At 35.2% G+C, this 144179-nt stretch overlaps 15 protein-coding genes and 1 long non-coding RNA gene across 19 annotated transcripts; 11 read left to right on the top strand and 5 right to left on the bottom strand.

Moving 5' to 3' along the window:
- The first annotated feature begins 4465 nt into the window (after window positions 1–4465).
- LOC141712344 (uncharacterized) lies at window positions 4466–6016 on the top strand. Its single transcript, XM_074515252.1, has 3 exons — window positions 4466–4695; window positions 4805–4868; window positions 5654–6016. Exons 1-3 carry the CDS (start codon window positions 4466–4468, stop codon window positions 6014–6016), a joined length of 657 nt encoding a protein of 218 aa, XP_074371353.1.
- A 1438-nt stretch (window positions 6017–7454) lies between these two features.
- On the top strand, window positions 7455–8117 carry LOC141712335 (uncharacterized). Its single transcript, XM_074515241.1, has one exon. It carries the CDS (start codon window positions 7455–7457, stop codon window positions 8115–8117), a length of 663 nt encoding a protein of 220 aa, XP_074371342.1.
- A 15543-nt stretch (window positions 8118–23660) lies between these two features.
- On the top strand, window positions 23661–25987 carry LOC141672282 (putative nucleoredoxin 1). The gene is made up of 3 exons (XM_074478854.1): window positions 23661–24160; window positions 24268–24747; window positions 25041–25987. The coding sequence occupies exons 1-3, from the start codon at window positions 23870–23872 to the stop codon at window positions 25728–25730; spliced, it is 1461 nt and encodes a 486-aa protein (XP_074334955.1). The 5' UTR covers window positions 23661–23869; the 3' UTR covers window positions 25731–25987.
- A 4194-nt stretch (window positions 25988–30181) lies between these two features.
- Window positions 30182–34676, top strand: LOC141672268 (uncharacterized). Its single transcript, XM_074478832.1, has 7 exons — window positions 30182–30331; window positions 30924–31129; window positions 31208–31366; window positions 31557–31679; window positions 31821–31964; window positions 32915–33372; window positions 34075–34676. Exons 2-7 carry the CDS (start codon window positions 30983–30985, stop codon window positions 34136–34138), a joined length of 1095 nt encoding a protein of 364 aa, XP_074334933.1. The 5' UTR covers window positions 30182–30331; window positions 30924–30982; the 3' UTR covers window positions 34139–34676.
- A 190-nt stretch (window positions 34677–34866) lies between these two features.
- On the bottom strand, window positions 34867–36561 carry LOC141672277 (galactinol synthase 1-like). Its single transcript, XM_074478844.1, has 4 exons — window positions 36106–36561; window positions 35687–36004; window positions 35387–35521; window positions 34867–35287 (listed from the first exon to the last, which is right to left on the bottom strand). The coding sequence occupies exons 1-4, from the start codon at window positions 36439–36441 to the stop codon at window positions 35069–35071; spliced, it is 1008 nt and encodes a 335-aa protein (XP_074334945.1). The 5' UTR covers window positions 36442–36561; the 3' UTR covers window positions 34867–35068.
- A 2002-nt stretch (window positions 36562–38563) lies between these two features.
- On the bottom strand, window positions 38564–41615 carry LOC141672259 (polygalacturonase At1g48100-like). Its single transcript, XM_074478820.1, has 7 exons — window positions 41304–41615; window positions 40726–40857; window positions 40194–40418; window positions 40057–40101; window positions 39762–39969; window positions 39188–39378; window positions 38564–39022 (listed from the first exon to the last, which is right to left on the bottom strand). The coding sequence occupies exons 1-7, from the start codon at window positions 41613–41615 to the stop codon at window positions 38630–38632; spliced, it is 1506 nt and encodes a 501-aa protein (XP_074334921.1). The 3' UTR covers window positions 38564–38629.
- A 13853-nt stretch (window positions 41616–55468) lies between these two features.
- Window positions 55469–62828, top strand: LOC141712329 (uncharacterized). Its single transcript, XM_074515228.1, has 5 exons — window positions 55469–55867; window positions 55970–56137; window positions 56726–56831; window positions 56943–57038; window positions 62785–62828. The coding sequence occupies exons 1-5, from the start codon at window positions 55469–55471 to the stop codon at window positions 62826–62828; spliced, it is 813 nt and encodes a 270-aa protein (XP_074371329.1).
- Window positions 62829–64608: 1780 nt separating this feature from the next.
- Window positions 64609–65337, top strand: LOC141712322 (uncharacterized). Its single transcript, XM_074515214.1, has one exon. The coding sequence runs from the start codon at window positions 64609–64611 to the stop codon at window positions 65335–65337; it is 729 nt and encodes a 242-aa protein (XP_074371315.1).
- A 51-nt stretch (window positions 65338–65388) lies between these two features.
- Window positions 65389–66543, top strand: LOC141712314 (uncharacterized). Its single transcript, XM_074515201.1, has 3 exons — window positions 65389–65533; window positions 65730–65848; window positions 65986–66543. Exons 1-3 carry the CDS (start codon window positions 65389–65391, stop codon window positions 66541–66543), a joined length of 822 nt encoding a protein of 273 aa, XP_074371302.1.
- A 13437-nt stretch (window positions 66544–79980) lies between these two features.
- LOC141712305 (uncharacterized) lies at window positions 79981–80418 on the top strand. The gene has a single exon (XM_074515190.1). It carries the CDS (start codon window positions 79981–79983, stop codon window positions 80416–80418), a length of 438 nt encoding a protein of 145 aa, XP_074371291.1.
- A 329-nt stretch (window positions 80419–80747) lies between these two features.
- On the top strand, window positions 80748–81857 carry LOC141712296 (putative F-box protein At3g20705). The gene has a single exon (XM_074515178.1). The coding sequence runs from the start codon at window positions 80748–80750 to the stop codon at window positions 81855–81857; it is 1110 nt and encodes a 369-aa protein (XP_074371279.1).
- Window positions 81858–82154: 297 nt separating this feature from the next.
- On the bottom strand, window positions 82155–86969 carry LOC141672244 (pentatricopeptide repeat-containing protein At3g13880). Of its 2 annotated transcripts, XM_074478802.1 has the most exons (4): window positions 84728–86969; window positions 83989–84240; window positions 83290–83401; window positions 82155–82693 (listed from the first exon to the last, which is right to left on the bottom strand). In XM_074478802.1, exon 1 carries the CDS (start codon window positions 86930–86932, stop codon window positions 84920–84922), a length of 2013 nt encoding a protein of 670 aa, XP_074334903.1. In that variant the 5' UTR covers window positions 86933–86969; the 3' UTR covers window positions 82155–82693; window positions 83290–83401; window positions 83989–84240; window positions 84728–84919. The 2 variants fall into 2 exon arrangements, with proteins under 2 accessions (XP_074334903.1, XP_074334911.1); XM_074478810.1 differs by lacking the exon at window positions 83290–83401.
- Window positions 86970–92472: 5503 nt separating this feature from the next.
- Window positions 92473–95868, bottom strand: LOC141672232 (uncharacterized). 2 transcript variants are annotated; one of them, XM_074478793.1, is made up of 5 exons: window positions 95690–95868; window positions 94653–94923; window positions 94215–94319; window positions 94088–94135; window positions 92473–92830 (listed from the first exon to the last, which is right to left on the bottom strand). In XM_074478793.1, the coding sequence occupies exons 2-5, from the start codon at window positions 94911–94913 to the stop codon at window positions 92591–92593; spliced, it is 654 nt and encodes a 217-aa protein (XP_074334894.1). In that variant the 5' UTR covers window positions 94914–94923; window positions 95690–95868; the 3' UTR covers window positions 92473–92590. The 2 variants fall into 2 exon arrangements, with proteins under 2 accessions (XP_074334894.1, XP_074334887.1); XM_074478786.1 differs by having other exon boundaries at window positions 94653–94942; window positions 95690–95867.
- Window positions 95869–97946: 2078 nt separating this feature from the next.
- On the bottom strand, window positions 97947–106016 carry LOC141672219 (RNA polymerase II C-terminal domain phosphatase-like 4). 2 transcript variants are annotated; one of them, XM_074478767.1, is made up of 9 exons: window positions 105910–106016; window positions 105540–105697; window positions 104465–104547; window positions 102616–102734; window positions 101402–101582; window positions 99830–100119; window positions 98842–99030; window positions 98721–98759; window positions 97947–98486 (listed from the first exon to the last, which is right to left on the bottom strand). In XM_074478767.1, exons 2-9 carry the CDS (start codon window positions 105695–105697, stop codon window positions 98172–98174), a joined length of 1374 nt encoding a protein of 457 aa, XP_074334868.1. In that variant the 5' UTR covers window positions 105910–106016; the 3' UTR covers window positions 97947–98171. The 2 variants fall into 2 exon arrangements, with proteins under 2 accessions (XP_074334868.1, XP_074334876.1); XM_074478775.1 differs by having other exon boundaries at window positions 102616–102731.
- A 2629-nt stretch (window positions 106017–108645) lies between these two features.
- On the top strand, window positions 108646–109130 carry LOC141722476 (uncharacterized). The gene is made up of 2 exons (XR_012575500.1): window positions 108646–108840; window positions 108960–109130. It is a non-coding gene; the product is annotated as an uncharacterized LOC141722476 (long non-coding RNA).
- Window positions 109131–116624: 7494 nt separating this feature from the next.
- LOC141712276 (secreted RxLR effector protein 161-like) lies at window positions 116625–117269 on the top strand. The gene has a single exon (XM_074515148.1). The coding sequence runs from the start codon at window positions 116625–116627 to the stop codon at window positions 117267–117269; it is 645 nt and encodes a 214-aa protein (XP_074371249.1).
- Window positions 117270–144179: the final 26910 nt, after the last annotated feature.

The raw sequence follows: 144179 nt of genomic DNA, 5'->3' as shown, positions 1-144179 counted from the left end.
CTTTTACATGTCCCGTGTGCTTAAGGACACAGGAACAAGGTACCCAAACACCAAAAAGTTTGCATATGGGTTGTTCATGGCCTCCTAAAAATTGCGATATTATTTCCAAGGTCGAACAGTTCAGATCGTCACTAATTAGCCATTGCAGAACATTCTAACATGACCAGAAGCTTTTGGAAGGGTTATAGCTTGGTCCATCGAGCTGGGAGAATTTGACCTCCATTTCATCCCCCGAACGGCGATCAAAGCTTAAGCTCAGGCAGATTTTATTGTCGAATGCACATTCTCGGGACCGAAGGACCTCACACCCGAGGAACGGCTAATTCGGACGCCGGGAAAGTGGAAGCTTTTTGTTGATAGTTCGGTCACCGAAAAAAGTGTGGGGCTGGCTTAATCCTCTCTACTCCTGACGGGTTTAAAATATGCCAAGCCATTCAGTTCAACTTCCCCCCACTAACAATGAAGCAGAATATGAAGCTTTTTTAGCTGGAATGGAGCTATCCCGAAGCCTTGAGCGCGAAGCTCTTGAGGGCATTTAGTGACTCCATACTGGTAGTCAAGCACTACTCAGGGGAATACGAACAAAGGGACCCCCTACGAAGCCTATGCTATAAAGGTAAAAGATTTTTCTCTGTCGTTTGAAACTTTTGAACTGAATCAGATAAACAGGGAGAATAATAGTCGGGCGGACGCCCTATCCAGGCTAGCTTCGGCTTAGACACAGAGCCTAACTGGTTTTATCTACCTCACCGAAGCCAAGACGCCTTCGATCGAAAGGAAAGACTGCCTTAAAATACACCAAGACGTCGATTAGATGACCGTAATTCGAAATTTCCTAGAAAAAAAAATCATCCCCCTAGACCGAAGGGAAGCCCAAAATGTAAAGTATCGGCATCAAGCTACACTATTGTCAGTGGAAAGATGTATCGTCGCTCAGCCAGTCACCCCCTCTTAAGGTGCTTAAATCTTGAAGAACAACAATAGGCCTTGGAGGCGCTGCATGAAGGGATTTGTAGAGAACATCTGGCTAGTCAGTCACTTGACTTTAAGAATTTTTGGCAAGGGTTCTTTTAGCCAACTTTGCGAGCCGATGCGGGCGAATATACAAAGAAGTGCAAACAGTGTCAATTATTCGCCATAGTGTCGAAGCAACCTCTAGAGGAAATGGCCTCGATTATGAGTCCTATACCATTCTCTATGTGGGCCATAAATATCGTCGACATTCTCCCCACCAGCACAAGACATGCAAAATACTGCATCATCGCCATCGACTACATGACCAAGTGGGTCGAAGCCAAGCCACTATCAGCCATAACTGAAGAAGCGGCCAAGTAGTTATTTCTTGAGCAAATCATCCTAAGGTTCGGAATCCTGAAGGTATGTATCTCGGACAATGAAACTCAATTCATTGGGAATAAATTCCGAAAATTCCTACATCACTTTGGAGTTCAACAGAAGTTCAGTTCAGTTGCACATCCAGAAGGAAACGGGGTGATAGAAGCGGCCAACAAAATAATCTTTCAAGGGATTAAGAAGAGATTGGGAGAAGCCAAAGGAAGATGGGCCGATGAGCTACTCTGGGTTTTTATGGGCTTACCGAACAACTCCCACATCAACCATCGGGGAAACTCCTTTTAGGCTAGCATATGGAACAAATACTCTAGTTCCAGTCGAAGTAGGCTTAAAGTCTTATCGAATAGAAGTCTACAACATGGAAGTCAATTGCTTCAGACTAAGGGAGAACGTAGACTTGCTAGAAGAAGAAAGGGAACTTGCTCACCAAAGAAACATAAAGTACCTGCTGAAGGTCTCCCAACACTACGATTCGGGAATTAAGAAAAGGTCATTCGGTGTTGGTGACTTAGTCCTACGAGAATTAGCTGCATCCATGCAAATAAGACAAGGGAAGCTTCGGCCAAACTGGGAAGGACCTTACAAGGTGGTTCAGGTCGTTCGTCCCAAAACTTACAAGTTGGAAACACTGGACGGAGAAATTATCAAGAACACTTGGCATGCTAGTCGCCTTCAAAAATTTTATCAGTAAAAAAAATTTATTTTGTTTCTCATTTGTACTTTATTCTGAACTCTATGTGAAAAGTGTAATGACCTAATGATCAATGAAAATGCACTTCCTTCGCACAACTGTATTGCTTGAAATTATGACAAATCGAGCGGGCGAATGAGTATTATCTAGGAGAGAATGAATATTATCTAGGGGCAATCCTATAAAGAATAATATCCTTCGCCCTATGATTGCTATAATAATATAACTTGAATTAATACAGCAAGGACGAACGAAGAATATCTAAGGGCAATCCTAGAAAAAGACATTCCCTTTCGTCCTTCCCCCTATAATTTTTTTCCATTATAGAAGCACATTATTATTGAAGGAATGAAGAAGGTCTTGTCTAGGGAAGATCCCAAAGAAGACAAGCCCTTCGACCTCGACCTAAAGTTTTATATAAATTTTTACAATTAAACTTTAAGAACGAAGAAGGTCTCGTATAGGGGCGATCCCAAAGAAAATGAGCCCTTCCAGGTTAAATCTAACAATTAAAGTTTTACCTAAATTTTTCTAAATACAATTTTCGACCGAAGGAACGAAGGAGGACTCGCCTAGGGGAAACCCAAAGAAGGCCATCCCCTTGTTCCTTCGCTCAAAATGACGGAATCTCTTTAGTGTAAACGGCCCAAGGTTTCCCTTCGAACTAACAATTTTTCCCTTAACACTCGGGACCGAAGATAAATATTGCATAAAAGTATAATGGAGATAAAAACAATTATACAACAAGATATAAATAAAAGAGACGAAGGAAAAATGTTGTTACCTCCACCCCACAAACTGAGTATCCAATCTCAATCCCGGAACACCTCTAGACCCAGCTTGTCTACCTTCGCGTCCACTAAGGCCGCATACAATTCCTTCTCTTCATCACTGAGATTTGGCATCAAAAGAGCAGAAGGATTGACCTCAAGCTACACTGAAATTTTGGCTAACTTCAGCCCATTGATAAACACTGGTGGGTGTGGGTTGTCTTGTTACTGGAATTTGTAGTCGTCCAGTTCACTCGGCCGGCTCTGCGAGCGATTTTGTAAAAACCCGGGCTCTTCAGGTTCCTCCGAAAATCGTAGTGGAACCAGAAGAGCCGGGTGAGCGGCTGGATACCGTCCTGGAAGCATCGATTGTGGAAGCAGTTGATATAGATGAACCCGTTCGGGTCCATCTGCCCAAAGGTCATACCCATCTAGCTGAAGAGCCGTCTGAGAATTTTCAGCAATGGAACCCTGAAACCACACTTGAATGCCGCTTCAGAAATACCCACATCACAATCATTGTAGCCCTTCGGACACTTAGAGTATCGTAGATCCGATCGTCCCCTTTGGCAGCATACAACCAGAAGTAGCCTCGTGGGACAGAATAATCAAAATACATTTGTCCTCCTTCGAAAGCTTCAAACGGTTGTTAGGCGCAGGGTACGTCGCTAATGAGCCGAAGAGATCCCTCCCGATTTGTTCGGGATGAGAGGTAGAAGTACTTGCAAGAGTATTTGCTCGGTCCATGTCTCTGTATTCGGAAATAAAGAAATGAATTAGTCTATGTACTCGGATAAACAACAAAGAAAAATTTAAAAAAGATAAAGGGACCGAGTACATGTCCTAAGACCGAACGAACGACTCTTAAAGACAAGCGCCTAGAGTTGGCTCCCTAAGGACATTCTACAGATGAGGTTTCGCGAAGGAAGTTCTTTCCCGCATAACCCTTCACATGCCATCTTTAAACTCAACAGGCGAAGAAGAAAAAAAATGGGACATCCAAGGTCGTCTCCCGAAGGATGTTCTATAGCAAAAATTCCCCGAAGGAAGTTTTTGCTCTAGAGCACCTCGCATGCCATCTTTAAGCCCACGGATTTCCCAGATAAGAAGAGATGGTACCTAGAAAACTATCTACCCAGAACAACACCACCCAGAAAAACACCCCTTAAACAAAAAAGTAGAAGAGCGAAAGAAAGTGCATGCAAACTCAAAAATAAAAAATTGAACATACATTGGTATACTTCTAGAAAAGAAAGCACCACTTACTTATTTCGATATGTTGTTCTACGGATATTGGGTGATCTGGAATAATGAAGTTCGCGTTGCCCGTCATGCAAAAATTTGAGAGTATTTTTCTGGTACTTGAAGGTGGAAAGTAAAAAATAAGCTAAGTGGCAGGGAAGTATCTATATAGGCACCCAAAAAAGGAACCCAAACATTTGGGTGCCAAAAAACCCACTCTTGAGCTTTTTAAAATGGACGGCCCAGATGGAAAGATTGAAATTCAACAACTAAGATGGTGCCATGAAATGACGTGATAGACAACTATTTCCATCAATGCACCCACGATGTTGCCACTTGGATGAACGAGACCACGGCATGACCGAATGATCGTCCTAGGTTTTTCACACCCCAAGATGGGCCGAGATCGATGTCCATCGCCCGACCGAAGGCTCAGCCGAAAGACAGGGACATGTTAGTTATCGGACCAGGAAGGCCCAATGAACGAAATCTCATTGGACGACCATACTATTGGGACGAAGTCCCAATGTGTTTTAAGAATGAAGGTCCATTCTCCTCCTACCGTTGGGATCCCCCCAATCATAACGCCCTTATTTCACTCATTGCCTTTACTCCAAACGTAACGGACGAGCATTTACGGTGAGTTAGGGTATAAATACCCCTGGAAAAGTAAGACAAAGATAACTTTATTCATATATTCTCATTTCTCTCTACTTTTTTGTATTTCCAATACTCACTCTACATCCAGATCACTTATTCTCACACCGGAAGTGAATCGGGGGGAAAATCCCTCGAATTCTCTTCCTTTTCAGGTAACATGTTCTTGACAGCCCGAAGGCAGTTCTTTCGTACCAAAAAAATCTGAACGTAACACCCTATTTAGAAGGAAAGGTCGAAGGTTTTGGGCCTTACTCTGGTCAAAACATAAGCTATTGATGCTTTCGGCTACTGGATTCTCGCCATCTAGGGTGCAATACTTCAGAGTCAAAGTAATTCAAAAGTAGTCCTTACCTCTGATCTTAGAGCATGTGCAGCGCAAGCCCGACTGGATGACTTGGCGGTGAGAGAGAGTAAGTCAGGCTTTCTATATGCATAGGAGTAGAGCAAGAAAGTTGGTCAGGCGTAGCAAGTTGGGCTTGGCCAACACTGATCAGCTAAGTTACTTTTTTATTGTTTAATTATATTTTGTCTCTCCTCCCTTTACTTGTGTTGCATGTGATGCTTGCATATAACGTTAATATTAACGTTATGAACCTGAAAAGGTAGTAAACCTTTGTAAATTTCATTAACGGTTATAATTTTGCCATTATAAATATGTAAATTTCATGTGTATTTTTTTACACTTATTATCTATATCAAAAAAAATTCTAACCTGAAAAAATGAATCCCCGTCAAAATAACCTTCAAATCCTCAAAATACAAATCCGAATTATCAATCCTCGAATACCCAATTTCCGTATCCTTTTCCGAATTCTTATTTTCTGTTTGCCCAAAATACAAATATCGATAATTCTCAATTTACTAATCCAAAAAATTCGTATTATAATACATAAACGCCAAATTCTCAATTTTCATTTCCTAATCCACTTTCCCCTAGACTCAAAATTCACAATTTGCGTATGGTTCAAATTTTCAAACAATACCTCCACATTTCGGAAACCAACAAACACCTACCACTAACCAAAATTCTCCGCACTCACAAAGTTCTTTTATTGATGCTACTAATGTTATTGATCTAAATGATGATGTCAATGAATTCGACGACACGCAAAAAGATATAACTCAGTGGTGTTGGAATGAAAATCAACTATTAATTAGTGCATGGTTGAATGTGTCAACTGATCCTTTGATCGGGGCAGATCAAAAAGGAGAAGCATTTTGGGATCGAATTCAAAAGTATCATGAAGTGAGTAATCTCGGGCTTATCAAAAGAGGGGTTGTAGCTATAAAAAAAAGATGACAACGAATAAATGAAGGAGCTCAACGATTTGGAGCATGTTGTGATCAAGCTGTCCGAAAAATGGGAAGTGGTACAAACCTTGACAACATAATTTTGGAAGTTGATGCGTTCCATAAAACTAAGTCCAATTTTGAACTGTATTATAATGAGCTAAAGAGACAACCCGGATGGAGAACTTCTTCAACAAATAGTGAAAGTGCAAAGAGAACTAAATTAAGTGATTCTGGAAATTATTCATCATCGATGAATGAAATACCGACAGATGAAACTGTTGTTGAATCTCTGGTTCGTCCAAAAGGTACAAAAGCTGCTAAGAGGAAGGGAAAAGGAAAAGCAAAATCAAGTGTTGCTGAAGAGTATGAAAACATAAAAGTGGATACTTGCAGGAGATTGGATTTAATGGCACATTTAATGATCTAAAGCTAAGGGAGGTAGAAACAAAACAGAAAGAGATAGATATGCAGCTTCTTATGCTTGATACTAGTATAATGAATGAGGCTTAACGAGAGATTCATGCCAAAATGATTTAGGAAGTCAAATTGAGACAAATGTAGCCGTTGGAAGTGTTTGGTTGTTTTTTTTTACTTTAGAAGCTAGTGTTTGTTTGTTTCTATTTGAAAATAGCTGCTGGGAGTTTGTATTTATTTTTTTTTTAATTTGGAAGCTAGTGTATGTTTGTTTCTATTTGGAAGTAGCCGTTGGAAATTTGTATTTGGAATTAGCCGTTGCCCTGTATTTCTCTTATTTCTATATAACATGTTTGTCTTTCGTGATAATTTCTAACTCATTTTCTTTATTCAAAATACAAATCAAAATATATACTATGGATGAAAACTCTAGTGTGTCTGAAGAATTTTTTTGAAGAGTTTTTCTTTGATAATTCCTTGGAGTATCGTAGACTTGAGCTATTCAACCAAATGTATGGAGAATCCTCATCGACCACGAATCGACGGGTGATATGAAGAGATCGTGAAGCAGGTCATGAACACTTAGAGAGAGATTATTTTGCTCAAAATTCAGTTTACCCTTTGGAGACATTCTGCAGAAGATTTCGAATGGGAAGACACGTGTTCATTTGAATTGTGGATTCTCTTTCAAATTTTGATCCATATTAGCAGAGGAGTGATGTGTTCGGAAGAAAGGGTCTATCACCTTTACAAAAATGCATGGCATCCATACATATGCTAGCATATGAAATTGGAGCATATGCAGTTGTTGATTATGTGCGTATTGGTACGTCCACTACAATTGAATGTTTAAAAAAATTTGTTACCAATGTTATTTTAATTTTTGAGGCTGAATATTTGCGAAAACTAAACTCAAGAGATGTACAACGTCTCCTAAAGATGGGAGAGGCGCGTGGTTTTCCCGGTATGATGGGTAGTATTGATTGCATGCATAATGGAAAAATTGTCCCAATGCATGGAAAGGGATGTTCATGAGTGGTCATAAAAGAGTTCCAACAATATTACTTGAAGTTGTTGCCTCGTCAGACCTATGGATATGGCATGCATTTTTCGGTGTTGCTGGTTCTAATAACGACATAAATGTGTTAGATCGATCACGGATATTTGATGATGTACTAGAAGGTCGTACTCCTGAGGTAAATTACAATTTGAATGGTAACAATTATAACATAGGGTACTATCTAGCAGATGGAATCTATCCAGAATGGACTACGTTCATGAAAACAATTCCACGCCCGCAAGGTGAGAAGAGAAAATTGTTCTCCAAATATCAAGAAAGCCAACGAAAAGATGTAGAAAGAGCATTCGACATGTTGCAGTCTCGATTTGCAATTGTGCATGGTCCCGCAAGATTTTGGGATAGAGCAGATCTCGCTAAAATAATGAGAGCATCCATTATATTACATAATATGATTGTTGAAGATGAACGAGACACAAATGCCAATCCCTTTGGTCCTTTACCATCTTACGATGATGCTACAAATGACTTACCACCTCCAAATTTAGGCAAAGAAAATTTACCTTCTTATGAAACGTATATTGAGAGAATTATCCAAATTCGTGACAGACAAAAACATCGTCAACTACAATCCGACCTGGTCGGGCATATCTCAAGCATTCGTAATAGTGGCTAATTTATTTAAAATGTAATGTTTTAAGTTAAATTGTATTTGTAATGTTTTTCTTTTAAAATATGTTTTGTAATGTTTTAAATTCACTTGTTCTTGTAATGTTTTTTCTTTTAAAATATGAAATGCATTTTAATTATAAATCCTATTTTATTTTTAATTTCATTTATATTCAAAATTTTAAGTTCTTAATTATTTAAATCATTTTAATAAAAATAAAGAGACAAATATTTATCATATTACTAGTTAAATATAATATTTAATATACTTAATAAATAAAAAGAAAATCTAATGTAACACCAAATATAATTAGAATGTGACATGGCTCCTATTTTATTTTATTTTATTTAAAAAAATATGTAAGTATTTGTTATGGATTAAAAACTAATATATATGATTGCTGTATTTAGTATTAAGGAACGTGAGCTTCAAGGCTCGATTTGGCTCCTCTCGTGTTTCATAGCTTAACTCTGCCTTTACGAGATGCCTACGTATCTCTGTGAATTAGAGAATCAAGCCAAAAAACTTAGTTCTGATCTGTGGGGTGAGGCCCCTTATATAGATGTTGGGAGTCCTTGAATTGGACTTGGTATAGGAGACTTGGTGGGCAAGTCTCATAATTAGAATGGACTTTGGAGTCCTAGATAGTAGGAAACTGATTCCTTATCCTTTTAGGTCCCCTTGAGGCTAATCTGCAAGGATTTATATCCTTATCAGGACTCTTCTCAATAGCTGATTTTTCCCTTATTAATTAATTACGAAATTAATTAATATACAGGGTTTTTGGGTCTTCTTTGTTCCATCTGGCCTGATCTGGTCCATCAGGCCTGATCAACATGCTAACCTTTCTGGTCTAAATATCATACATCTTCTTATTGGGCCTTGCCGCCCAAACTGTAATATTTAATTTTGTAATCAGGATTTATTTATCCCTATCATTTTCCCCCCAACTTTTGGGAAACCGTATAAGATTTCGCGAAAGTTAAGTTCATTTATTCCCTTAAAGGGTATCGTTTTGCGTAAAGTGTGGAGCGACCTACAGTTTACAGCGATTTACTTCTATTTCTTTTATTCAGGAATTATCTTAATTTCCAGGAATTTTTCCTTGACTCCGGGATTTTTCCCTAATTTTCTGGATTTTTCCCTTAATTTCTGGGATTTATCCTTATTTTTCTGGATTTTTCCCTTAATTTCTGGGATTTATCCTTATTTCTGGGATTTTTCAGATTTCCAGCCCTTTTTCGACCAGGATCCTAGTCGAAATTTCGACCTGGATCCTAGTCGAGATATGGGTCAGCCTTGCAATTCTGGTCAAAGGAGTTAGACTAGGATCCACGACCTGGAATTCGACCAGGATCCTAGTCGAACTTTCGACCTGGATCTAGGTCGAAAACTTACCCCTTTTTTCAATTCTTGGTCTTGAGTTTATCGACTAGGATTTCGACCAAGATCCTAGTCGACATTTCGACCTGAATCCTGTTCGAAAATTCTCTGTTTCTCATGCTTCCTGGTCGAAGGATTTCGACTAGGATCTATGACCTGGTTTTCGACCAGGATCCTAGTCGATTTTCGACCTGGATTTTAGTCTAGGTTTCGACCTCAATCCATTCTTGAAAAATGCTTGGTTCATTCGACCTCATTCCTGGTCGAAGTTTCGACCTCGATCCAGTTCGGTGATACCCGTTATTTTCGGGTGTCTGCTCGAAAGATTTCGGGCAGGATTTACGACCTTGAATTTGACCTGAATTCTGGTCTTTTTTACCCGTTATTTTCGGGTGTTTGCTCGAAAGATTTCAGGCAGGATTCACGACCTGGAATTTGACCTGAATTCTGGTCTTTTTTACCCATTATTTTCGGGTGCTTGCTCAAAAGATTTTGGGCAGGATTCACGACCTAGTTTTCGACCTGAATTCTGGTCTTCCACTAGCCTTCTTCATTGGGCCTTACATCTTTTAGGGCCACAATTTAGGGTATTGTATTTTCCAAATCCTAATTGGATTTGGGCCTAGCCTTCTTTATTGGGCCTTATTAAATCTTACTGGGCCTCTTTATTGGGCCTTACATCTTTTAGGGCTACAATTTAGGGTATTGTATTTTCCAAATCCTAATTGGATTTGGGCCTAGCCTTCTTTATTGGGCCTTATTAAATCTTACTGGGCCTCTTTATGGGGCCTTACATCTTTTAGGGCTACAATTTAGGGTATATAAATCCTAATTGGATTTGGGCCTAGCCTTCTTTATTGGGCCTTATTAAATCTTATTGGGCCTCTTTATTGGGCTTTACTAAATCTTACTGGGCCTCTTTATTGATTTAGAATTCTCTAGAATTCCTTGGAATATTCTGGAATATTCCTTTTTCTGGGCTTTTCTTTGGGCTTCTATCCTTAATGGGCTTTTGTTCCTTCAACTTCCCTTTTCCTCTTATATAAAGGAGTGAGGAGAGGCTACTACTCCTCACTTTCTCATTTCTAAGTTCTTCTTCTTTCTCCTCTTGCCAAGATTCTTAGAGCAATAACAGCAAGTAGGAGTAGCAAAGCCTTTTTTAGGAGCACTTCTTCAGGTAAATTCCTCCATTTACTTCTTGTGCTTACTTTTACATTGTATGCACTTCTTCAGGTAAAATTCCTCCCTTTTTTCAGATGGCTAATAAGAAAATGACTCGTTTGGCCAAGATGAACATGGCTAGAAAGTCCAATGAATTCCCTATTCGATCGAGGTACACTTCCTTGATCGACATGATCAACACCCGAGGGGATGAGTACCCGTCTGATGCGCATCTGGACGCGCATGACCATATTAGTGCCTTGCGGGATCCCAAGGAGCTGGAAAAGTTGAGCAGCTATTTCAAAATCAAGGAACCTTTCAAGCTGGTTCTTGCAGGTCCGGCCGATAGAGCCTGCCAGTGGAAGAAGGACGCATTATGCATCTATAGGGATACTCTAAGGGCAGGTATCAGACTCCCTTTTCATCCGTTCATTCCTCTTTTGTTAGCTGATATGGGCATCAGCCCTTGCCAACTCCCCCTTAATTCTTGGAGGCTTATTCTGTGCTATCTGTCACAATGTGCCAAGCATAAAGTCCCCACTTATTTTGCTGTCTTCAGAAAGATTTTTCAGTTCAAGAACAGCCCTGATAAGAATCCGGGTTGGGTTTCTATAAACCAGCGCCCTACTATTCCTCATATTGTGAACGGGAAGTCCATCCCTGACAACAACTTGGGGTGGAAGAAAGATTTTTTGTTTGTCATTTGGGAGGGTGGCGATTGGGGCACCCTCTTTCGATCGTCTTTTGGGCTTGCCGTTGATGGGAGCCCAAACGACATAACCTTGTATGAGGAGGAGGCTAGAGCTTTCAACCTCCTGACGCAAGATAATAGGACTTCCCATTCTTGGGATCTTATAAGGGAGACCGTTCTTGTAGAACGTGGCCTCTCTCCCGTCCCTAAGAAAAGTAAGTTTCCTTCCTTATATATCTCTTTTTTATTTCCTTCATTTTCTATTCTGCTGATTCATCAACTTACTTATCTCACTTGTTGCAGTGGCCGAGAAGATTGAGGAGGCTACCAAGCCTAAAGACCTGGAGACAACCAGGATGAAGCGTGCTGGAAAGGTCTTTAAAGACCCGTGCCTTGGTGATCGCTTCCCGGAGTTCCTACTCCAAGCAATGGAACCAGGCGAGGAAGGCCCCAGCCAAATTTTGCGCACCAAACAGAGGCCAGGGGCCTATTTTCAACCTTCTTGGGGAATCCGGGGCAAGGATTCAATCGTTGGCAGCACGACGCTTTCCAAGGAATGGTCTAAGCATTCCATCTCCCCGGTGGACTATCAAGACTTTGTCCTTCAACAGGACTTAGAGGGGAACGAGCTTTTCGGAGCTCTGGCTTTGGCGACGGTACGTCCTTTTCCTTTGCCCTTCATAGTTGCCCTTTTTGATTTTCTTATCTCATACTTTTGCTGCTTCTCTTGTAGGCGAATGCCCATTTTCAAGGGGCGATCCACCAAGCCAAGGCTTGGAAGGTTGGCCTGGAGGATGCTAACAAGAAGTTGGAGGAGGTCAACCAGAAAATAGAGGCCCTTGAAGCTCAACTTGCCTCTTCCACTTCTGACCTGGAAACGGCCCGGGCTGAAAATGTTATCCTGAAGGCTCAGAAGGATAAAGCCTTTGACGGCTGGATGGATACCCAGGAGTTCAAGGACTTAATGGTGGAGCACGATGCCCTCCTACACCCGGTTAGCTATAAAGAAGGCTGGGATGCTGCTGTGGAGGCCATTCAAGATGAGTTTCCAGAAGTCCTTGAGCAGTCCTCCTTTCCTTGCCCTGTTCGAGTTCCAAAAAATGGGGGTGTTACTGATAAGCTTGTTGGCCTGATCAAGGACGGCCCGTCGGGGAGCCAAGGCCAAAAGAGGAAAGAGCTTGAGTCCAGCTCCGGAGAGGAGGAAGCTTCTTCTGAAGAGGAGTCTGAGCCTGTCACTAAGAAGGTCAGGGTGGAAGAGCCTCCAAGAGCAGCGCCTCAGCAACCAGCATCTCCCGCAGCATCCAAAACGCCCGAAGGCAGTTCTGATGGAACCTCTACGGGGACTTCTGAGGGGACGACTGAGACGTCCGAAGGGACGACTGAGACATCCGAGGAGACTTCGGATAGTGGTTCTGAGGAATCCCAGCCTTCCAAGGCCTAAGTTTTTTTATGTATATCTTCTCTTTAGACAATATGTGAACTTTCTTCATATCAGAACTTGTTACCCTTCGGGGTTATTTCAAATGCTGCTTTTCTTACTCGCCTCTTTCTCCTTTATCTTTTCCAATACTTGATACGCATTTAAACTTGAACTAATTGGCCAAGGATCAAAGCATGATTTTTTGTTAAATCCACACAAGGTATTATCACAACTTAAACATCCATAGGTTGAAATAATTTCGAACTCTTTAATATGAAGTCTGGCTTTTGAAAACCTTACATAGTATGGGTTCGACCTTTAACAATAATAACTCGACAATGTAAATTCTACTGGAATATAAAATCCTACGCAAGCAAAGCTTCAAGGTGCTTTTAAACCTACTTGTCATACTGACAAGTGAGAATCGTACTTCAACTATCTTACACATAGTAAACCTTCAGGTTTTGTGCATGCCAGGTTCTCGGGACTTCAAAACCATCCATAGTCTCCAGTTTGTAGGTTCCTCTACCCTGAACGCTCTTGACTTTGTATGGCCCTTCCCAATTCGGGGCAAGCTTTCCTTTCTGTCCTATACCAGAAGCTTCTATCTTTCTCAAGACTAGGTCACCTTGTTTGAAAAACCTTTCTTTAACCCTTAGGTTGTAGTAGAATGAAGCCTTTTTCTGATATTCTACTATCTTTGCATGTGCTTCATCTCGCACTTCATCGATTAGATCCAGAGCTAACCTCTGCCCTTCTTCATTTTCCTCTGCATTGAAAGCCTGAATCCTTGAAGAGGAATGTGATATCTCCACAGGAACTACTGCTTCTGCCCCATATGCCAACATGAAGGGAGTTGCTCCTGTCGTGACTCTACAGGTAGTCCTATAGGCCCATAATATGGGAAGTATCTCATCCACCCAATTATTTCTTTACTTCTCGATCCTCTTTTTTAGTCCATCCAGGATTATTCGATTTGCTACTTCCGCTTGCCCATTGGCTTGTGGGTGAGCCACAGAGGTGAACCGTAACTCAATTTCATTTTCTTCACAATACTTCTTGAATTCCTCATTGTTGAATTGTGTTCCATTGTCAGTGACGAGGATACGGGGAATTCCATATCGGCACATAATGTTTTCCCACAGGTATTGTGCAACCTGCTTAGTTGTGATCTTGGCCAAGAGTTTGGCTTCAATCCACTTGGTGAAATAATCAATGGCTACAATCAGAAACTTCCTTTATGCCGTGACCATGGGGAAAGGCCCCAAAATATCCATTCCCCACATAGCAAAGGGAATGGGCGAGTTAATAGAGGTCAGCATCTCGGGGGGTTGTCTAACAACAGGTGCATGCTTCTGACAGCGGTCACACTTCTTCACATATTCTTTGGCATCAGCCATCATTTCTGGCCAGTAAAAGCCTAAACGAGTTATCTTATGAGCCAAAGCCCTGCCCCCCAAGTGTTGTCCACAAATACCTTCATGCACTTCTTCAAGAGCCAAGCGTGCCCCATCGGGCCTGAGACACCTTAAATAAGGAACCACGAAAGATCTTTTGTACAGAATCCCATCTATTAAAGAGTACCTTAGTGCCCGAACAGTTAACTTCCGTGCTTCAGTTGCATCGCTTAGCAACCAACCGGTTTGAATGTGAGCCTTAATGTGATCAATCCATGACGTCCCCAAGCCTATAGGAGCCACAAGCTTAACATCTATGCTTCGTGTCTTTAAAACATGGAAGTACACACTTCCTGAACTTTCTTCTATCTCGGATGAAGCAAACTTTGATAACGCATCTACCTTAGCATTTTCTTCCCTTGGAATGTGCTCAACATGACATTCATTAAATTGGGTCATCACAGCCCTTACTAGGCGGACATACTTAGCCATCGTATCATCCCTTGCCTCAAATTCTCCCTTTACCTGGGATATGATCAGCTTCGAGTCTCCACGGACTTTTAAGTTTTTGACTCTAAGTGTTCTAGCTAGGCCAAGGCCAGCTATCAGGGCTTCATATTCTGCCTCATTGTTTGTGGTTGGGAAGTCTAGCTTCATAGCATACTCAATTAAGAACCCATCAGGGCTTTGCAAAACCAACCCTGCTCCACTAGAATTTGTTTTTGATGCTCCATCAAAATAGAGAACCCAATATTCTTTCTCCTTATCATCCTTCTCTTTGTCCCCATTATCGACTCCCTTGTCTTGTGGTATGGTATCTTCCTGCCCCCCGACTTCTTGGTTGGGTATGGTACACTCCACCACGAAGTCAGCTAGCGCCTGGGCTTTTATTGTCGTTCGCGGCTTATACTTGAGATCGAACTCTCCCAGCTCTATTGCCCACTTAATCAATCTCTCACTTGCCTTGGGACTGTGAATGATATTTCTCAGTGGCTGATTTGTTAGCACCTCAATCTGATGAGCCTGAAAGTAAGGACGCAGCTTTCTCGAAGCCATTACCAAGGCTAGAGCAAATTTCTCAATAGTTGAATAATTCAATTCAGCACCATGCAGAATTTTGCTGACATAGTATACGGGTTTCTGGACTTTTAGTTCCTCCCTAACCAACACCGCGCTCAAGGCACTCTCTGAAACAGCCAAGTACAAGAATAAAACTTCACTCAAAACTGGCTTGGCCAACAACGGGGCATGCGCCATATATTGTTTTAGTTCTTCGAAAGCCTTCTAGTTTTCTTCGCTCCATACAAAGTCCTTAATATTTTTTAGTGACGTAAAGAATGATAGGCACTTGTCTCCTGACTTGGAGATGAATCGTCCCAGCGCAGCAACCCTTCCTGTGAGCTTCTGAACATCCTTGACAGTTTTTAGCCTCGATTCCTCTCTTTGAGACCATCAATCCCAAGAATTTTCCAGATCCTACTCCGAAAGCACACTAGGATTCAACATCATCTTGTGGTACCTCAGGACCTCAAAAGCTTCCCTCAAATGGGTTATATGATCAGTCTTTACTAGACTCTTGACTAACATGTCATCAACATAGACTTCCATAGTCTTACCAATAAGTTCCTTAAAAATTTTATTTACCAACCTTTGATAGGTGGCTCCTGCATTCTTAAGACCAAATGCCATAACAATATAACAATAAACACCAAAGTCAGTGATGAATGATACCTTTGGAATGTCATCTTTGTGCATCTTAATCTGTTTGTATCCGCTAAATCCATCCATGAAACTCAGCATCTCATGCCCAGCAGTGGCATCAATTAAAGTATCAATCCTTGGCAACGGAAAACAGTCTTTAGGGCATGCATCATTCAGATCAGTGAAGTCTATACACATCCTCCACTTTCCATTAGCCTTCTTCACCATTACAGGGTTTGCTAACCATTCCGGAAATTGAATCTCCTCAATGAAACCAGCCTTTAAGAGCTTTTCAACTTCCTGTTTTATAGCCTCTTGTCTTTCCGGGGCAAAGTTTCTTTTCTTTTGTTTCACTGTCTTCCTGCTTGGATCCACGTTTAACTTGTGAGTAATCAGCTCCGGGTCTATGCCTGGCATATCAGCTGCTGACCATGCGAACACATCATTATTTTCTTGCAAAAATTTCACCAACTTACCTCTAAGGGGCTCCTCTAATGTGGCTCCAATGAAAGTCATCCTCTCAGGATTCTTGGGGTCTAAAGGAATCGAAACCAAGTCTTCTGCTGGCTTTCATCTCTTCTCATCATTTTCTCTGACATCCATATCTTCAATAGGAAGAACCTGCCCCCCGACTCCATCTGCCCTCAAAGAGGCCACATAATAGCTCCTTGCCATTTTTTGATCTCCTCTTTCTTCTCCAATCCCATCTCGAGTCGGAAATTTCATAACTGAATGATAAGAAGAAGGGACTGCCTTAAAGGCATGTATCCCTGTTCTTCCCATGATAGCGTTGTAGGTCGAACTAGCCTTCACCACCACGAAGTCCAACATCTGAGTTGCTTGCCTTGGTTCCTATCCTATGGTTGTTGGCAACTTAATTATTCCTTCTACGGGGCATTCCACTCCTGCGAATCCATATATCGGCATGTCGGTTGGGGTCAACTGGGAGTCATTATATCCCATCCTTAAAAAAGTATCATGGAGCAAAATATCCACCGAAGCTCCATTATCCACAAGGACCCTTCTTACCGGGCTGTTCCCTATTATCGGGGTTATGACCAACGGGTCGTCATGGGGAAATTTCACATCCTCCAGATCAGAATCATCAAAAGACATTGTTACTCCTGTCCTAGCCCTCTTCGGGGATTCCCCAACTATATGCATAACTTCTCGAGCATACGTTTTCCTGGAGTTCTTGGATAACCCTGCAGCAGTTGGTCCTCCAAAAATTATGTTGATCACAGGCCCTTGTGGACGTGGTCCTCTGAAAATTGAATTTATCACTGGTCCCCTAGGTTGGGGATTTCGCCCCTGATCTTCTTGATCTCTCCTTCGGTCATCGAAGTTCCTTCTCACGTTGTTGTTTCTATCCCCTCCTTCTCCAGTATACTTGTTCAATCTTCCTTTTCGAATTAGAAACTCAATTTCGTCTTTCAATTGCCTACACTCATCGGTGTCATGGCCAACATCTTTGCGAAATCTGCAATACTTGCTCTTGTCTAGCTTGGCGGGATCAGCCTTCAAGGGCTTAGGCCAACGAATATCTCTATCTTTCTCGATCTCCATCAAAATCTGGCTTCTAGGAGCATTCAGCTTAGCGTATTCAGTGAACTTTTGCCCAGGTCCTCCCTTCTTGGGGGTTGAATCAGAATTTTGTTCGGTTCTAGGATACTTGTCCTTAGCAATATACTCCAAATCAGTTTTCCGCTTCTTGCCTCCAGTGGGCTCATTACTTACTACGGTCTTCCTCATGCTTTCTTCAACCTTGATATACTTCCCTGCCCTCTCATGAAGCTACAACATGCTTTCAGGGGGACGTTTGGCCAAGGACATCTTGAAAAACTCATCCCTAGTTCCTTGTTGCAGTGCTATCATGGCTACCTTATCATCAAGATCTGGGACTTTTAAAGCCTCCTTTGTGAAACGATTCAGGTAATCTCTCAAGGATTCCTTTGCTCCCTGCACAATACTCATAAGAGATGCTGAACTTTTCTCATGGACTCTCCCACTGATGAACTGCTTAATAAAAGCCTGACTTAACTCTTTGAACGACCCAATGGAGTTTGGGGGCAAGCGACTATACCACCTCTGAGCCATACCCGACAGGGTTTGGGGGAAGGCCTGACACGTAATAGCGTCATTCACGGGTTGCAGTTAGAGGTGTACACGGATCGGGTTGGGCCGGTTGGGAGAATTTAGCAACCCAACTCAATTAGTTCGGGTTTTCAAAATTTCAACCCAACCCAAACCGTTTAAATTTGTAACCCAAACCAATTTGTATACTTCGGTTTGGTTCGGTTTGGATCGGTTTGATCGGTTTATTAAATATAGAAAATTAATATAAAAAATTATAATAAAACATAAGGTTTCAAAGTTTAAAACAGTTGAAAATAGTTCAAAACAATATTACAATCCTCCATATTGAATAGTCTTAAGCATCTAATTTTCGACATCAAAAGTACTAATAATATTGTTTACGCTTTAAATATTGGAATGAATCATAAATGCAAAAAATATAACACTAATCAAACATCTATTGTTGTTACAAAATGAACCATGAACACGGAGGTTATACGTTACATTTAGAGTTAGAGATATATGGATCTATGTAAATGGCTTAAGCATAATTTCGGATTAACTTATTAGCATGTACATATATATTTTAATCGGGTTGGGTTGGATTGGTTTAAAATTATCGAAAACCATATCCAACCCAATTAAATCGGGTTGACATTTTTTCAACCCAACTATATATCGGGTTGAAAAAAATCGGTTTGGTTCGGCCGAAATAGGGTCGGTTCGGTTTGGATTGGTCGGGTTGGTCAAACCGTGTACACCCCTAGTTGCAGTAGCAGTGCATTAGAGAACGTTCTAACATGATTAGCGGGATCTCCTGTGCCATCATAGGCTTTGATAGTTGGCATCTTGAACTTCCTTGAGATGTGGGCATTCATTATCTCTTCAGTAAAGGGCGGAGTAGGATCATCAGGATCTCTAAGGGGAAGAAGATTGCTTGGATCAGTCCTTGGGACAACAGCCCTTCTCCGTACCGGACCATCCAGGTCTATGACAGGAGGAGGATTTCTCCCCCTAGGGGGCATCTGGGGTCTGGTGGTCTGGTGTGCCTCCAAGTCGCGCCTCAGCCTTTGAATCTCAGCCTCATGAGCCCTGATTCTTTCCTGCACTTCTTGGGGATTCGCCCCTTGGGTGCTTTGAGGGTGTTGTCTTCCATCGGCCATCGGCTCTTTGCCAGGACGCCTCCTTCTTGGGGCCACTTCATCATCCGAAGATTCGGAGTCTCTCTCAGTATAAGGACCAGAAAATTCCCGATCCTCGGGGATAGGAGCCAAACCTCGTATATAGGGGGCGATTGCCCTCGTGCTTCACTTCGCCCAGCATGTCCACTTCCTCCAACCTCGGGGTAAAGGGGCATCCCATAAGGGGGGTTAGTAGTAACAACAGTTGAATATTCATACCCGACAGGTCGAGAATTCACAGGTACATGTACTTGTTGAACTTGAGGATTCGTACCTTGAATAGTCGGGGGAGTCGTCCCTTGTGGCTGAGGTTGAGTTGCCCCTATCTGGACTTCCCCTTGAGTAGATGCATAAGTTGAATGGGGAGGAATCTCCACGGCTGACGAAATCACCTGGGTTGTCCCCGATGGTGTTCCTTCCTCCAGAGCTCTAATTGTTCTCTGTGTTCTCGCCATGGTTGTTGTTGTGCTTTCCCACAGACGGAGCCAAATGTTATGGATTAAAAACTAATATATATGATTGATGTATTTAGTATTAAGGAACGTGAGCTTCAAGGCTCGATTTGGCTGCTCTCGTGTTTCGTAGCTTAACTCTGCCTTTACGAGATGCCTACGTATCTCTGTGAATTAGAGAATCAAGCCAAAAAACTAAGTTCTGATCTGTGGGGTGAGGCCCCTTATATAGATGTTGGGAGTCCTTGAATTGGACTTGGTATAGGAGACTTGGTGGGCAAGTCTCACAATTAGAATGGACTTTGGAGTCCTAGATAGTAGGAAACTGATTCCTTATCTTTTTAGGTCCCCTTGAGGCTAATCTGCAAGGATTTATATCCTTATCGGGACTCTTCTCAATAGCTGATTTTTCCCTTATTAAATAATTACGAAATTAATTAATATACAGGGTTTTGGGGCCTTCTTTCTTCCATCTGACCTGATCTGGTCCATCAGACCTGATCAACATGCTAACCTTTCTGGTCTGAATATCATACATCTTCTTATGGGGTCTTGCCGCTCAAACTGTAATATTTAATTATATAATCAGGATTTATTTATCTCTATCAATATGGCCTACACAAAACAAAAAATGGGCTTTGCATTGAAACATCATGGCCAACTTATTTGTTGAGCCGACTCGTGCTTAGGTGGCACACAATAATAAGACTTGGGTCGATCTATTGATCAACAGAAAAAGAAAGAATCGGAATTGATCGATATCTACAATCTAAAAAAAAATGTTTCACGCACCATCCCAATAGTTTTATAATTACTAAAGTATCTATCGGGCGTTAATAAATCTGTTGATTTTAAAAAAAAATTATATCTTATATAGTTTACATGAGTACCCAGTCAAGCCCTGTTTCATGTTTATTTTTACTTATCTTTATCATTTCATGTACACGTTAGTCGAAGATATCTTTGAGTCTCGGCATTTTTTTATGTGAAGTGAATTTAACAATATTCAATATTGTATTCTAACGCACCAGACGAAATATAGTGAATATTTTTGGGTAGTTTTATTATTTTTTATCCCTAAATATTTAAAATTATTTCTTCCAATTTTAGAAAACTGAAAAGTAAAATATAAATAGGTTATCGGAACTTATTATACTAGTTTATAACCCGTGCAATCCACATTTTTCAAAAATTTACCTGTTTAATTTTTTAAAATTTTTAATTTTTTTTAATGTACATATATATAATGTTACATATGATAATATAGTTTTATTTTTGATAGTTTGTTATAATATTGTTGCAACAATTAAATATGCAAATATTGAGAAATATACGGATGTGAAATTGAATTTTACGGCTATATATAGTAAAATATCTAATCATATTTCATCTACTTTTATATCATTATATCATATTTTCGTGTTTTAATAATAGTAGAACAACATAATTTTTTTATATTTATTATTTGTTAAATCTCCAATAATATTTTAAGTAGGATTGCATTCGAACATTGTATCATAATTAGTATTTAGATATTAGTTATAACAATTTAATTATTTTATGTGTATGATTGTTTTTAAAAATATACTTATTCTTATATGAATCTTAATCATATTTTTTTAGTTGCACCATATCAACGATTAATAATATTTTACCCGCACATAATAAAATTTTGGATAATAATCGGGCAAGTTTATTATATATGAGGAAGACGCTTATTGAAATGAAAATCACGATATAGAAGTCGTGACAGAGAAAATAGATAGGATTACCCAAAACGACGGGAATACTGGCCTCTAGAAGGGCTAATAATGCGAGTTGTAACGGCAGTAATTACGTACTTGCTTTTCTCAAGTTTGACAATTTGTATGATCCGACACGATTCATTACTCGAGTCAGGTTAGATATTGCAATTGTTTAATTAATTTGAGACGACTTCTATTATTTGTAAAGGGAGTATATCAAATACGGAGTATTATAATGAGATGCATGCATATTTTCTTCCAACTTTTTTTCTTGAGGAGTGAGGACATCAAAGTTAACAACTCTTAGACAGGATTTTAACAACAGTAAACATTTCACTTTCTGTCCAAAATTAGTCGCTATTCTGAAAATGTCACATGCATGCAGCTACACCATGATTCCCTGCCAGATTTTTTTAACATTTGTTTGAAAAAATTACATTTAAAGCCTTGATTTGTGAATTGAAATAATACATACTCTAATGGATTGTCTTATTTTCTTAGCATGTTGAGAGAATCTTGAGATTGATTAATATCTACTTAAAAATTTTGGCCTCACAAAAAGTTGACCAGGTACAAGGTTTGGAATAGAATAAAGCAAGTGGTATGTTGTTGCATAAGAATATATAGGATTGGATAAATATTTTGTAAATATAATAAAATTATTCTGACAAAATATGGGAATTAAATAGCTCATACGATTCTGACAACAAAAAAAAGCTCACAGGATCGTTGTTCTAGACTAGTGAATGTATTTAGCTTCTAATTTTTACTTATCTATTTATAAAATATAAAATTAAAAAAATTAAAAGCTTAAAATTTTAGTTAAAATCCACAATACATGGGCCTCAGCCTCACAATGGGCTCAAGTTCTGTACCTTAATCTTACAAAGATAAAGTTGGCCCAGTTCAACTTCCCGTTCAACTAAAAATGTTGCGATGCACGTGTTTCCGTTAATATTTAAATATTTTATTTATCTCGTCATATTCTAATTTTGAAAATATTTTTATAAACATATAATAATTATAAAATTATAATAAAAATAATAGAATAACTTTAGTAGAATAAGTAAACTTCATTTAGTGGTTTAACAATTTAGTAATTTAGCGGATATATGACACTATTTATTTATTTTTTAATAATAGAATACATCGTGATCATAGTTTAGTAAAATAAATAAATTATATCTAATAATTTAATATAACACTATTTATTTATGTACCTCACAACAGAAGTATAGATATTCTCAAAGTTCTGTAGTTCAAACCTCCTCTGGTGCTCGCAATGTCATTAGGTTTCATCGGATATCATAGGCTCGTTTTTAGGTAAAATCTTCAAAATTCATAAATAAAAAATGAAATCTCCGGAACAAAGATCTTCTGTTCTCACAGGGGCAAATGCAAGGTTTGTGTGCATCTAAGCTTTTAAGTGCCTTTCCAAAGACTCAAACTTTTAACATCACTCTTGGATTAATAATAACTTTTATTAATAAGTCAAACCTCTTTTTACGTAATAATTTAATTTTATCATTTTTTAATTTCACCACTTGTTAATTTAATCTTTTTTATTCTTATTATAACTTTAAGTGTATTATTTATGTCTTTTTTTATTCATATATGGCTTATAATTCCATTTTAATAAAATAATATGCATATTGTAGATATCGTAATTTGATTTCACTCCTAGATAGTAATAATTTTTTTTATCGTAGGTCAAAGCTATGAGTTACGACACACGTGGTAGGACCAATAATTGTCTGTGTGGACACAACATTGTTGCTAAATCTTGTAGATTTGAAGGTTAGATCTTTCTACAGATTGTTCCTACAGAATTTTAGACCCTACATCAACAATTATTCCATTCTCAAAGCTATGAGTTCCGACACATGTGGTAGGACCAATATTTAAGTTACCACACAAATAGTTTTTTTCCCTAGTTCATACTACATTAAAACTTCTACAGATAGTTATCTTACTTATTTAAAAGATAAATTTGCAAATTTAGTTGACATGTATTAGTTTTTACAATATATTCTATTGGATTACCCTTAAAATGTAAAGTTAAATATAGTTTCATTATGATAAGTTACAGTTTTAAACAATGTTATCTAGAGTCGAAATTGACTGTGTTAAAGATAATTCAAAACCCAGAATTGCCACCCTTAATTAGAGTGCTCTGACTGATTAGTGATTACTAACCTTGTGATCTTGCTATGATTTGATTATTGCAATGAAATCATTGGATGAACAGGAATTTTGATCACAATTTTACTATGTTTTCTAAAATTTATGTTTACTGAATAGTGCAATTTTTATGTAAGAGCAGAAACTTGAAAGTCCATTTAAGAGTTGACTGTGTTTTTAGGTTAGAATCGATGAGTTGAAAGGAAAGAAGGTTGGTTTATACTTCTCAGCCTCATGGTGCGGTCCATGTCGCCGTTTCACTCCCAAGTTGGTGGATGTGTACAATGATGTATCTGTAAAGGGAGGGTTCGAAGTTGTATTTATTTCTGCGGACAAAGATGTTGAATCATTTAATGAGTATTTCTCCAAGATGCCTTGGGTTGCTGTTCCCTTTTCTGAATCTGACACACGTGATAAGTTGAATGACTTATTTAAAGTGAGCGGGATTCCACACCTTGTTTTACTAGACGAGTATGGCAAGGTTTTGAGTGATGTAGGAGTTGTGATCATTGGTGATTATGGAGCAGAAGGGTACCCTTTTACACCAGAACATCTGAATGAACTCAAGGAGCAGGAAGAAGAAGCTAAGAGGAACCAATCCTTGAGTTCCATTTTGGTGTCGCATTCTCGCAACTTTGTTCTTTCTGCTGAGCGGAAGGCGGTGAGTTTAAATGCTTATGATTCTTACATGCTTGCAAGCTTTAAATAATGCAATTTCTTTGTAATCATATTGATTTTTTAATAACATTTTATCTTGAAAAACTATAGGTACCTGTCACGGAGCTTGAAGGGAAAACAATAGGTCTGTATTTCTCGTTGGCATCATATAACACATCTGCCGTTTTCACTGAAAAACTTGTCAAAGTTTATAAAGAACTGAAAGAGAAAGGGGAGAGCTTTGAAATTGTGACTATTTCCCTCGATGATGATGAAGAATCATTTAAACAAGGGCTGGAAAGTGCCCCTTGGCTTTCCCTGCCTTTCAAGGACAAAAGCTGTGAGAAATTAATCAGGTACTTCGAGCTTTCAACCTTACCCACTGTAGTCATCTTAGGGCCAGATGGGAAGACTCTTCATCTGAATGTGGCTGAGGCAATTGAAGAACATGGAATTTTGGCTTACCCTTTTACCCCTAAGAGGTTTACTGAGCTTGAAGAGATTGATAAAGCTAAGCGTGAAAAGCAAACATTGGAGTCTTTTCTGGTTTCAGGAGTGCAAGATTACGTAATTGCAAAAGACGGAGTTAAGGTGAAATTCATAAGATTTGTGCAGTTTTCATTATATTATATGTACTATCTATACCATGACTTTTTTGTTGTTTAGTATAAGTTGTAAATGTTGCCTACTGAACTTGTTAAAAATTGGTAATTCAAGCATTCGAACAAATGGTTGCTCCAACTTTCTGTCACCATTGTGGCCAAGGAAGGAAAAACCGGGAGCGAAAAGTCGTAGAGTCTCAAATATCTGCCAAATTTTTAATTTGAATGTATTTTTCTGCAAGCAAGCTTTTTTAAATTACTCAAGAAAATTTTCTCTTGCAGGTTCCTGTGTCTGACCTTGCTGGAAAAAATATCCTACTTTATTTTTCTGCGCACTGGTGTCCTCCATGCCGTGCTTTCACACCAAAGCTTATTGAAGTATACCACAAAATAAAGTCAAAGGATTCTGCCTTTGAATTAATCTTTATTTCCAGCGACAGAGACCAAACCTCCTTTGATGAGTACTTTTCTGAAATGCCATGGTTGGCACTTCCATTTGGTGACACTAGAAAGGCATCATTAAGTGGTCTGTTCAAGGTTCGCGGCATTCCCAAGCTAGTAGCAATTGGGCCATCTGGAAAGACTGTCACAACAGAAGCTAGGGACCTTGTTATGCTTCATGGTGCTGAAGCTTATCCCTTCACAGAGCAGCGGTTAAAGGAAATTGAGACAGAGCACGAAGAGATGGCAAAGGGGTGGCCTGAGAAGGTGAAGTATACACTTCACGAGGAACATGAGCTGGTTCTTACTCGTTCACGGATTTACGTTTGTGATAAGTGCGGCGAGGAAGGACATATTTGGGCATATAATTGTGAAGAATGCAACTTTGATCTTCATCCAAAATGTGCTCTGGAAGAAAACAAGGTCAACAAAGATGGTGCTGGTGCTAATGTCGAGGCTGATGTTGTCAAAAACGAAGGGAATACTAAAGAAGGATGGGTTTGTGATGGCGATGTTTGCTTCAAGGCGTAAAAGGTTTATTATCTCAAGAAAAGTGAATTTATTAGACCTTTACCTTTTCTCGCATACTTGATGCATTTGGAGTGTGTTGATGCAAGATTTTCTTATATAACAGGAGTTGATACTATTATATGTATAATATTTACATGTGTTTGAGTATTTGATAACTCTGCATAGCCGCATGTGGTATGCATGGTTCTTATAATAATAAACTAAGTCATAGTGTTGTTGCTTACAAATTTACCTTCTACTCGATGCATTTCCTTCCATGGCTAGGAGTTTGATAGGAGAAGAGAGATATAAGGTATCCGTACTTTTCATAATTTCAGTTTTTTATACACAAATATCACGCATAACACAGCATGGATTTTCACGGATGAAATATATTTGCATGCCATCTGTCCAATTATAATCTGGAAATCAAATAGCCACAAGGCTTCGGTGCTGGCCAACATTTGTTGACAAAATGTAGCTTGTCATGAATCTTTAAATTCCTGTTGGTGCTGGCATCCATTGATTTATGCAATTCCAAGATTCGAAAACTTTAAATGACCGTTGCAGGAACTTCATGAATGCTATTCTCAGATGCAATGTAATACTCGGTACTTACTTTCGGTCTTCAGGGGGTTCTGGGATTTATATGGGATTTGCACCTTTAGCCACACAAGTGAATGCATCTGACAAACCTTTTTTACTTGTTATGTAACTGGAGATCTTGACTGAAATTGGTTTCCAATTTGAACATAATTTGTGCCAGTGAGGCTTCATACATATGTCTTTGACAGGGTAGGGTGTGTGCTGGATGAGACTTTATCAATTTGGCTATTACTAAAACCTCCACGCCAAATCATTATCAATGTCATTAGAGTTGCATTGTATCCAGAGGTCTGCATACCACTCTTTCCCTATTCCTTCAGCTTAGTATTATCTCCAAGTTGAATTCTTTCGAGTGCATATTTGTGCATATTTCAAATCTTCTTCACACCAATTCTCCAGCTGGAAATCTTTAGGATGGAAACCATATTCCATTTACATCCAAATCCTGGCAAGTATCTGATGAGTTCATATAAATGTCCAGTTTGTGACCCTATCACAACTGACATACCTTCGGTAATGGCTTTGATTCTCCCAAAAAAAAAACTCTGGACTCTTAAGAGCTGTTCAAGTGTTCCCTGTGCAATTCCAAAACATGACTATCCAGATCACCTGTGATCACATAGATCTCTTTGCTCGTTGTTCAACCCTACTTTTAGGGTTCATTCATGTCTTTAAGGAACTTCATAGGATCAAGGTACTGAACAGACAAGAGAAGCTTGTTGCCAATGTCACACGCATAGACCAAGTACATTAAGATAATACTTGGCTTTTACTTCTCAGATATTCGAATTTTACGGAAATTTATCAATCTTGACCTGATCAGAGCTGTTTTTTCTTGCAGTTTTCGTTAAAAGGTCTTGTAATTGTTGACGCAAAAAACTTGAGCTTGCATAGGTCTAATATATAATGATCAATATTTTCCCTGCTCAGTTAGTGGTTAAAAAACTTTCATCCAAAAACACTGTGATATTTACTAGGTCATGGTAGATGAAGTCATATCTTATACTCTTCAACACTTCTCCTCAATCATAGAATACTTCGTGTACCAATTGACCTGATACACTTCCTAAAACGAGTTCTCATATCATGTTAAATAGCCGGTCCGTCTAAATTCTTAAGGTGATAAAGGAAGGCCTGAACATGATTTATTCTATTCAATGGTTCCTTTGCTGTAATGACCAACATACTTCTAACGTCAAAAGACTCGTCTTAGAGCACCCACAGGCACAGCGGGGGCCTAGTTACCGCCTCGGGACAAGCAAAGTGGCATGGATTTATAAAATAAGAAAGCTGGCGCGCTGGAGAGGTTGGAAAAAACCGGTCTACTTGCAGTTTTTTCATTTTTTTATTGTTTTTTCTCTCTCTAGCACACCATCTGGATTCTGGAGCATCTTACTACTGGGGCATGCATTTTTACTCTATTTTGTTTTTTTTAAACTTATTATTAAATTCTTCAGTTTATATCTTATTTTTTAAAATATGATATAATTATATAATTATATTAAATCGAAAAATTAATTTCTAAAATATACTTAAAAAATATTTAAAGTGGGTTGCAGCTTGCATAAATTTTTGTGTAAAATTTAATATTTTCTTGTATGCAGTTTTTTATTTCATGGTTTTTAATAATATGATGCATTTTAATTACTGAGATATGTTTTTAATTTAATAATATTTTTTTTTTGAAACTAATTTAATAATATTTTTAAAATTCTTAGTCACTTTAATTTAATTATTACAGATTTAACATTAATAAATTAAATTTAAATTAAATTATAAAATTATTTTACTAAATATATATATAATAATAATAATAATATTAAAGACCATGTGAAAAATGGGCTTTGCATTGAATGAGTTGGGGTCATTTTTTTCAGAAACCCACATCGGGGTGAGGTGGCCATTTATGTCGGTGGTGGGCAGGGGAAGTAACCCCGCCGCTGCTTATGCTCTTAGGATCTTCAAAAATGAGGACTGATATATTATATTTTAATTTTTAAATCTTAATAACCTAAGGTATTTAATGATTGACATCTGAAAACTAGAAACATATGCAGAGATATTGTATACATACGGCACTCGGATCTTGCTAATCACCCATATCACGTGACATGCACACTTCACAAACAACTAAAATCAAAAAGCTTGAATGATTTGGTGAATATTCAAATTTATTTTCCCAGGATTAACAAGCCTATCCAGAAGTTTATGCATGCAATTCTTTAAGGCAAGGTTAGCTGCCCTTCATATTTGTTCGCGGAGTTTCCTCAAATTAGTGTTTGAACTACCCCCTTCACCATCACAAGGTCAAGACATTCGAGTAATCATTTTAATGAACATAAATACCAGAGTCAATGATACTGGCCAAAAATAGTCTTTTATCTACTTCTTATGTCTGTACTGCACAAGCCATGGATTTTAACACTAGGGAGAGACAGCTCTCAAACTTTTTAACAAGTTTAGCTCTTGACTGAAATCGGTCACCAATTTTAACATTATGAACAACTCTGAAACCTTTTTTCTTTACATAGTTCTTCAAGTACAAGGGAAGGGGAGGGAGATAGGAATTCAAACTCATCACCTTGTTGTGGGAAGAGGTAAGGAATGAGCATTGGCCAGTAGAATAACATTGAATGCTCACATAACCAACAATTTCTTTTCACATTAATCCATTTTTGTTGTTATTTCCGTGGAGGACACAGATCTTACTGGTAGGCGTTTTATAGTATACTATTATGTTTAATAACTTGCTCAACTGAGTTGAGTTGTAGTTGTCTGGTAAACCTCTCGGATCATTGTCAATTTTAGTTACAAGAGAAAAGTTGTGCACACTGTCATCAGATGCTCTAGCCATACCTTCTTTTACACCATCAGTAGGAAATATTGTCTTCCAAAATTTGGTTCTGAAGCTTTAGCAACTTCAAATTCAGGGTAGTAGTTTGATTTATTTGCATAGATATTTTCATTTTCGAGCCAGAGTCATAAGTTGATTAAAAGACAGCGCAGGCTTAGCCTTCTGCTCAACTGCTAATCTAACACCGCTGAGATGCCAGATTGAAACATACAAATATCAGGAAATATATAATGGAACTGCTATTACTCTGTCCAGTCAACAACCTCTTTTCCAAAAAAACCAACTGCTCTGTGGACTTGCATTATGCATCAGTCAGCGATGATAAACCAAGACAACCTTAATGGTGCAATGTCCCTTTGCTCACTTGTAGGTACTTTTTGCATACACAGAGCGTGAGACCGGTGATCCCTACTTAAACTAATAAGCACTTGCAATTGAACAAAATACCCTGAAGCTCTCAAAAGTACCATGTTTAGCAGGCCACGGAGAGCACATAACACAAACAACCTTGGAAGCAGGTCATGCCATTTCAATAAAAAAACATAGTGTTTTTGAGAAATACACAGTTTGGCGTTAGCAATCAAAGTTCTAAACCACCTTAGGGAGTAGCAAACATCATAGATAGATAATTATACAAAGCAGCTTGTAAAAACTTTTACCAAAAAAATATCTTACATTAATTTTTATGTAAGTAAATATTTAATGAAAGCCATGAACAAATTTGGTATGTACTATGTTATTTTTTATGATATAGGTGGTTTAAAATTAAGCCAAAGAATTATCCTCAGTAAAAAAATTCATTAAAATTTTATTATAGACTAAGATATAATTTGTAAAGTAAAGTATCAAAAGCAATAAAAGCATTTTTCTTACAATATTAAATTTATTTAAAATGTTGATCCATTCTTACAAGACTTAAACGTTTACTCTAATAATATATTTTAATATATTAAAAATTTACTCTAAAATACCATATACATATTTTACTAATTTTCAGACTTGTATTAAGCTGTACTAAACTTACTGGTTATAATCATGACTCTGCAAAATAGATGAGTGATTGACAAACAAACACCCTGATGAGTTTGAGTTGATAAACATATCATTTAACTGGTGCATCTCAAGCTTGTTAAAGTCTTTCTTTGCATCCTCTTTCCTACTGGTATCACAATTCTTTCATTTCTTGTTTTTTTGGCTACTTACTACATGTATTATGTGTGTGTTTGCTTATTCAAGAACTATGCTTTTTTTCTGTTATTACTTGTGTTTATACATCATTCTTTATGGGGGTTTCTATTTCTCTAGGATGAGTCTGACCCTGGCACAAAGTTTCGATTTTTACCTATTCCAAAGAATTCTCGAATTAGGATTTGTGGCTGGAGGAAAATTCTAAATGCCCTTTAATTAACATTGGTGGTAACTGGTAGATGTCTTTAGGGTTTGTCTGACCCAGATACAAAGTTTCGATTTTTATCTAATTGAAGGAAATTCTTGAATTAGGATTTGTGGCTGGAAGAACATTTTAAGTGCACTTTAATTAACATTGGTGATAAATGTCTCTAGGGTTTGTCTGAGCCAGAGACAAAGTTTCGATTTTTACCTAATCGAAAGAAGTTGCTGAATTAGGATTTATGGCTGGAAGAAAATTCTAAAGGCCCTTTAATTAACATTGGTGATAAATGTCTCTAAGGTGTGCCTGACTCAGATACAAAGTTTCGATTTTTAATTCATTGCTTGTGTGTTTGTATGGAAAGGAATTCTTGAATGAGGATTTGCGGCTGAAAGAAATTGTTCTCTTTAATTAACGCGACAAATGTGGGATGTTATGGAGAAGATAAAAGAGATTTTAACTAGCTTTGATGCCAAAATGGATGGCATTAAGAAAGATTATGGTGCGACCGTTCCAGCAATGAGTCGTTTCTTGGTTCAGCTTCCTGAAGAGCTTAATGGTAGACTAAAGGTGAGTTATTTATTATGACAGTAGGTGTTGATATGATTATAAATGGAATTGCAGTGACATTTTATTGTGCTATTGTAGTCACGGTTTGAAAGATCAGTAAAAGATGAGGATGGAATCTCGGAAATCTCCACAAGGAAGCATAAAGATTCATTGTCTATCTTTGATATTAGTCTAGAAGAACAACTTCATGCGTGGAAAGAAAATCCTTTCTGGATTGAGCAACCCCCAGATATCAAGGTAGGCAAAACTGAAGAGTTAATGTGATGTCAAGCACTTTAAACTTTTGTCAAAAAATAAAGACTTCCTGATCCTTCTAGCAGTGTGAGAGCTAATCCTACCTGTTCAATTCTGCCTATGCTAAATATTGGAAATTAAAATAATGTTTACTTAATAGTTAATATCTCATTGAGCAAAGTTATACTCGCAGGTTACTGTTCCCAAAGGTTCTTTAAGCCATCTGACTCTTGAAGTTAATGTCGGGTTGCCCCCAGATGCATTATACAACATTGTCACGAACCCTGATAATAAGAGGGTGTTCAAAAATATCAAGGTACTCGAGTTCTAATCATCAGAAAATATTTGCTTTCTATAAGTGATGCTATATTATTAGTTTGCAGATGAGGGTAACTTAATAGCGTATTAGATATATCTATCTAAATGTCGTGTATGTCTATTTCTTTTTCACTGGCAGGAAGTAATTTCCAGAAATGTTTTGGTTGATGAAGGTATGAGGCAAGTGGTTGAAGTGGAGCAAGCAGCTTTATGGAGGTTTCTTTGGTGGTCGGGGACAATCTCTGTTCATGTATTAGTTGATCAAAATAGAGAAGATTATACGGTACAAACTTAATGATCAGGCCCTGTTTTTGTGTTTGTAAACTTGATTGATAAGAATGCATGATCTAAGCAATTTTGAATTTTGATCATTGATGAAACCTAAGTTACCCGGACTCAGGTAAAGGTGTCGGCACGAGTGCAGATCCAAGTGTCAGACCCTTCATTTCTTAAAAATTAGGATTCGTGGATATGGATCCGAAATTGGACATGGCTGCGGGGATTCGGCTTATAGCCTTTACATATGTGAAATTATACCTACATTTTATATATTTTAAATATGTGAACTAGTTGTTTACTAGTTCACATACTAATTGTATGTGAAATTATACCTACATATTATACCAATATAAGGACACATACTAATTGTTTACTTCAAACTAATAGCATAGATCAAAAGAATACCATGGAAATGGTAATTTATAGACATCCCTCGCCAAAAACAAGTTGTTGTGAAGCTTTATAAATCATTTTGAACTATATTTCTGGAAATAGGAGTGTCCAGATTTCAATTGAAGGATCCGACTCAGATCCCATACCCACACCCATGCCATGTCCGATAGACACGGGTATGAGGGCAAAATTGAAGAGTCCGGGTAACATAGGATGAAACTACTTTTTCTTGATCAAAATCTTTCTTACCTGCTACTAGAAAATACGACGGGAGAAATGAGGGTGTCACAAGTTATGTACTGGTCTTATAGGTATTATAGCTTAAATAATGAAAGTTTCGATTTGGTTATTACAATGCCAGATCATCTTAGATATAAGGGTCGGATCTTGACATGTATTTGTGGTAGTTACCGTAAAGGGCATCTGCGTTAATATCTAATTTAGTTGCGCCTTGATTATCATGGTCTGTGAACTGATCAGAGCTTCTTTAAACAAATTAGAATTAGTGCCTATTATTTTCGAGTATGGTGTTTAAGCATGCTTATTTCCCGTGCATGTTAGATGAAATTCAAGCAGTTGAGGGCAGGATTCATGAAAAGATTCGAAGGTTGCTGGAAAATGGAACCACTGCTACTCGACACAGAACTCTGTCATCCCCTCAGACCTGAAACAGTGAAGGATTACATATCATACACCAAAGGTAGAGGAAGAATCGGATCAAAGTTGAGCTTGGAGCAAATCATCGAGCCGGAAATAGTCCCTCCACCACCGATTTCCTGGTATCTCAGAGGAATTACCACTAGAACCACGGAGATGCTGATAAATGATTTACTTGCTGAAGCTGCCAGAATCAGAGGATTTTCTGACAATGAAAACAGTGTCGAGCATGTAAAGTCTGAGAATTTATATGATAAATGCCGGTTAGACGAATTATCTGATATCAAAGAAAGATGGGCAATGCGAAGAAAAATTTCAAGACAATTCAATAAAAGGTTGCTTTTGTCTACAAAAATACAAGGGTAATATTCATGTGCCATCTTTCTTTGGTAGTTAAGCTTGTTGTATATGACATTTTACCTTATCTAGCAATATATAGTCAAGAATTACATCTGTTTTATAAACATGATAAGTAGCTTGGCCTGTGTGTGTTTTGGTATTCAGTGTTATCCAACAGCTGCTGTATGCTCTTTAACTGTGAATTGCTGATGAGCATCACTACACACGCACACACGCACACACACATATTATATGTGTCTGTATTCACATTAGGAGTAAAATGTATAAAACGCATTCAGCTTATACAAATATACGGTATCATTGAGGTCTAGGTTCATCATAAGTGTAGAATGCATCCTAATGCTAAGACTTACGGATGATTCACCATCATGATATATATACTTTTAGCAAAATGCCTGGTTTTCATCCGCATATACTGCTTAGTGCTTATTTAGACCAAAGTATAGTTAACTCCTAAGCTTCCTTTTATTCTCCCATTTTACTCAATGCTAATTTAAATTCTATAAACTATAAATATTGACTTATAGGTCCAATTTTAGGTTTTATAAGTAAGGGAAATTTCACTTTTTCGAATTCAAGATCGTTACTAAATGCATTGACAAGCATTGGCTTAGACTAGAGGATTGTATTTAGATTTAGTCATGCTGGACAACTTGGGTTCAATTAGCTCTGGTTTGTTTATTTTGTCAATTTTTTATGGACAGGTCCCTTGTTATCCAGATTCGGGTGGAAGTGTACAGCAGGGATTTGATTATGTTTTTTGCCTGAAATAAGTGTGTGTCGAGATGTCTGTCACTGGTACTTGAGACAAATTGAACAGTCGGGGGGGGGGGGGGGGACGAACATTCGAACAACTTGTGCAACGCAGGCAGGATTATGATTTGCCACATAATTCGAGCATGCTAGGGATATCTCTCTATAGAAAAAGTAGCTTAAACGATGAGTTGCCTTTACTCATATTACATCTAATACAAGTTGGTGGCAGTTGTGCAATTACAGATATAAAGAATTATGACCTTAAGCTAGTCAAGTTTAGAGTATCAGAACATATAACTACTTCCTTTTGTGAATCATAATTAATGCCTTCATTATTTATTATGTCAATATGAATATTGATCGACTGATTTAGGTACTTTTGCAGGCATTTTAACAGGTTGAGTATTATGAAAATTTCAAAATAGTGATAGTAAGCTAGTGACAAAGTATTAATTTCCTAATTCTCTGTAGTATGTGTCAGGAGATATTTCTGATTATCACAATTACCTTGCCTTTATAAACTTGTGAACCAGCCTTTCTATTATGTATTAGTTTTTAAATTGCAGAATTTGTATGCCTGGTCTTTAGTCTGTACTTGAGAAGCATATGAAGAGAAGTCATTCTTACTTCTTAGTGATATAATAAGTTTTGATGTGTTTACTACTTGCATATATCCTGAAGTTGTGGTCCTGTAACTGATGAGATTTTTATTATTCTTATCGAAAGTAGTTGTATATCAATTGGAATAAAATATAGGGTTTATTGATTTCAATGCTAATAATTGTACATGGTTTACGTTATTGAGGACGTATATATACTTTGTCAAGCTTCACGCTGAAAAACAAATATCTTAGCGTAAGTACTAGCGAGTAGTCTTAAAAAATCCTAGTATTATGAGTTCACCAATACAACACTCAAGATTTAGCTACATTATCCAGATCCTTAAGCAGTCAATTGTGCAGGGACATAAGAAATTGCATGTTCTTGGATGGAAGCCATTACAGATGATCTCGAGCAGTTTTCTCCCTCTTGGGCAGAGTTCTCAGCCTTAAAATCCAGTGACTCGTCATTGTAAATATCCCACCATTTGGAAACTAACATTTTGATGTCTTCTCTGTCCATGTTAGCTTCTTTGCCAGTGTACCTCCATGGCTTTGATCCCTATATTAGCAAGTTAAACCAAATAGGTCAAAGTTTTAGGGCAGACAGCTTAGTTATATTCATTATTCGAGATATACTTTATTGCAGAAGAGAGCTTACAGCAGCACAGTAGTGCACAACTTTTACTTCATCTAGTTCTACGTTCTCCGGGTGACGCCATAACATTGCTAGAACCAGGTTGTATGCTAGAGGAATGGGCTTGTATATGTGGTTGAAGAACATGTTTAAGAAATCCTATTAATAACATAATAGTTAGATATGTAAAACCACTTAGTTTAAACTATTGTTTCCATCTTAACTTTGTATATATATATATTATGTGATGCCTATACGAATTATTTTCATGTTTGCATACACATTCATACGTATATTATATATTTATATTTAAGAATAACTTACTTGCTCGGCAAAGGGTGTTGGGGCAGTAATAAGAAGAGTCTGAAGAAGGCTTTCATAAATTAAGTGACTAGGTTCAAATACAAACATTCCAGCATTGAAGTACAAGGGAGGAGGACAACCCATCTCAGCAGGCCATTTCACTTTATCTGGGCACTGCTGGCAATACCCAACTGAATACTGGGGGGAGTGGCTCCATGTCTTCTCACAAAAGCAATCCTTTACCGCATAAAAGTACCCATCTGGAGTCTCAAATAGATGGTCGATGTTTTCAAACACTTGGATGTCGGCATCAAGGTATACCATCTTCGTGTATTCAAACTGAAATAAACATACAATCATTTTATAAGTACCAGTGGACATGCTTAACATCTAAGACTACATGATAAGTTAGTTTAAGATAAGCTATACTGGTTGCTTACATTCCATATGCGGAGTTTAGAGTAGTTGATCACGTAATAAGCCATTGCAAACTGAACCTCGTTCTCTGGTGGATAGATGGGCTCAATCTCTTGTATGATGCATCCCTGAGATCTTAATATCTCACGGTGTTCCTGAGGTACATCAGGCAACATTGCCACCACAAGTGGGTATGCACTCTTCGCCTTCCGTAGACCCTTAGCCAGCCCCACTACCCCTTTGACGTAGTCACCATTGCCTGCTAAGAATGTCACGTAAGCTCTCTTCTCGTAGCCTAGTTTCTGATTAGGTAAGTTTCTACTACAGGTAAAGGTGTGTACAGGTACTCCCGGAGCCATTTACTAGCTTTTGAAAGGATACTAAATGGTAATGTTGGCCTGTGTATATGGAGGAGTGTGGGAAAGTAAACCAACAACTCTAAGGTTGCCACCCTCTACTGGCCTTTGTTCCTAGGTCCTACAATGAACACTTGGGGGTTTATATAGGGCCTAAATGGAAGTAAAATGCACACGAAATGAACTTCAAATTAAATTTAAATAATAACATAATTATTTCCAAATTTTCTTTAGATGAATCAACTTTTATGTGAAGTCCTTTTTTGGGCTGGATGTGAAGGCAAATGGAAATGAATGAACATAATTTGTTGTTCAACTAACCATTGATCTAGCCTTATCGTCTAGAGTAAACGGCTGAGAGTTCATATGCTGATTTCATAATCAACCGAAGATGGATATTGATATATTTGTTAGAATATTTTATTTGGAGAGAGAGGAATAAGTAGCACATCCTTGAAGTATAGGCACTGACTTTCGTTTGCATTAACAAATACAAAACACTGACTTTCATAAAGAATAGTGAAATCGTGTCTGTTGATTGGTTCCCATTATGAAAAATGAGAGAGATATTTTAGGTTAAGCAAACATATCTTCTACTCGAGAATGATAAGATGTACGCAAAACTTAGACATACTCTAAAGAGCGAGGAAAATGTTTGAAGCTGGGCATGAGTTTAATGTGCATGCTTTGCTCTAACAACTTTGGTACAATTTTTCAGACAAACTCGTTGAATATATAATTCTGATTGACAAGCTCTGGGTTTCAGTAAGAGTACCCATACCTCTGTGTACAAATAATGGTGTTTTATGTGCAGAGATATGGTAATAACCTGTCCATAACCCATACCAGCTCTCCTCAGCCTTGGTGTGGACCAAAAGAATTGGGTGCTGGTGTAGTCACAGTCTTGAGGGTGACCAGAATAGAAAAACACAAGGAGTTAGGGTCCTATATTCTACACAGGTGTATCTATTTACTCCTCATCTTCTACTAAATGTAGTATGGCCTATATTTGTTTGACAAAAATGTATACAAATACAATACCAATGTGTGTGCTAAAAGAAACAGAGAAGCTCAGCCTCTTTTTCGTTTACCACTTGGTTATAGGATCCTTGGTTATACTTACTTCCAACAGCTTTAGAAACATAACCCCTTGTCTGTATCAATAATTATAGTTAAATACTCTGAATTTATAGTAAATAGTATTCCCATGGAAAATATTCCAACAAAGTTGGAACAAGGTAATATCGAGGGCAGGTGGTAAGTGTGTACAGTGTGTGGAAAGAGTTCTACTGCACAAGGCGTCGAAATTATAAGTACCCCGGAATATTTTTTATGCTTTTGAATTTTTGGTGTCTAGCACATACTATAAGTTAGTACCTAAATTCCTAAAAACATCAAATAGAATTTTATACTTTTTATTATGGTAGTTCTTGGTTTAATAAACTGGGGGTAAAAATGTGCATCAGGGGTAGTTAAGAATCAGTTGTTTACTTGTTTGTATTTAGGACATAGCCCCAAAAATAGTTAAAATGGTATATCAGCTTAAAAATTATAAGATGATACTTTCTGGTTCGATGTGCATACAATCAGTATGCACATATCGAACCAGAATTCAAATGCCTACTGTAGCTAGCAGTCTCGTATATAATATTTGGTGGGATCAAAATTTCAAATATTTGGTAAATTATTTGGTTTGTAATATAAACTAAGAGGACCAGAATTCAAAAAAATATTTATTAAATATAATATAATAATATATTAGTATATAAATTTAACTTCAGCAGAGCGTCTGCAGAGTCTTTATATCCAGCCAACCATTCTTAGAGTTCAGATACTTAAAGGCAAAGCAGGTCGACTTTAGTTGGAACTCATCATATGAGGAACATACATATTTACATTTTTATATGAAGCCATTGAGATTCACTAGGCAGACATAACTTGAATTACTAAGTAGATTTTATTTAATTGATCAGGAAAATATATATATTATGACACCTAAACAATCAAGTTTGTGTGTCTGCGTCACAATATGATTCTACACTGTTACATCCCTCGAAAAAAACACTTGCACAGACATTCTGGCATACAAATTTACAAGTAATAATCCTATTTTCAACAACTTAGCTACTAAGTTTATGTATACTACCTAGCAAGGTAAAAAAGATTATTTATGTACTACAGTAATGAAAATTTAACAGACATCATGATAAGTCTGAATCTGATTTTTCAGTGGCTTGCCAGTCTCTAAGCAATTTATCGGAGGTTCAGTCGCAGAGTACAATTTTCCAAATGTACGCCAGCAGAATGGATCATACATGTGGTAGTGTTCTTGCAAAGGTTTGAGTGCTATGGTATTTAAGGTAACCTCTGTACAAGGAAGACTGTCACTGCAGGCAAAGTGCACAGGTTTTACCGTGTATGTTCCTCTTATCCTTTCATATGTGATTCCTGATAAAGCCACAGCAGTTGTTTGGTTCTTGCACTTGCTTTTGTCACAGTAGAATTGGTCTATTATAATTGGAACTTGGACTTCAGAAACTTGAATATTTGAGAATAATACTCCTTGCACAGAACCAGAACCACCCTGTATAGTAGCGGAGTTAGCTGAATTGTTTATCCTTCCAATATGAGTCAAATTGTAAACGAGGATATATAAATTTGCTATTTTTACTATTTATGATCTAATCCAGTTCGAACTTTTTGTTGGTATTGAACTCTGATCACATAAACTGTGAATATACATTCATACCTGCCAAGTCTTTATCCTAACACCATTCATTGTGTTATGCATGTTGATGTCTCGAACAGTAATGTTTGAGACACATGCTTTTGTGCTATCTTTTCCTAAACCTCCTATGCTGATCCCGTGTCCTGGTCCACAATTGACATTGTGAATATATACATTCGAACATCCAGTCTGTATTGAGATACAGTCATCTCCTGCACACACACACAAAAACGGTATCATAATCTGTTCTTATATTTGTCTCCAGCCTCCAGGCAAAAGCATATTATTTTTTGTGATAATGATATCAGTTTTATGTTCACTGAATTACCAAGAGAAGGAAATGACTGAAATTGTCTCATTTGGAAATTGACACGGGACTCTGTTAAGGCGTAGATTTAGACCAACTGTATTTATGATATTTGGGCTATATGATAAAATCACTTATGCAAAAGGTCCCTTCCTATATGCAGCAGAGTTGAACTTTATATGTTTATGAACTAACTATACCGAAAAAGGCTAATTTGCACTAATTATACTAATAATTCTACGTGACATCAACATGAGATGTACTTTATTATATAGAGTTATGCCTTACCACAAGCAAGGTTTGTATTGTGGATTAGCACTTCTCTTGAGTTCTGCAAGTGAATTCCATCAGTATTAGGGCTATCAGCGGGAGATAAAACATTCATGCTGTACACTGAAACTCCCACACAGTTGTCAAACTTGAGGTGGCACTGGGGACTGTTTCTAATTGTTATTCCTGTGACTGTCACATTAAAACTCCCGTAAAACCTTAGTGCCTGTGCAGAAAAGCAAACTGTTAGGTTTGAAAAGGATTAACTTTCAAGAACTGCACTACAAATTAATCTCGAGCATAGGGTCCTTACAGTCGGTTTGATGTTTGGCATCTTTCCGACAAGTGAGCTGCTTACCTGCCACAAAGTTAGATGGGAGATATTAGATGTATATTAGATTGCTCTTAACTTTCAGATGGTTATTTATGAGAGATTGGTTAAGTGGTTACAGGAGTTTGTAGATTTGCAACTGAGTCGTTCAATGGAACAATTAGTTTTGATTCACCATCTAAAGGATCACTCGATGAGTAGTCTTGCCACCAAATCGCTCCTCTGCCATCAATAAGGCCTTTCCCTTGAATTGTAAGTCCTACCAGTTTTGTAAATTCAAGCCATTGAAAAAGACCGGAGCCAAAAGGATTGAAGTTTGTTGGAGCTAATATTGTACCATCAAGCTGTAGAAAACGATATATTTTCAGCATACAAAACTGCTGGTGACAGTCCGTTCCATGATGACACATGTGATTAACTTAAAATGTATACAGGGATTAACAGCAGTTTAGGACTGAATGCGCCAATACCAAAGTCGATACTATAGGTAGAAAAGGTCTTTATTGGAGCTGGAATAGAGTATAGAGTATCATCAGCTACTCTATCTAGGCAGCTTAATTATGGATGAATACATATTACTGCTATTCAATTTACTTATTAACTGACTAATGTGAGATTTCCATAAGCAAAGTATCATTGACTTATGACTACCTGGAAAACAATGTTATGTTGACAATAAGGACCAGAGAAGGAGATGGGTCCCACAAGGAACTCATACTTTGATGGAATAATGATGGTGGAAGCCTCAACTTTGCAAGCAGCAGCCCATGCAGCTTGAAATGCCTGCCATACAGAATAAGAGACATTACTGTAAGTTACTTTGTAAATTAAATCTCGTTCAATTTGTAATTTGTATTCTCCAGCTATATAGAACGTGACTGCAACGTGATTTTTGCATCTGCCTACTGAGAGACATCATTATTAATTTTTCTTTTAATGCATTATGAACATTATTCTCCTCAAATTACCAAGGCCAGCCTTAAGTTTTGCTTGAATTTTTGCAATACCTGGTGTTCACAGGCATCTATATGTCATTTTTTTAGTAATTTTAGAAATTTTAAGTACTCCTGCCACAAGCCTTTACTCGGACAGTCGGACTCGAACCTTCAACCTATTTTTACTAAGAGGCTTGGCTACAATGGTAGGGATTGCATGCAGACATGTCAATTGTAAATATTTGAGTGAAAACGGCATTTGCAGAACAAATTAGGAAAATGTGTAAGAGTTACCTTTGTGTCATCTGTTTTCCCATCCCCTTTGGCACCGAAATGTAATACATCAAATATAACAGCTGAAACGTGACCTTTCTTTGGAGGTGCTGGAGCCACTGGAGGTGCAATTTTTGGTTTTGATTTACTACCATGTTTGTGTTGATGACTACTGCCATGATTCGTTCCTTTCTTCTTGTACATGGAGGTTTTAAAGCTTCTGCTATGCTTCCAGTGCTGGCCTCTTCTAGCATTGCAAGTTCCGAATGTTGCAGACCAGATTAACAAGGAAACCATAAGCAATAATGTGAGGCCTCTGATAGTAGGACTCATTTTTAAACAAATTTATTGATTGTTTGTGCAGATAACAGAGGAGATATCTGGTGGTTAAATAGGATGAATTCTCCCAAAGCCATGCAACTGTGCAGACATGAAAAGAAGTTTTTATTGATTTGAGGTAAATTTGTATTTATTCTACCTCATTTTCATAAATATCAGTTATTCTAATTCCATTTTCAATAATTTAGTTGAGACTTTTCAAGCGGCCCACAACAGGTCTCTTTTATGACATTGCAACATATAGTATTGCATGTGACATTGTGAGTTGCAACTGCTGAAACGTATAACTTCTTCATCAGTCATGATTGAGAATTGAGATCTAGATTATCAGAGTTAAGATGTAAGGATTTTGGACAGTTAGTTATTTAACGAGGCATCTAAAATTAAGGTTCCGAAAAATGCAGTTCCAGAGTGCAAAATTGTTAAACATATATAGGTGGATTCAAATTTTTGCAAACTTATGTATTAGGAATTGTATGAAGTTTATGAGACCTTTTTGTTTTATTATGTCTCTGTGACTGGTACATTCTATTATTTATGCTGCTGCTAGTTTTTACGTAATAAGCAAAAATAGGACGTATCGCACGTGATCAGTGGGTCAAAAGAACTGATCATAAAGCTCGTTTACATATGCATTTGATCACATGCAAACATTACTTTGCGAATCACGGGGCTATACTCTCTGTACTTTACTTGTGCATATATTATAATAAAAGATTTGCACAACTCCTATTCCCCTGTGAGTCCCGTAATCCCATTTGTTAATCGAAGCTTATTAAACACATGTTTTAGAGTAATTAGGGATTTTTGTCCGCGCGTTCTAAAAATTTTTTTTTTTTAAAATATATTAAATAATATAATGAGAAATGTTTACTTAACTTTTCAGTTGAACACTAATACAACATTACTCTTTTAACGAAAAAATTTACGCGAATATATTTTTTCACATATGTTAAAGAAATATATTTAAAACACTAAGATAACATAATAAATGTAAATTTATGTATATATGTTTTTTATTATGTAAACATATTTATAAAAAATAACGAAAAATATATTTATATACGAAAAAATTCCTTTATACCGTCGACCCGATTATAAATGTAATAATTTATCTTTTGAATCTAATGTATATGTTTATATGATTATAATTAACTTAAAAAAATTGGTTAAATTTTATACTGTCATAACTTTTTGTAACACCCAATCTCATTTTTTAATATACAATAATTGAAATAGTACATATACCTTATGACATCAAATTATCATATCAAATATGAATCGAGGGAGCCGATCTTAAGAAGCCAACATTCAACGCGGATGCTGGATGCGGCGATGACAGGACTTTTGGGCTCACAGACTTGGCTGGATTCTCCCAATACTTTATTGATTGCAATGTGGACCTGAGACTTTGTTCAAGAATTGGACAGGATAAGACTTAAGTATCTATTTTAAATCAACTTTATGTCCTGGTTTGTGCAAATGAAACTTAACCAATTAATGTGGAACTTAACCAATTATACTGTATATATATATATATATATATGCAATGCACTCTTCAAATTAGAAAGCACGTGTATAACAGAATCATACTCAATCATTAATGGACCCAGATAGTCATGTGGCTAGGAAAATTTATGTCAAGGCATATTAAGTCACTTAGGAACATACCGCTTCCAGGAGTTTCCTTCAAAGCAGACGAATATAACTTCTTATTTCCTGCTTCTGCTTCAGATAATTATATAAAGTGCTCAAACTGTGTTTTCATGTTAAAAATTTCTTTCTCAATGCCAAGACCAATGGCATCAGGCAGCATGTCGACAATGTCTTTCAAGTCATCTTCATTATATACAAAAAAAAAATCATTGTCCTCATGTTGCTGGCTGAGCCAGTAGTTATAGAACCATGTCGAGGTTTTCATCAATTGCCACCATTCTGAAGAGAAGCCCTTCACTTGACAAAGAGCAGCTGAAATAAATAGTGGGCCATTAAACTTTAATTTATTTTAAAAATATTTTAAATTATACAATTTCATTTATATATTTTGTTATGAATTTATAATTAATTCAATTTAGATAGGTGTCAATATTTTGTATATGTTTCATTTTGTATCGTTTACCTTTTCAGTCAATAAATATTATTTACACGGTTTTTTCAGTTTATAAATATTGTTTAAGTTTTTTCAGTTAATCAATATTTTTTCACATATATGTTTTCTACATATATTGCTTAAACATATGAAATCGAAATCAATTTTCGTCAATTACTCCTCTAACTGTATTTCTGTATATAAATCTCAAATATAAAAAATTAGTTCAATATTACTCGGCGTCGCCTTACGGCGACCCCTCACAGTTTAAAGTTTGAGAAATTGAAAAAATATAAATACTCAATATAAGTTATTTTAAAACCATCAAATTAAAAACTGCAATGTTACATTTATATATATATATATATATTGCTTAAACATATAATTTTGAAATTAATTTCTGTCAATTACTCTCTAACTGTATTTCTATATATATAACTTAAATATAAAAAAATTAGTTCTATATTACTCGGCATCGCCTTACGGCGACACCTCGTAGTTTAAAATTTGGAAAATTAAAATATGAAAATACTCAATATAAGTTATTTTAAAACAGTTGAATTAAAAACTACACTGTTACATTTCTACATATATTGCTTACAAATGTGAATTCGAAATCATTTTTTGTCAATTATTCTCTAGCTGTATTTCTATATATATCACTTAAATGTAAAAAAATAGTGCAATATTACTCGGCGTCGCCTTACGGCGACACCTCGCAGTTTAAAATTTTGAAAATTAAAAGATATAAATACTAATATAAGTTATTTTAATACTGTTGAATTGAAAATCACAATATTTTACCTGAATACAGATACAAAATATATAAATTAGTGCATTAAAACAAAAGTCATTATTCTGCTAAAGTAAATTTTTATTCAAAAGTATTTTAATATTACTGCGACGCCTCGTAGTTTAAACATTATACAATTACAATATTTCTTTTATCAACACAGATTCGTATCAATGCTCTATAATTTGCAAAATGATTTTCCAGTTTTCTAAAAGATTTGCTGGAAGCCTCTTGAACTGTAGATGTCATGGAAATCACAAATTGATTCCAAATAGCTAATGGCACGATTGCAAGCATATGTGTGTTCTGCAAATATTTTTTAAAAAAGTTAGCGAAAAACATAGTTATGAAACAATATACTATACGTATTCACAAGCTGATTCTATTCCTGATGCTGAATTTGCCACAATATTCTATGTGAATTGTAATCATGGAGAATATAATTGAGAGTTAAGATTGTAATCAAATTCTGATTCTAATCTTGATACTGAAAACCCTGATTCATATCCTGATCATGATTCATATCCTGTTGCATAAGAAATCAGGATTTCTCAGCATCAAGATTAGAATCAGGATGTTAATATGCAGAGTATGCTCCAATAGATGTGAGAAATGGTACGAATGCAATTGATACAATTAAATCACACCTTATAGTCCAACAAAATAAGATTGTGCCTGACTGCCTTCCCACGGTCATTACTTAATATCCACATTCTTGTCGCTCGAACCTTCAATGTCCAAGCTACTTGAGTAACATCCAGAGTGGACAAATGCTGATGGTCGTCCATATCTGAATGCAAGAAAATGAGAAACTTAATAAATTACTATGGAACTTCAATATATATTTGAGGAAATCAAAAATGTGTACCTCTATTACCTGCTTTTGATGTTTGAAAATAGGTTGAGAGCCAGACATTTCAATATATAGTACAGTTAAACGAAATTGAATATGGTAGAGTTGCATAATCTTTTTAACTTTTAAACAGATATACACTATTTTCATTGATTAATTGACTGAGAGTTTGTGTAGCCATAATATTCTCTGTGAATTGTAGTCATGGAGAATCTAATTGAAAGTTAAGATTATAATCACATCCTGATTCTAATCCTGCTGCTAACAAACCCTGATTCATATCCTGATACTGATTTATATCCTGATGAAGGAGAAATCCAGGAACATATCCTGATCTTGATTCATATTCTGTTGCAGAAGAAATCAGGATTTCTCATCATCAGGAATAAAATTAGGATGTTAATATGCAGAGTATGCGCCAATAGATGTGAACAATGGTTCGAATGTAACTGATATAATTAAATCACGCCTCACAGTCCAACAGAATAAGATTGTGCCTGACTGCCTCCCCACGGTTATTTCTTGATATCCACATTCTTGTCGCTCGAACCTTCAATGTCCAAGCTACTTGAGTAGCATCAAAAGCGGAAAAATGCTGATGGTCGTTCATATCTGAATGCAAGAAGAGAAGAAACTTAATAAATTAATATGGAACTTAAATGTATATTTGAGAAAATCAAGAATGTGTATCTCTATTATGTTCTTCTAATGTTTGAGTATAGGTTGAGAGCCCAAATATGTGAATATATAGTACAGTTAAATGAAGTTGATTATGGTTGACTGAGAGTTTGTGTATTCACAATATTCTCTGTGAATTGTAATCACATAAAATATAATTGAGAGTTTAGAAAACTTGTTTCATGAATATTGTGTCTAACACAGTAAGAAATGGAACAATATAACCGGTAACGCGTAACTTGCATTTAACGGTGATGAAGTGATATAGGTATAAAAATACGCACATTGATAGCATAATCACCCGGATAGAAAACATATTCATTAGTTCCCCTTAAAAAAATTAAATTCTGAAAAATTTATAAGATATGTTGTATTTAAACTTGCCACTAATAATGTCAAAATAAAAAAAATAGAAGAATAAGTAATAAAAAAATAATGTAGGATGTGTATTAGTGATACCACATTTTTTCACTCCCCTATGCTTGAGCAACGTGTGATGATTACCAAATTGTTTAGATAACCAAATTTCTTGTGGTGGGTCAAAATCCCCTTCAACATGTTTAAAACTTATATCATGTTTAAGATTTTTACATACATCTAAGATTACCCGTGCATGAAGCATCATACACAAAATAATATTGACGAAATTGCAACAATAATCAAATATCTACATAAACAGATGTAGTATATGCAATTGTTTTAGATATTAACCTTATAACCTACTTTAGTTAGATAATAAAGGGAGATTAGGGCTCTAACGAAAAATATGATGTTATCAAATGCTAATCAGGTTTGAAAACGACACAGATGACATAGAAGTACTATAAGGATGGTTGAAATACCCGTCAACACAAATTTTGATTCTCCAACATGACTTCCTTTTCTTGATCCAAACTATTGAAGATGTAAATTTGTACCTTTTCTCTTGACTGGTCCAATAGCTCCTTAAATAATTTCCCCTGAAATGATTCAACAATTATGCTATAAAAAACTATCTTTCTATCTAAATCTTTCATTCATAGACACCGGGATAGAGTTAATAATATAAGGTAACCTTCATCAAATATGTAAGCAACAACTATGGATATGGATGTAAACAAACCATATGGACACATATATATTAGTAGAAAAATTTACACAAAAGAGCGTAGCCTAAATAATAAATTAGATATTATTATTTAGAAATAGCATATGGACAAACCTTATAATGTGAGAGATAAGAGGATAACCACCTTAAATTGACGCCACCAATTTTAAACATTATAAAATTATTTCTTCGAAAAAAAAGATAATAAAATTAAAATATTTGTTTTCTCGACACAGTTTGATGTAAAAAAAATTAAAATTACATAAATTACCTTAATTATCAAAAGGTAAATATATAATATAGACAAATGAAAATTATATAGTTATATTCAAAAAAGCTGAATTTTTATATACAATTTAGTTCAATATTATTCGGCGTCGCCTTACGACGACACCTCGCACTTTAAACTTTGAAAATAAATGTAAAAACTCTACATAAATTATTTTAAAATATGTTAATTGACAATCACTATATTATATTTGATGTATACAATTTGCAAAAGTAAAACATTAGTGCATTTAAATTATTTTGCAACGAAAACGTTTTATTAAAAATTCATTTTAATATTACTGATATGCACCTTAAAACGACACTTTTAATTTTAAACATTATCAAAATTATTCTCCAAAAAAAAGATAATAAAATTAAAATATTTCTTTTCTCGACACAGTTTGATGTAAAAAAATTTAAAATTACAAAATTACATTAATTGTCAAAAGGTAAATATATATTATAGAAAAATTAAAATTGTATAGTTATATTCAAAATAGCTGAATTTTGATATACGATTTACTTCAATATCACTCGGCGTCGCCTTACGGCGACACCTCGCACTTTAAATTTTGAAAAAATAAATATAAATACTCTACACAAATTGTTTTAAAATATGTTAATTGACAACTATTATGTTATATTTGATGTATGTAATTTGCAAAAGTATACATTAGTGCATTAAATTTATTTTGCAAAGATTTATTTTTATTAAAAGTTCATTTTAATATTATTGATAGCCACCTTAAACTAAAACCTCTAATTTTAAACATTACAAAATTAATTCTTCGAAAAAAAAGATAATTAAATTAAAATATTTCTTTTCTCGATACAGTTTGATGTAAAAAGTTTTAAAATTACATAAATTATATTAATTATCAAAAAGTAAATATATACTATATACAAATGAAAATTATATAGTTATATTCAAAATAGTTGAATTTTGGTATATAATTTAGTTCAATATCACTCGGCGTCGCACAACTCGCACTTTAAACTTTATAAATAAATGTAAATACTCTACAAAAGTTATTTTAAAATATGTTAATTGACAACCATTATGTTATATTTGATGTATACAATTTGTATACAATTTGCAAAAGTATAATATTAGTGCATTAAAATTATTTTGCAACAAAAACTTTTTATTAATTTTTTTAATATAATTGATAGCCACCTTAAACTCACTCTTCCAATTTTAAACATTAAAAAATTAATTCTTCAAAAAAAAGATAATAAAATTAAAATATTTCTTTTTTCGACACAGTTTGATGTAAAAAAATTTAAAATTATAAAAATTATATTAATTGTCAAAAGGTATACATATATTATAAACAAATGAAAATTATATAGTTATATTCAAAATAGTTGAATTTGATATACAAATTTAGTTCAACATCACTCAGCGTCGCCTTGAGGCCACACCTCCCACTTTAAACTTTGAAAAAATAAATATAAATACTTTACATAACTTATTTTATAATATGTTAATTGACAACTATTATGTTATATTTGATGTATACAATTTGCAAAAGTATATATTAGTGCATTAAAATTATTTTGTAACGTAATTTTTTTATTAAAATTCATTTCAATATTACTGATAGCCACCTTAAACTCACACATCCAATTTTAAACATTATAAAATTAATTATTCAAAAAAATATAATAAAATCAAAATATTTATTTTTTCGACACAGTTTGATATAAAAAATTTAAAATTATATAAATTACATTAATTGTCGAAAGGTAAATATATATTATAGACAAATGAAAATTATATATGTATATTCGAAATAGCTGAATTTTGATATACATTTTAGTTCAATATAACTCGCGTCACGGGCGACACTTCACACTTTAAACTTTGAAAAAAAATATAAATACTCTAAATAAGTTATTTTAAAATATATTAATTGACAGCCACTATGTTATATTTGATGTATACAATTTATAAAAGTAAACATTAGTGCATTACAATTATTTTTCTAACGGATTTTTTTTTATTAAAAATTCATTTTAATATTATTGATATCCACCTTTCATTGACACCTCCTAATTTAAACATTATAAAATTAATTCTTGGAAAAAAATATTATAAAATTAAAATATTTCTTTTCTCGACATAGTTTGCTGTAAAAAAATTAAAAATTACATAAACTATAACAATAATTTTGAAATGCAGATAAATATAATTCTTCGAAAATGTAAACCGTGTATGCATATATTTTGAAATGCATAAAAATATCAGAATATCTCTTTTTTAAATTTTTGAAGATTTTCGTTAATTCATTCAATATTTGAGATTTTAATATCAAAAGATAATTGACCTTAAAAAGAATTATTACATAAGGTTACATAATTTATCCAAATTTTTCGTAGTTTAATATTGCACTTTTATCTTCATAATATTTTTTTTACATAATTTGAATGAACTTAATAATTTTATTAGTTTATTACAATAAAAAGTATGCATATAAACTAAATTTATTATTTATATACTATGATACTTTTTAATATGATTTTTTCAATAAAATTTAAAATGAATAAACTTGTACTAAATTTATTATTTATATACTACCCAATTTCTATAACTATAAAACATACATTTTTTTTATAAAGTCAATTGATATATTAAAATAGAACACAACAAGTCCTGATAGTTCAAACCTGACGAAGAAGACATTAATATAATTGTTAAACATAGCATGCATTCTTACATACTCTTGGACCAAATATACTAAAAAATAACCCACTGACTATTTACTTTACTATTACAATCTTACATTACTTAACTTGGACATAATTTAGAAAATTGAAGTTCACTGAGTAACATGCTATAAATTAGCAAAAATCAACGGCGCTAACACTGAAATATGGCATTACAGTTAAACTTCAATTCATTCATCTAGCATTAGCTTCCTCCATCATTGCCAATTGCAGCAGCACTTCTTTGCATGATACATGATACAAGGTGCAATATCAATGCAATTTAATAGTATTAACTGCAGCTGTCCTAGTACTTTCCTCCTTTTTAGTTGGAGAAATAATAACAGCTGCAAGAGCAAAATCACTTCTTCAAAATCTGAAAAATAAGAGTCAAATATACAACTTTAAGATCAAAGCTGCATTCAGTTATCATATCAGAAGATAAATTGCATACCTTGATTTAAGATAATATTTTTTTACCATATATATGAATTTGGTGATCGAATATTTCATGAGGTGCGACTCCTTGTTGTCAGTCCATAATTTGAAGCAAAGTCCATTAAAAACATAATAAAAGAAAGAAAAGATACTCAACTAAATGAAAACTTCTCAGATAATTATATCTTTCGTTTAAGTTTATATGAGAAACATGATATATAGTTTGGTGCGAGTGAGATGTCTTGCTGCTAGAACATAGTGATTCTGAAGTGTAAGCCTGATGTGCACATGCCCGAGCCTGGATTCTGGCCGTCGGTTGCATCAGCTGGAGCATATGTGTACTCTACTTTCTCACAATGTGGCCTCTTACCCGCGCTTGGAGTTTCACCAATGCTTTTAGTGCCTTCCATGCCCTTCTTACCTAGAGTACAACCGCATACAAACTCATAATCAACATATAGGACTCAACACTAACCAACACAAGAACACCAGCCATATGAAAAGTAAAAATTATTGAATTAATTATGTTATTTTTTAGGCATTGGTAGATTATAGGAAACATTGCAAAAGGGATTAAGTTTGTTGTACATCATGTTCAAATATCAAAAAGCTTGCATACAATCACATAAATAGATTAAGCTATATATTTTTCATCACGGCTAGTGGATGTATGAGATCATTACATAATCTTTGATCAAGAAGTGCAAATTACTGCAAAAGTAAGATACGATTTCAAGACCAAACTGCTAAGGCGTCAACAAAATGTTAAGGCAAAAATAGAAGTGAATTGATAAAATAACAGAAGGCATGCACATAAATTATTATGCAGCCAGTCACCATGTCCGCATGATACAATCTTATTAATTTAACAATCCATATTTACATTATTTACATGCACTTGCATTAAACTTCGAGTGAAATATCTGGATACTTTGGTTATTAGCCATGAAACTAATTTATTAACAACTGTTATCGTAAAATAGTTCAAGTACAATAGTAGAAATTTCCTAGCTGATGGTATTGAATTTTTAATAAATAAAGTTGAAAGTATCTTACCTGATGAAAACTCTTCCAAGAGCTTTGTAGTATGGCCTCAAAGGAAGTGAAGCATCAGGAGCAGTGGTTTCTTTCATATTAAAAAATTTGATGTTAGATAGAATCATCTTATATTAGTATATAACATTGGTACACACCATTAGTGTACAAACTGTATGTTAAAACAAAATAATGTGCGGATTATAAAGCTAACAGATACACTGATTCACGAAATTATAACTACTCTTGCATGATTAATCAACACATCATCCCAAGCTGCACAAATAAAAAATAAACATATAAAATCAATACGTTCAGAAATATAACTTTGAAGTTTCTGTAAGACAAAAAGTACAGAGCAAGTTATTTTGAAATCAAAATATATTGTAAGATTAAAAATTATAGATCACGTGATGATATAATGTCCGGTTAAATTTTGTTGAGAAGCTTACAGGATTGTGGTAAAAACCTGTAATAAAATTTCTAAATGTACCAAAGCTTTAACCTGCGGTAAATTTCAACAAAATTAAAAGCCTCAAATTCATTTCGTCAAATCTGATTTGAGCATTTAGTCAAACACGTAACATGTGAAATCTCAAGACTCAAATAAAAAGCTTTAAAATAAAAGATTCAAGAACTCTAGTAAACAAATAATAAAAACAAACTCATCTTATCCAGGGATCATACAAAAGATTGTAAACAGTAATCTTACAATTAAAACGTCATAGATAAATCTAGTCTTGAGATGAAACCTCTTTTGATATCTTTTCTCATTTATTCTGTAGAGTGAAACATACAAAGAAAGTCAAATATTTTTTTAAAAATATAACAAACAAATAATTAATTTGCAGAGAAATATGTACAAACATGTATTAATAAATTGCAGGAAGAGGAAGAAATATAAAAACAAAAACAAAAAAATAAATAAAGAAGAGTTATATGTTTGAAATTTGAAATCAAACAATTGGCGTACAAACAGTTAGTCTACAAACCCGTATGTAAAATAAAATTTAGTAATTCTTGGAGTTGTTAATCACACACATTCATCAATCTGCAAAACTCAATCCAGAAATTTAAAAAAGCATATAATTGGTATAATAAAAACACATATCTCCGTTTACAATTTTGTAAACACTGTTCCATAATTTATCAACATATCAATCTCTTGTGCAAACCAAAACAAATCTAACTAAAGAATATCTATATAAAAATTTAAAATCAATACATTTAGCCAATAATTAGATCACAGAAAAAGAGAGATTATGGAGACGAAGAAAAAGAAAACCTTAAACTATAACAATCAGCAAATTTGTTCTATGCATTTTATCAAACACGCAATGACATTTATATTAATTATAGAGCAATTTTACAAATATCTCATATGCATCTAAACAAAGTTACCTCAAAATCAATAGGAATTACAACATTAACACAAGTCTCTTATATGCATCAATTTAAAGACATAGATGCAGTTATTAACCTTCAATTTTGCTGAGAACTTTCACATCTTCTGCAAGATGCACGTTTTCGGCTACAAATCTGAAAAATTCACCATTTTAAAACTTGTTAGTTCAAAATATTTAAAATCATATACAACAAAACTAAGTTATACCAAAGTAACAACAATAAATTAAAAGAAAATAGAATGAACAAATCAAGAAGTAACAAAAAAATCAAAGAAAATTGGGTACATAAAAATGGAAGAGAGAAAACTTAATTTAAGATAACACTCCTTATATAGGAAAAAAAGGGTCTCAAGTAGCCTCAACTACCGAGAAGTGCAACTTTGCAACATTGTTCTTTAGAAAACTACGAATACAAATCAACTTTACTAACCGTGTAAAGAGAGAATACGAATTTCACCTTCTTTATCATACTTCTTTTTTCCTTTATCGTGATGCTTGACATGGTATCTCCATTGTGATAGCATAATTAGAAAACAAACTGCAAATCAAGATATAATTTCAAAATTATAAGTATCAACGACGGATGTGAACAAAAACATGAGGACAAACATATATTAGCATAAAATTTAGACAAAAAATATACAATTTGTATAATAAAAACACATACCTCCGTTCACGATTTAAAACAATTAAATTCACAAAACTTATTGCACAAAATACGTATCTACTCTAAAACACATACAAACACTTAAAACAAATACAAAGAGTTGAAATTCTCTAAGAATTTTAATCAAACAGTTGGTCTACGAACCTTTTGTAAGATTAAAAGTGAGAATTCTTGTGATTACTTTTTATCTCGCATTCATCATCCTGTAAAACATGAAAATCAAACGAAACCCGATGAGAATTTGCATGTAACCTGCAAAAGAGAGAGATAAATGAGATTCTGAGATTTGAAAGTTGTGTGAAAAAAACTAATTGATTATACGTGTCTTTGAATTTGTGTATGTGTATATATCAATCTAATCTAATTCAACTGAATGCACAAATCAAGTAAGATATAAATTAGTGATAGTTTCTATAAATAAGTAATTTGAGATTTAAAATTCAAAAATATTACAAATAAAGGAGTATTGGTTAACAAATAATGAGTGATATGAGAAAATCATGGTAATATCTTAATTTGAATTTGAATTTCAAAAAATATCCTTATGACAAAATTATGCATGATTTGATTTTTTTAAAATTATTTTCCATAGATAGATGGATTTTGAAATTCAAAAATTAATAAATAGTAATTAAGATGGGTCAATTGAACCTAATTGGATAGTCCATGGATATAACAAAATATATAGAATTTTGGTCATAGGTAAATTTATTTAGCCATGGGTAAAATAAGGAGTAGTCATTAAGATATATAGATTATATACCATGTATCATAATTTTAACTTTAATTTTTCAATGTTTCTTTCTTTTAAGTGGATTAAAAGTTGAAAAATGCTCGTTAAATTATTTAAATCAAAAATATGATTATGAGGCTAGAAAGGTTTTCTATATATCATAGCTTTCGATAAAAATAATTGAGAAATTACCAAAAAATACTAAATTTTCAAAGTTTTTTTTTTATAATTTTACTATCTTCTAAACTTTTTTGCAAAAATACAGAATACCCAAAATCAACCAAAATCAAATAGATATACAACTAATTGAATAGATTTGCAGAAACTCGTCAAATATTGCATGCAGTTGATTCCGGTTGTCAAAAGTCGTATTTTTGCAAATTATTTTTGAAAAATAGTATTTTTGCAAATAAAAAAGTATTTTTGCAAAAAAAAATTTAGACTTGGGTATTTTTCAAAAAAGTCCAAAATAATTTAAGATATATCTCACAAGGACAAGTCTGATTATTTTAATATTGAAATACTTATAACAAAAAACATATTAAAGCATAAAAAAGTAAAGTAATGTGTATAAAAAACCATATAATGTTAACTACTTAATTTACAATTATGCTAGGGCTTTTATGAAAATGTGATTTTTTTTTCAAAAAATGTTTTTTTAATTATTATTTTTTTTGCAAAAAATACTTTTTTTCAAAACTTTTTACAAAAATAAGGTTTGTTGACATTACGTTAAAAAGTAGGGTTTGATAGGCTAGTGATTGTTAAGTCGGCTGTCAAGTTGGTTGTTACTTAATTATGGCGTCTGAATTTTCATCGTTGCCTGATCATATTACAGAGCAGATCCTCGTAAAGATACCATGCATCAAGTCTATTATAACATGCACTTCCGTCTGGCGTCTCCAAATCATGGTATGCTTCCATAAAATCTCCTAGATTTATAGATATGCATCTCTCGAATTCAACTAATATGGAGTATTTTCTTTGCTTTTATGAGCATTATTTGAAATCTTCTTATCGTGTACAGTACAATGATAGTAAAGAACTTCAAACCTGTTATAATTTGAGTTTTCCTGCGGGGATCTTATAATGATAATTGGAAGCATCGATGGGCTAATTTGCTATACCCCCAAGTATAATAGTCTCAAGAGTGTATTTATATGGAATCCGGCCATTAGGAAGTTGAAAATTCTTCCAAAATCTAAATTCTACAAAAAAGAGGCTCTTTATGGATTTTTGTTTGATGCAAATGCTAATGACTTCAAGGTTGCCAAGATCAACTATAAAATCAGATGCAATGTTGAGGTGTATAGTTTGAGCACCAATTCATGGGATTTAATCGCAACTGGGGGCCCTAATTTAGGTATTTGTATCGCGGAGAATGTTATACATGTAGCTAATGGTACTCTTTATTGGCTGATACTTAGGGGATTTGCTATGTGGTTGATTATTTCTTACAACTTATGTAATGGAATTTTTAGAGAAACGGTAATAGGGCATGATGAGAACCTGCATTCTGACAGCTTGTTTGATTTATTAATAACGGAATCTGTTAGTCGTTCTCTTTTTGTTGTACGACACATGTTGTAGTCCCGCTTGATTTGTTGTGTACGGGTGTATGATGAGGGGTTGAATGAACTATACAAGATTGAATTGAGAGAGAATGAAAAACTATCTGCTTTAGTCTGTATTAGAAACTCAGTCAGCAATGAAGTTTTGTTCCGGGATTGTTATTACTCAGCAGATTCAAACGTAATGGTATGGAAATGGGTATTGAATGTTAAGGACTTGAGTGATGTGGAGGCAGTCAGACTCGAGGAGTTTTCTTCCACAGAGAGAGATAATGGTAGTATTAGTCATATATGGCCTTTTTCTGAAACGCTTCTTCTACTCAACGATTGAGACTCTGCAAATAATCACACGTTATGACAGCTACATATGGTCTTTGGTGTTTTCATGGTCTTGAATTTGCCTTTGAAATACATTTATCAAGGTGGGTTGCTGAAGAAGTTTATCAAGTGAGAGGCAGAATGAATGTACTAAGAATTGATTGAGTAAGACCTTTATGAAAAACCCCCTGTCTTTTCCAGGAACAGACTCGTGAACTTGTTCTTTATGTTTGTGTATTTATCTCGTGAACACTACTCATATCAAATGATCTCGCTCATGTTACCATGGCACACATAAAGATATAAATACATATTCACACACAAAAACACATTATTGTACACTATTGATGGCTGGTGATTACTGAAAGAGGGTGTAAGTGTGATGTTTGTCCTTCAGCGTGTGTAGTGCAGTGTTGCTGATAAATTATAATGTTGTAATGTGCATGTGAATCTTCAGTTAGACCGTGATCAACATTCCTCTTTTTTTCATAGATTTGGCAGATTGTCTGTTTCTATTGGTTTGTATTCTTTCATAGATTTATGCAGGTGCAAACCAAGGGAGGGTAAGATACGCCAAACCTGAGCTAAACTCAGAATTTATTTCAAGTCATGACATGCACTAAAAAATTTGTAAAATTTTTTACTTTTAACCTCCGATTACTCTTAAAAATCAGCGAGATTATCTAAAATGTTGAGAAATAGTGTTGAGATTAAAAGTTTGCCAGTGGACTACTGGGCTAGACTTCTCTTCATGGCGAAAAGACGTGCAAGTTATTAACACAGGATTCCTCTCCCAACTCACTCTTTATAAATAATATAAATTATTGAGTTTTAGTGATTTAATATGTGCTCATCTTTAACAATATTTTTTAATTTGACTCCTTAATTTATTTTTAATTTTTAAAAATATTTTTTTTTGCCAGCATTTTTAAAAATATTTTGAATTCACAAGAAAACAAAAATAAATAAAAAAAGAAAGATAGTGTTGTTATATAAAAAATAATAGTTAAGAGTGAAATTTGACTTTTAAAATTAAAAAGAGAGATGAGACTCTTCAATTAAGAGTGATTTTTTTTGTTGACAAATAAGGCTTATAGCCTTATAAATAGGTATCCAACGACCAAGTTATCCAACAGGGGTAAGAATTTAAAGATTTTGTTACAACAACATTTCGATTCAAATTCCTCAACTAAAGTTTTGAGTTAAGATATTAAATAAAAAGTATGTCGGAGATGATCCAAAGCCTCCGAGCCCAACTCCAAGACTGGTCTAAAAGTCCAAATTTGGACCCATTTCGGTCCAAATTCATCTAACAGTGGCCTAAATCTCAGTTCAAATTTGGACCGAAATTAAATAATAGTTTTTAATATATATTTTTTAATTTATTACATAAAATTTTGATTTCGAGTATTTTTAAATGCAATTAACCGATATTAGAATATTATTATTATTTATTTAAATAATAATTTAAATTAAAAAATATTTAAACATAATTAAATAAATATCATTACATTTCTTGAATTTAAATTACGAATACATTCAAACATTAAAATGAAGATTACAACATATAAAATTTAATTTGAAATACAACATAAATGAAAATGCGATGAGAACTAAATTATTAATTTAGTCCGACAAATTAAATCGACTTCCTCCAAGATAGTCAAAATATTGCCTGTAACCATTTAGGTTATTTTGAGATAAAACAAGTAATTAATAATAATAATAATAATAATATAAAAAAATATAAAGATAATATCTTATATCATACAAAAATAATATATTTATTATTATAATACTTTAAAATAATTAAATAAACATTTTGAGATTTGGACCGAAATTTAGGCCAAACTATTAGAATTGGAGAAATTCGACCCAAATTTGGACCAAACTCTTAAAATTGCACTCAACAATTGCGCAAGTTCGGATATGTGGGCAAGCTTTTCGTGGAGGTTGTCAGTTCCTTAAAATTATGATAAAAAAATTTTATTTTACTAATTTAGGATATTATAAGCTAGTTTAATTTCAACAAGATTTTTTATATTTGCTTTTTATAAATATAAGAGAAAGATGGGCATGGATGACAACATTGATTTTTTTAATTTTACTTTTATTGTTTTTTACTTAAAACTTCATATTTTTTTAATTTTAAAATTATTTAATTTATACATATTCACTTAATAAATTTATTATACCATATAAAATTAAATTTTTATTTTTGTTCTTTACTCCTCCGATTATGTATAGGATATAATATAATATTAAGATAATAATAGAAAATATGAGAATTATAATTATCATAAATAATTTGATAATATTCTTTTCATTAGTATTAATTTGGATTTATTTACTTTACTTGCTTTACTCATGAAATTTATGTTTTTCCTGTAATTTTTAATTAATTAAAATTTTCTATTTTTCACTCTATAATTTTCAAATGGTGAATATTATGAATTTCAATTTACTTTGTCTACTCTTTTATATTAAAAAGTTTTTAATGAAAATTTATAGGTGAAATTTGGTATGACGTCCAATTAATCGTGAATTCCTCTTTTATTTCTAATTTTATAATTATTAAATTTATACATATTCAGTTAATAAATTTATTATATCATATACAATTAATTTTTTTATGGTTGTTCTTTACTCCAATTATGTATAGGATATAATACAATATTAAGATAATGATAGAAAATATGAGAATGAATAATTATCATAAATAAGTTGATGATATTCTTTTCATTAGTATTCATTTAGATTTATTTACTTTACTTGCTTTACTCATAAAATTTATATTTTTTGTAATTTTTTATTAATTGAAAATTTCTATTTTTCACTCTATAATTTTCAGATGGTGAATATTGTGAATTACAATTTACTTTGTCTATTTTTTTATATCAAAACTTTTTTAATAAAAAAAATTTGGGTGAAATTTGGTGTGACGTCCAATTAAACGTGAATTCTTCTTTTATAGACTATGTTTACTATAGTTATTACCTTTTTCTAAAATTTTTTGTTTATAGTTTAGTGTGATTTTTATATTTCTTCTTTTTTCCGTTTATCAATATTAAGATTTCGTTTTTTGCAAATTTAGTACATTGTTATATTGTTAATTGTGAATTCTTCTTTTATTTCCAATTTTAAAATTATTAAATTTATACATATTCACTTAATAAATTGATTATATCATATACAATTAATTTTTTTATAGTTGTTCTTTACTCTAATAATGTATATGATATAATAAATATTAAGATAAAGATAGAAAATATGAGAATTTATAATTATCATAAATAAGTTGATGACATTCTTTTCATTAGTTTTCATTTAGATTTATTTACTTTACTTGCTGTACTAATGAAATTTATGTTTTTTGTAATTTTTTTATTAATTGAAATTTTCTATTTTTCACACTATAATTTTCAGATGGTGAATATAGTGAATTACAATTTACCTTGTGTTAGGAGTTGTCCCACATCGTTTATGAGAGGGGTAGTTTGCTAGAATATAAGCAGTCACACAACTCCAATTATTATGATGCCTTTTGGGAGGTGTCCAAAAACAAATCCGTGCGGGCTCGGCCCAAAGTGGACAATATCATACTAATTTGGAGTTAAGGCGTGCTCAGCAAGCCCAACAAGTGGTATCAGAGCTATGGTTGAAACGGTCCATAACAATCTCAGATGGGCTCCAGAAGTGACCTAGGAAGAGGCAGATGGGCTTGCCCCAGAATGGACTCAAAGAAAAGGCAGACGGGCCTTACAGTATGGGCCTAGGGGGAGCAGATAGCCAGATGGACTTTCAGTATGGGTCGAGGGGGAGTCTGGTCACACTGAAGGTGGCAGAATCGACAGGTGTCGGGCCCGATGAATGAAGGGGGAGATTGTTAGGAGTTGTCCCACATCGTTTGTGGGAGGGGCAGTTTGCTAGAATATAAGCAGTCAGACAAGTCCAATTAGTATTATGCATTTTGGGAGGTGCCCAAAAACAAACCCGTGCGGGCTCGGCCCAAAGCGGACAATATCATACTAATGTGGAGTTAGGCCTGCTTAGCAAGCCCAACAAGTGGTATCAGAGCTTCAGGTTGTAACGCTCCAATAATGGACCTAGGAGGAGGCAGATGGGCTACCTAGTATGGGCTCAAGCAAAAGGCATGTGGACTTTCCAGTATGGGCCTAAGGGGATTCAGAAAGCCAGTAGGATTCCAGGATGGGTCAAGGGGAAGAAGATCACACAATTAGGTGGCAGATTCGGCAGGTGTCAAGCCCGATGTGTAAAGGGAGGATTGTTAAGAGTTGTCCCACAACGTTTGTGCGAGGGGCAGATTGTTATAATATAAGCAGCCAGATAACTCCATTAGTATGAGGCCTTTTGGGAGGTGCCAAAAAATAAATCCGTGCGGGCTCGACCCAAAACGGACAATATCATACTAATGTGGAGATAGGCCTGCTTAGCAAGCCCAACAAGTGGTATCAGAGCCATGGTTGAAACGGTCCATAACAACCTCAGATGGGCTCCAGAATTGACCTAGGAAAAGGCAGATGGGCTTGCCCTAGAATGGGCTCAAGGAAAAGGCAGACGGGCCTTCCAGTATGGGCCTAGCGGGAGCAGATAGCCAGATGGACTTTCAGTATGGGTCGAGGGGGAGCCTGGTCACACTGAAGGAGGCAGAATCGACAGGTGTCGGGCCCGATGTGTGAAGGGGGAGATTGTTAGGAGTTGTCCCACATCGTCTGTGGGAGGGGCAGTTTGCTAGAATATAAGCAGCCAGACAACTCCAATTAGTATGAGGCCTTTTGGGAGGTGCCAAAAAATAAACTCGTGCGGGCTCAGCACAAAGCGGATAATATCATACTAATGTGGAGTTAGGCCTGCTTAGGAATCCCAACAAGTGGTATCAGAGCTTCAGGTTGTAACGCTCCAAAAACAATCTCAGTTGGGCTTCCATAATGGACCTAGGAGGAGGCAGACGGGCTACCCAGTATGGGCTCAAGCAAAAGGCAGGTGGATTTTCCAGTATGGGCCTAGGGGGAGTCAAAAAGCCAGTAGGATTCCAGGATGGGTCAAGGGGAAGAAGATCACACAATCAGGTGGCAGAATCGGCAGGTGTCGAGCCCGATGTGTAAAAGAAGGATTGTTAAGAGTTGTCCCACATCGTTTGTGGGAGGGGCATATTGCTATAATATAAGCAGCCAGATAACTCCATTAGTATGAGGCTTTTTGGGAGGTACCCAAAAATAAATCCGTCCCACATCGTTTGTGGGAGGGGCAGTTTGCTAGAATATAAGCAGTTAGACAACTCCAATTAGTATGAGGCCTTTTGGGAGGTGCCCAAAAACAAATCCATGCGGGCTCGACCCAAAGCGGACAATATCATACTAATGTGGAGTTAAGGCGTGCTTAGAAAGCCCAATAAGTGGTATCAGAGCTATGGTTGTGACGGTCCATAACAATCTCAGATGGGCTCCAGAAGTGACCTAGGAAGAGGCAGATGGGCTTGCCCTAGAATGGGCTTAAGGAAAAGGCAGGTGGTCCTTCCAGTATGGGCCTATGGGGAGCAGATAGCCAGATGGACTTCCAGTATAGGTCAAGGGGGAGCCATATTCACAATCAGGAGGCAGAATCGACAGGTGTCGGGCCCGATGTGTGAAGGGGGAGATTGTTAGGAGTTGTCCCACATCGTTTGTGGGAAGGGCAGATTTGTAGAATATTAGCAGCCAGAGAACTCCAATTAGTATGAGGCCTTTTGGGAGGTGCCCAAAACCAAACCCGTCCGGGCTCGACCCAAAGCGGACAATATCATATTAATGTGGAGTTAGGATATTTTGATTGGACAATTCTCAATTTTTTTATAAGACCAAGCCCAACAAGTGGTATTAGAGCTATGGTTAAAACGGTCCACAACAATCATAGATGGGCTCCAGAAGTGACCTAGGAAGAGGCAGATGGGCTTGCCCCAAAATGGGCTCAAGGAAAAGGCAGATGGGCCTAGGGGGAGCAGATAACCAGATGGACTTTCAGTATGGGTCGAGGGGGAGTCTGGTCACACTGAAGGTGGCAGAATCGGCAGGTGTCGGGCCCGATGTGTGAAGGGGGAGATTGTTAGGAGTTGTCCCATATCGTTTGTGGAAGGGGCAGTTTGCTAGAATATAAGCAGTCAGACAACTCCAATTAGTATGAGGCCTTTTGGGAGGTGCCCAAAAACAAATCCGTGCGGGCTCGGCCCAAAGCGGACAATATCATACTAATGTGGAATTAAGGCGTGCTCAACAAGGCCAACACTTTGTCTATTTTTTCTTATATTAAAAACTTTTTAATAAAAAATATTTGGGTGAAATTTGGTGTGGCGTTCAATTAAACGTGAATTTTTCACTATGTTTACCATAGTTATTACCTTTTTAAAATTTTTTTATTATATTTTAGTATGATTTTTATATTTCTTCTTTTTTCCGTTATCAGTATTGGGATTTTGTTTTTTGCAAATTTAGTATATTGTTATATTGTGTTTTTTTGCAGGTTGGTGTTTGTTTTGCACTGAACTTATAACTAATAGAGAGTGATTTACAATCTTAACCTTGACGACCATACCATCTTATGGTACCACCTAAACTCTCTTACACCAATTATATATATGATATAATATAATATAATTATATATAAGTTTTTGTCTTGTTTATTAACAAGGTGTTTAGTCCTATATGTTGTTTTTGCTAATACGTTATTTGGTTTCTGATATATCAAATGGCGGCGCCGAGAGAAAGTTTGGAAGATCTGTATTCACGACTCACACTAGAGGAGGAAGATGACGGGGGTATGATTGTTACAGGTGGTCTACCGGAGAAAGAAAAGAAGACATATGTGTTAGTGGGTAGATTTTTTACGGAGAAAAATATAAACTTCAATGCAATGTAGAATGTTATGGCTTCTTTATGGCGACCACGGGAGGGAATGGAAATACATGATATTGGTGGTCAACGATAATCATTTGTTTGCTTTCATGTGTTAGATTTGAAGAAAGTAATGGAAGGAGGACCATGGACTTTTGAACAGAGCTTGCTTGTTTATCAAAAACTGGGTGAAAATGAAGATCCACACCACATCCAGTTAGATAAAACAGATATGTGGATACAAATATATGATTTTCCAAAAGGTTTGTTCTTGGAGAATGTATTAATCAATATTGGAAATTTTGTGGGAGTCTTTGTAAGTTCGGATCCTACAAACATTAATGGTCAGTGGAAGATGTATGCACGTATTCGAGTAACCATGGATATCAACAAACCCCTGAAGAGGAGGATGAAGATTAAGAGAGATGGTGGAGAATGGAGTTGGATCAATTTTAAGTATGAGCATTTGAGCACTTTTTATTTTGTATGTGGCATGTTGGGACACCTGGAACGAGATTGTGGTATTGTGTATGCACACCCGAAGATGGGGATAACTCGTGCTTATGGAGGTTGGTTAAGAGCACCAACACGAAATATGAAAAATCAAAATCTAGGAGCTAGATGGTTGAGAACTGGAGCTGATAGTCATGAGAATAAAGCATGGGAGGCAAATTCATCAAAAAAAACTCAGTCGACCACCGCTGAAGGAAAGGATAAGGCGGAGGCGAGTTTCATGGAAGTTGACGGAAAATTAGCCGAAATCTTAGGAGATGATGGGGTGATTAAGGTTGTTCAGCGTAAGGAACGGGATATGTTGGGAGATGACATAGTTGTTAATCAGTTGGAGAATGTTACGGGGGAGAATAAATTTGAAAATGAGTTAATTGTATTGGATCCCAAGAGGAGGCGGGTGGATATAGCAAATATTGTGGGAGACAATGAGGATGATATTTTGAATGGGCCTATTCAAGCAAATGGGCCAAAAAATGTGCAAAAGGCGGGTCCGGTGGAGCAGGCCCGCCTAGAAAAATGAGCGTCTTGGTTTGGAACTGTCGTGGGCTGGGTAAACCACGTACAATCCAATTCTTAAAAGAAATTACCCATTAGCTGAAGCCTAGTTTTATTTTTTTATCAGAAATGTTAGCCACAAAAAATAAAGTAAATAAAGTCTGTAGGGAAATAAGTTTTACAGGGTGCTGGGTTTTTGATGCTCATGGGCACAGTGGGGGATTGGCGCTTCTATGGAGGAATGAAGGTGCCTGTGAAATAAAGAAGAGTAGTCATCATTTTATCGTTTTTGAAGTTGGGAATGATCAAGTTGGGCATTGGAGATATACTGGATTCTATGGGTGCCCAGAGCGTAGTAGGCGTAGTGAGTCGTGGGAGATAATTCGTACTTTGGAAAATCAATCCGAGTTGTCATGATGTATTATTGGTGATTTTAACGACCTTTATGCTTGCTGATGAAAAAAGGGGTGGAAGAGAGCATCCGCGTAGATGTTTATATGGTTTTACGGATACGATTACTGATTGTGGTTTGGTAGACTTGGGCTTTGTTGGTGAAAAGTATACGTGGGAGAGATCTAGAGGGATAGAAAATTGGGTGCAGGAGCGATTAGATCGGGGTTTGGCGAATCAGGAGTGGTGCAATATATTTCCAGCTGCAGAAGTAAGAGTCTTGGAGATAGCCACATCAGATCACTTACCTCTCTATTTGCAGTTAAATAAACAAGTTTATGTGCCTCGAAACAAGCGTTTTAAATTTGAGAATGTATGGCTTAGAGAAAAAGAATGTTTTTGGTTGGTTAAAAACAGTTGGGAGTCCATGGAAGGCAAACATATTATTGATAAAATTAGTTACTGTTGTTTTCGTTTGGAGGAATGGGGTGGAGGAACTAGTCGGGAGTTTAAAAGAAAATTAATAGAGTGTCGTGAAAAGTTGAGAAGATTGAGGTCTCGAAGGGATGTTATGGGTATTCAAGATTACAATGCAATGCGATGGGAGTATCTAAATTTGTTGGAAAGGAAAGAAATTTACTGGAGACAGAGGGCGAAACAGTTCTGGCTCCAAGAAGGAGACCAGAACACACGTTTTTTCCATCGGTATGCCTCAATGCGGAAAAATAGTAATTCTTTTAGGCGTATCAAAAATGAAAACGGGGAATGGAAGGATACGCCATAAGATATTCAGGAGGTGGTTACGAGTTACTTCTCTCGGTTATTTCAATCGTCGATGTCAGGTGGAGTTTTATCAGATCGGGAAAGGGTGAACCAGGTTACAGAAAATGAAAATGCAGATCTTATAGCAGCAGTTACGGATATAGAGGTGAAAGAGGCTATTTTCTCAATGCATCCGGAAAAATCACCTGGGCCAGACGGTTTGAATCTGGCGTTTTACCAGAATTTTTGGAGTATAGTAGGTAATGATGTGATTAAGGTGTGCCAACGTTTCATGGTTACAGGGGAATTATCAGTTGGAACGAATCAAACTCTAGTCTGTTTACTACCGAAAGTGAAAGTCCCGACTGTGATGACAGAGTTAAGACCCATATCTTTATGTAATGTCTTGATTAGGATCGTTTCAAAAGTCGTCAAATAGACTCAAACCATGCCTGGGGAAGCTGATATTTGATAAACAAAGTGCTTTTGTTGAAGGTCGATTGTTAACAGATAATGCTCTTATTGCTTTTGAGGTAAATCATTATATGAAACGGCTTACACAAGGAAAGAATGGGGTGGCAGGCTTTAAAATCGATATCTCCAAGCATACGATAGATGGAGTTTTATCAGAAATATGTTGCAAAAATTTGGTTTTAGCGAAATTTGGAAGGACAGAGTTATGAACCTTGTTACATCAGTTTTTTACAGCTTTGTACACAATGCTAGCGTGTTTGGAGATGTAGTTCCGCAGAGAGGGGTACGGCAAGGTGATCCGATATCACCGTATCTCTATATTCTATGTGCAGAAGGTCTAAGCTCTATTATTCGGAGGAATGAAGATGCAAGGTTGTTGTATGGTTGTGTGATAGCTAGAGGTGTTCCTGCTATTTCTCATCTTCTATTTGCTGATGACTGTTATTTTTTCTTTAGAGCTAATAAACCGGAGGCGAATGTCATGAAAAGAATTTTGGATTGTTATGAAGATGTATCGGGCCAGGTGATTAACAGATTAAAGTCGACTATTATTTTCTCGCCAAATACGAGTGATATGGATAAAGAGGAGGTTTGTGAGCAGCTTGGGGTTAACGTGATTCAAACTCCAGGAACTAATCTTGGTATGCCTAGGTGTATCGGTCGGAGAAAAGTTGCAACTTTCTCTTTCTTAACGGAGAGAGTACAACAAAAAAATCCAAGGGTGGCAGCATCAACATATCTCGAAAGCTGGTAAATTGATATTGCTGAAATCAGCGGCGCAAGTTCTTCCAAATTTTGGATGAACATCTTTCTAATACCATTGGAGATTTGTGAGGATATTGAAAGGAAAATGAATGCATTTTGGTGGGGAAATGGGGGTCAGAATAAGGGTATTAGGTGGATGTCTTGGGACAGGCTTTGTTTGGTGAAGGAAGATGGTGGTTTGGGTTTTATAAAGCTAAAGGATTTTAATTTAGCTATGTTGGCGAAACATGCTTGGAGGCTAATAAATAATATAAACCCATTGGTGACTCGCTTAATGCGGGCAAGATATTTCCCGAACTCAGATTTTCTTAATGCTCGTATTGGTGCTAATCTGAGCTATGTATGGAAGAGTATTTTTGAGACTGTTAGGTCACACACACTGTAGAAGGAGGTTGAATACAGTGTTTACTACAATCAAATCGAATATAAGAACTCAAGTAACAGAACACAGATTTTATTCAACACAATAAACTCTGTTACAAAGAACTGTTCTCTCTCAGTGATGAACAAATTATCACGAGAGCTGTCAGGGTTACAATGAATAATATTCTCAAATTAGATAACACATCTAGTGTAAACCCTATGCTGTGTTTATATACACACACAATTACAAGATAATCTTCTAATTAATATCGAACATAAGTCTGCATCCTAAAATATATCAACTAGTTATCTTTTCTTCCAAGTATTCTATTCTTCATAGAATTCTTCTTCATGCATATCTCTTCTTGTTTTAGTCTCGATCTTCTTTCCTTCAATCAGCCGCCTTCCTTATCTGAAAGTCTCCTTAAGTCCTGATATTATCTCCTAATAAATATCTTCTGATAACTTAAGTTTTGACAACTTAAGTTCTGATATCTTAAGTCCTGACTTCAGTTTAAGTACTGATTTCCAGTTAAGTCCTGATTTGTCCTGTTAGTTAAGATCTGAAAACTAAACACAACTCATTATTAGACATGGCATCACAAATATATCTAAAAATCTCCCCTACTTGTAAATTATCATAATATACAAGTTCAACAGATATTTGATTATGTCAAAAACATTAAGTACAAATGCATGAGAATTTGACTAGATAACTACAACTTACAGTCCTTATAGCTTTACCATCCTTAAAGTTTGATATCAGCTTCAGTCTGTATATACTTCAGAATTTAAGCAGTTGTAGATCTTTGACTTGGCTTCAATTTCTGATCTCTTTGATGTCAGGAGTTGTTCTGATATAGTTCTTCAAAAGTGTTCTCTCAGCATATTCAAGTTCATTGACCATCCTCCTTTTAGCATCTTTAAGTTCAACTGTATCTTCACCTGTTTGGAAGATAGCAGCCCTGAGATCATTTATTTTAGCTTTTCTTATATCCTGATTCAGTCTGATGATATAGGCTTTATCAGACTCTAGATTGAATTCAAGTCCCTTAATACCAGAAAATGTAGTGATGATTTTTGCAGTATTAGACTTCATTTCAACAATATCACCATTATGATCTCTGTATTTAGGAAAGTATGGCCTATCAGACTTTACGGAGTAAAGTTTGTTCTGCCTTTGAATATCATATTTTAAATAACTGGCAGCACCATTTGTTGATCTGTTTTTCACTTGAAGTAGAAATAACACATGTTGCAATTCTTCAAAATACTTCAATCGAATAGCATTCTTCCTAATTTGGAATACCCTCTCATCTGTCATAAAGTATAACATGACATCTTCTTTCAAAATAGAGTGGTAAACCATTTGTACAGATTCAAGTTGATTCAATCTTTCAGGAGTTTCTCCTACTCCTGGTTCACTTAAGGAAGTTGGATCATTGGTAGTATTGTTTACTCTCTTCTCTTTAGAACTACCCAATCCTGATTTGTCTCTAGCTTCCTTTCCTCTAATAACTCTTGCATCAAAACCACTTGATGTAGTCTTCAAAAGTTGAGTAGATTGTTGAGCTTTGGTAAAACCAGGTAGTAACATCCTTGAAGGTTCAATATGAGCAATGTCAGAGGTTTCCTTTTCTTTATCTTCTGATATCAAACCAAATTGAGCTATGTCAGAGGTTGCTTGCTTCACTGTAATATCAGATTTTACTAAGTCCTGATCTTGAACAACATGAGCTCTGTCAGAGGTTGTTTGAATATCATTTTTCTTCAAAATCCGACTAGTATCTTCATCATTAATTATTTCTTCATCCATGATTGGCATGTATACATTTACAGGTTCATCAATTTTTGCTTTGCCCTTGGATCTTGGATCTACCTCCACTTGTGATTTGGCTTTGGTTGCCTCAGAATTTGTCTTCTCCTTAATCACAATACCCTTAGGCTTTGGAAGCTTTAGACTTGGATTTGACATTTTCTGCTTTAAATCTGGCTTCTTCTTCCTTTAGACTTTCAAAGTCCATTCCTGGATTTTCTTTAAGAAATAATCTCTTTGAAATTTCTTCATCCAGCTTCTGTAACTTAGGGTCTTGATAGAAACTATTGTTTTCTTCCCCTTGAGCTTCAGTTTCTGCATAAACTCTTGACTTTCACCCTGTGTAGGAACATCAGGCTTTGTCAGAACTTGTTTACCAGAACTTATTCTTCTATCAGCATCAGAGGTTGATCTCTGTATAGAAGTTTCAGCTGTCCTTGATGAAGAACCTTTGCCTTGACCATGACCTCTATCCTTTTCAGAGTTTCCCTGGTCATCATTTCCATCATCCTTACCCTTCAGTACTTGACTAGATTTGCATTTGGACTTAATCACTTTCTCCCCCTTTTCGGCATCAGCAGGTAGAAGAAGAGAGACAAGCAATTCCACTAAGGATCGAATCTCATTGAGTTGAGTTTGCTGAGAAGCTTGATTCTTTAGAATTTCAGAAATCTGATCTTGTTGCTTCTCCTGAGTCTTTTTAATATACCCAATTCGGTCAAAGGCTGACTTAAAATATCTGTTCTTTTCCAATTTTACATTCATATCTTGCTGGATCAGTGATTCTTGAATTTTGTTCACCTTGTCATGAGTTATTGAGTGTTGAGCTTGAAGATTCCTGGTACTCAATGCAGTAACTCTAAGTTGTGCCTTGAAATCATCATTTATCAACATTTCATCAGCTTTGGCCAGGTGCTCAGCAAGAATTTTTTCAGTAGGAACAAAATTAACTTTGTTCCACTCCTTAGTCCACTCCTTTCCTCTAGGAGTTTCACTCCAAGGTACTGGTGCATCCTCTCTAACAAACTTCTTGATTAGATCAACTTTGCATGGAGCTTGTTGAGGTGCATGTCCAGATGGACCAGCTGCATCAGCATCTACATTTGTAGCAGCTTCACCAGTAATTTCAGCATTGTCAGCATCAGAACTTACAGAGCCTGCAGTATCAGCATCCTCTGATAGAATAACAGTATGTGAGGCTATAAAGGTTTCAACATCATCCTCTAAATTCTGATCTGCAACTAAGTTCTGATCAACATCCAAATTTTGATGCCCACCTATAATCTGATCTTCATCATCTAGATTCAGAACTGGTGTTGTTGGAATATCTGCATTGAAATCAGCATCCAAAATTGGTGTTGTTGGTGGAGTGAGTTGAGTTGGTGGAGCTTCCAAGTACAGAACCTCAGGCACAACCAAGTTATGTATGTCTATTTCAGCACTTGTACCTGGGTCTTCAGCATGTACTGGATCATTAATAGGAGACACAGGAGGTGTGGGCACTTGCTCTGGAATATCCTCTTATTCTTGAATAGGAGACTTGTGAGCTGATTCAGTAGTGGGAAGTAATTCAATTACTATAGGTTCTGTTGGGATCAGAGATTCTTGACCCCCTTCCTTAGTTGTTGCTTCCAGGATTTCTTCAGAGTGTGATGATTCACTTACAGCCCTCCTGGCTCTTTGTTTTTAAGTCTCTTTGCTGAAGTAGATACTTTGGGAGCTTCATCATCAGAATTTAGCTTTCTAAGCCTTTTGAGGGGCCTAGAACTCCCAGTTTCAGTATCTTTCTGAGAAGAGATCTTCTCAGCTTCTACAATAACATGTTCTGATATTGGAACCTGTTCCTCAGTATCTGACTCATCTCTCAGAATAATTCTCCTTCTCTTCTACTGAGACTGAGGCACATACTGTGTCCTCTTGGGTTTTGAAGATGAAGGTTTCACCGGATGTGCTGAAGGTTGTGGTTTTATTTGAGGTTGATGAGAGATGGTATGTTCTGATGACTGTTTTGGTGGCTGTGATGTGGTGGTGGGTTGGACATCAGGGTAGACAGATGTGTAAGTTTGTGGATCAACATTTACTAAGATTTGTTTTACTGATTGAGGGATTTGTAATGGTCTCAAAACTCTCTTCTTAGTATCAGAGTTTAACATGTCATTAAAGGCTATTTTTGCAAGCTTAAAGGGTGAAATTAAATTACTGGCTGGTTGGGGTTCATCAGCACAATAAAAAGTATATATAAGCTGACAGAATCTAGAAAAATAGACTACATTCCTATCTTCTATCATCCTATCCCTTATGAAACCTAGCACAACACTTGCATAATCAAAATGAGTTTGATTGATAAGGGCATACCCGATTTGCTGACTCATTATGGGAATAGCATCAAAGTTGGAGCATTTATTGGCGGATGCCTTATTGATACAGTCAAAGAAAAAGCTCCATTCCTTTCTGATATAAGATCGTTTCAGTTGACCTAGCTTTCCCAAGCTTTGCTCATAGCCCAAACTTGTCATAAGCTACTGTAAAACCGGCTCCTCCACTGTTGAGAATGTACAGTCTTCAGGTAAATGGAGAGCTTTACGAACAACCGATTTAGTAACCACATGCTCGACATCTCCTGATGTAAAAATTATGCTTGGTGATCCAGCAGCACCACCATTATCAAATAGCCCAGTTCGCCAAAACGTCAACACTTGTTTGCTTGAAATAGATTGAGGTTGGGTCAAAGTGTACCCAATCTCACTATTAGCTAAGAAATCTTGCACAAAGTGCAGATCTGATGGAGTTTCAGCCTTATTCAAGATTACAGCATAGTTATTTGGTACAAACTTGGCTCCATCAACAATTAAATCCTTGGGCGCCATCAGAAATAAGTGAGAAGTTAGAGTGCCTGAAAGGTGTTTGAGAAAATGTATGTAAAGAAAACCATCAAAAAATGTGAGAGAATAAGAAAAAGAGAGAGATTGAATAGAATAGATATATGAATAAAAGATTTGAAAATCTTTTATCTCTTTTACTTAGACAACCCACGTGACAATAGTTATTGAGAAGTGGAACAGACCTTACACCTGTCAACCATGCAGCAGTTAAGACAAAAGTTAATGGGCACGGTAAATAAGTAATGATTACTTTGCACGTTCAGTTTTTTTCAAAAAGAAACTGTTCCCACTAAATAAATGATTATTACTGCTTTATCTCACATAATCCAATATTCTGAAAAATATAACCGTATAAGTAATGACTTAAAAGAAAACCAAGTGAATAAACACTGCCACGTTAGCATCATAACTTGATTATTATCAGAATTTAAAAGTCATCAGAATATGGCTTCTTAACTCAAAAGGTGAATATTTATTTCTATAATTCTTCACACAAATACTGATATGGTTATAACAGAACTTAATCATCAAAACTTCCATCAGAACTTGTCCTTAGAATTTATGCAACTGACACTTGGACTGTTCATCTAAAACAACATTGATCACCACAGTAATTTTCATCATTCATATGGAGTGCAAGTGTGTGCATTAAGCTAAATATCAGACAAAGAGTAAAGTCTGATTCACTTCAGTACATCTTATAAATAAGGCATAACTAAGAACTTTGCTCAAAATCTGTCATTATTCTGAAGTCTACTATAGAATGAGTTCATGCATAAGTCTACCTCAACTATTTTGTGCTCATTTTATGCATCTTTTGAAATTCCTTTTTACAGTGGCTTCTCAGTGTAAGTGAGTCACGACTGCTTATCAAAATTTATGCTGTTATCAGAGTATCTCTCCAGTAATCAGAGAATGTGAAAAGTCACCAAGAAAATTTATTTTACTTTTCTAATGCATATTACTTAATACCAGCAATGCACTTGGGTCTTCTCTTCCACATGTATTTTTCTCTAGATCTCAAAGGAGTACCTGATTTTTATTTCTTTTCTTTTTCTTTTTCTTTTGATAAGTGAGGTTTATCAGCACTTAGTACATCCATAAGATTTACCAACATCAGAACTTAACAGATAAGAAGCACCATTCTTAGTTTTTGACTTAGTAATAAGATACACAAAGTAAACCTAACCAAGCTCAATATCAGAATTTGCTTGTGTTAAAAATTTCCACATAAACAATTACTTCAAACATGGGATCTTTAGTATATTCAAGACTACTAGGTCAACATCTAGCACAGTTATCCTCATTGGATTGAATAGTCACAGAAACATTCATATCACTATCAGAGTTTAGAAATTCACATCAGACAACAATCAGCACTTAGAAAATTTCAATTTAAGCACAGAATACACAAAGATAATAATATCTGTAAATACTGATCATAAAGTCTGATGTATCAGAACATAAACTAAGCAGATTTAGAGAAAGAACCTGAAACTATTCCAAGTTCATTTACCAATCTTGTAAAAGTAGCCTCACACGGTGGTTTTGTGAAGATATCTGCTAGTTGTTGATCTGTTGGAACAAAGTGCAATTCCACTGTACCCTCCATCACATGTTCCCTTATCAAGTGGTACCAAATGCTGATGTGCTTTGTCATTGAGTGTTGAACTGAATTACCTGTCATAGCAATAGCACTTTGATTATCACAGTAGATAGGGATTTTAGAATATATTAACCCATAATCCAGTAACTGATTCTTCATCCAAAGAATCTGTGCACAACAGCTTCCTGCATCAATGTATTCTGCTTCTGCAGTTGATGTGGAAATTGACTATTATTTCTTGCTAAACCAAGAAACCAATCTGCCTCCAAGAAATTGGCAGCTTCCACTTGTGCTTTTCCTGTCAATTTTGCATCCTGCAAAATCTGTATCTGAGTAACCTATTAGCTTAAAGTCTGATTCCCTAGGATACCACAATCCTATATCAGCTGTACCCTTAAGGTACTTGAATTTTTTTTTACAGCTGTTAAGTGAGGTTCTCTTGGATCTGCTTGAAATCTTGCACAAAGATAAGTAGCATACATGATATCAGGTCTACTTGCAGTTAGATAGAGTAATGAGCCAATCATACCTCTGTAATCAGTAATGTCTACTAATATACCAGTATCCTTATCCAATTTTGTTGCAGTGGCCATAGGAGTAGATGCACTTGAACAATCTTGCATTCCAAATTTCTTCAACAAATTTCTGGTGTACTTAGATTGACAAATAAAAGTTCCTTCTTCATTATGCTTGACTTGAAGGCCCATAAAATAGCTAAGTTCTCCCATCATACTCATTTGATATCTTGACTACATTAGCTTGGCAAACCTTTTACAAAGTCTGTCATTTGTAGAACCAAAAATGATATCATCAACATATATCTGCACCAAAAGTAAGTCCTTTCCATGGTTGAGATAGAATAAAGTTTTGTCAATAGTCCATCTGTTAAATCCATTTTCCAGAAGAAACTGAGCTAATGTCTCATACCATGCTCTTGGAGCTTGCTTAAGGCCATAAAGTGCTTTATCAAGTCTGTAGACATGATGAGGAAATTTTGAATCTATAAAACCTGGAGGTTGTTCAACATATACTTCTTCTTCCAATTCTCCATTAAGAAAAGCACTTTTTACATCCATTTGAAAGACTGTAAACTTTTTGTGAGCAACATAAGCCAAAAATATCCGTATGGCTTCCAATCTAGAAACTGGTGCAAATGTTTCATCATAATCAATTCCCTCATGTTGAGAATATCCTTTTGCAACCAGACTTGCTTTATTCCCTGTAATTATGCCATCACTATCAGTTTTGTTTCTGAACACCCACTTTGTACCAACAACTGATCTGTTCTTTGGTCTTGGCACTAGGGTCCAGACTTTATTTCTTTCAAATTCATTTAACTCTTCCTGCATTGCTTGCACCCAATCAGCATCTTAAAGAGCTTCTTCCACTTTTTTTGGTTCAGCCTGAGAAAGAAAAGAGTGATAGAGACACTCATTTGATGTTGATGTTCTAGTTCTTATACCTGCTTCAGGATCTCCAATAATCAAGTCAGGTGTATGTGCTTTAGTCCACTTCCTTGCAGATGGAAGATTATATCTAGAAATGGATGCTCCCCCATGATCCATGCTGTCTCCATCAACATTTTCTGATACTCCCCTGAAATTATGCTCTCTGAGTTGGATCATTCAGAAATTGAGTTTCTAGAATTATCAGAATTTGGCCCATCAGAACTTGATGAATCAGAATTCGAGTTTCCAGAATTATCAGAACTTGGCCCATCAGAACTTGATGAATCAGAACTTAAAGAGCCTGTTCTAGTTTCTGATGATTCTTGAGATGTGGTTGGATTTTCAATATGCTCCCCCTGCACAGGTGCATTTTCCTTTGGTATAGTCACCACAGTTTCAATAACATTAGAGTTTAACCCATCAGAGTTTGCAGTATCAGGATTTAGACTGTCAGGATTTAGAATGTCATGATTTACAGAATCAGAATTTAAAATTTCATTCTCAAATCTCAGCTGATCATGATCATTGAAATCTTCAAGTCCTGTAATCTTCTTATCATTAAAAGAGACATTGATAGATTCCATGACAACCCTTGTTCTTAAATTGTAGACTCTGAAGGTTTTTGTGCAAAGTGGATATCCAACAAAAATTCCTTCATCGGCTTTTAGATCAAATTTGGATAGTTGTTCAGGATGAGTCTTAAGAACAAAACACTTGAATCCAAATACATGAAAATACTTCAGATTTGGCTTTTTTTTCTTCACCGTCTCATATGGTGTTTTTCCATGCTTGTTGATAAGTGTTGCATTCTGAGTAAAACAAGCAGTCTGCACAGCTTCAGCCCAAAAATAGGTTGGTAACTTTACTTCATCAAGCATAGTTCATGCAACTTCAATAAGAGTTCTATTCTTTCTTTCAACAACTCCATTTTGCTGTGGAGTTCCAGGAGCAGAAAATTCCTGCTTGATTCCATGGTCTTTGCAGAACTCTTCCATAATCAAATTCTTGAACTCAGTGCCATTATCACTTCTTATGATTTTCACAGAGTCTTTAACAAATTTATCCAGTTGTTTGACATGATCAATCAAGATAGATGCAGTTTCACTTTTTGTGTGCAAGAAATACACCCATGTGTATCTGGTGAACTCATCCACTATGACCATATCATATTTCTTCTTTGCAATAGACATGACATTCACTAGACCAAATAGATCAACATGTAGTAGGTGATAAGGCTCAAGAATTGAAGATTCAGTCTTGCTCTTGAATGAAGATTTTCTTTGTTTTGCCTTTTGACAGGAATCACAAAGGCCATCAGGAGCAAATACTGATTTTGGCAGTCCTCTCACAAGATCTTTCTTGACAAGTTCATTTATATTGTTAAAATTTAAATGAGAGAGTTTCTTGTGCCAATTCCAGCTTTCTTCAATTGATGCTCTCCTTAACAGACAGATTGCAGAACCATCAAAACTTGTTGAAAGCTTGGCTTCATAAATGTTACCATGCCTGTATCCTTTCAGAACAACTTTGCATGTAGATTTGCTCACAACTTCACAGTGTTCTTCACAGAATAACTTTTTCAATGATGACATTTCCAAGATTGATATTGCCATATCCCAGAGTTTTTCCCATGTTGCCATCTCCATAAGAAACACCTGGGCCAGCTTTCTCCACAAAGTCTGATAGCAGGGCTTTATTTCCAGTCATATGTCCTGAATATCCATTGTCCAGAACTAGGATGTTTTTCCTCTTGCCCTGCAATCACAAAGACTACAAATGATTAGTTTTAAGGACCCAGACTTGCTTGGATCCTTTGGCCTTATTAAGTTTGTTAACATTTGCAGCAGATTTAACATCAGAGTTTATATTAACATGTTTCTTATCAGAATTTACAGTATCAGACTTTGCATCAGAACTTACACTAGAAGGAATAATGCTAACTTTCTTTAAAGAAGGTTTATTTGATAATAATCATAGTACAAACTATGATATTCCTTCAAAGTATAAATGGAATGCCATAAACTACCACAATAAAAATAAGGATTTTGTGGCCTATATCTAACAGACTGACTCTTAACTCCTGATTTTGAAGGTAAGGAGTTTATGTTTTTATTCTTCCTGCAAAAAGAAGCTAGATGGTTAGAATTTCCACAGTTATAACATTTATTTCTAGGAGCATTAGGAACAGGCTTATAATCATTGTTTTTATTCATACCTTCATTTCCATTCCTATTTTTCCTTGGTGGTTTTACCTTGTTTACATTCTTAACATCTTTCAGCTTATGCTTAAGCTGCTTCTTTGTCATTAAGCCTATATTAACTTTAGTTGGCTTATCCTGTTTTGGTTTGTCAGAAGTTAATTTCTCTTTAACTTTTGATTTATCAATATCAGACTTTACAGCTACAAACTTAACATGATTTACCTTTGGCTTTTGTCTAACAACTATAGGCTCAATTTCTACAGTTCCTTTATTATTCTTATCATCTCCATAACCTAAGCCCTCTTTCCAGTTTCCACTACTTAACAAATTCTGAGTTGTTCTTCCAGAGTTAGTCCAAGTCCTGATAATCTCTCTTTCCTTTTCTAACTCAGTAATATCATCAGTATGAAAAGCATAAGTTGTTTGAGGTACCTTTAACTCAGCAGCTTCAGAACTGCTATCAGCATTTGCCATCAAAGAATAGTTCACCTCACTTTCAGAATCTGAAGTGTCTGTCCAGCTTTTCTTCTTTGTGACAAGTGCTTTGCCTTTGTCACCTTTTCCTTTCTTACAGTCAGGAGATATGTGGCCTTTCTCACCACAATTGTAGCATTTAACATTTGAGTAGTCTCCTCTGTCAGACTTTCCAGCTTTGCCTTCAGATTTTATGAATCCCTTCTTATCAGAACTTCCACTTTTCCTGGAAAACTTCTTTCCCGAACTGAATTTCCTGTAAGCTGTCTTTGTGATACATTTCACTATAAGAGCACACAATTTCATCATCTCTTCATCAGCATCCATCTCAGATAGACTTTCAGTTTCTGAATCCTCATCACTATCAGAACTTGATGACTCAGTATCAGACTTTGTGATGAGAGCCTTTCATTTGCCTTTTTTTGAGACAGCCACTTTAGGGGATTCCTTCTCAGCCTTAAGAGCAACTATTCTTGACTTTCTCCCATGCCTCTTGCTTCTTTGATCCATCTCAAGTTCATGAGTTTTGAGCATACCATAAATTTCATTAAGAGTAGTTTCATCAAGAGCATAGTTGTCTCTTATAGTAGTTGCCTTCAAATCCCAACTTTCAGGAAGAGCTAAAAGGAATTTAAGATTAGTATCTTCAAGGTCATATTCCTTATCCACCGGTGACAGATCATTAAAGAGTTTGACAAATCTGTCATATAAACCAGTTAATGACTCATCAGGTTTTGAGTCAAAGTGCTCATACTCTTGAGTGAGTATAGTCCTCCGGTTCTTCTTAATTGAATCAGTTCCCTGACATCTTGTCTCCAAAGCATCCCATATCTCCTTTGCAGTCTTGCAGTTAATTACCCTGTTTGACATGACATTATCAATGGCACTATGCAGCAAATATTTTACCTTTGCATCCTTTGCAATAAATGAGATATCTTCAACTGTATATTCACTTTTCTCCTTTGGTACAGTCTGTGCTGGCTGATCTGCAACTACAACAGAGAGCTTGGTTGGCTTATGTGGTCCTTCATTAATTCTGTCAAGGTATTATGGATCTGTAGCTTCCAGAAACATAGACATCCTCACCTTCCATATGGGATACTCAGAAGTATGGGAACCCTAATAGTCTCATATCGATTATGGATTTGAGTCTTTGGAGTTTCTTCAGTTTTGGTGGGCTTGGTTAGAGTTTGCGTTTCTTCAGACATGATTGTTTTTGGATCTTTGCTATATGTATGTTAACAGATTTCTCTGATACCACTTGTTAGGTCACACACACTGTAGAAGGGGGTTGAATACAGTGTTTACTACAATCAAATCGAATATAAGAACTCAAGTAACAGAACACAGATTTTATTCAACATAATAAACTCTGTTACAAAGAACTGTTCTCTCTCACTGATGAACAAATTATCACGAGAGCTGCTAGGGTTACAATGAATAATATTCTCGAATTAGATAACACATCTAGTGTAAACCCTATGCTGTGTTTATATAGACACACAGTTACAAGATAATCTTCTAATTGATATCGAACATAAGTCTGCATCCTAAAATATATCAACTAGTTATCTTTTCTTCCAAGTATTCTATTCTTCATAGAATTCTTCTTCATGCATATCTCTTCTTGTTTTAGTCTCGATCTTCTTTCCTTCAATCAGCCGCCTTCCTTATCTAAAAGTCTCCTTAAATCCTGATATTATCTCCTGATAAATATCTTCTGATAACTTAAGTTCTGACAACTTAAGTTCTGATATCTTAAGTCCTGACTTCAGTATAAGTACTGATTTCCAGTTAAGTCCTGATTTGTCCTGTTATTTAAGATCTGAAAACTAAACACAAATCATCATTAGATATGGCATCACAAATATATCTAACAGAGACGCAAGGGGTGATTAGGCAAGGCTGTCGTCGTCGTATAAAGGATGGACAAAGTACTAAGATTTGGCACATACCATGGTTACCAAGCCCAGAAAATGGGTATCTTACAACTGAAATGCCAGAGTACTTGGAATAGAGTATGTAATTTATTTGTGGAAGATCGTAGGGAATGGGATGATGAAGTTCTTCGTGACATCTGTAATGAAAGAGGCATAGATCTTATAAAGCAGGTGCATATATCACAACGACAAAGGGAAGACTCGTGGATGTGGCTACTTGATGACAAAGGTGAATTTACAGTACGAAGCTGTTATAGAAAGTTAAGGGGGGAAAGTGAGTGTCCAGATAGAAATTTTTGGAACAAGGTGTGGAAATTACAGCTCCCTGGCAAGGTTATAAATTTTCTATGGCGAGTGTGAAATTGTTTACCCACTGCTGCAGCTTTGGTGAGCAAAAGAATAAACATCACTGCAGTTTGTTCTTGGTGTCAACAGGCTGTGGAGGATGACAAACATATCTTGTTTCAATGTGGTTTTGCAGTTGAGTTATGGAATTCGGTTGGACTTAGTAATTTAGTCATGACAGATGGTAATGAATCAGTTTTACAAGTGTTTAAACGGGTGCTGCAGTTAGGAAGTGCAGAACAGATTGCTATGGTTGGGGTGTTGTGCTGGATTTTGTGGAATAGGGGGAATAGTAGGGTGTGAAATCGTGTAAACAAATCAGTGTTTGGAGTAAGGGCGCAAGCATGTAATATGATTGCAGATTGGAACAAGTCAAGGGAGGAAAAAAGTGCAGGCCTGGGGCATCAAACGAATGGAATCAGGGTATGGTGCAAACCACCAGATGGGTGGATTAAAATAAACTCGGATGCTGCATGTATACCAGGTGCATCTCAGGTCGATGTGGGGTGTATTGCCCGTGATGACTGTGGTCGTTTTCTTCGTGCTAAAACTGCTGTGCTTCAAGGCCAGTTTCAACCAAGGGAGGCGGAGGCAATCGGGTTGAGGGAGGCTTTATCTTGGATTATGCCATGGAGAAAGACCAAATGTATCTTTGAATGTGATGCTAAAATGGTGGTGGATGCGGTGAATGGTGGCAGTGGTAATTCTTACTTTCATATGATTATTGATGATTGTAAGGATATTATTAAACACTTTGATGAAGTGTTAGTAGGTCTGCGAATAATATAGCTCATTTGTTAGTAAGGGCTGCTTATTCTACGTCAGGTCTGGAGGAGAGGAGTGGATAGATATTGCTCCAAATTTCATTATGTGTAATCTAGCTTCCGAGGAATTTTAATTTATGCAAGTACGTACGTTTATTTCAAAAAAAAAAAAATTATATATAGGAATTTATTTTGTGCGAGTTAAAAGCGCAGCCCATGTTATTAATAAAGTAAATATGGCCTACATAAGCAAGCATAATTGGAGAAGGTTAATATTACTGATTGTTTTATGTCGACGTTACGTAACAAAGTAGGGTTTTGTGAATCGGCGTTGAGTGTGGGGTTTACGTGCGCATGGCAGCTGATTTTTCATCGTTGCCTGGTCATATTACAGAGAAGATCTTTGTAAACTTGTCATGCATAAAGTCTACTCTAACATGCACTTCCGTCTGCAAATCATGGTATGCTCTAATAAAATCTCCTCAGTTTATAGAATTTCACCTCTCGAATCCAAATAATAACAAAAGAGAGCTTTCTCTTTGCTCTTATAGTGAAGATCACCCTCGTTTTTCAGTACAATATAATGATTGCGGAACACTTCGAACGTATCATGATATAAAATTTCCCCGCAATATTGAACGCGTTTCGATAATTGGGAGCATTAACGGAATAATTTGCTTCAAATTTACTACCAAGTTTGATGTTCGTCCTAGGATTATATGTTTATGGAATCCCTCTATTCGAAAGTTCAAAGATCTCCCGAAACCTAAATTTTACGAAAAGGATGCTGGCTATGGATTTTGGTTCGACAGTAAGGCTAATGATTACAAAGTCGTTAAGATCAACCCTACAAAGACATCTAAAGTTGAGGTGTATTGTTTGAGTACTAATTCATGGAATTTAATCACTACTAGGGGTCCTTATCTAGGGATGTATGATGGGGATTTGATAGTACATGTAAATGGTACTCTTTATTGGCTCTGGGGACATCTTACTTGGAAATTTATCTCTTTCGATATAAATACGGGCAAGTTTAAAGAAAATGTAATTTGGCTAGAAGAGAAAGGTAAATCAAGGTTTGTTCTTCTTACATCAGAAGCTCATAGTCATAGTCTCACTGATCTTTTTGTTTTACGATATGAATGTATTCCGTGTGGTAAGTATGTGACTCGTGATGTACGGGTGTTTGACGGGGATTTGAACCAACTATACACGATTGAGTTTGAAGGAAGCGAAACAGGAGCTTCTCTAATAGGTGTTAGAAACAACAGCAGTGAACTTCTGTTTCAGAGGAACAAGCATCCGCAGATATTGGTATGTAACGTTGAGGACCTTAAATTCAAGGATTTCTGTTCATCATCTCTGCGTTGTATTAGTTGGATGCGGCCTTTTGTCGAGACACTTGTTCTACTTAATGATGGAGACTCTGACTACTGGACTGGGGATGCTACGGCGCCATGTTAGTAGCTCTGCTATTATTTCCTGTTTTCATGCTCTGGAAATGTTATATGTTATTCATATGTTATGAGCTTGAGCTAATGCACAATCTGGACCAGATTTCTTTTCACAGGTTTCACAGTATGTTTGATTTGATAATTTGTCGTAAATCTGCATCTTCCCCTCTCTATGGATATCTTTGTTTTGTTTTGTTATTTGGAAGGAAGTAATTGATCTCGGGTGATATTTTTAGTATTATTTTAAAAGATAGCAGTTTTAAAGAGATATTGAATGGCGACTCTATTTCCAGAATGTTGAACCAAATATATAGTACTACAAATTTGTTATGTTTACCACTGGCATTATTATTATCAATAAATAATTATCTGCAGGTTTTGGCCTATGACTAGAAATCTATCTCATTAAAATGATAAATGCTTTAATTTCACACAAAGGCACAACTTCAACAAACCCCATTACGCTCTGCTATAAATTCTACCATTCTACATGATGAAATCATTCCCTTGAGAGGCATCGAATATTCAAGAAGCTGAGAGGTCAAGTGTATAAGAAGCCAAGTCAGAGCTCATTATCTGTAAGAAGCTCTCCTCTATACACTGAAAACTGATCTTCGCAGTGTTCAATGTGCAATCTCTGTTGGCATCTGCGGGAGTTTGCGCACACACACACACACATATATCCATACCCGAAAGCCTGTGGCAACATTGCAGCAAGTCTCGGCTGTGCCATTCATTCTCCCTTAGTTGATGTTGTTTGGGAATGTGTGGGTGCAAGGAACTTTGTTACTGCATGCAAATTGCATGGCCTCTGGCAGCTTACTTGTGGACATAAACCAGATCTCCCTGCATCCAAAAAACCAAGATAGTTCCATGTGTTTTTACTGTGCAAACAACAACTTAAGAACTCGGGTAAATAAAAACTCAGTAGCTTATTTATACTAAAAAAAATTGCTTTGACACTATATAATTGTAAGAAATTTACTAAAGATAAGACTTCCTCACAATGTTAACTAAGAAGCAAAAGTTAAAAAGTTATGATCATAAATTATTTCTTTTTGATAATTATAATGATCATAAAGTTTGAATAATACTCCCATGTGCCTTTTTAGTAGGCTCTCTTAAGAACAATAGCATCTTAAACAAAAATTCAACTTCTATATTCTCATTTCAGTTCACAAATTTATTGGATTAGTTTAATGTTTTTGTGTAGAATAGACAGTGGGGATAAGAACTAAAAGACTAAGTTAGTAATACATATATTAAAAGTAGAGATAGACAACTAATAATGGAAAATTTTATTTTACTTTTTTGCAATAGCAGCGGAGGCTACTATTTGGGGATGGACAGATTAGTGACATCTCCTTGAATCTCGATTTACAGGATGTGAAATTAATGATCAAATTGAGGATTAAATCACTAAAGTATCAAACAATTATCACCTGCCAAGTCTCATTACTGACGTCTGAGACTGTTAGTAAAAGCCTATGGTGGTGTCCAGAACTACTTTGTATCTATACCAGTTAAGTTGCCGCCCTTCCAAGGCTTCCAAGGCTGGTACACCAAAAACATAGGGACCAAAACAAGTAAGGTACACCATTATAATTGACTAATTATATGCAACTTCCAAAGTATTATTGCTGATTTAAGGGTAAGAGATAATGCCAATAAACACAATTCATAATATGTTCGCATCAAATAATACCTAATAGTCACCAGGTCCGCAAGACATTATCTTCTTAATATTTTAGCTGATATTGATAACTAATATGCAGTCGTACTGTGAATATCAAATACCAAAACCCGATCACCATATATGCTACTTTAAGCAATTATCATCTTGTGCAAAATGATTGCACTATAATGATTAGAAAACTACGCACTCCACAATATGAGTCAAAGATCTTCATAGACTAAAATGGTGGTAGTTTCAAATGTCAATACGAGTCGATGATTAATAAACCATGGTGGTTTTGATACTAAACACAAAATCCTCTATAATTTGACAAAATAAAAAAGCTTAGACTGTACTGTAATTTGAAGCCTGCTACGAGAATTACTTCTGTTCTAGACTGAGCATATACATAAACTGTATGCATACATATATTGCATGAATCAATATGTGTGTGTATGTGTGTCACCTGAGTATCATCAGAAATTCCATCACGCACTGCAGCTGAACCATCCATATTCACAAGAATCTTGCTACTGTTTTTTCACCTATCCATGATGGAAGCTCAAAGAGCTCGATTTCATGTCCTTTAGTTTCCAAGTTATCAAGACACACACAGACATCAGTGTTGTAATAGATGTTGCTTTCCTCGTGTCCATAACCCACTATCAGCAAGGATGGACTTGGACAGAGCCAAGGGTGTGCAACGTTGAACGTTGCCCTGAATAAAAAAAATGTGCAAATTTTTATTTTTTTTTCAAATTTGTTAATTACAAAATTAAATACTCATACAGACATGTTTCTTTGATAATTAAATGCCACTGACTTCTTATCACCAAAAAGGAGAAGAAAAAAGGAATTTTTGAAGACAACGGAAATCTGAATTTTATTAGTGCAAAAGTGGAGTGTTTTGCGGCTTGAAAGTAGACAAAATGAATGATATTTTTAAAATGCCTAGGCTTCAGGTGCATCTGTGTAAGTATGAATTTGTGATACTTTTGATTTAGTCTTTCAAGTTCAATTAGTGGTCCTGAGCACTGACATTAATTGATCGAAATGTGTTTCCATGGATTCTTTTTATAGCTTATAGCAGCTTATAGCAATATGATGAAAGATAGTACATATGATCACGTCAGTAAATGCATAACATGAAATATTGCTTTGCAAAGAAAGTAAAAAGTAAAGATAGATGAATATTTCACTAGTACCTGCTTTTTTGTCATCCATAATGATATTCCTCTTTCTTCAATGTATTGCAATTGTCTCTGAGCAGAGAAATAATCATTTCTAACATATTCATGCATCAGACACAACTTGGATGCATGATAATAGGGCTTCGGATAGAAGTAGAAGACTTTCAAATTCATCTGCTAGATCTAATCTGCAGGGTCCAAACGCATTTACAAGTTACTCCGCATTTCAATTAAACTGTTACCTATATCCATTCTCATCTTTCTTGCTACTGCAACCTCTCTAATATGTGATGAAGTTTCAAATTCTCCTATTTCAGAGTAAAAGTTAGAAGCTTGCAACCAAATTTCAGGATCCTCGGGCTCAAGGTCCATCAGTATATTTGTTACTCTCCTACCAACATCCTCATTCCGGTAGATCCTACAACTTCTCAACAGCGAACTCCATAGTACAGAATCATCCTTAATTGGTGCTTGTTTAAGAAGCTCTTCTGCATCTTCCAGCAACCCTGCACGTCCAAACAAATCAACCATACATGAATAATGCTTTTGGTCCGGATGTATTCCATGAACAGTTTTCATCAAATCAAACACCATTTTTCCTTCTTCAACTAGTCCTGAATGGTTGCATCCATTTAATACGCACAAGAATGTAACTTTATCAGGTTTCACACCTTTTTGGGTCATTTCTTTAAGCATCTCAAGGCCTTGCATTCCCATTCCATTCCTGGCATATGCATTAATGATTGATGTGAATAGTATGACATTTACTGAGGGAAGTTCTATAAATATCTGATGAGAGTGTTCAACATGGCCAGATCTTGAATATGCATCAATTAAAGAGCAGGAAACTGCCGATTCGGATACAAACCCTGATTTTATCACACAACAATGCAGCATTGTGCAGCCCATAAGGCTAGCACAACTGGAAATCGATAATGCTTTCAGTGTCGTAGATACACTAACTTCATCAAATCTAATTCCCTGGGAAAGCATCATAGCAAAGAACTCAACGACGTCCTCAACGACGTCCTCAACTATGTTGCACTGCAACAGAGATGTCATCATTGAGTTGCAAGATTCAAGACTGATCTCAGGATCCCCTTGAAATATAGACACTGAACTCTCAATCTCGCCACATTTCCCATACATATCAATTAAAGCGGATTGCACATAAGCACTACTAAAATCAGACCCTGTTTTGATGACAGAACAATGTATCTGATTCCCTAATATAAGATTCTTCTCCTCACGACATAGAGTTAACAATCCCACAAAAGAACGCACTGATGGCTTCTTCCCACAAAATTGCATTTTACTGAAGTGTTCAAAAGCTTCAAATGAGAAACCATCATTTGCATATGCAGAGACCATTGAGTTCCATGAAATCACATCCTCGGGTAAAATAACTTCAAATGCTTTCTCAGCATCATTTAAATATCCGCAAGCAGAATAAAAATCAACCAAAGCATTCATAACAAATATATTCACCTCACACCATCCATTCTTCACCACATAACAATGCAACTGTCTTCCTTCCTCAACAAACTCCTCATTTCCACACCCACGAATTATATAACAAAACGTAAGTGCATTACCCTTAACACCCTCCTTTGTCATACTCCCAAAAACTCCAAACAACTCATCTATTCGACCCGAATCACAACATCCCCGCAAAACCAAATTCCAAACACCTAAGCTCCTCTCATGCAAACCACTAAACAATCTCATACCAACATCAAAAAGACCCATACGCATATAAATATCAATCACTGCACTACAAACATACACATTCAAACTAAACCCAAGAACAATCGCCCTCGAATAAATCTCAAGGCCTTGTCGATACCAGCCTGCATTACAACACACACTCAACACAGATGAAAAAGTACTTGAACTTTCACAACACCCCTCAAACACCATATCTCTATACAATAAAAGAGCTTCTTCATAAAACCCACGTTTATTATACCCAGATATCATTGTATTCCAAGTTACAACATCTCTCACACGCATTTCATCAAACAGTCTGTGTGCATGGCTTAAAGATCCAAACTTTACTTGAAAATCAATTTCTTTGTTATATGAATATATAGTGTCTCTTTCATTGGGTTGAATGTATGTATCTAACTGTAATGAAGTTTGTGGGATTGTCATTGGGTTGTTTTTCCATGCAAAAGTTGTTATTGCTCGGCTTAAATTTACAATCTTTTTGCTTTTCATAACTCACCAGGCAAGTTCTAAATATTCCTGTTTTTTATACCACACTCGTAACACGCATTATGTTACCCCGCATTACCTATGTATTCCATTCTAGTTTTATATATTGAATGTGTCGGGAAAAAAAGTTTATGTAATGAAGGTGGTTTTTTTTTGCTAAACTGATATTTATATAAAGAAAAAGGCCGTAACCAACTGAAGATATGTGGGCCAATTGGGCTAGAGCTGAGATCATTTGGACCGTCCACCAATTCACAATTACAAGCCCAAGTCAAAGTGATACCCCATACGAGCCTGACTATATATACTGATTTGGTCTACTTCAACAGAGGTCAAAAATCAGTTGTCTTTTACGGTTCATTTCAATTCCTGTATTTTCAATTCAGTACTTCTCAATTTTGTTATGTCTTGTACTTTTCATTCTGTCAATTCCATTTCCTTGTTCAGTTTCATTTGATTACTTTGCCCTTATTTTATCAGTTATCGAACATATATAAAACATGAGTTTCCATGAATATTTTCAAGTAGCTGATAATCTTTATGGTTCAAATCCTTTTAGTGGTTTCAAAGAGTTAACCAACCCTCAGGTTGGTTACAATTGGTATCAGAGCCCGTGTTCCTCGGATATGTCGGTGAATAATTTAGGGGTTACTGCACCATGTTATCCAGCTGCATATTCTTTCCCCCAACATCAGGTGAGTAACCCTGGCATGTACTATTCACACGAGTATGAACCACCACCCACAATTACATCGGAATCATGCGTTTCTGAATTATGTGCGTATCAGATGTTTGATACAAGTTCTAAAAGAGAATATGTTTTTGCTGATGAAAATTTTGACACCACCAGCGTAATTACTTCGCCATATACTCTGACATGTCATACACTCTCTACTGGCCAATTTTATTATGCTCTTGAATCAACAAGTCCATTAACAACTCCTTGTTCTACTGTTGCATCCGGCACTGAATTGATTTCTGTTTTCAATAATCATGAATCTGATGAAGAATTTACGAATATAAATGAAGTCGTGAATAGTGTTTCTGTACTTGTCGAAACTGATGGTTATAAGGAATTTGAAGATGGAAGTATTAACAAAGGTATGGGGGGACAGACAGGCGAGGGATTAAACGGAGAAATTAATATCACTTTAGAAGATGTGGTTAAAGATGATAATATTGAAAGAAAAGCAGTAAAAAGCGGTGTTGAAGAAATTGAGATTGATGAAGATACGGGTAATGGAAAGTTAACAGATCTAATTGGAACAGTAAGTAGTTTGGACAGATTGACAAATAACTTTGATGATTCATTTGTGATGGACAACTTACTAATACATCAAAATTCAAGCTCTATTATCGAGTATGTTGAGGATTTTATGCACGTTAAAAACAGGGCGGAGTTTATTTTTAAGCGTGATTTTGATGATAATCTTCTTGCTTATTGCTTTGTTAACGGCCTAAACGAAGAAATCAGAGAGGCTCTTCAAGTATGGTCACCTCGAACTTTACAGGGGTCAATTGATTTGGCTAAATCTTATCAGGTTTTATTGTTTGCAGAGCGATTACTGGTTGATGTTATAGATATTAAAAATGAAGGTAGGGGGTAACTCATTAACGGTGTTTCTGCTAAAACTTTTAGTTGTAAGGAAAGTGAAGGGTATAAAATCATGACGTCAGGGCCCTTGAAAGTTGCAGGTGTACTAGGTGACAATCTCAATTCTGTTGTATCGATACTACTTGTTACTGAAGAAATACCTCTAGTTGTTCTTACTATGATGAGAGATGTGATTCAAGCTTACTCTTGCAAGGGAATTAAAAATGATGTTCCCATCATACCAGCTCGTTTGATGTTTGATGATAGTTCTGGAAGAGATGAAAGGCTTAGCAAGGCGGGGAAGATAACAAAGCTCCCAACTATAATGGTAATTGTTATTTATTGGGGAACTCTGTCAGGGGATTGTGGTTTTTCTTATTATCTTACCATGGGAAAGAGAGTTACGAGAAAAATACCTGAGATGAAGGGTAGGCATGCCAATCTGATCCAATTCAGATTTATTGAGCTCAACATAATGCCTTTTTCAAAGAGTATGGAGCTAGTAGAGAAATTTTTTATGGGAATTTATGGAAATGCAGTTTATAATGGCAAAATGAATGGGAATGTACTCATTTTGGATCCCGACGGGGATGTACATAACAGGCGGACATGTCTTAGTAGTCCGATTAAAGAAAACAGAAGTGATAGGAATCCTAAAATACTTGTTAGAATTAATGATTCACAAAAGCAAACAACCAGGAATGTCAGTGATATTTATAGCTTTACCATGGTGCAGATTATCAGCCAGCCTAGAGCAGTTACACTTGTAAATTTGAAGGGCAACACTGTGAGAGTGATATTGTTGGAACTAAGAGCTTCTTAGAAGAGGAGGGCAAAAATGGTGATACGAAAAGGAATGAAGAGGAGAATGGTGGTAAAGAAACAAAGAAAGATGAGGATCAATTGGTAAAAAGTGATAATCAAGATATTTATTTCGGTGAAGCAGATGTGAAAAATACAACTGATTTGTTTGTGAAGACGCTCGAGGAGGGGAAGCTTGAGACATACTGGAGCGAAATGGTAGATGCTTTTAGGAGTGTTCTTGTAGTTAAACTAATGAGCAAGAACATTATCGCGATTAATGTAAGGCAGGGAACTACAAAACTGTGTTTGGCATTTGACATTGCTAGTTGTGAACCACGCGATGTTACAAGGTCTGATTTACTTGCTGGAGTCATGTCAGTATACACTAGGGACCGGCTGGTGGGGTTGTTAAAGTGGATTCATGGATGCCAAAATGGAGGCATTGTGAGGTTGACAAGAAAGGATTGTTTAAAGTTTTTTTATTGTCTGTGCTACCCTCATGATTACCAAATTATATCTATTCCCAAGTTTAAGGTACCAGTTATTAAGAGAATGACTAGTGCTTGGTTTTGGTGTGAGATAGCACTAGTTTTTGATCCTGGAAATTTGTTGTCTTATGGTGCGACCTTGGTGAAACTTATTGCTGCTACAATGGATGAGCATAAAATCTTAATTAATAATATCAGTGTTGCTCCAGGTGAGTTGCAAAAACTTTTGCTATGTGAATGGCTTGCTATTCACCATGATTCTAATTATTTTTCTTGGAGCTTGGAGAAAAAGTGGAAAGATTATATTCCAAGGATAAGGCATAAGAGTTTCGGTAATGGTATTAGTAAACCTAGTGAACCTGGAGAATCATTACCTACTTGCTTAGCCTCAACTAATGTTATAAGGCTAGCCTCTGCTTGGTATTGGAGTGTCACTATATTAGTTTTTGATCCTGGAAAGTTTTGTTGCTTGTAATGTACTTGTTGAAATTCAATTATCCTTGAGGACAAGGATATTTTAAGGGGAAGGAATTGTAACCAACTGAAGATATGTGGGCCAATTGGGCTAGAGCTGAGATCATTTGGGTCGTCCACCAATTCACAATTACAAGCCCAAGTCAAAGTGATGCCCCATACGAGCCTGACTATATATACTGATTTGGTCTACTTCAACAGAGGTCGAAGAATCAGTTGTCTTTTACGGTTCATTTCAATTCCTGTATTTTCAATTCAGTACTTCTCAATTTTGTTATGTCTTGTACTTTTCATTCTGTCAATTCCATTTCCTTGTTCAGTTTCATTTGATTACTTTGCCCTTGTTTTATCAGTTATCGAACATATATAAAACATGAGTTTCCATGAATATTCTCAAGTAGCTGATAATCTTTATGGTTCAAATCCTTTTAGTGGTTTCAAAGAGTTAACCAACCCTCAGGTTGGTTACAAAGGCTTACATGGATATACAGCAAAAAGAGCTATCTCCAAGTAATCTAGAGCAGATTACAAGGAGAAAGCTTTCCCGAAGAGACGGGGGGCCAAAGGCCAAGAACAACAGGGGACAAAAACAAGCCTGAACAGCCTACTACATGAACTAAAGAACTAGAAAATCCAAAGATTACAATAGGAATTTTGGAGAACCATGCTGAGGAAGCCAATTTAGCACGCACTTGTATTTTAATGCCATCAACCAAAAGCACCGTGTTCTGTAAGCCACAATCATACAGACTTGAATTTCGCTCTCGCCATAGAAAATAGGCAAAGATCTGCAGAAACAGCAGAGTAATGATACGTTTTCCTTCATCTTCGATCTGACCAGCCATCACAAGAATTTGAGTCCTAAGAGAAACCCCCCCTGCAAACAACCATCTAACTGCATCGGAGAAAGGATAGCCTTGAAAACAAACTGCGAGTAAGGACAATCCACGAACAAGTGAGAGGAATTCTCCTTTCCAGAAATACATAAACCACACTGCTTGTCTTAGTGTAAAGTCTGTCATGACAAAGGAGCCAATTCGTATGAGCATAACGAATAACTCCTTCCTTAAACCATACCGCACGAGTCCGAAGCGAGTGCCAAATTGTAACCGTGGAAATTTTAAATTCACCACCCCAAGAAACCCGATCCAGATTCTGAAGGTCGAACCCCGGATCCACAAATTGATCTTTCCAAACCAAGAAGGTCCTAGAAGCACGATGCTGACTCATGTTGACATCTGGAAATACCCAAGAACCCGAGTCAATAAAATGACTGACTGTAGCAGCATGGCTCGAATGCAAACAAGTAATCACAGGGGTCTGTCGGGCCCAAAGCAATAGGCGAGCCGTTAAACCAAGGATCAACCCAAAAATTGAAATACGAACCATTGCCAATCTTGTACCTCAAATGCATTTTTGCAACGCCTCTCAGATTCAAGAGACGCCTCCAGAAGCAGTAGCAATCAGAAGGCACTTTCATAGTCCAGAAGTCATTCTTTTTCAGGACTGTGGTACGGGCCCAGTGGACCCACAACGAGCCCTTATTAGCGACGAGGCGCCATAGATGGACCAAGATTCCAAGCAAGTTTAGCACCACCAATAGCCGTAGAGTTTCCCTTCCACAGAAACCGAATACAAAGGGACGGACCCAAGCCTCTTATGAACCAACTTCGGGAGAATGAAAACATATACTCCCTCCGTCCCTCCCAAATGTTTACATTTGTGTGGGGCGCGGAGTTTAAGAAAAATGATAAAATAGTGGAGGAAAGTTAAATAAGTGAGTAAAGTAGTGGGACGATTAATATTATATGTATAAAGTGGGTATAGTGGATAGAAGTAGTGGATGTAGTTATTTTAAAAATTATAAAAACTTTACTATTTTTGGAAAGTTTTGAAATGTAAACAATTGGATGGGACATCCAAAAAAGGAAAGTGTAAACAAATGAGAGGGACAGAGGGAGTATATTGTAGCTTTAACTTTTTTCAATATTGTATGAAAACATTAAATTTTAATAAAAATATTTGATTTGTACAATTTTGTTCGATTTTGTTACATATATATGGTCTTATAAACTATATGTTATATCATACTTTGGCGGAATTTTATTTAATAATATAATGTTCCGTTTTTCCCCTTTAAACAAAAATTTATAGGTTAAAGACTCAACTTACAAACAATAGCCAACAGGAATTTGAACAAGTTTCTTATTCAAATCATATAGCAGAACATGTTCTTTTACAGGTAGAAATTAATGACATCAGGCATTATATTATTAATATTTTCAGCTCAAATACATGATATCAACATGTTGATGCAATTGCCTCCAGAAGAGCTGCCACAAACTCCATTTGAGTTTCTTCCTTGATTTTTGAAAAAAGCGGAACATGGACGAAAAGGGATTTGTGGCCTTTCTGTTCTGCAAACAGCAGAGAGTGATAGTATACATAATTGCAGACGTAGCGACCTGCATCCTTGGAAATTGTTACAGAGTGGCCCTCCTCCTTCAAGATATCTAGGATTGCCTCGACAGAGCAACAAGTCTTCAACAAAGGAAGAGGAAATATTAGAACAATAAAGATATTAGTTCATGTACATGTTAACACAGGCTTAAGGCTGCAATAATAAGGAGGACTTTAAAGGGCAATTTTGAAGCGATTTGCTAGTGTAACAAGTTAATAACTACAGTATACAGAACTTTCTTGGTGTGAGATATTGATGTTTTGAAAGGCTACAAACATTCAAAATTATGGAATTAGTTTTTGTGAGTTTGCTGAGAACAAAATAGTGACAAGTTTGGTTAAGTACTGATATTTTCCTTGAAAATAAGATGGTTACAAGCTTCTGAGGCCACATCATTGTATTTGTAACTTGATGTTGAGACGCGAGGTCTTTCGCTCTTTCACAAAAAAACTGAGATGGGTTCTCATAAGAGCTTAATAGTAGCAGACGTAAGATGGAAACAAGTACAATAACGACATTGAAGAAGACAAATATAATTTTCAAAACTCTTTTATTGGAAAAGAAAATAAACATGTGATATATAAAGAAATTGCACATCTAACCATGAGGATAATAAAATTGCAGCAAAAGCTTATCCATAATTAGTGCAGCAATATGTAATTGATTAAGATATAGGCAGGCATCAAATATTCAGGTCTTTTTACAAAACATGTCACCTAATTGTTGTGTGTTAATACAGGTTAAGATTGTCCTGTGACTCTTGTCCACAAATCCCCTTTATTTCATTTCCAACATAGGAAAGATGTTACTATTTCACCCCCCCCCAAAAAAAAAAAAGATCATGACTCTATCTGACATCAATCCAGTAGGCAAGGATTGTTATTAAGCTTCCTTCACTGACAATGACATTTTATATAAAGTAATCTGAATAATGTCATCACGTTATTGAGTAAGCAAAGACATAACAGTGTGTGATACGGCTCAAAACAACCTGTAGTTGGCAGTTTCTCACATGTCCGAGTCGGCAAAACTTTGCTAATGTCATCTTACAGAAACACTGACCTAGCTACTTAGTGTGGTTAAGCTTCAGCAATCTGATATTTTCGTTAATAGAAAGCATAAGAACCACTATTGCTTAATATGTGTGGCTTTTTTAAAGTGGTAGGCAGTGGTTGAAATTCAAATTTTCCTTTGCCAGCTTAACATTTTCACTCTCTTTTCTCTGAAGTAGGAATTGTTATCTCAGCTTGATTATTTTTCCTTTTAGAAGATAAACACTGATCATGGAATTAGTTCATACTGAAGTCCTCTAGCAATTGAGTCTATGTTAACATTACCTCTCTTGTTTGACTGATCCCTCCGTCAGCAGGGACTATAGGCAATTGCTGCATACAATATCAAAATTTTACGAAAATGATGGTTGAATAATAAATTTAATGGACTAGTGTACTGAAATATATTTACCTGAGGTTGCCAACCTAGCTCATCTGGACAACGGAAAGTAGCTTCATTCACTGCCTGCTGCTCAATAGCAAACTTTATCGATGCACTATTCACCCCTAAGTGAAGCTTTAACAAAATCGTCAGTAAATGTTTTTTAGGGGAAAAATAGAACATGGCGTCTTCAAAATTCACTTCACAAACACTAAATAAATACCATGTGAAAGGGACCATCTAAGAAAGAATGGTTCTTACACTAAACTACTCGTTATCCGAAACATAGCACCTAGACTCGGAAAATTCTCCAAAAAGAAAATCAGAACTGAAGCAAAACATAGCTAGTACGTATTTTATTTATACATGACACTGACAAATATCAATCTAATAACAACTTTAGCTTCATCAAAACAATTTCTAGTGCCAGAATTTTTCTTCAATCTAAAGCAGAGATTAAAAACATACCCATACAACTTGTTCATTGTTGGAATCATCCGCTCCTGCTATACCTGATTCCATGACTTTGTAAAGCATAGGAAGTGCACCATCTCCTGCAGTCTCAAGAATTGTACAGCTTCCTAAAGTAACACCAAGTGGAATACCTCTTTTCTCAACATAAGTTTTGAGATTACTAACAATAGTCTCAGTAGGATTCTGTGTAACCCCTTGAAATTTCTTGAATCCTGTTACATGGATGGTCACCCGTCTTGGTGCTTCTGATCCCATATTTTACTTGCTGACACAAAATTTACTTGCTGACACAAAATAGATCGCAAATTCTTGATGATCAATATCATTAAACATATATAAGCAAATTAAGTTTTAGTATAGCGCACCGCACAACAAACCGTGCAGATAGATATCAATTAGTTTCTGACTTTTGGATTACACTGTTCATTAAAGATACTTAGTGCAACCATGCCCTCTTCTCAATACCTCAAGGTTTCACAAGAATTGGCAACTTAGCATGGTATTGAAATCTCAAATTTGAACCCTTTTACCCTTAAATTCTCAAAATTGAACTCCAGCATTAAGTTTAAATATTGTGCAAAAGCCAGGCTCCCATTAATCCACCCTTTGAATCCCGTAAATATAAAGCCTTATAGATTAATGATCCGACTAAACCATTATCCAGCACATTAAAGTTACTTGCTTTTCCTCCCAACAAAAAAAAAGCCAGTCTTGAAAAGAATTGTAGCTATCAAAGCTTATCTTCTCTTCCATATTTTTCCTTAGCCAGCCCACATAAGAATTATAAATACCATAATCCCAAGTTAGTAATACAAAATTGAAGATACATATAAGCAGACAACAAGGACATGATCTAGGTACAAGAAAACATATGCACAAGTCAAAACTTAAAAAAAATGAGCTATACGAACACATGAAATGATTTACCAAGCTCAAAGAAATAATCCCATGTCAAGAACATCAAAACAATCTAACAAATACAAAAATATATAGTGATCATAACTCATATGTTCAACTGAAAACACAATTACCTCAATTTGCGCTTTGTCTCTTTAGAGTCTAGATTACTTGTCTTGTTGAGGAGAGGGTTTGAGAGAGGATAATTTACAAAGTTGTACTAGAATTTGTTTTTGTGTTCGTGTTGTTTTTGTTTTTGCATGACTTCAATTATTGTATTACTAGACTGGGGACTCACTGCTGACGGGCCAAGCGCATTATACATTTGACATGCCTCCAGTGGTGAAAGCTCTTTTGTCACAAATTTGAAATTTTATGATTAAAATAATATTTCTTTAATATTAAAGTAACTTATTAACTGTTTAAGGGCATAAAGCTAGTCGGGAATGCATATTTATTATTCAAAAGGATAATTTTTAAGAAGATATTTATATTCAGAGGAGTGTTTTTTTTAAGAAACGGAGTAGTGTTAAGTACCCCGAAATAATTATCGTGACACAACACTAAATACGAACGATTTAATTTGCCGTGAATATTTATATACACAGGTCTTATCTTATTATATCAGACCAATTACCAATTAATCAGGTTAAGACTAAACATTTGGGAAATGTTTTGATTAGGGGTGTACACGGTTTGACCAACCCGACCAATCCAAACCGAACCGACCCTATTTCGGCCGAACCAAACCGATTTTTTTCAACCCGATATATAGTTGGGTTCAAAAAATGTCAACCCGATTTAATTGGGTTGGATATGGTTTTCGATAATTTTAAACCAATCCAACTCAACCCGATTAAAATATATATGTACATGCTAATAAGTTAATCCAAAATTATGTGTAGGCCATTTACATATATCCATATATCTCTAACTCTAAATGTAACTTATAACCTCCGTGTTCATAGTTCATTTCGTAACAATAATAGATGTTTGATTAGTGTTATATTTTTTGCATTAATGATTCATTCCAATATTTAAAGCGTAAGCAATATTATTAGTACTTTTGATGTCGAAAATTAGATGCTTAAGACTATTCAATATGGAGGATTGTAATATTGTTTTGAACTATTTTCAAGTGTTTTAAACTTTGAAACCTTATATTTTATTATAATTTTTTATATTAATTTTGTATATTTAATAAACCGATCAAACTGATCTGAACCGAACCAAACCGAAGTATACAAATTGGTTTGGGTTATAAATTTAAACGGTTTGGGTTGGGTTAAAATTTTGAAAACCCGAACTAATTGGGTTGGGTTGCTAAATTCTCTCAACCCGCCCAACCCGGTCCGTGTACACCCCTAGTTTTGATAATCAATGCAGATACCTAGCATTTCCCTTATCATTAATTACATCTTTTATGTATCCTTTGTGAATTCTAATGTATGGCTGATATAAATACATATCTGTCATCAGTATCTAGTCCTTTTTTGTAATTAATTAATATTTGGTCCTTTGTTTAGAGCCGTAATTCGGGCCGAGCGAGCCGAGTTTCGAGCCGGACGTAATTCGAGCTGAGATTAATCGAGTCGAGCGGAGCCGGCTCGTTTAGTTAAACGAGTCTAAACCTCTGCCCGAACTCGACTCGTTTAATTTCACGAGTCGAGTCGAGCCGGCTCGTTAAGCTAAACGAGCCGATTTTAACGAGTCGGGCGAGCCGGCTCTAGTAATTAAACGAGCCGGAACCCCTGCCCGAACTCGGCTCGTTTCGAGCCCATTTAAACGAGTTCGAGCCGGGCGAGTTTTCGAATTACAGCCCTATTGCTACTTATTCATGAACTACTATACTTTCTAAGGGCTACTTATTTATGAACTACTATACTTTCTTTTCGATAGAGATTTCTTTCCGCAATATCCCTAAAATTATACACTCTTCCGTCTTCGGTTTTAATACGTGAACCCGTAGGGTTTACCCAGTGCGCACCCGAAAGGTAGCGGCTGCGGGTTACCTACGATAAAAAAAAAAAAAAAAAAAAAATTATACACTCTGGTGAATACTCTAACTAGAGATTAGAATGCACGGAGGCTTGAATTGCATAGGGCCAAGCTTGCCTGCGCTGGAAATTGGCTAATTACTACCTATAATCTCATGGTTTGCTTTTGATATACTAGCTTTGTGACATCACCCTGTTTACTTTCTTCTTGATTGTGAAGTGTACACAAGCTGAATAGCTGGCTAAAATTAGAGAATTATATCATGCTTTCATCGGTCTTAACGTCGGGATAAAACTATACACATAATTATTTGGATCGTAGCAGTGAATAACAATCAACACATAAGAAAATATGCAAAAAAATATTATATACCCTCTAGGCAGGCAGATCACAGATAGAAAGATAAAATTTGTCAGATTAGTCAGAAAGATTTAAAATAAAGTTGGCATAAATATATACAGCTTCTAGGTGCTTTCAGTATAACACTACCATCTAAATGATAACTTGACAAAGGGCTAGATGAGACTATATCGTAACAGTGATGGTATTTAAAAAATGCACCAGGTCAATTGCTACTTTGTCAATTCTAACTTCAAGGTTACAACATTAGATCTGCATTCATTTTGTCTGCTTCACTTCATCAACAGGAAACTTTTCTTCTGGATGCTTACGCCAAAGATAGTTGGCAGCTTCTATCCAACTTGGATGAACAAGGAACTTATTCTCCCGAACAGCCCATCGAGATTTCTCTGTTCCTTTGTCCAAGGAGACAACATGCGTCACCGAGGGATCCATTTCCGTTGAGCATGTGGCTCCCAATTGCTCTGCCATCTTCCAAAAGTGGTGACTCTCAGCACGATATTCAATCGGGATAACCTTGGTGAAAAGGAGTTTACAGTCCTTCAGAACTTCCTTTCGAACAGTTTTCAACACCTGGCACGATGCATTTATTACTTCAATTCAGATCAATGGCAGGGTTTACTTATAACTACATAAACACCATAAAAACTCTAGAAAACAAAATGTATCAGGAAACTTTCTACAAATGATAAAATCCAGTTTTAAAAATTATTTAAAATGCAACATAATTCAGTTTTAAAAAATGCATCTAACAACATTTGATAAAGAATTGAAGAAGATAACAGTGAGGGGAAAAAAATTCCTTACCTGTCTAACATCCTTCTTATTAATATCGCCCCCCTGTTCCTGTAATAAGATCAACTTACCACAATAAGATAAATAGTGCATATAAAACTTGATTAAACTGGGAATGCCGAAAAGGACATACTGTATCAAAAAAAATTGAGTGGACTCGTTTGAGAACTTCAAGAACAGCAGCAAGCGCTCCATCATCCTCACTTTCATCACATTTGAGTTCAGACCGTGATTTGCAATTAAAGCGGAATTGTCGATAACTTGAAACAAAGTAATGATATCTCTCCATCAATATGAGGTTTTCTTTGTGCTTCGACCAAACCTAAGGCAGTAGGAAACAACAAGGTTAATATGATACTTATAGATTAACCTCCAAGTCAAATATCAAGATATATTCACATCATTTGGTCCTGTTTGGCAACATAATATAAGTGGCTTATTAACTTATAAGCTCGTAAGTACTTATCAAGGAGTGTTTGTCGCCCTAACTTATAAGTCGAATTTTCAACTTATAAGCTGATAAGTTGAATGTTAACAACAACGTACTTTTTCTCAACTTATTTTGATTTGTTTGCCTTTTCATTAACTTAAGTTTTAAAAAATAAATTTTAAAATGTTAATATAATCTAAAATTCACGAAATAAGATGATTATATTTAAAAATTATTTATTTTGATTTATTTAAATAAAAAAATTTCTGACTTATAAGTAAAATTATCCAAACACTTATATAACTTATAAATATTTATCCACTTATCACTTATAAGTTACTTATTCATTTTAAGTCATAAGTTACTTATTTTAAGATTTCCCAAACGGGCGCTTAAACTCCACCTAATTAAAATATTATTTGTGTGACAAAACTGAGGTGTACAGAATAACCTATAGCATAAGTAGTGTTTCATTTTTCTGAACACCAACAGTTTCAATTAGTGCAACCTTTTACATGAAAGAAAATTGTATAGACATAAGGGTGGCTCAAAGACACACAGGTATTCAATCAAAAAGGAAAGCAAAATGATGAGACTTGTACAAAAAGTCTCACTGCCAATGGACATGAACATGAGAATCAGCAAAAACTGTAAAAACAATAATGAGTGATAAGGTGGCCTGTTTACTTACCTGTTCTGTATCGTCAAGGATCAAAACAGCACTATCTTGCCCCACAACCACATCAAGACCCTTCTGATGTCTTTGGGTGCAATCACCTTGCGCAATCACTTTAGAATTGAAGTAGATATTTTCTGGGTCAAGCAGCCTAGCCATTTCTAAGGCGTAGGCTCGTTCACCCATTGTGTATATGTACATTTCGAACAACTTACTTGCTTCTTTTAAAAATGTACGCACAAAAGGCCTCAATTTGGTCATCATGTGCATAAAATCTAATCTGAAGAGATTTCCCTTAAGTTCATCTGTTCACATATAAATGAGAACACATAAACGAACAGGACTGAAACAGCTGATAAATGACAAGTAAACATGCTCAGCATTAAGAAAGGAAAGGACAAAAAATCACTGGGCATTGCACAGAACACAGATTAGTTTCATATGCACAAACTGGCGAAACAATCAATGGTAAGATGAAATAGATACAAAAACTATCATAGCATTACTAACAACTTGTGCATATTTTCTGCCACAGAATAGAAACCATAAGATCATTGAAGTTGGAACCCGCAGCATATAGACATGGTTTCTGCAACCTCTGTAAAACAGAGACCATAGTATTCTGAAACCAAAATAATTTGATGTTAATTTAATTTCAATTTTTTAATGAGAATTCCACTGAAGTTGTAAAGTCAACTCTAAATCTGCTACTTCAACTATCTCAAACCAAACCATTTTTTTCCTTATTCACTAATCTATTAGGTAAAAAACTTACTTTACATTAATATTTACAATCTATTAATTAATTTCTGCATTATTGACACTCGCACATTGTGCAGATATATATACATATGGAACCTAAAAAAATAATCCATAAATTACAAGAAAAATATTAAAAAACCAAACACATACCTTTTATTCCTCTCAATTATCTAACAACTGTAAAAAACATACATAATATTCATTACGATTATGCTCAGATATTTTCAATTAGTAATATTCAGACAAATATCACCAAAAAGTAATACAAGCATGACTGTCTTCTAGACAGCAATACTAACAATCATACCTTTTAACAAATAATTCCACAACACTACTTTCCAATGTCAAATATAAAATAATAGTTGTATACTTATTTTCATAATATTGTTTACCCTGAATATCTTTGATACAATAGGAATTTCTTTTGAAGATATACTATAGAATTCAAATTAATTTTTCAATAAAAATTTTGTAATTGGCCAATGGTTCGTGCAAGTTAATTGCTAGCCAGAAAGAATGTAAAAAATATTTAACGAGACAATTTTTGGGAAGTTCTCAGAAGGGGAGGGGGGGTTGTGAAGACAAAAATAAGCCTATGCAATGGCTGATCCAAGCTGTTGTGGACGCCTTCCTAATATTCATACCTTTATCGCCTAGGTGACGCCTCGAAAAACAGCAGAAAATCATTACTTTATTTCATGCACAAAATAGTAACGACACCTTAAATTTGATGAATAAAATTTCTTTTTTAATGCTCAGAACCTCGTGAGCAATGCAAATTCATTAAACTGGAGAAAGTCCAACAAACCCATAATTATATAATACCTGGCAGAGAATCGGGTGGCACTCTTAGGTATTCTTCTTCTGGCGTAATATGCCTAAACTGGGATGAGTTGAGAAGTGTGTGGTCCAGATCAAGAACCAAATTAAGCTTTTTATGTCGGAACAAGTTCTTCAGATCGTTGTTTCGCAATCGAGCAATTTCATCATTAGCAAGTCTCAAATCCTGTGCAAGCAAAAGAACCACTGCTCACTGACTTGTGAAATTAGAACGAGGTGGGATACGCTCAGCTTCGGAGGTTATTTTGTTAAAAGTTGTTCTCATCAACTAGAGAGGACTCGCTTATAGCCAAGTTGTAAGACATACCAGACCAAACTATGAGTTTATCAACTTGGTTTTCTGACTTTATCAGATGTTTATATATTACATTTTTTTACCTTTTTTTAAATCGGCTAGTATTAGACCTACTCAGATCTACAGATTTTCCCATTTCACCAGTCCTCCAGTTGACTTTACATTCTCATTTTTTTTAAACTTTTAGGGACCCTAAATTCTCCACCTGTATTATTTTTGTGTAGTACACTTCTGTGAGGTTGAAATAGCTAAACTGATAGAAATTGGTAACTTAAGTTTCAAAACACAGTATTAGGTTGAGGGAGGGGGAGAAGAGGTTAAACTCCAGTCCCCTAGACTAAAAAATAAAGATACCATGAACCATCAACCTGCCTGTTCTGGAGTACCATAAAACTAAAACCACCTAGAAAAATACACAATTTGCCGCAAGAGTCATAGGCTCATAGCTACCATGACTCTCATTTAAAGAAAAGGTATAAATAAAATCCAAAGGAACTGTTCTGTATTATTCATAATGATCTGGAGAACTTCAGTTTGCACCCCATGGATTGTTGGTGTTTTATTAAATTAAACATAATGTACTAAAATTGATGCCCTAAACTTTCTGACAATTGCATATTTTCCAAGAGCTTTTTTATTTTTTTAAAGACCATTCCCATATTTGCATATTTTTACAATGTCAACCCTCAGGCCTACACACCACAGAATGTACAGAGAAAATACATATCAACTAGAGTTAAATTTTGAGCTTATTTTCATAATATGGATTCTTTTTGTGTTTCCACCAACAATCTGCAAAGATGGATATTTACGCTACCCTTTCTTACCCTCGACCTACATCAGCAAGGACACAGCTGACATCGTTTTTAACAACACAAAGTACAAAAGCTTTCGAGAGGCTAACCTTGTGGATATAACCAAATGCAACCCCAGACTGTCCCTCTTCAGTCTTTTGTCCACACCGTATACACATTCCTCCAATAACACCAGGATGCGTGCAAATATCCTCTTTGATAGATGCTACTGCATAGAACAGTATTTAAGAAACACTTTTTGCATAGAAAATCGATGAAAACCTAACTAAAAAATCAAGAGAGAGATATTTTGAGCAAGCAGTACTATCTTAGACAGTACCAAATGTTATGAATTATTACTATATTAATACTTTGACAGGTAAGAGAATATTAGTGAGATATAATGCATGCATGGAGCAAGGGCTTATCCATATAGAGGAGGATGTAAATAGTAGTAAGAAAATGTACACAAGAAAAGATTGAAAAAGCCTCCAAACTGATATTTGACATCGTTTTTAAAAAATCAGTTCAAAATATTTATTTTGTTTGAATATTAGCTATGGATAAAGATAGCTACAAGTCTATATAGAACAGACTACATTAGTAATTCACTCTAGGAATTTTAATCTCAACTACAAATGCCTTGATAGCTGCAACTAGAATGGATATAATAGACCGGGGAGGGTTCAGGTCATAACATAGAATAATTAATCTTCTGACTTCTACTTCCAGCTCTGGTCAAAGGTAGGACAAAGAGTTTAGTAGAAGGTAAAAGTTACACCCACCTAACCTGACTCGTCAGTAACCCAGATCCAAACTACTCCTCCGCAAAATGACATATCTAATAAAAATCATAGAAACTACTTGATCGCAAACATGCTTCCAGTTTTCCAAATATAGTAGGCACTGATACAATGTATGTATAGAAACTGATATTAATCCAGAATTGTACTGAGCAGAAAATCACATTGTTCCTAAATGTACAATTGAAGCTAACCACAATTTTTTTAATCATGTAAATGTTCGTTCCCCTGGAACAGTACAGAGAAATATAGACTGTTTCTTAAGCTTGACTTTATTTATTGTTTAAGCAAAGGGGAATCACTAAAAATTTTAAAAATCACAAACTGCTGCCCACTTGATGCAGTGATTATTTACCCACATCCACTTGTACTTTATTCAGAATCTCAACTACTCTCAATGGATTGTGTAAAGTTATGATTTATGACAAACATTCTCTACGAGGTATAGTTTCTGGGCTACTTGAACTGAAAATTCTTCTCCCAAACTAAGTGTTAGCTAAGCCAAACTCAAAACAACTACGAAATCTTAACTTAAGCCTGCTACAGTAAATCCAACAATGATACCCCCGTGAAAATAATTATACCCTCCTTATTTGATCCTACATGTCCACCAAGCTTCGACGAAAGAGCTGCATCCATTGCAACCTCATCCAGTCCTGTGTAATCTTATCTATCTTTTAAGGTGTGCAAGTGCTAATTACAGTAGCAACATATTTCCTAAAACGAGTTCGATTCAAGATTATACCCCTCTTTTATTCCCTTAAACCGCATCCACTAGTAACCTTTTGTTGAAAAGAACACCCAGCTAATCTCAATTCATCAGGTTTCCTCTATACCAAACCTTATAGCTCACAACTCGATATCTTCTGTGTTTTTCACCTACCCACCTTGCCAAGTGCGCCCAAAAAAATGGTCGGTCTTTGAGCACAGGCTAAGCAATTGGAGCACATAACTAGACCAACTAAGTTTAATTCCTGGGAGGCTGATTCCAGGAACAGATTAGTAGATTACACATAATTTTTATTTCATCCAGAAAACATTCATGACAGTGCAAAAAGAGTCAAGACATACTCAAATACTGTTGAGGTGGATACAAGTCCTACAAAAAGAATATAATAATGGAAATCAACATACACACATTTCAAAAATTTATTACCCAATTTTTCTTCAGCTCCGCGTGATGTTGAACCATAAGATACTACAACATTGTCCGATAACTCCACCTTCTGCTTTTTGGTACTGCAACAAGTCACATTTATATTGCATCACGTGCAGTAAAAGATTAAAAAAACATTAAATTAGAATGATGTGAATTTTCTTTATTCTAGAATGTGTGAATATATAATTATGTATGTAATGTTGCACAGTACTTTAGAGAGAAGACAACAAATCATTAAATCAATTTTATGGAAGATTCAAGAGTTGTAATTTTTCTACTGAGATTCTTAGGGAAAAAATATCAATATACTTTTAGGATATTATATTACTTTTAGTTATAAATGCTCGTTAACCAGGAGGCTATAGTTAGATCAATCTTTATGTCAGAGCGGTTTCTATATTTGGATTTTCCATCAATATCACCACATTTGTAAACTCTTTAGGATATTGCAAAAGAAAATTGCGCTACTAAAACCCGATCTATTCTAGTTTCATTAATTGATGTCCTTTGGTATTAATTTAGTTTCTCATGTACATACTTAAAACTAAGTACATAAACAAAAAAATTAAAAACTACAATTGATATCCTTTGGTATTAATTTAGTTTCTCATGGACATACTTAAAACTAAGTACATAAACAAAAAAAAATTAAAAACTACAAATTCAAATAACTACGGAAAAGCTAACCCACCACATCTAAATCCCACCGAAGGCCTTCTTTATTTCAAAAATTACACAAGATATGCAACACTTACAACCAAAAAGTTATTACACACCTCATTTATTTTCCAAAGTTCCCCACAAAACTATACTCAATATACATTATATGCGACTAACTAGAGTATCATGTTACACACACAAACAATATAAAAAAAGAGATATATATGTGTATAGTTCTTAACAAAGATCACACAATGTTGTCCAATCCATATTTCAAGTCCGTAAAGTACGAAAAGTAATAAGAAATGCCACTTAAACATTTCCAAGGAGCAACAAATAGTACTAACTAAAGGGGATTAAAACTACGAGATGCACACGGTTTAATCAAAACGCAACAAAACTCGAAATATACCTAAACAACTCCGAGTCATAATCATTCTCATTTTCATCATCATCATCGCCAGGCTCGGGAGACGTATCGGAAGTAGAATCCAACTCCGCATCGAGAAAAGCAGCGAAGTCATCGCCACTGCTCGACGAGTGCACAGGAGAATCACTTACAACACTCATCTACGAACACAAAAATACATACAATTCAAAGTTGATATAATAAAATGTATGTGAATCTATTTAAATAAAATAGTTACAACGAAACCCTAACCCTAACAGCTATAAGTGATTTAACTTGCAAGAAATTTAATTTTGATAGAGTAATTATATATAAATAGGTTTATAAATTAAAATAAATTAAAATTAGATTAAAATGAAGAAGAGGATGTTACCCGAGTAATAATGAAGGTCCGGCTCCGATTTAAAGTTGTATGTAATTGTATGTATAGGTTGAGAGAAAGAAAGAGAGGGAAGTTTTATAAGTAATAAACTCTCAATCTATGGGCTTGGTATGTTTGGGCTTTTTGGGCTCTGATTACTTATTTTCTGAGGCCCAGATTAATTTTTCACAACAACGTACTGTAAATAGTGAGTAGAATGTTTTAAAATCTGATATTTTATTTATAAAAAAAAACAATCTTCCAACATAAATTATTAAAATAGAATAGTACATATATCAAAATATTTTAACTTCAAACTCGATCCGTAAATATTTTATTGGGAAAGAAATAAAAATTGCTATAAGTATGTACTTAGGGAATTATACTAATAATACATATAATAGTTTACATAAGTTGTACTTAGGAAAATTATGGGTCTGTTTTTTACGGACTTATAAGTTACTTATAGTTTATAAGTCTGTAAATATTTATCTCGGACTGTTTGTCGACCCAATTTATAAGTCGAATTTAAAATTTATAAACTGATAAGTTGAATGTTAGTAAAGACGTATTTTTTTTCAACTTATTTTGATTTTTTATTTATTTTTATTAATTTTAGTTTTTAAATGTTAAGTTAATTTAAAAATCATGAATTAAGATAATAATATTTAAAAATTATCTATTTTGGTTTATTTAAGTAAAAAAAAGTTAATTTATAATTAAAATTAACCAAACACTTACATAACTTATAAGTATACATCTATTTATCACTTATAAGTTATTTATTAATTTTAAATTATAAGTTACTTATTTTAAAATTTTCCAAACTTACATATTTGGGTGTTCATATTTTCACTCAATGCCCGTTATGCTTTGTTGCAACTTGCAACCGTTTGGCAAATTAAGAGAAAATGAATTATTCGGTCCATTTCGGGTCCAAATTTGAAAGTGACAATTTTTAACAATCCATGTTTCATTTTCTCTTACCTTTTAGGTCTTTTTAATTTTCATTATTTTCTTAGTTGTTGTAGATACTTTTTCATTTAATTCAGAGAACCTTTCTTATGATTATCAAATCTGCCCCTTGATTTGTCATTTTTTATTTTGCATTTGTTTTATTGGTAATTTATATTTCAACATTTAAATTTTTATATTTTGTCTTCTTAATTTTATATTATTATAGTAAAATATATTTTAAAAATTTTAAGTTATACTCCCTCCGTCTTATTGAGTAGTATAAAAGTGGGATAAAGATTAAAAAAATGTAATTTAGTGAAAAAAGTAAAAAAATAAATGAATAAAATGATGGTACCAATTTATATTTAATCTATAAAATGAGTTTAGCAGTGGATGTAAGTGAATGTAGTTACTTTTTATATTATAGAACCTTACTATTTTTGGAATTCATGTATAATTGAGAGGGACGTCTCAAAAGAACATTATATAAAAATGAACATGATAGAGGGTAGGTTGTAATTTATATTTTAATTTGTTTTTTTCAAAAAAAAATTCAAATTATAAGTTATGATTTATCAAACACATCATCAACTTATCATCAACTTATAAGTAACTTGCAAAATATAATTTGCAAAATAATACGTTTTAGTGGTCTCCATAAAACTTGAGTAATCATATTATATATCATTATATCATATTTTCGTGTTTAAGCGGGAGTAGAAAAAACGTTATCATTTTGTTTTTTTCAAAAAAAAATTCAAATTATAAGTTATGATTTACCAAATAATTAACTTGCAAAATATAATATGCAAAATAATACGTTTTATGTGGTCTCCATAAAACTTGAGTAATCATATTATATATCATTATATCATATTTTCGTGTTTAAGCGGGAGTAGAAAAAACGTTATCATTTTGTTTTTTTCAATTTTTTTTTCAAATTATAAGTTATGATTTACCAAAAATATCATCAACTTATAAGTAACTTGCAAAATATAATTTGCAAAATAATATATTTTACGTCGTCTCCATAAAATTTGAGTAATCATATTATATATCATTATATCATATTTTCGTGTTTAAGCGGGAGTAGACAAACGTTATCATTTTATATATATGATTGGTTAAACCTGTAATCATATTGTATTTAGCATTATATTATCGATGTGTAATTAGTAGTAGAATAATGTAATAATTTTCTATTTATGATTGTATTTGTAATTTTTTTAAAATAATTAATTACAAGTCTTACTTTTTTTGTTCTAAATAAAATTATACTTTAGAATCTTTGAAATTAATAATTTTAAAATATAAATTATTAAATATTTTTTTAATATCTTTGAAGTACAACAAATATCCTAAATTATAAATAAATAGAGATTCAGATTTACAAATAAAGAAGTTGTACTAATTTACAAAGGAGATGGATTCAAACTCAAACTTCAAATCATCCTACACATGTAACAGGTATTCTAGTTTATGAAAGAGATGAGTTCGAATAATATTTAAATATTTGTAAGTATGATAGTTATCCCAATTTGTTAAGGAGAGTTATTTAGATTTATAAAAGTATAGATTATACAGAATCCGATTATTATTATTATATAAATTATGAGTCGTAGATCATCCGAGGTCCGAAATCTGCTCAGAGTAATTTTATGGTTTATTAACTTGATAATAAGATTATTAAACGGAATTGTTTTGTGTGGGCCGTAAAGTTACAGCCCATGTATTTTCTATAAATAAAGACCATGGGCCATGGCAGTAATATACAAACAAACAACACCAGATTGTGTTATCCAGCCCCAGGTTTGAGATACATTAACTGCCAAATAATAATTATATATACGGAAGAGAAGCATCAAGAAGGAAGATGAGACCCTTATTTTCGACGAACGCTGCCCTGCGCTTCTTTTTGATCACGAATAGTTCTTGTGTCCCCTCATCACTAAAGTTTTGGTTCGTCGCAGCGAAGAGCGAAGAGAAGTAAGTATCTCTTTTTACTTTGTTTCTCTAGTTAACGTCACGTTAATCTATGTGTCCGTGTGTGTGTTTATACTGCTTGTGATGTTCTAATTTGTAATCGCTTTTTTTATTCATTTCAGATTCAACGAAAGCATCAGACGTGAGGATATAAGGAAGAAAATTTAAGAAGAAATATATTAATTCTAATTGTGTAGCTGATCAGCCTCTCCTGCTATTTACAATATGCATATTAGGTTTTTGTAATTAAGATTTGAACTCTTCAAATTTCTTAATTTGTTGCTTTTCAAGTATTTTTGTTCGTATGTATCTTCCTTCTTATTTTAATGTAATCTAGTATTAATCGGGGTGGAATGAACCTAGCTACTCTTTGACAGTGTAAGATATTGTTCTTGGCCTTGTGATAGCCATGACGTTCCTAACATGCTAGCACCTCTATTTATATTATTGTCACCTTGCTGGTCAAGCTTTTCTTTTAACAGCTGCTAGTCCCGTGCATGCACTATCAGTCTCGGCGCTGGTGCAGGATAATATTTTGTAATAGCTGTCCTTAATGCATTGTTTGCCCTGTCATATAATATAACATGATAACCGTGAGTCATGGGTAAGTTTCTAGATTTTTTTATGTACCGACAGCATAAAGCTTCTAATATATTCCCTCAGTTCCTTTGAATAGTTTATATTTTTGAACAAGTATTGACGGTGCATAAAAAATATAGTTATGTAACTTATTTTTACAATTTTCTTTTTCTGAATAAAAGTTGAATGTTTTAATTTTTATTTAGAAAAACAAAATTGTAAAAAAAAAATACAGAACTATACTTTATATGCACCTTAAAATACGTGTCGAACACTCTCTAAAAAATGTAAACAATTAAAAGGGATGGATGAAGTATCTCATTAAGAAAATTATACATCTTCTTATTCATGTCCGGTAATTTATATTTACTAAACATATGTAAATAAGGTAGTCGATATACGTTTAAAATGAAAAGATTAAAATTTAATTCAAGAAATATCGTGTTATGTTCACAAAAGAGAAAATTAAATATTAATACACAGGCCGTCCCTGAAATATATAAAGGCCTGAGTGGATTTTTTTTTGAGCAATGTGATAATTAAATTCTAAAAATTATAGTATTATTAGTAAATTAATTTTATTTTAAAAATAAATAAAAAATATATTATATTTTATAAAATGTGGGAAGTGTATTAAAACCCATAATATGATTTTAGAAAATTCAATAGTGATAAATATTTTTAGATCAAAGATATTTTAGTGGAGGATTCTAGAATTGGGGATATTTTGTGAGATAATTCTAGATTTAGATATTTAATAAAAGATATTTTTAGGATATGATTCTAGAAAAATCTTTATTAGGAAAAAATATAAATTTTTAAAATACATTTTTTTCTCAAATCACACCTAAGCACAATAAATTTCACACACCAAAAACACATAGAGATCAAGAGAACAGTGGAAGAATCAAGGAGTAATATTAGGGGATTTGGGAGAGTCTTGTCTTGGAAAGAATTTGTTTTGTTACTCAAAGGTATTACACATTAAATCTCACTCTTTTTGTTTGAACAAAAGAAATCGACTTTCAATTCATTAAATCATTCAAAAGGAGATTGAATCTTCCCCAAACCTACTATCAGCTAGATAACAAGCTTCCCTAGCAATAGCATGGGCGACTTTGTTAACGGACCATTCGACAAAAAACAACGACATATATTTAAGACTATCCAACAAATCTTTGCACCATGTATAACTTCACGAAACTGCGACATTACCCGTAAAGGGCTCCTTATTGCATGAATCACCCCAATATAATCTGACTCAAACACCATAGTGCCCCAGTTCTTCTCCTTTATCCATCTCAAAGCCTTCCGCACACCAATAGTTTCCGCTACTCTCGGACTGCATCTTCCCAACCTGCAGCTACTTATTCCCTCAAGCAGTCACCATCATGGTTCCCAGCCGCACACCCAAAGCTGAACATTTCTGCAACGTCGAATAGTGCTGCATCCACATTAACTTTAGTGGTTTGTAACGGTGGTTTAACCCAGTGCTCACCCCATCTCCAGGCTTCAACCAAGCCATTGACGAGTTAAATTTTTTATCATGAGCACTCGACCATTGATTAAGCAAATCATGTGCATGAAACACCACTGTCGACACATCCATTCCTTTTTGGTTCCTAACCAACTGATTTCGAGCCTTCCAAATTGCCAAGCAAATCATCCTAATTATCCTCCATACTTTCTTATCAACTTCTCTAAGACTACGAAGCAGCCACTGCCCAAAATTTTCCTGTCCAGCCAAATGAGTCCCAATCCCTACCCTCTCCCACATGGCTCTAGCAAATGAACACACTACTAAACAATGAATAATTATTTCACTTTCCTCACTACAAGACGGAGGATCCACTAGTACCCTCTTCTAATTCATCTGTGACTTCGTAGGTAAACAACCTGAGACGGCACTCTAGAGAAAGTTCTTCACCTTCGCAGACCACAGCTCTCTATCAGTCGTCTGACACTCTTCGTCCTTACCTTCTCGGATAAATCTATACGCGCTGACTTGACTGTATAGACACCTCCTACATCCTTGTTCCATACCCACCCATCCGTTTAATTTCGACCTGTTATATTAATTCTCAAAATTAACTCTATATCTCTCTGACCAAACCACGTAACAGATCCTCGTCCCAATTACTCCCCTCTGAACCCATCAATGAAGACACCTTCTTTTCTACTAGCAGATTATTTCTTGAGATAACATACGGATTATCATCTGAAGTCAACCAAGGATCCTCCGGAACGTCAATCATACTACCATCCCCTACTTTACACCAAACCCCTTATCTAATTATTATCAGAGCCTCCCAAATACTGTGCCAAACATAGGACGGGTTGCTTACCAACTTCGCAAATGACATCGTTCGTTTCGGGTAGTATCTGGCTCGATATAACCGCGCTACCAGTGAATTAGGATTCGTCAACAACCTCCAACCCTACTATCCCACTAATGCCAGATTAAAGTCTCTCAAATTCCTAAATCACAACCCTCCATTTTCCTTATTGGTACAGAGTTTGTCCCAGTTAAACCAATGGATACCTCTTTCTTTTTTTATGTTATTCTTGTTATTATTATTTTTAATAATTATTATTATTTTATGGGCTACATATAAATATATCAATTATATTTTCTATATTGGATTAAATTATGTGATCAAATAAGAAACCCAATTAGATTTTATTTTATTGTATGGACCTAATAAGTGAATACCTAATAGCAGACCCAATTAAATTATAATGGGAGATTTAATTAGGTGGTATGCGAAAGGGTTATAGTCCCCAATGTATAAGTACACATAACGGCTTATCTTCTAACCATCAGAGAGAGCTAACCCTAAGGAGTACTTGGTTGAGGAAGATAATAATCAAGAAAATAATACAGATTCAGATACCACAACAATTATCGTCTTATGGATTTAGATACGCTTCCGCCTTCGGTTTTAATCTCGATAATTAGATATGATGATTACGGTCCTTGTCTCTATTTTCTGAGAATTATATGTTTATAGAATTCTTAGAATCTATCAATTGGCATCAGAGCCTCTTCATATTTTGATTATTGGGAATTGAATCATGTTATTTGATACATAGTATTTTTCGATTTATTCAATTTTCTGTTTTCGAGAAGAATTGATATAGAGACAGATGACATGATATTTACTGGGCTTAATTTTATTGTTTGGACTATGATTGTTTTTTGATCTATAGTCAATCATGTTTATACCCATTTGTTCGTATTTCGTGAGTTTTGTTTGATAAGTGTTTTTAACATTATTATTTTTCTGGACAAAGTTAAAATAATGATGGCTATAGTTTGGGTTGTGATGAGTCAAGAACCAAGTTCGATTTATTAAATAAGTATAATTTTTGTGGCCATGATACTGTTGTTGCTTCTTGAATTCAAGCAAGTATTCTTTAGTCATGAATTTAGTTGGCCTTTATATATAAATGTAATAGACATTGTTCTTTACTCGTAGATTAAGAGATTACCCAATTTAATAATTTAAGGTCTCTTCTTGAGTGGGACAATTGAGATGTACTATAGGATGTCGAACGTGTACATAGCTCGGTTAGTAAGATGGAAAGTAAAGAATATATTATATTTGTGAGTTAGATTTAATAGTTGTCAAATTATTATTAACTTATTTATTTAAGAGGTCGAATATTTTTAAGTTGATTGATTGAAGCAATATATCGCCAAAGTGACCTCTTTTGTGTAGATTAATTAATTTAAAAATATTATTGTGACGATAAAATATTTAATTCTATGCAAATTTTATCCAAAGGAAGGTAATAATTGGCTAAAATTAAAATATTCTTGTGATAATAAATATGTAACAATATCAAGTTTTTATGTGAATAATAAGTCGGTCCAAAGAAAGGCATATTATTTGACATAATTTAATTGTTAATACTTGATTATTGCATGGAGAGTACCAATTGCAAATTAAATTTTCTGTCCAAAGACTAAAATTTAATGTTGTGCTAGGTATCTTGTGATGGTGCTGCCAATATTTAAAATTTATCACATTATTGTATATACTGGTTTTGAGCATTTATCGTATATTTGTTTTCTATTTCAGTTACTGCTAGTGTTAATTCTGCTTCTGCTCAATTGAGCATGATTCCAATATTGAATGGAACAAACTATGTCATGTGGAAAGAGAATGTTGAGATCGTTCTTGGGTGTATGGATCTTGAACTTGCGCTAAGGAAAGAGCAACTAGTTCCCACTACGGATGATCCCAAAATGGATCAAATTGAGAAATGGGAACGCTCTAATCGCATGTGTCTGGTGATCATGAAGCGAACGATAACAACTGGTTTTCGGGGCTCATTGGCTGAGAGCACAAGTGCCAAGAAGTTCCTCTCCGAGATTGAGCAATATTTTGCTAAGAATGAGAAAGCGGAGACGAGTAATCTTCTGTCAAAACTCATGACTATGAAGTATAAAGGAAAGGGGAACATAAGGGAGTACATCACTGAGATGTCTAATCCTGCTGACAAACTCAAGAAACTCAAGTTAGAACTTTCGGATGAGTTACTTGTTCACTTGGTTCTTATTTCTCTGCCTCCTCAATTCAGACACTTTGTGGTGAGTTATAATACTCAAAAGAAAAAATGGACTCTTAATGAGCTCATTTCACACTGTGTTCAAGAGGAAGACAGGGTTTTGCGAGAGAAGAGTGAGAGTGCTCACTTGGCATCAAGCTCTCATGATAAGAAGAGAAAGAGAGGTAAGGATATTGCAAGTGGAAAACCCAAACATCAGTTACAAGAGAAGCAAGATAAGGGAACAACCTGCTCTTTTTGTAAGAAGGCTGGACACATGAAGAAAGAGTGTTCCAAATATGCTGCTTGGCGTGTGAAGAAGTGTAAGACTTCTGTCTTTGTTAGTTCTGAAGTTAATTTGGCTTCTGTACCTAAGGATACTTGGTGGGTAGATTCTGGTGCTACTACTCACATAAGTGTATCAATGCAGGGTTGCCTATGGTGCCGACCGCCAATTGATGCCGAAAGATTCATCTATGTGGGTGACAACAATAAAGTTTCAGTTGAAGCTGTTCGAAAATTTAGATTATTATTAAAAACTGGTGTTTATTTGGATTTATTTGAGATATTTATTGCACCGTCTTTTAGATGGAATCTTATTTCTATTTCCTATTTGGAAAAATATGGCACTTGTTCTTTTGGAAATAATAAAGTGTGTTTCTCTTTAAATTTAAACGTGGCTGCCACTGGTTCTTTGATTGATAATCTTTATATGCTTGATACTGTTGCTTTCAATAATGAAATTTTGCACTCAAGTGCAAGAGGTAGAAAGCGTAAGTTAACTGAGAATTCTGCTATGTTGTGGCACAAGCGATTAGGTCATATCTCTAAACAGAGAATTCAGAGGCTTGTGAATGATATAATTCTTGATCCCTTATATTTAAGTGGCTTTCAAGTTTGTGTTGAATGTATTAAGGGAAAACAAACAAACTCGAGAAAGTTAGGTGCCAATAGAGCTACAAGTGTCTTGGAACTGATTCATACCGATATACAAGTGTCTTGGAACTGATTCATACCTATGGCCTCTTGGAACGGTCAACCGTATTTTATCACGTTCATAGATGATTTCTCTAGGTATAGTTACCTATACTTGATACATGAGTCACAAGCTCTGGACGTATTTAAAGAGTATAAGGCTGAAGTTGAACTTCAGCTAAACAGTAGTATTAAAGCTGTCAGATCTGATCGTGGTGGTGAATACTACGGTAGATATGATGGATCAGGTGAGCAACGTCCAGGACCCTTTGCTAACTTCCTAAAGGAGTGTGGAATTGTCCCTCAGTACACTATGCCAGGAAAGCCACATATGAATGATGTTGCTGAAAGGCGAAACCGTACTCTTAAAGATACAGTGAGAAGTATGATAAGTTATTCTTCCTTTCTTGAGTCACTTTGGGGAGATGCACTAAAGACTGTAATTTATATCCTTAACCGGGTTCCAACTAAAGCAGTGGCCGAAACTCCTTACAAACTTTGGACTAAGAAAACACTTAGTATTAAGCATTAACATGTTTGAGGTTGTCCAGCTGAGGCAAGGCCATATAGGCCAAATAAAAAGAAACTGGACCCTAGGACGGTCAGTTGCTATTTTGTTGGGTATCCGGAACGTACTCGCGAATTTAAATTTTACAATCCCGCTACTAGATCCTTCTTTGAGACTAATAATGCAAGTTTTTTTGAGGATGTTATTTTTGGGAGGGAAGATATAGGTAAAAGTATTGTCTTTGAAGAAGATAGTCATGATCCTATTTATGACTCTGTCGAGAGTAATGATCAGATTATGATACCTATCATTGTTCAAGGCCCTCCGGTTCAAGACAACACTGAAATTCCCCATGAAGAACCAATTGAGCACTCAACAATCTCATGAACCACAAGAAGTGCCACTAACGAGATCCACTAGAGAGCGAAAGAGCGCAATTCCAGATGATTATGTTATTTTTCTACAAGAACATGAAGATGGAATTGGCATTGGGGAAAATGATCCTGTAAATCTTCAACAAGCCATGCATGGTCCTAACTCTCAAAAGTGGATTGATGCCATGAATAAAGAGATGCTATCTATGAAATACAGTGATGTAAGGGATCTTGTCGAGTTGCCTAAAGGCTCAAAACCTATTGGTTGCAAATGGGTATTTAAAACCAAAAGGGATTCGAGTGGTAACATCGAAAGATATAAGGCTCGTCTAGTCGCTAAAGGATTCACTTAAAAGAAAGGTATTGACTATAATGAGACTTTCTCCCTGGTTTCTACGAAAGACTCATTTAGAATTTTTATGGCACTTGTGGCTCATTATGATCTAGAGCTACATCAGATGGACGTAAAGACGGCGTTTCTAAATGGAAACATTGGTGAGACAATTTATATGGTGCAACCAGAAAACTTTGTCATTGGAGATCCAAAGACTGTGGTTTGCAAATTAAAGAAGTCCATCTATGGTCTCCGGTAGGCTTCTCATGAATGGTATCATAAATTTCATCATGTAATCACATCATATGGTTTCGAAGTGAACTTGGTGGAACATTATGTTTATCATAAGTTCAGTGGGAGCAAATTTATCTTTCTTCTCTTATACATTGATGACATCTTACTTGCTACTAATGATATAGGCTTATTGCACGATACCAAAAAATTTCTCACTAGTTAATTTGAGATGAAGGATCTTGGTTACGCATCTTTTGTATTAGGAATTCAGATACATCGAGATCGCTCTCGAGGTATTCTTGGATTGTCACAAAAGAGCTATATCGAAAAGATCCTGGAAAGGTATGGTATGAAAGATTGTGCACCAATGGATACACCCGTGTCTAAGGGAGACAAATTTAGTCTCAAACAGTGTCCCAAGAATGAACTTGAGATAAGGGAAATGCAAAGGATACCGCATGCATCGGTAGTGGAAAGCCTAATGTATGCTCAAGTTTGTACTCGTCCTGACATAACATTCATTGTTGGAATGTTGGGAAGATATTTGAGTAATCCGGGAATGGAGCAATGGAAAGCAGTGAAACGAGTCTTACGGTATTTGAAGAAAACAAAAGACTATATACTCACATACAGGAAATCAGATCATCTAGAAATCATTGGATATTCAGATTCTGACTTTGGAGGATACAAAAATGAAAGAAAATCTACTTCGGGCTATGTTTATTTACTGGATGGTGGAGCGATTTCATGGAGGTCTGCCAAACAGACGCTCATAGCTTCATCCACCATGGCTGCAGAATATATAACATATTTTTGTGGCATCCAATCAAGCTTTATGGCTGCGAAACTTTGTCACTGGTTTGCATATCCTTGATGGTATTGAAAGACCATTAAAGATATTTTGTGATAATAAATCAGCAGTGGAGTATTCAAACAACAATAGGAGTACTACAGATGCAAAACATATAGATATTAAGTTCCTAGTTGTTAAAGAAAAGATTCAGAGTGGAAAGATTTCGATAGAACACATTGGAACTAACTCCATGATTGCGGATCCGCTCACTAAGGCAGTAACACCTAAGGTTTTTCATGAGCATACTGCTCATATGGGTGTTACCTTATGTGATATGTTAGGTCACACACACTGTAGAAGGGGGTTGAATACAGTGTATAGCATAATCAAATCGAATTTTAATAACACAAGTAACAAAAAATAGACTTTATTCAATGCAATAAACTCTGTTACAATATAGAACTATCCTCTCTCAGTGATGAATAAATATCACGAGAGCTGCTAGGGTTACAATGAATAATATTCTCAATAATGATAACACATATAGTGTAAACCCTAAGTCTGTGTTTATATACTACACAGTTACAAGATAATCGCTAATTGATATGGAATATAATTCTGCTTCCTAAAATATATCAATCAGTTATCTTTTCTTCTAAGTATTCCATTCTTCACAGAATTCCTTCTTCATGCATATCTCTTTTTACGTTTGTCCTGATCTTCTTTCCTTCCAATCAGCCGCCTTCCTTATCTGAAAGTTTCCTTTAAATCCTGATATTATCTCCTGATAAATATCTCATGAACCTTAAGTACTGATAACTTAAGTTCTGACTTCAGTATAAATGATGATTTCAGTTAAGTACTGATTTGTCCTGTTTAAGTAAGATCTAAAAACTAAACATAAATCATATTAGACATGACATTATCAAATATATCTAACAATCTCCCCCAACTTGTAAATTAGCATAATATACAAGTGTAACAGATATTTGATGATGTCAAAAACATTAAGTACAAATGCATGATAATTTGACTAGATAACTACAACTTACAGTCCTTAAAGCTTTACCAACTTTAACTTCTGATAACAACTTCAGTCTGTATACATATCATAATTTGAGCAGTTGTAGATCTTGACTTGGCTTCACTTTCTGATCTCTCTGATGTCAGGAGTTGTTCTGAGATAGTTCTTTAACAAACATCTCTCAGCATATCTGAGTTCATCAATCATCCTCCTTTTAGCATCTTTGAGTTCTGCAGTATCTTCACCAGTTTGGAAGATAGCAGCCCTGAGATCATTTATTCTAGCTTTCCCTATGTCCTGATCTAGTCTAATCAAATATGCCTTGTCAGACTCAAGATTGAATTTTACAGCCTTATATCCCAGAAAGGTAGTTATAATCTTAGCATAGTTAGGCTTCATCTCAACAATATCACCCTTGTGATCTATGTACTTTGGAAGATATGTGCTGTCAGACTTTACAGAATAAAGTCTTTTCTGTCTCTGAATTTGAGTCTTCAAATAGTTTGCAGCACTTTCTGTTATTCTGTCATTCACTTGAAGTAAGAATAAGACATGTTGTAGTTCTTCAAAATACTTCAGTGGTATAGCATTTTCCCTTATATGGTAAACCCTACCATCTGTCATGAAATATAACAGGATGTGTTCTTTCAAGTAGGTATGGTAGACCATCTGTACAGATTCTAGTTGATTCAATCTTTCAGGAGTTGCTCCAACACCTGATTCACTTAAAGAAGTTGGATCATCGGTTGTGTTCTGCACTCTTCTTTCATCAGCACTACCCAATCCAGTTTTATCTCTTGCTTCCTTTCCAGTAACCAATCTTGCTTCAAAACCACTTATTGCAGTCTTCAAAGATTGAGTCTGTTTGTCTTTAGTGAATCCTGGTAGGAGTAACCTTGAGGATTTAACATGAGCAATGTCAGAGGTTTCCTTTGATTTATCTTCTGATATCAAGTCAACTTGAGCTATGTCAGAGGTTGCTTGCTTCATGGTTATATCAGAACTAACTATATCTTGACTCTGAACAACTTGGGCCATGTCAGAGGTTGTATTAGAAATCTTCCTTGAAGTCAGAGTAAGATCAGCATCTTCAACAGAAATTTCTTCATCCATAGGAGGCACATAAACCTTTATAGGTTCACCAACTTTTTCTTTGCCCTTGGACCTTGGATCTATCTGTAATTGTGATTTGACCTTAGTTGCCACAGGATTTGTCCTTTCTTTTATCACAATGCCTTTAGCCGTAGGAAGTTTCTTTTTACCAACAGAAGTTTCAGATTTAGAGTTGACTTTTTCTGACTTAAGTCTAGCTTCTTCTTCCATTAGACTCTCAAAGTCCATTCCTGGATTTTCTTTCAGAAATAATTGTCTTGAAATTTCTTCATCAAGATCCAAAAGTTCATCAGAACTTATCCTTTTACCAGTATCAGAAGTTATTCTTCTCCCAGTATCAGAACTTATTCTATGACTTGTAGTTCCAGCTCTTCTTGATGAGAGACCTCTACCTTGATCATGACCTCCACCCATTCCAGAGTTTCCCTGGTCATCTTTTTCATCATCCTTCCCCTTTAGTGTCTTAACAGTTTTGCATTTGGACTTAATTACTTTCTCCCCCTTTTTGGCATCAGCAGGTAAAAGAAGAGAGACAAGCAATTCCACTGAGGATTGGATTTCATCGAGTTGAGATTGCTGAGAAGCTTGATTTTTCAAAATTTTATCAATCTGAGATTGTTACTTCTCTTGGGTTTTCTCAATGTAAGCAACTCTGTCAACGGTAGGTTGGAAAAAGCTTTTCTTTTCAATTTTCATAGTCATTTCTTGTTTGAGTAATGCTTCTTGAATTTTATGCACCTCGGCATGAGTTGTTGAGTGTTGACCTTGAAGATGTCTAGTACTCAATGCAGTAACTCATAGTTGTGTCTTGAAATCATCATTAATTAGCATCTCATCAGCTTTTACCAAGTGCTCAGCAAGAATTTTTTTAGATGGAACAAAGGTGACTGTGTTCCACTCCTTAGTCCACTCCTGTCCTCTAGGAGTTTCACTCCAAGGTACTGGTGCTTCCCCTGTAACAAACTTTTTGGCTATCTCAGCTTTATGAATAGTTTGTTGAGGTGCATGTCCTGATGGACCAGCTGCATTATCATCTTCATTTGTAGCAGCATCACCAGTATCATCAACATTTGCAGCATCAAAACTTACAGAGTCAACATCCTCTGATAAAAGAACAGTATGAGAGGCTATTGAGGCTTCAACATCATCCTCTAAGTGCTGATCTGCTTCCAAGTTCTGATCAACAGCCATATTCTGATGCTCACCTATAGTCTGATCTTCAATGTCTAGATGCAGAGAAGGTGTTGTAGATAATTCTGGAGTTTTATTAACATCAGGAATTGGTGTTGGTGATGGATTAATTAGAGCTGGTGGAGCTTCTAAGTAGAGAACCTCAGGCACAATTAGGTTATGAATATCAATCTCAACACGTGTGCCCGAGTCTACAGTAGATACTGGTTCATTCACAGGAGACACAGGTGGTGTAGATACGTTATCTTGAGCAGTTTCCTGAGTTGGTGACAATGGAGGTGTAGATGCAGTAGCTTCAGCAAATTGTGACTCTTTTGAGATCAGAGAGTCCTGATCTCCTTCCTTAGTTGCTGCTTCCTCATCCTCTGAAACCGACTCAGCCATGTACCTTTGTGCTCTCTGTTTCTTGTATCTCTTTGAAGATGGAGATTCCTTGGGAGTTTCAGCAGAATACATCCTTCTAAGCCTTTTGAGAAGCTTAGAGCCCCCAATTCCAGTATCCTTCTGAGAAGAGACCTTCTCAGCTTCTTTGTCAACAGGTTCTGACACAGGAACCTGTTCCTCACTGTCTGACTCATCTCTCAGAACAATCCTCCTTCTCTTCTGTGGTGTCTGAGGTACAGTCCTTGTCCTCTTGGGCTTTGAAGATGAAGGCCTCACAGTATGTGCTGATGATGAAGTGTATATGTGTATATGTGGTATGTTCTGATGGTTGTTGTGGTGTCTGGGATGTGTTGGTGGGTTGAACATCAGGGTAAACAGATCTTTAGGTTTGAGGATCAGCATTTACCAGGATCTGTTTGACAGACTGAGGTATCTGTAAGGGTCTAACTACCTTTTTCTTAAGGTCAGCATTTACCAGATCATTAAAAGCCCGTTTTGCAAGTTTAAAGGGTGGAATTAAAGAACTGGTTAGTTGAGGGTCATCAGCCCAACAAAAAGTATATATAAGCTGACAGAATCTAGCAAAGTATACTACATTCCTATCCTCTGTCATCCTATCCCCTATAAAGCCTAGCACAACACTTGCAAAATCAAAATGAGTTTGGTGAATAATAGCATACCCGATGTGTTGACTCATAATTAGAATGACATCAAAGTTGGAACACTTATTGGCGAATGCCTTAGTGATGCACTCGAAGAAAAAGCTCCATTCCTTTCTGATATGTGCTCATTTCAACTGCCCAAGCTTGGCCAAACTCTTCTCATACCCCAAATTGGCCATGAGCTGCTGTAGAACAGGTTCCTCCGGTGTTGAGAAAATGCAACCTTTTGGTAAGTGTAGAGCTTTACGAACTGCTCCAGGAGTTACCACATGCTCAACATCATTTACTTCAAAAATAATGCTTGGAGTACCAGTAGCACCACCATTATCAAAATGCCCAGTCCGCCAGAACGTCAGAACTTGTTGGCTGGAAATGACTTGAGGCTGGGTCAACGCATACCCAATCTCACTGTGTGCTAGAAGATCTTACACAAAGTGCAAATTAGATGGAGCTTCAGCATGGTTTAAGATTGCATCATAATTGTTGGGTAAAAACTTGGCTCCATCTATAATCAAATCCTTAGGTGCCATGAGAAAAATTGAGAAATAAGGTTGCTTGTAAGGTGTTTGATAAAATATCTGTATGAAAAAAAATGTCAGGAGATGAGAGAGAATAGAAGTAAAGAAAGAGAGATAAAGTGTGAAAGTAAATAAAATATTTTACAATCTTCTCTCTCTTTTACTTATACACGGTAGAAAAAGTAACCATTGGACACCTGTCAGACATGCAGCAGTAAAGGATAATTAATGGGCACGGGAATACAGTAATCATTACTTATCACATGCAGTATTTCAAGAAAAAACTGTTCCACTTACCAAGTAATCCCATTAATTAAGGTAGTTCAATTTTAATTTAAAATTTAAAACTGTTCCCACTTAATAAATTATTTTTACTGTGAGACCAATATTCTGTAAAAATATGACCAATGATAAAATGACCATAAAGAAACCAAGTAACAAATATTGACACGTCAGAATCAGAACTTGATTTGTATTGGAGTTAAAACGGTCATCAGAATATGGGTAAAATATGATTTAAAAATGTATCAAATGACTCAGAGACCAAATCTTGCATAAATATAAAAAGTTCATTAATATATTGAGCAAATACATATCATCAAATTTAAATTACAACACAAAATTACAAGATTGTCCTAAGCTACAAATCCTAACATCAACAGCTTTTGTCCTAAGCTAAGAAGCCTGACAAAGTTGACGGTGAAAAGAAACAGGTAGGAGAAATTATTTCTTCTTCCTACTCTCAACAAAAAGAACAGCGAGTCGAATGATTCGCTCCTGCTGTCGGAGAGCTTCCAGCCATTCCTCTTCCAGTCGCTCAAGATGGCGATGGTGTAGGATTTTATCTATCACAGAAGCATGGTAAAACATTTTTATTGATATAAAATCCATATAATACGCATACAGATCATGATTTAAATCGAGGGATCGTTTCTAACCTTTAAAAGCGATCCAAGAACCACGAGCGGAGATCCTTAGCAGCTGCTCCTCAAGTGTGAAGCACTCCACCGGTATCCACCAAGAAATCGATGTAATGGAGGAGGAGGAGGTGGAGAGAATTAGGGTTTTATAAATTATTAGGTTGAGGCAAAAATAGGGTTTATAATAGTATATTTATAGGCAAAATTTTCAGCTGAAAATTTTCCCATAAAATATTGTTATTATTAACCCTTTATTATTCTCACTAATAATTAAAACACCTTTTAATTATTAATTATTTTTCTAAACACTTTAGAAATAATTCTCTCACTTGATTTAATTTCCAAAAATTAAATTCTTAATTAATAATATTAAGAACTTTTTCTTAATTAATTTATAATCAATTAAATCTTATTTAATCAATTGTTAAATTTTCCAATTAATTATTTATTTCATAAATAAATAATTATCAGCCATTATTAATTAATTCCTCCACCATTAAATCATTCTCTTTTATGGTGTGACCCTGTAGGTTCAATATTAAGCCGGTAGTAGAAATAAATAATAATAAAACTATTTTATCATTATTTATATAAATTCTCTATCATTAAATATGATTAATTAATTAATCATATTTATTCTACATCGTGAGGGATACTTCTCAGCATATCGCGACTATCCGGATAATACGAATTCACTGCTTAGAATATCAGGAACATATTCAGTGAATAGTTACCGTACAATTAATTCCTTCTACCCTGCAATGTCACGATTAAATATAAGGCATGGAACTTGTGTCAAGCCTATCTTATTTAATCACTTGCTTTCCCATTCACTATGCTTAGTTCTATTTAATGTAAATTAGAAACTCCTTTCTAATTTCATTCACTCTGACCAGAGATTCCTGAACTAGCATAAGTGGATCAGCATTGAACATTCTCTTCCTTCACTGGAAGGGGTAGATCTTTTATTGATCATACACTATCTTCGTGTACAAATTTCTATACCCAGTAGAGCCCTTATAATTGTCCCTGGAGACTAAGAACTAAACCAAAGCATAGTTCAGTGTAGACAAGATGACTATGATGACCTCAAGTCTAAGGATACTTGTACAACTATCACTATGTGAACAACTGCTGACACGTGAGTGAACTCCATCAGTTGTTCAACTGTGTGAGTCATGTTCAGTGAACTTATTCTATAATAAGCACCTACATACTAGCTATAGTGTCACCACACAAATGTCTATGAGAACAGACATCCTTCATAATGAAGCAAGCATAGTATGTATCGATCTTTGTGGATTATTAATTACCAGTTAGTAATCCTATGACCAGGAACTATTTAAGTTTAGAGTTATCATCTTTTAGGTCTCATTATTATGATCTCATCACAATCCATAAAAAGCTTTACTTTAAACTGTGGTATATCTTATTTAAACACTTAAATAGATACAACCCGCAATAAAATCAAAACAAGTCTTTTATTAATATCAATGAAATTAAAACAGATTACATAAAAGTTATTCCTAAATCCTCTTACATGATTGGACTTAGGACATATCTCTTTCAGATGGTAGTCCATGTAGAAGAACAAGAGATCTGTGAGGACCTTTTGGGGAACTGAGTCCCAAATCTCATCAGGAATGACAGTGATATGCCATTTCTACTGCCATTCTGTACACCTCATGGTGAGAGTGAAGGTATCATAGTTCAGAGCTAAGTCGTAATGAACCATGGTTGTGATGAGAGAAAAAGAAATGAGTTGGAGGGTTCGAGAGAAAATGAGAGATGGGATTGCTGGAAATGAGGTGTTGGTTTATATAGCCAATAGAATGTCAAGAGATGCAAGGAAAATTGAATGGTTATAGGTAAAAATAATTCTACCTCGTCTCCCTAGACTGATGAGAATAAAAACAGCCATTGGAAGTGTAAAACAGGATTTAATGCGCACATTAAACAAGTAATAATTACTGTGCATGGACTTGTGCCACTAACCCTAATTGAATTGACTGTTAATATCTCACCCAAACATATTCTGATTTTAAATAAGACTATTTCAGATTTTAACCACAAATAAGTCAAGTAAAGAATCAGAGTGTAATATCAGAACTTAGACTTATATCAGAACTTAACAGTCATCAGAAATGATTTCTGAACTCAAAAAGTAAATGTCTATTTCTGCAACTCTTCACACAAAATCTGATTTCAGTTCTTCAGAATTTAATCATCAGAACTTCCATCATAACTTATCCTCAGAATTTATGCAATCTGACACATAAACTGTTCATCTAAAACATCATTTATCACAACAGTAATTTTCATCATTCATATGGAGTGTTTGTGTGTGCAGTGAGCTAAATATTAGATAAAGATTAAAGTCTGATTCACTTCAGTACATCTTAGAAATAAGGAATAACTAAGAACTTTGCTCAAAATCTGTCATGATTCTGAAGTCTACTTTAGAATGAGTTCATGCATGAGTCCACCTCAACTGTTTTGTGCTCATTTTATGCATCTTTTGAAATTCCATTTTACAGTGGCTTCTCAGTGTAAGTGAGTCACGACCGCTTATCAGAATTTATGCTATTATCAGAGTATTTCTCCAGTAATCATAGAGTGTGAAAAGTCACCAAGAAAAATATTTATTTTTGCTTTTCTGATGCATATTACTTAATACCAGCAATGCACTTGGGTCTTCCCTTCCACAGTTTTTACTCTAGATCTCAAAGGAGTACCTGATTTTTATTTCTTTTTCTTTTCCTTTTCTTTTGATAAGTGAGGCTTATCAGCACTTAGTACACTCATCAGATTTACTAACATCAGAACTTAACAGATGAGAAGCATTATTCTAGTTTTTGACTTAGTAATAAGATAGACAAAGTAAACTTAACTAAGCTCAATATCAGAATTTGCTTGTGTCAATAGATTTCCACATAAATAATTACTTCTAACATGGGATTTGTTAGTATATTAAAGACTACTAGGTCAGAATCTAGCATATTTATCCTCATTGGATTGAATAATCACAGAAACATTATATCACTATCAGAGTTTAGAAATTCACATCAGACAATAATCAGTACTTAAGCAATTTTCAATTAGGCACATAATACACAAAGATAGTAATATCTGTAAATACTAATCATAAAGTCTGATGCATCAGAACAAAAGCTAAGCAGATTTAGATAAAGAACCTGAAACCATTCCAAGTTCATTTACCAATCTTGTAAAAGTAGCTTCACACAGTGGTTTGGTAAAGATATCTGCTAGTTGTTGATCTGTTGAACAAAGTGCAATTCCACTGTACCTTCATCCACATGTTCCCTTATGAAGTGGTACCTTATGCTGATGTGCTTTGTCATTGAGTGTTGGACTGGATTACCTGTCATAGCAATAGCACTTTAGTTATCACATTAAATAGGAATTTTAAAATATGTTAACCTATAATCCAGTAACTGATTCTTCATCCAAAGAATCTGTGCACAACAGCTTCCTACAACAATGTACTCTGCTTCTGCAGTTGATGTGGAAATTGACTTTTGTTTCTTGCTAAACCAAGAAACCAATCTGCCTCCAAGAAATTGGCAGCTTCCACTTGTGCTTTTCCTGTCAATTTTGCAACCTGCAAAATCTGCATCTGAGTAACCTATTAGTTTAAAATCTGATTCTCTGGGATACCACAATCCCAGATCAGCTGTTCCCTTAAGATACTTGAAAATTCTTTTCACAGCTGTTAAATGAGGTTCTCTTGGATCTGCTTGAAATCTTGCACAAAGACAGGTAGCATACATGATATCAGGTCTACTAGCAGTTAGATAGAGTAGAGAGCCAATCATACCTCTATAATCGGTAATATCTACTGATTTACCAGTATTCTTATCCAGTTTTGTTGTAGTGGCCATGGGAGTGGATGCACTTGAACAATCTTGCATTCCAAATTTCTTCAGCAAATTTCTGGTGTACTTGGTTTGACAAATAAAAGTGCCTTCTTCATTCTGCTTGACTTGAAGGCCCAGAAAATAGCTAAGTTCCCCCATCATACTCATTTGATATCTTGACTGCATCAGTTTGGAAAACTTCTTGCAAAGTCTGTCATTTGTAGAACCAAAGATGATATCATCGACATATATCTGAACCAAAAGTAAGTCCTTTCTATGGTTGAGATAGAACAGTGTTTTGTCTATTGTTCCTCTGTTAAATCCACTTTCCAGAAGAAACTGAGCTAAAGTCTCATACCATGCTCTTGGAGCTTGCTTCAGGCCATAAAGTGCTTTATCAAGCATGTAGACATGATTTGGATATTGGGTATCTACAAAGCCTGAATATTGTTCAACATATACTTCCTCTTCCAATTCTCCATTGAGAAAATCACTTTTCACATCCATTTGAAAGACAGTAAACTTTTTGTGAGCAGCATAAGCCAAAAATATCCTTATGGCTTCCAATCTAGCAACTGGTGCAAATGTTTCATCATAATTAATTCCCTCCTGTTGAGAATATCCTTTTGCAACCAACCTTGCTTTATTCCTTATAATTATGCCATCACTATCAGTTTTGTTTCTGAACACCCACTTTGTACCAACAACAGATCTGTTCTTTGATCTTGACACTAGGGTCCAGACTTTGTTTCTTTCAAATTCATTTAACTCTTCCTGCATTGCTTGCACCCAATCAGCATCTTGAAGAGCTTCTTCCACTTTCTTTGGTTCAGTCTGAGAAAGAAAAGAATTATAGAGACATTCACTTGAAGTAGCTGTTCTAGTTTTGACACCTGCATCAGGATTTCCAATAATTAAGTCAGGTTTATGTGATTTAGTCCACTTCCTTGAAGATGGAAGGTTTTCTCTAGAACTGGATGCTCCCCCATGATCCATGCTATCTTCATCAACATTTTTTGATGCTCCCCCTGAAACTTTGCTCTCTGAGTTGGATCCTTCAGAATTTAAGTTTTCAGAACTATCAGAACTTGGCTTATCAGAACTTGAAGAGCCAGTTGTATGTTCTGATGCTTCTTGAGATGTGGTTGTATCTTCAGTATGCTCCCTCTGCACTGGTGCATCTTCCTTTGACGTAATCACCACAGTTTCAATAACATCAGAGTTTAATCCATCAGAGTTTGCAGTATCAGGATTTAAAATGTCAGGATTTTCAGTATCAAAATTTAAGTTTTCATTTTCGAATCTCAGTTGATCATGATCATTGAAATCTTCAAGTCCAGTAATCTTCTTATCATCAAAGGAGACATTGATAGATTCCATGACAACCCTTGTTCTTAAATTGTAGACTCTGAAGGCTTTTGTGGAAAGTGGATATCCAACAAAAATTCCTTCATCAGCTTTTAAATCAAATTTGGATAGCTGTTCAGGATGAGTCTTAAGAACAAAACACTTGCATCCAAATACATGAAAATACTTCAGATTTGGCTTCTTTTTCTTCACCATCTCATATGGTGTCTTTCCTTGCTTGTTAATGAGTGTTGCATTCTGAGTGACATAAGCAGTCTGCACAGCTTCAGCCCAAAAATAGGTTGGAAGCTTTGCTTCATCAAGCATAGTTCGTGCAGCTTCAATGAGAGTTCTATTCTTCCTTTCAACAACTCCATTTTGCTGTGGAGTTCCAGGAGCAGAAAATTCCTGCTTGATTCCATGGTCTTTGCAGAACTCTTCCATTGTCAAATTCTTGAACTCAGTGCCATTATCACTTCTTATTATTTTCACAGAATCTTTGACCAATTTATCCAGTTGCTTGACATGATCAATCAAGATAGATGCAGTTTCACTTTTTGTGTCCAAGAAATACACCCATGTGTATCTGGTGAACACATCCACTATGACCATAGCATATTTCTTCTTTGCAATAGACATGATATTCAGTGGACCAAATAGATCAACATGTAGTAGGTGATATGGCTCAAGAATTGATGATTCAGTCTTGCTCTTGAACGAAGATTTTCTTTGTTTAGCCTTCTGACAAGAATCACAAAGGCCATCAGGAGCAAATACTGACTTTGGCAGTCCCCTCACAAGATCTTTCTTAACTAGTTCAATTATATTGTTGAAGTTTAAATGAGAGAGTTTCTTGTGCCAGTTCCAGCTTTCTTCAATTGATGCTCTACTCATCATACAGATTGCAGAACCATCAGTACTTGTTGAAAGCTTGGCTTCATAAATGTTACTATGCCTGTATCCTTTCAGAACAACTTTGCCTGTAGATTTGCTTACAATTTCACAATGTTCTTCAAAGAAATCTACATGATAACCTCTGTCACAGATTTAACTAACACTCAGCAGATTGTGTTTAAGTCCTGAGACCAGAGCTACTTCCTTAATGATGACGTTCCCAGGATTGATATTGCCATATCCCAATATTTTTCCAATGTTGCCATCTCCATAAGAAACACTTGGGCCAACCTTCTTCACAAAGTCTGATAGCAGGGCTTTATTTTCAGTCATATATCCTGAACATCCACTGTCCGGAACTAGGATGTTTTTCCTGTTGCCCTGCAATCACAAAGACCACTAATGATTAGTTTTAAGGACCCAGACTTGCTTGGATCCTGTGGCCTTATTAAGTTTGTTAACATTTGCAGCGGATTTAGCAACAGAGTTTATGTTAACATTTTTCTTATCAGCTTTTATACTATCAGACTATGTATCGGAACTTACACTAGAAGGAACAATGATAACTTTCTTTAAAGAAGGTTTTATTTGATAATAATCATAGTACAAACTATGATATTCCTTAGAAGTATAAATGGAATGCCATAAACTACCACAATGAAAACAAGGATTTTGTGGCCTATATCTAACAGACTGACTCTTAACTCCTGACTTTGAAGGTAAGGAGTTTATGTTCTTATTCTTCCTGTAAAAAGAAGCCAGATGATTAGAACTTCTACAGTTATGATATGATTTTCTAGGAGCATTAGGAACAGGCTTATAATCATTGCTTTTATTCACACCTTCCTTTCCATTCCTATTTTTCGTAGGTGACTTTACCTTGTTTATATTCTTTACATCTTTCAGCTTATGCTTAAGCTGCTTCTTTGTCATTAAGCCTACGTTAACTTCAGTTGTCTTTTCCTGTTTTAGTTTGTCAGAAGTTAATTCCTCTTTAACTTCTGATTTCTCAGTATCAGACTTTACAGCAACAAACTTAACAGGTTTTAACTTTGGCTTTTGTTTAACAACTATAGGCTTAATTTCTACAGTTCCTTTATCATTCTTATCATCTCCATAACCTAAGCCCTCTTTCCAGTTTCCACTACTTAACAAATTCTGAGTTGTTCTGCCAGAGTTAGTCCAAGTCCTGATAATCTCTCTTTCCTTTTCTAACTCAGTTTTTAGAGATTCATTCATTTTAAGTACTTCATCCCTAACATAGAAAGCATCATCTCTATCTTTCTGAGTTTGATGGAACATGACTAACTCTTTTTCTAATCATTCCTCTTTTTACAAGCAAGATTTTCAGAAGTTAATCTTTCACATGTTAAAGTTTGATCTCTATAACTAATGAACATGGTTTTAAGATATCTTCTCAACTCATTAATATCATCAGTATGAAAGGCATAAGTAGTTTGATGTACCTTTAACTCAGCAGCTTCAGGACTGCTATCAGCATTTGCCATATCAGCATTTGCCATCAAGGCATAGTTCTCCTCACTTTCAGAATCTGAAGTGTCTGTCCAGCTTTTCTTCTTTGTGACAAGAGCCTTGCCTTTATCACTCTTTACTTTCTTGCAATCAGAAGATATGTGGCCTTTCTCACCACAGTTGTAGCATTTGACATTTGTGTAATCTCCTCTGTCAGACTTCCCTCCTTTGCCTTCAGATTTTCTGAAATTCTTCTTATCAGAACTTGCACCTTTCCTGGAAAACCTCTTTCCCTTCCTGAACTTCCTGTATGCAATCCTTGTGATTCCTTTCACCATAAGAGTACACAGCTTCATCATCTCTTCATCAGCATCCATCTCAGGCAAGCTTTCAGTTTCTGAGTCATCATCACTATCAGAACTTGATGACTCAGTATCAGACTTTGTGATGAGCGCTTTTCCCTTGCCTTTCCTTAAGGTAGCTGCCTTGGGGGATTCTTCTTCAGCCTTAGGAGCAACTGTCCTTGACTTTCCTCCTTTCCTCTTGCTTCTTTGTTCCATCTCAAGTTCATGAGTCTTGAGCATCCCATAAATTTCATCAAGAGTTGTTTCATCAAGATTATAGTTATCTCTTATAATTGTTGCTTTCAAATCTTAACTTTCAGGAAGAGCTAACAGGAATTTAAGGTTTGAATCTTCAATATCATACTCCTTATCAACTAGTGACAAATCATTCAAGAGTTTGACAAATCTGTCATATAAATCAGTCAATGACTCATTAGGCTTTGAGTCAAAGTGTTCATACTCTTGACTGAGTATTGGCTTCATATTCTTCTTAATCGAATCAGTTCCCTGGCACCTTGTTTCCAAGGCATCCCATATCTCCTTTGCAGTCTTGCAGTTAATTACCCTGTTTGACATTACATTATCAATGGCACTATGCAGCAAGTATCGTACCTTAGCATCCTTAGCAATTGATGCGATATTTTCAGCAGTGTAATCACTCTTCTCCTTTGGTACAGATTTTGCTACTTCTCCTGCAACTACAACATCGAGTTTTGTTGGCTTGTGAGGTCCTTCATGGATTCTGTCAAGATATTCTGGATCAGTAGCTTCCAGAAACATAGTCATCCTCACCTTCCATATGGGATATTCAGATGGCTTCAGTATGGGAACTCTAATAGCCTCATATCGACTATGGATTTGAGTCTTTGGTGGTTCTTCAGTTTTGGTGGGCTTGTTTGGAGTTTCTACTTCACACATGATTGTTTTTGGATCTCAAACTATTTGTGTGTTAAAAGATAGGCTCTGATACCACTTGTTAGGTCACACACACTGTAGAAGGGGGTTGAATATAGTGTATAGCACAATCAAATCGAATTCTAATAACACAAGTAACAGAAAACAGACTTTATTCAATGCAATAAACTCTGTTACAATATGGAACTGTCCTCTCTCAGTGATGAACAAATATCACGAGAGCTGCTAGGGTTACAATGAATAATATTCTCGATAATGATAACACATATAGTGTAAACCCTATGTCTGTGTTTATATACTACACAGTTACAAGATAATCGCTAATTGATATGGAATATAATTCTGCTTCCTAAAATATATCAATCAGTTATCTTTTATTCCAAGTATTCCATTCTTCACAGAATTCCTTCTTCATGCATATCTCTTCTTACGTTTGTCCTGATCTTCTTTCCTTCCAATCAACCGCCTTCCTTATCTGAAAGTTTCCTTTAAGTCCTGATATTATCTCCTGATAAATATCTCCTGAACCTTAAGTACTGATAACTTAAGTTCTGACTTCAGTATAAGTGCTGATTTCAGTTAAGTACTGATTTGTCCTGTTTAAGTAAGATCTGAAAACTAAACATAAATTATATTAGACATGACATTATCAAATATATCTAACATGATACTTTGGTTTAGTGGGAGTTTATATTTTGGTGTTTTATGTAATAAACATTGAGTTGTTTATGTTCTGCAGAATACGGTTGATGGAATTTTATTAAATGTCACTCTACTTTTGTTCAATTTTCTTATTATGGTTTAACATTGAGTTGAGAAAATTGGGATCAATATCGTTAGAGATTGCCTAAGGACTAGTTGGAAATAGACATTATATAGATCACATTACATGTAATTTCCATGCCACTTATCCATGTATTGATTCATGTCGTTGAATATATTTGTGTGGTGACCCTGGAAGGTTTAGTCACGTTAAGTTTATGACGAATGCCGCCAGAATCTCATACTTATATAGTAACAGACCGAATTGTTTTGGTAAAATCTAAGGACGATAAATAGCATAAAGTTGCGCACTAAAGTTTTGTATAATTGATTATGGATTCATATGAAGCCCAAGTGGGAGATTGTTATTATTATTTTTAATAATAATTATTATTTTATGGGCTACATATAAATATATCAATTATATTTGCTATTTATTATATTGGATTAAATAAAGTGATCAAATAAGAAACCTAATTAGATTTTATTTTATTGTATGGACCTAATAAGTGGATACCTAATACCAGGAACAATTAAATTATAATGGGAGATTTAATGAGGTGGTATACAAAAGGGTTATAGTCCCCAATATATCAAGTACACGTAACGACTTATTTTCTACCCATCAGAGAGAGCTATTGAGAAATCCTAAGGAGTACTTGGTTGAGGAAGATAATAATCAAGAAAATAATACAGATTCAGATACCGCAACAATTTTCATCTTATGGATTCAGGTACGCTTCCGCCTTCGATTTTAATCTCGATAATTAAATATGATGATTACGGTCCTTGTCTCTATTTTTAGAGAATTATATGTTTATAGAATTCTTAGAATCTATCAATTCTTCCATCAAAACCTACACAGCAGCCTTTCTAACTCCTTACAAGTTTCCCCCGGTAATAGGAACACGCTCATCACATAAGACGATAAACCTTGTGCCACATTTTTAACTACCAATTCCTTACTTGTTTTTGAGAATGTCTTCCCATTTCAACTTTGAATTTTTTTCGCATCTTTTCCTTTAAGAACCCAAAGACTGCAATTTTATTTCTCCCTAAAATGTTAGGGAGTCCCAAATACGTTCATCCATCCTTGCTTCTTGAAATCCCAATATTCTAGACACATCATTCCTCACCCTAATTGTTGTATTTTTACTGAAAATACAGAAGACTTTCCCACATTAATATGTTGTCCTGAAGCTCTTTCATACCCCTACAACGGATTTAACACCTGATTTGCTTCGCCTTCCGTAGCTCTGTAGTATAAATAACTATCATCCGCAAAAAACATATGCGTGATAGTTGGAGCCTCCCTTGCGACCTTACAACCTTTGATAAACCCATCTCACTCATATCTTCTAATCAACGCTGAGAAACCTTACGCACACAAAATAAATAAATATGGGAACAAGGGATCTCCTTGTCGTAATCTCCTTGTAGTAATTATTGCTCCCACCTCCTTTCACCTGACAACCACATTATAAGTTATAGAGCTGATACACTCCATAATCAAGTCTACCAGATTACCAGAAAAACCCATTTTTACCAGTACCTCTTCAACATACTTCCATTCAATTTTATCGTATTCTTTATTGACATCTAATTTCATATCCATAACCTCTTCCTTACCCATAGTCATTCTTTTCAGGTAATGAATAATTTCATATGAAATCATAATATTATCCGAGATTAGGCGACCCGGAACAAAAGCACTTTGCGTATCCGGAATGAGCTGAGCTAAAACCATCTCTATCCTGTTTGTGAGAACTTTTAAAATAATTTTATAAGCAACATTGCACCAGACGCAGATCCCCCCATCACCTCAGGTTTAGATTTTTCGGGATTAAAACTATGTTGGTGTTGTTCAAACCTGCCAGTAACTTCCGATTATGGAAACTATCCTGAATCAATTTCACTATATCTGACCCAACAATCCCCCAATGCTTCTGATATAATCCCGGATTCATTCCATCTGGGCCCGGAGACTTATCATGGTTTATTTGGAAAAGAGTAAATTTTACTTCATCTTTTTCAATATGCGCCATCATTCTATTATTTTGCTCTTCCTCGACCCTCGTGGTAATACAACTAATAACATCCTCTGTGTAAGTAAAACCCTTTTTAAACTAGTTTATAAAGTACCGAGTTATCACTTCTCGGAGCCCATATTCATCTTATACCCATACACCTTCGTCGTTCCTAATTCGATGAATCTGATTATTGTTCTTCCTTGCATTTGCACAAGCATGAAAGTACCTTATGTTTTGATCACCTGCTTGAATCCACATTTGTTTTGCCCTCTACCTCTAAAGGATCTCCTTTCGAGTTAAAATCTCAAAGAGCTTCAAATATTCTTCCTTAAATCTCTCAATTGACTCCGAATCCCTCTTCCCTTTCAAACGCTGTAGAACTTTATTACACCACCTAATTCTTTTGGAAAAACTTACTGTGATCTTCCTTCCCCATTCAGCCAACACCTCACTACACACACTTATCTTCCGTTGAAACGACGCATCCTCGTGCATATCCCAACAGTCACGAATAATTTGACTACACATCGGCTCCCTCAACCAAGAATTCTCGAATTTGGTCCATTTGTGTACTTAAACTATTTTTTTAGGAATTTACCTATTATTTTTTTCAACTGAGATTTCGAGCTTGGTCATGTCCATCTCGCCCAACTGTTGTTGTGATAGATAAAAATAAGCAAGGGTGAGCAACACAACCCACCAAAATAGCATATAACTTATCAACATCATTTGTACATATTTATACTCCCTCCGTCCCAAAAAATGTTTCCCGTTTTGACTTTTTACACTATTCATGGTAAGCGATTGACTATAAATTTACGTCTAATCTATAAGATCAAATATAGTCATGAGTGATTTTGTTGGATTCATATTTATAAGTACTTTAATACAATGAAATTTATATTTAATACTAATACAAAATTAAAGATATTAACAATCAAAATTATGCATTGGAAAACGTGTCCAACACAAACGGGAAAAGTATTTAGGGACGAAGGGAGTAGTATTTATGAAAATATTGGTCAAGCAAAAATGAACCAAGTGTGATATCTAAACGCAACGAAGTCGCAAAATATTCAATATATATATTCATAAAATATATATAGTTTGATCAATAATGCAAGTATCTGAATCGATAACTTACTGAAAATCTTTATCATGCCTAAGATAATCATTTACTAGATACAAGTTTAAAAAGATGAAGTTAGAAAATACTTCAATATACTTATATCTTTTCTGAAAGCTACTTGAACTACCATTGTTCAAAGTATAATTAGTTTCAAAAGTTCATCATATAGATGAAGCTACAAGATAAAACTTGTATAATATTAATATTTGAAATATCATTTAAAAGAAATGAAGTTACGAGATACTTCATTATGTCCATATATATATATATATCTTTCATACACTCCTTGAAAACTTCTGTTATGAAAAGTATAAACAGAGTTGTATTACCCAATAATTTTGGAAGGAAGAAAACTTTGGCATAAACTATGATACCTTGTTGATCAGGCAAATATATCAATCACATTACTTTTCTACTAGTAGAAGAACGAATTCCTCGCCGGTCATCACCCTGGTCGCATTAGGACCTTATGTTAGACCGTCACCCGGCCTCTTACGCGTTGATGGACTATCCCCCAGCCCCTTACACTTATACCGACGCATTTTGATGGGCTTACTTCCCGAATGTTGGGCAAGTAATCAAAGACTCTTTTATCAAATCAGCAATCTTGTTGCAAATATAAAAATACATCACGGAGCCGGATCCCTCAGATTTTTTGAGCGAGTATTTAAATCCCTTTCGAAAGGAAGATCTTAAATTTGAAAACGAGTTTTGGGATTTGCTCTAACTTTTAAAGTCATTTTGAAGACTTGAAAACATTTTTGAAAACGTTTGAGATAAGGATGATTTAATAAAATAAATTAGTTCAAAAATATTCGAAGAATATCTGAAAATTATTCCTTAAATAATATTCCAATAAAGAAAGCTTTTATAAAATAAATGAAGTAAAAGTTTTGAGACTAATACTTGAAATGAATAATAATTAACAAAAGATATACTTATACAAAAGTAAAATCTTTATTTGAATAATCAAAAATAATGTTTGATTATTATTCAAAACTATCGAATAAACCTTATTCGATTAATAGTTATAAAAAACTATATATATAATATACTCGGGAACATCGCCTCCAGGTTTAGGAAAAATGTTCAACTTTGGGTCCCTTATACTAAGGGTATACACAAAATGGTGCTTATCACTAGCATAGGTATTATGCAGCTCGTAAGTGCTACTTTAAGAATAGTTGAACTTGAAAGTGAAATATCTCATTTCAAAGCATGCATATATATATATATATCATAAGATTTTAAACTTTAAAATCATACATGCATTATATCGCAAGATAGCACTTGTATAAAATAATCATGCTTATCAATATCACAACAACAGGAATAGGTTTAGAAAACTTGTCTGAGTGTTCTGGGGTAGAATTAAGCTTACAGTGGGTCTGGTAACCTATGAACAACAGCATAAGCCGGAATTAATCCTCGGTTACATGAGAAACTAAACTTTACTCATGCATACTAACGCTCACTTTTACGCTTAAAGATTTACATTAGTCGCTCGAGTGCCCTCGGCTCCACCATTTTTATAAAAATGACCGTTAAACATTTTAAGGTGAATCCTTCGTGAGGACTTTACTAATTGCCTAATTAACTTTACATAAATGTTTCATTTTTTAATAATTCCTTTAAGGGCCTTAAACGTGGTCTCAAAGTTACTCGAAGGGTAGGGGTTCATTCGCGAAACGCCGTTACTTAAAACGGTCGTTTCTCCTAAACCATAAATCGGATTAAAGTGAACCACATATCAAAACTAAGCTTAAATCATAAACTATCTAAGAACGGAAGTGGTTAGTTCTTAGCAGTGGGTGTTCGGGTCCAAAAGTTATGCACAAAACAGTTAAGGAAAATCGGGCATTACGACGGCTATAACCTATCGATTTCCAAATTTGTAACACCACAAATCAACACCATTCCACCACCACAACAACACTACCAAAATGCAAGATCATTCAACCACCAACATTTTACCATAAATCTAAGTAAAATCAAGCCAAAAATTATCAAAAATAACAAGTATCACTCCTAACTCCAATAATCAACAAAAACACTTAACAACAAAGATCTAAACATGCTTAAACAACTACTACATTTAATCCATCATCCAATCATCATAATAACTCAAACTAATCAACTTAATACTAATGCATCGAAGATTTACCTTCCTTGGATCTTTTAAACAATGCAATAGCCTTGAAAGGTCTATCGAAGCCTTGATCTACTCCTAAGCAACCTTGATCTTGCCATTAAAAACAAGAGATCAAAATTAGTTTCTTGAAAACACTATTCATCATCTTCTTGGATGAATTAATTAGCTAAGCAGCCCATGGAATCTTGAATTTTTTTAAAAGTTCTTTAAACAAAATAAGTTTTAAAAATTGGTTGTCAAGTTACAACTTGAGTTTCTTTTTGTTATAAACCCAGATTACCTAGAATAATACTTGTTCCAGACTTATTATTGTTGACTCAAAGGGGCCAACTGGACTCGCTATTATGGAAAAGTTTCGATTGTTCCCAACAGAAGAGTGCAAATCTTGTTCGATAATGTTAATAACAGACTCAGATTGCGGAAAACTTATTTATCTAATTCCTGAGATTATTAGAGTTTAATAAATTCGTTGATTTAAAAAGAAGTCGAGTTTGATCGAAGGAGATTGAGAAGATTTCCAGACTTTTCTAAAGAAAGAACATTATTAGCAAAAGAGTCGATATGTTGAATGAATAGTGGTTATTCTAAGTTGCATGGTAGAAATTTGAAGTTATGATTGTAAATACCGCTTGAACGCAATTATGGTCAAATTATTAAAGTATTATACGTGCAGGTACGACGCTAAAGACGCAAGACATAATAAGTAAGAATCTATCATAATGCTTAATTTATGAAGACATTTCAGCGGACTTTCTGAAGTTATTATATGACTCGAATGTGATCTATTGATCGAACAAGCTCTGAAGGTGTATATAAGTGAAATGTGGATGGTGACCAACGGTACCATTTTTTTCAACAATACTAAAGTGTATATTTTTCTTGATTCTTGAATAAGTATAAACTTCTTTCATAATAAATTCTATGAGGTGATAAGAAAAGAAGATTATTGTATCCCTTTCCAAATCATTTTTTCCCCTCAATTTTTGTTTTCTTATTAAGACAAGCAGTGTTATGGTGTGACGCTTTGTCAGAATGACGAAGAGTCTAGTGGGACGCCACCTAATCATGTGATGTATGCCATATGGTGCGAAAGACTGGCCATCTTAAGTACTAATGTGGTTGTCTCATTTATATTCAAATTATTACTCATTCTTTCTTTTTCAACTATAAATTTATTGAATTATGAATCCTTCTAATTATTTTGTTGCACTGTTGTTCTTTATGAAAGTTTTCCAAATAAAATCAATCTACGAAGAACCAAACGGACAAAGTTCCAATCATAGGATTTACATGCGTTAAGTGTGAAAAATCAGGGCATATGGCAAGGATTGTAAATCACCAGCCCCAGTCAGTGATACGCTAAGAATCGTGGGATCTACTTCGATAGTGAATGAGCCTCCAAGATTGGGATTTTATGATATGTTTGTGAAAGATGCTATTTAGAATACGGATGTGATGGCGGGTATGCTTATTGTGAATTCTGTATGTGCTAAAGTATTAGTGGATTCGGGAGCAACTCGATCATCTCTTTCTCCAGGTTTTGCTGATAATTTGAATTGCCCAATTGTATTATTAAATGAGATCATGACTATAAAACTAGTAAATTAAGAACGTGTATATGTTAAGCAAGTGTGTATCAATTGCGAGATGGAGGTTTCTGGAAATAAGTTTGTGCTAATTTGATACCGTTTAAGAGAGGAAAATTTGACATTATTCTAAGCGTGATGCTCAGATAGGCCATCATGATAAGAAGACAATTTTGAAGACGCCGATTGAGAAAGTGGTGACGTTTAGAGGTTGTTGTGCAAGACATGCATGTACAATAACAAGACTAAGTCAAATTGATAACCCTAAGTAAGTTGTATGATAATCTATGTTTGTATTGTGTATTATAACACTTAAGTCTGTAAAAATGTTCAAGGGCAGACTGGAGTCTTTTTCGGTAAACAGTATCAAGCCTAAGAATTTTATCTGGAAGAAGATCAAGGAGATCATGCCTCAAAGAATTGTGAAGAAGCTTGGAGTTGAATAAATCTGTTTTGGAAAAAAATTCTAAGTAAAGTTCTCTACAAGTCACAGATTAAGTATTATAGAGAAGTCGTTCGAGAACTTCAGAATGACTTATCGACAAGTCAGGAAAAGCTACTAGAGAACTCAGAGATATCGACAAGCCAAATTGAAGACATGAAGATTGGAGATATCGACAAGTCATTTCTTCACTAGAGAACTCAGAGTTATCGATAAGCCAACTTGTCATTAGAGAACTCAGAGTTATCGATAATCCAAAGTGAAGACATGAAGATGTGAGATCTCGACAAGCCAAATATTCTTATAGAGAACTCAGAGACTTCGATAAGTCAAAACATCTGTAGAGTGATTAGAGATCTCGTTAAGCCAATATACTTATCGAGATGTCAAGTTCACTATATATAAAACTGGAGATCTCGAGGTAAAACTCAAAGTACAAAGTGCAGACCAGTTCAATATCCAAGATTATCAAGCAACAAACAATCTAATCAGTTGGATTGATAAGTCTACAACAGCAGCTTGAAGAGTACAAGATCAAAAGCCAAGATTAACTGGCAAAGTAAAGTCACAGGCGTGCAAGATTAGCAAAGATACACTAAGCCAGAAATAGAAAGATTTGGTTATCCAAAAATAGGGTTTAGTACATGTTGTTGCATGCTGTGTAATAACCAGTGTTTACAGTTCTATAAAGTAAACACTGGATGCTTTGTTTTGTTGTAACAATTCAGCTCATAAATTTTGTATTCTCTCAAGGAAGCAGCTAAGCTCTTTATTAACACAGAGCCTAGAAATTTTGTAGCAAGACATTCTTAATTTTAATATAAAATTAAGTGAGTTTTGAAAGATCTGTGTTCATTATTGTTATATGTTTAATTTCAGTATTAACATATTTTACTACAAGATTTAATTTAGTTTGTTCACCACCATAAAAAAATCAAGAAAAGCAGAAAAACATAAAAATACATTCACCCCCCTCTGTGTATAATTCATTACCTAACAGAGGTCAAAGGCCAGTAAAGAAGTTTTTAAAGATGATTCAAGATAAAAGGTAATGGTGGAAAAGATGGAAGTATTATATTGCTTATGTGATAAATAAAAGCCAGAAGTTAGTAAAATTTTGAAGATATTCTAGTGGTCAATGAATTTCTAGAAGTGGTTCTAGACGAGTTACCAGGACTTCCTCCAGAGAGAGAAATTGAGTCTGCAATCGATATAGTACATGGAATGGAACCTGTATCTAAGGCCCCGTGTAAAATGGCACACGTTGAAATGAAGGAGTTAGCAAAGCAATTGCAAGAGTTGTTAGAAAAAGGAGCGATTAGACCTAGTGTGTCCTCATGGGGTACACTGATATTATTTGTTAAGAAGAAAGATGGAAGCATGAGATTATATGTCGACTAGCGGAAGCTCAACTAGTTTACTATTAAGAACAAGTATCTGTTACCTCGAATTAATGATTTGTTTGATCACTTGAAAGAAGCAAAGTATTTTCTAAGATTGATTTAAGATTTGGGTATCATCAATTGAAGATTGAACCTGAGGACGTACTGAAGACAGCTTTCAGAACTAAGTACGGTTATTATAAAATTCTAGTAATGTCTTTTAGATTGACCAATATACTAGCAACATTTAAACTTGATGGACAGAATCTTTAAGGAGTATTTGGATGGGTTGTATTTGTGTCTATTGATAATATTCACCAACAAAAGTGAGAAGTTTTTAGTATTGGCAGGATATTATCGATTTTTTTTCAAGATTTCTTGAAGATTGTGACACCTTTGGCAAAGATTACTAGGAGAAGTGAGAAGTTTATATGGAATTGAGAAGTGTGAAGAAAGTTTTCAGGAATTGAAGAAGAAATTGATCACGGCACCTGTTTTATCACTTCGAGATGATCAAGAAGAGTTTGTAATCTATAGTGATGCTTCTCATAAGGGATTAGGTTGTATGTTGATGCAGCACAATAAAGTTATTGCATATGCATCTAGACAACCAAAACCTCATGAGCAGAAGTATTCTACTAAGAGTTGAAGTATGTATTCACGGAGAAAAGCAAATGTAGTGGCAACACAATAAGCAAAAAGGAGAAAGTGAAGGTGTTGACTGCACCAAAAGAGTTACCTATGGAATTTCAGAAGTTGAAATTGGAAGTCCGAATTTATAATCCAAAAGAAGTAAGGATGTACAGTATGACCTTTCAGCCAGAGTTATTAGAGAAGATAAAGAGATATCAAGAGGAGATACTAGATCAGGATGTTAACAGTTTAGTAGGAGAAAAGTTATGCACTCAGAAGAATGATCACGGTATTCTCAGATTTTCTTCCAAAAATTGGATGCCACAAGTGACAGAATTAAAGAAGGAGATCCTACAGGAAACTCGCAATTCAAAGAATTCAATCTATCCAGGAAGTGTCAAGATATATAGAAATTTAAAGAAGAATATTGGTGTCCAGATAGGAAAAGGAGAATTAAAGTGAAGTATCGGAGACCTAGTGGATTATTGCAACCGTTAGAAATGCAGAATGAAAATGGGAGCATATTGCTCTAGATTTTATAGTCGGATTACCAAGAACGAAAGCGAACCACGACGCCATTTGGGTCATAGTGGACAGACTAATTAAGTCAGCTCATTTTCTACCTATGAATGAAAGATTTTCATTGGACAAGTTGGTTCACACGTAATTGAAGGAGATAGCAGTTCGTCACGGAGCCCCCGTGTCTATTTAACCAAGATTCAAGCTTTAATTCAAGGTTCTAGAAGAGTTTTCAGGAATGTTTTGGAACCAAGTTAAATATGAGTACAACTTATCATCCGCGGACTAATGGCCAAAGCGAAAGAACGATTCAGACTGTCACATATATGTTATGTGTTTGTCCCATTGGTTTTAAAAGAAATTGAGATGAATTTGGAGAACGTGAGATGCTTGGAATAGAGTTAGTACAACAGATGAAAAAAGTTGTCCAGATTATTTAGAAAAGATTAAGTGTAGCGCAGGATCGTCAAAGGAAATATGCAGATCAAGCCAGGAAGGACACGGAGTTTACAGATAGAGATCTAGTGTTGCTGAAGGTGTCACCATAAAAAGGGATAATCCAGTGTTGTACAAGACATGCCTGTGCTATAACAAGACTAAGTCAAATTGAACCCTAAGTAAGTTGTATGATAAACTAAGTTTGCATTTTGTATTGTATCACTTAAGTCTGTAAAAGTGTAAATAGATTAGACTGTAGTATTTTTCCGTAAACAGTCTCAAGTCTAAGAATAAACTCTAGAAGAAGATCATGAAGATCATGCCGCAGAGAAAGTGTGAAGAAGCTTGGAGTTGAATAAATCTATTTTAGGAAAAACATTCTAAGTCAAGAAATCTATAAGTCACAGATTAAGTATTATAGAGAAGTCATTCGAGAACTCCAGAATGACTTATTGAGAGGTCAAGAAAAGCTTATAGAGAAGTCTCAGAGATATCGACAAGCCAAAATGAAGACATGAAGATTGGAGATATCGACAAGTCAAAATATCACTAGAGATCTCTAAGATATCGTTAAGTCAAAATATCACTAGAGATCTCTGAGATATCTGTTAGTGTTTGTGCCTAGAGACAACACTATTATGTTTATATTATGAAACATTTGGATAATTAATTATGATTCTATGGATTATTCTTTAGTAATTTATTATATCTTTATTTTCTGCGATAAAATGTTAGATTAATAAATGTCCTTGGAATATGATATGTAAATCTATATCTCTAAGTACGTGACTTAGAAATTAGATTATGAGAATAGTATTGATATTCCTAAAGGTCCCTAGTCAAGTATTATTGTTAAGGGACGATAATAAATACATTGAGACTAGTGTGTTTGTTGACTGATGATCACATCTCATTGATCATAGGTATGGTGATATTAAAGTCAAAACACAGGCACATGTATTAAATACATGGTGCTGGATTGACCCATTGTGAGATACTACATGTTTAAAGTGTCATAAGTTAATCTCACAGTGGTAATGATGTATTGGTCCTTTGACCTGAAATTATTATATTTCTATACGAGAATTAATATACTTTGATATTATTGAAAGTTATCCTTGACCGGGTAATAATAAAAGTAGACATTGGGTATATTATGAATCGTATGAGAAATATGAATGATCTAGATGGGATTTAGCCCTCCTTTATTAAAGTAGTGATATTATTGGCCTCTTGATTGAGTAAGACTATAAAA

Source organism: Apium graveolens, chromosome 1 (genome assembly GCF_009905375.1).
Source record: "Apium graveolens cultivar Ventura chromosome 1, ASM990537v1, whole genome shotgun sequence".
NCBI classification, from domain to species: Eukaryota; Viridiplantae; Streptophyta; class Magnoliopsida; order Apiales; family Apiaceae; genus Apium; species Apium graveolens.
The sequence above is the reverse complement of the archived record's forward strand: the minus strand, read 5'-3'. Positions and strand labels throughout refer to the sequence as shown.

Excerpts from the sequence above, each read along its gene's own strand:
- LOC141712344 (XM_074515252.1), top strand. The coding sequence starts at position 4,466 with ATGTCCATCGCCCGACCGAAGGCTCAGCCGAAAGACAGGGACATGTTA. Across the intron at positions 4,696-4,804 it reads GTAACGGACGAGCATTTACG|ATCACTTATTCTCACACCGG; the intron begins GTGAGTTAGGGT and ends CTCTACATCCAG. Across the intron at positions 4,869-5,653 it reads CGAATTCTCTTCCTTTTCAG|ACTCAAAATTCACAATTTGC; the intron begins GTAACATGTTCT and ends ACTTTCCCCTAG.
- LOC141712335 (XM_074515241.1), top strand. The coding sequence starts at position 7,455 with ATGAGTGGTCATAAAAGAGTTCCAACAATATTACTTGAAGTTGTTGCC.
- LOC141672282 (XM_074478854.1), top strand. The coding sequence starts at position 23,870 with ATGCCTTGGGTTGCTGTTCCCTTTTCTGAATCTGACACACGTGATAAG. Across the intron at positions 24,161-24,267 it reads TTTCTGCTGAGCGGAAGGCG|GTACCTGTCACGGAGCTTGA; the intron begins GTGAGTTTAAAT and ends GAAAAACTATAG. Across the intron at positions 24,748-25,040 it reads TTGCAAAAGACGGAGTTAAG|GTTCCTGTGTCTGACCTTGC; the intron begins GTGAAATTCATA and ends TTTCTCTTGCAG.
- LOC141672268 (XM_074478832.1), top strand. The coding sequence starts at position 30,983 with ATGTGGGATGTTATGGAGAAGATAAAAGAGATTTTAACTAGCTTTGAT. Across the intron at positions 31,130-31,207 it reads AGCTTAATGGTAGACTAAAG|TCACGGTTTGAAAGATCAGT; the intron begins GTGAGTTATTTA and ends GTGCTATTGTAG. Across the intron at positions 31,965-32,914 it reads AAAATAGAGAAGATTATACG|ATGAAATTCAAGCAGTTGAG; the intron begins GTACAAACTTAA and ends CGTGCATGTTAG.
- LOC141672277 (XM_074478844.1), bottom strand. The coding sequence starts at position 36,441 with ATGGCTCCGGGAGTACCTGTACACACCTTTACCTGTAGTAGAAACTTA. Across the intron at positions 35,522-35,686 it reads CAACACCCTTTGCCGAGCAA|GATTTCTTAAACATGTTCTT; the intron begins GTAAGTTATTCT and ends TGTTATTAATAG. Across the intron at positions 35,288-35,386 it reads TTGTGCACTACTGTGCTGCT|GGATCAAAGCCATGGAGGTA; the intron begins GTAAGCTCTCTT and ends TTGCTAATATAG.
- LOC141672259 (XM_074478820.1), bottom strand. The coding sequence starts at position 41,615 with ATGAGTCCTACTATCAGAGGCCTCACATTATTGCTTATGGTTTCCTTG. Across the intron at positions 40,102-40,193 it reads TTGCAAATCTACAAACTCCT|GTAAGCAGCTCACTTGTCGG; the intron begins GTAACCACTTAA and ends ACTTTGTGGCAG. Across the intron at positions 39,379-39,761 it reads CAATACAAACCTTGCTTGTG|GAGATGACTGTATCTCAATA; the intron begins GTAAGGCATAAC and ends GTGTGTGTGCAG.
- LOC141712329 (XM_074515228.1), top strand. The coding sequence starts at position 55,469 with ATGATAATTGGAAGCATCGATGGGCTAATTTGCTATACCCCCAAGTAT. Across the intron at positions 55,868-55,969 it reads ATGGAATTTTTAGAGAAACG|TCCCGCTTGATTTGTTGTGT; the intron begins GTAATAGGGCAT and ends CACATGTTGTAG. Across the intron at positions 56,832-56,942 it reads CAGGTGCAAACCAAGGGAGG|CGAGATTATCTAAAATGTTG; the intron begins GTAAGATACGCC and ends CTTAAAAATCAG.
- LOC141712322 (XM_074515214.1), top strand. The coding sequence starts at position 64,609 with ATGCTTGCTGATGAAAAAAGGGGTGGAAGAGAGCATCCGCGTAGATGT.
- LOC141712314 (XM_074515201.1), top strand. The coding sequence starts at position 65,389 with ATGTCAGGTGGAGTTTTATCAGATCGGGAAAGGGTGAACCAGGTTACA. Across the intron at positions 65,534-65,729 it reads AAAATCACCTGGGCCAGACG|GATCGTTTCAAAAGTCGTCA; the intron begins GTTTGAATCTGG and ends TGTCTTGATTAG. Across the intron at positions 65,849-65,985 it reads ATGCTCTTATTGCTTTTGAG|GACAGAGTTATGAACCTTGT; the intron begins GTAAATCATTAT and ends GAAATTTGGAAG.
- LOC141712305 (XM_074515190.1), top strand. The coding sequence starts at position 79,981 with ATGATTGCAGATTGGAACAAGTCAAGGGAGGAAAAAAGTGCAGGCCTG.
- LOC141712296 (XM_074515178.1), top strand. The coding sequence starts at position 80,748 with ATGGCAGCTGATTTTTCATCGTTGCCTGGTCATATTACAGAGAAGATC.
- LOC141672244 (XM_074478802.1), bottom strand. The coding sequence starts at position 86,932 with ATGAAAAGCAAAAAGATTGTAAATTTAAGCCGAGCAATAACAACTTTT.
- LOC141672232 (XM_074478793.1), bottom strand. The coding sequence starts at position 94,913 with ATGGGATCAGAAGCACCAAGACGGGTGACCATCCATGTAACAGGATTC. Across the intron at positions 94,136-94,214 it reads AGCTAGGTTGGCAACCTCAG|CAATTGCCTATAGTCCCTGC; the intron begins GTAAATATATTT and ends TATTGTATGCAG. Across the intron at positions 92,831-94,087 it reads GGATCAGTCAAACAAGAGAG|ACTTGTTGCTCTGTCGAGGC; the intron begins GTAATGTTAACA and ends CCTTTGTTGAAG.
- LOC141672219 (XM_074478767.1), bottom strand. The coding sequence starts at position 105,697 with ATGAGTGTTGTAAGTGATTCTCCTGTGCACTCGTCGAGCAGTGGCGAT. Across the intron at positions 104,548-105,539 it reads TATGACTCGGAGTTGTTTAG|TACCAAAAAGCAGAAGGTGG; the intron begins GTATATTTCGAG and ends GACTTGTTGCAG. Across the intron at positions 99,031-99,829 it reads TCCTTGACGATACAGAACAG|GTTTGGTCGAAGCACAAAGA; the intron begins GTAAGTAAACAG and ends CTACTGCCTTAG.
- LOC141712276 (XM_074515148.1), top strand. The coding sequence starts at position 116,625 with ATGAAGGATCTTGGTTACGCATCTTTTGTATTAGGAATTCAGATACAT.